The 112903-nt window shown below is 37.4% G+C and overlaps 4 protein-coding genes across 6 annotated transcripts; 1 reads left to right on the forward strand and 3 right to left on the reverse strand.

Annotated features, from left to right (window-relative positions):
* Positions 1–33770: 33770 nt before the first annotated feature.
* si:ch211-191a24.3 (tensin-3) lies at positions 33771–75929 on the reverse strand. The gene is made up of 27 exons (XM_056764227.1): positions 75758–75929; positions 73684–73862; positions 73162–73212; positions 72959–73081; positions 72158–72222; positions 71163–71243; positions 69430–69539; positions 68617–68677; positions 68434–68509; positions 68233–68362; positions 67457–67534; positions 67256–67354; positions 59742–60545; positions 56694–56800; positions 55989–56118; positions 55600–55677; positions 43724–43880; positions 42613–42971; positions 42452–42538; positions 39157–39288; positions 37551–37652; positions 36977–37054; positions 36822–36899; positions 36524–36692; positions 35568–35636; positions 35196–35225; positions 33771–35073 (listed from the first exon to the last, which is right to left on the reverse strand). Exons 2-27 carry the CDS (start codon positions 73831–73833, stop codon positions 34929–34931), a joined length of 3549 nt encoding a protein of 1182 aa, XP_056620205.1. The 5' UTR covers positions 73834–73862; positions 75758–75929; the 3' UTR covers positions 33771–34928.
* A 452-nt stretch (positions 75930–76381) lies between these two features.
* si:ch211-191a24.4 (uncharacterized protein LOC100150331 homolog) lies at positions 76382–81057 on the reverse strand. 3 transcript variants are annotated; one of them, XM_056764552.1, is made up of 4 exons: positions 80953–81057; positions 80326–80541; positions 78379–78488; positions 76382–77605 (listed from the first exon to the last, which is right to left on the reverse strand). In XM_056764552.1, the coding sequence occupies exons 2-4, from the start codon at positions 80451–80453 to the stop codon at positions 76950–76952; spliced, it is 894 nt and encodes a 297-aa protein (XP_056620530.1). In that variant the 5' UTR covers positions 80454–80541; positions 80953–81057; the 3' UTR covers positions 76382–76949. The 3 variants fall into 3 exon arrangements, with proteins under 3 accessions (XP_056620530.1, XP_056620531.1, XP_056620529.1); XM_056764553.1 differs by lacking the exon at positions 80953–81057 and adding an exon at positions 80809–80946; XM_056764551.1 differs by lacking the exon at positions 80953–81057 and adding an exon at positions 80640–80801.
* A 3452-nt stretch (positions 81058–84509) lies between these two features.
* Positions 84510–91133, forward strand: mcm3l (MCM3 minichromosome maintenance deficient 3 (S. cerevisiae), like). Its single transcript, XM_056764633.1, has 17 exons — positions 84510–84581; positions 84689–84801; positions 84926–85134; positions 85405–85535; positions 86721–86959; positions 87045–87153; positions 87245–87398; positions 87484–87615; positions 87754–87962; positions 88047–88221; positions 88959–89085; positions 89222–89372; positions 90148–90288; positions 90390–90481; positions 90606–90697; positions 90770–90845; positions 90935–91133. The coding sequence occupies exons 1-17, from the start codon at positions 84510–84512 to the stop codon at positions 91131–91133; spliced, it is 2421 nt and encodes an 806-aa protein (XP_056620611.1).
* Positions 91134–91557: 424 nt separating this feature from the next.
* On the reverse strand, positions 91558–101398 carry mep1ba (meprin A subunit beta a; the record flags this gene model as incomplete). The annotated part of the gene is made up of 13 exons (XM_056764803.1): positions 91558–91757; positions 93625–93873; positions 93978–94163; positions 94261–94728; positions 94813–95028; positions 98942–99094; positions 99253–99471; positions 99601–99779; positions 100591–100708; positions 100811–100889; positions 101039–101082; positions 101173–101232; positions 101341–101398. Coding segments are annotated over 13 exons (2229 nt in total), but the record flags the coding sequence as incomplete, so codon positions are not given.
* Positions 101399–112903: the final 11505 nt, after the last annotated feature.

The raw sequence follows: 112903 nt of genomic DNA on the forward strand, positions 1-112903 counted from the left end.
CAGAAAGGGGGTCAAACACAGTATTAGTATGGTGTTCCTTATAATCCTTTAGGTGAGTGTATATTTGCTGTTATTTTGCATAACAGTGATATTTCATCAAATAATGGTAATTTTACTACGGTCAATTCCATACGTTTAGCTCACTCTCACGTTACCAGTTTAATATTAAGATTTATTAGAATCATAGTTTATTCGCTGGTGAATCACTGTTAATTTACTATCACTTAATTCTATAGGAAAGCACTTTGGTAAATGTGTGCATGTGGGGGAGGGGGGATGTGGGGGTGTTCATGCGCAGAAGGCCAAGGCTCAAACATCAAGGTTCACTACTGGTCTTTATACACCTATGAAGACATAGTTAAGTATATTATATTGCATTTATGTCAATAGACCCTCCAAAAATGATACATTGGACCTTTCAAATTTGCAACGTTACTATGCATTGTTTGTACTGAAAGAAATTGCTTATTATGCTGCTTGTTAAAGGAAAGTGTGTGTTCTATGTGATTGGGCTGATTTTCGACTGGCGGAGAATAAAACAGACTTGCATTAAAAGCCAGAGCTAAACTTTTCACTTTGTAAACATTCAACATCTCGAATGAAGATAATAATATGATTTTATAACATCTGTTTGAAAGTTTCAAGGTTTTGTGTATCATGTATCTAAACCAGTTGTATTGTATTGGCAGTGTTGTATTATATTCTTAGAAAGCAGCTGCTTTTTAGGAACAAATGCATATCAATAAATCTATGGCATGAGTTGTTCCATGAGGGATGCTTTGGGTTACTGTGTGAGAGGTTTCTTAAGGAAACATCTGGAACGAAATTCCAAAATCCACTCAAATGAGGTTTCGGCCATTTCAGAATCAGCAGGAGGCACATCTTCACAACCTTTTATCTAAGAGAGCAAAAGAAAGGAAAGGAGATGGGGGGCCGAATGATACAGATGGGATTTAAAGAAATAATGTTTAATGGAAAAGATGAGGAAAACAGGAAGGAGGATACGATTTGGCCATGGACAATGAAGCCTACTGTATACCAGCACTTGAGCGCACAGAAAGCGAGCATGCAAGTATGTGAAAGCAAGCGATTTCTGTGAAATTTCGAGCCGCAATGAAACGTGTCAGAATGCACTTCATAATGCAATGCTAGTATGCATTCTCACATATTTGCCAAATTCTATTGCCACAGGTGGTGTTTTAATGTACTTTTGCGTAAATTGTCTTTAATGTAATGTTTTTTTATTTAGGTCACGGCAGTGCATCAGTTTAAAGAGAATTTTGCTGAACAAGGTAATTCAAGTTAAACAGGCAACATGTTTAAACTAGCTACCAAAATTGCATGGACATTTGAAGAGAAATATCACTGCTAAGCACTAAGGTTTGTTACAGGTACAGCCCAAGGACTGCAGGAATGCATGTCCAAAAATCTGAAACCACATTGAAAATCTGGGATTCTGATAAGCAAACGATGCAAACCATTCTAGACTAAAGTGACATATTAAGTACCCATGACGTAGTTAGTATAAAGAAAACATATTTAGGATTCTGTACTATTTCCATGCTTTCGTTGGTACACACAACATGATTTGATGCCAGTTGAAATGCATGAAATTCTATAAAATGATTGTTTTCTTTAGTTCTACTTGTTACTCATTATATGAGAATATACTTTGTAGGGCTATTCAGTTTGAAGAAATGGACCCCACTGTATACTGAGTCCACACACTTTTGCATACAGTGCACGTGAACAAAGTGAATATGAATCACGATATGCTTTGTGACTGCGGACCAGCTGTGTTATGATTGGCCTCTTTTGACCATCACCTATTGGGATGTTTATCCTGTGCCTGTGCCCCGCTAAGAGAGTGTGGTCAGAGTTTTCATTAAACATAACCTGAGCATGCAAAAAATCACGCCCTGCTCAGACACAGAACCAATTGCACTCGCATTCATGAACAAACACACAAAAATTCATGCACGCCAACATAACATGCATAACAAGTGTCGTCTGCTCTACATTCACATTTGGTTAACAGCAAATGCCTTTAACGTCAGACTGTTTTAATAGAGATTGGATGGCTAAATATACAGTTGTGTTCAAAATTATTCAACCCCCAATGCTGTAAATGGTTTTAGGGAATTTAGTGTACATTTGTAATTGTATTCAGAATGAAATCCTACAAGGACTTCTTAAAGAACCATATGCAACTAAAATGACATCAATTAGTTTTGTAATACAGTAGGAAATGTTTCTTTTGTGAATTCTTCATTGACATAATTATTCAACCCCTTAAAGACTACCACTCTGAAGAACAGAGGTTCAATGAAGTGTTTTCAATCAGGTATTGAAAACACCTGTGGATATCAGGGAGCAGCAATAAAGCCTAATAAGCACCAATTAGGCAGCTTTAAAATGACTGTGATACTCAGCTCCTTCTAGACATTTACTGGTGTGGTTACAAACATGGTGAGGTCAAGAGAATGGTCCAGGAAGACAAGAGAACAGGTGATTACTCTTCACAGGAAGGGCAATGGCTATAAGAAGATTGCAAAGATGTTAAACATACCAAGAGACACCATAGGAAGCATCATTCGCAAATTCAAGGCAAAGGGCACTGTTGAAACGCTACCTGGTCGTGGCAGAAAGAAGATGCTGACTTCGACTGCTGTGCGCTTCCTGAAGCGTAGAGTGGAGAAAAGTCCCCGTGTGACTGCTGAGGAACTGAGAAAAGATTTGTCAGATATGGGTACTGAAGTTTCTGCTCAGACAATACGGCGCACCCTGCGTAATGAAGGCCTCCATGCCAGAACTCCCAGGCGCACCCCCTTGGTGTCCCCAAAGAATAAGAAGAGTCGACTGCAGAATGCCAAAAGTCATGTGGACAAACCACAGAAGTTTTGGGATAGTGTTCTGTGGACTGATGAAACAAAATTAGAACTGTTTGGGCCCATGGATCAACGCTATGTTTGGAGGAGGAAGAACAAGGCCTATGAAGAAAAGAACACCTTGCCTACTGTGAAGCATGGCGGGGGGTCAATCATGCTTTGGGGCTGTTTTGCTTCTGCGGGTACTGGGAAGCTTCAGCGTGTGCAAGGTACCATGAATTCTCTTCAGTACCAGGAGATATTGGATGACAATGTGATGCAGTCCGTCACAAACATGAGGCTTGGAAGACGTTGGACCTTTCAACAGGACAATGATCCCAAGCATACCTCCAAGTCCACTAGAGCATGGTTGCAGATTAAAGGCTGGAACATTTTGAAGTGGCCATCGCAGTCACCAGACATAAATCCGATTGAGAACCTCTGGTGGGACTTAAAGAAAGCAGTTGCAGTGCGCAAGCCTAAGAATGTGACTGAACTGGAGGCTATTGCCCATGATGAATGGGCGAACATACCCGTAGATCACTGCAAGACACTTGTGTCAAGCTATGCTTCATGTTTAAAATCTGTTATAACTGTAAAAGTATGTTGTACTAAGTACTAAGATTGAATGTCACTTGGGGTTTGAATAAAACTGATAATGATGTGAGTTCAGAAAAGACATTTGTGGTTATTTCATTATAAATGTTATGTTATATTTGTCTGACCTACACATGCCTCTCTGATTTAATTGTAAGCAGGATGACTGAATGATCATAATCAATGTCAAACCGACCAAAACAATCAATTTCAGTGGGGGTTGAATAATTTTGAACACAACTGTAAGAACATAGCATATGTACACATACAATACGTTTAAATATTTTGCTATTACCTTATGCACCTGCATTAAATAAAATGTAGCTCAGTGGTAAGAGCTGGCGCTAACAATGCCAAGGTCATGGGTTCGATTAGGGATTGCACATACTTAGAAACACATGTATAGGATAATGCAATGGAAGTCGCTTTGGATTAAAATGTCTGTCAAATACATAAATGTAAATGTAAATATTGTTTTAATATTTTTTTTCAGTTTCAGTTAATTAAATTGTGACCCTGTCTGTGAAAACCATGCTTAAGTTTCAATATCTAATCACAATAGAACGGGTTTCAAAATTTGGTTTCAGCCAATAAAGGGACAGTTCACGCAAAAATAGAATAATTCTGTCATTATTTACTCAAAAGTTCCTTGTTTTGTTGAACACAGAAGATAGTTTTAAGAATGTGGGAGACTTAACTGTTCACTATTGTAATCAATAGTGCCCCAGAACTGTTCAGTTGAAAACATTCTATCTTTATAGATCAATAAACTATCTCTTTAATCTTACTTCAAATAATCATCGCCTTACTCAGTTAATATATAAATTAAAAATATCAAGTTTGTTTTTTGCACAGAAAGCTCTCTTTATTAAGAATAATTATTTTATGTAAAAAAACTTTAGCTGGGTTTTCACAGACTGGGTCACAGTAGACATCTGCCCGATTAACCGAAAATATATATCAAGTGATATATGCGCAACTTGTGAGTATCGTATTAGAGAACAGTAAAATGCTGCTGCATCCGAAAGCCAGAGGGCGCTCTCATGCAGAAACTCCAAATGCGCACGCAGACGAGGACCATAAAACACGTTGTTCTTGGAAATGTCTATGGACATGTTTTTATAACTTTTTCTCAAGCCTCCTTAGATATTTTCATGATAATAAAGTATATTTATAATGGTGTTTGACCTGTGTTACTTTTTTAAATGCATGTTATAAGCGACTCAAACTCGCACCGCTTTTAGATCGAGCAGGATTTCCAACTGATCCCAGAGCCATGCTTCACTTACATGCTATGCATCAATAAATAATTGATACATTGCATTATCGCAGCCAGCTTCAGCAGTTTCAGCAGCATTTAGTGGTTACCACGATTAATCGTGCACATTGAATTATTCAAATGTTAGCAAAAAATATTACTTTAAAGAAAACTACTTTAACTGTACCTTCTTTCAAAAAACGAACACATTTTGTGTCAAACAAGGTTGAGTACCAAACAATATGTCTTTAACTAGACACCGAGATGTGTTCATTTGTTATTTTTGGACAGTAGCTTTACATATAAAATAAACAAATAAAAAAGTAGTTTGAAACCAATAAAATACAGTGCTACAGATACCTTACTACAATTACAGAAATGTTACAGTCTTTATTTCTTTGTGTAACACATCTGTACACGTCCATGCTAAATAACTCCCAGCTAATGAAAATTTGCATTGGGCTAAATCCAATACAATGCATCAATGTAAACATTTATGTGAAGTATTTTACATGGTCCCATTCCATATAAATAAATTAAATAAAAATCCAATAACTGCATTATTATTAGGTCTAAAGCAACACTTTAAATTAAGAATGGGAGCTTTAAATAGACATTCAAACTTGCAAAGGCAGCTTGGGCCATTCAACAAGATAAATCGTTGATGTAAGAAAGTCAATCTAAACACAAGAGCTGAGTTTTGTGGCGCGGTTGCATTACCACCTCTTGGTGTGCATTAATTTTCAATAGATCAACGGGCTGTTGTCACTTATTCCTCACACATATGCGACACAATGAAAAAAACGTAATGGCTTATAGCCTATAAAGTATTGGACAGCATAACTCATGGAAGCATACATATATACCAGCTGTCAGAATACGTTAATAATAGCTGCATTTATTCTAAAACACGTCTTAAGAGCAAGATACACACTCAGCAAGACATACAACAGGTGCCCAGCCGAAGAGATAAGAGAACAACTTGTCCCCACGATGACATCCTATCATGTAAACCCCATATACATGCTCACCACCTCCATGTAACCAATGTTTAAACAAAGGAGTTTTAAAGCAGACTATTGAACAAATTTACGTCTGGATTATATGAAAGTGTGTATATCAGTGTAGTGTGTGTCCACACCTGTATCCGAGTTCCATATGGAGTATGTTTGTGACAGACTGTATAGGAAAGTTCAAATACACCTTGTTCAATCAAATCTACTTCACTTCACACCATATATCTATGAATATGTTGAAAGGGCTGTTTTGCAAAAAGTTCTAGCGGCGTGGAGGCAATGGGAGTGGTTGGGGGGGTGGTTCTCGGAAAAGGGGGTCCAAATCTCATTGCAACGAGTATCCAGGATTTTCTGTTCTCATACAAAAATAATTGGAAGATCGTTGTATTCTCGGCTTTTTTAAAACCACCTCATGTTTAAATCCATTCTTAAGAATCCTAAAGACTTTTATTTCTAAAACAATTGTACTGCACAACAATTGATCATATTGAAGAATACATACAGTATACATACAATATTGGAGTTAAAACTTCTTAATTAGCTTCATCAGCAAATCCCGGTAGTTGTTTTAGTTTTAGTTGCACATAAATCGTAAACAATAAAGGCATGTGGTACAGAAATAGTTACTTTATCAGTGTTAGAATTGGCATTTGCTGAATTCTTCATAATTATGTCTTACCGTCAAGTGCTATTTCTGAAATCAAAACAATTTGGCTGTATTTTCATAAAATGCAAACACAAGAATAAATCTCTCTCGGTTCAACCACAAGCTGTATGTAATGATGGAACAGAAAAGGACTCATCTGGGGACGATAAAAACTTGATTGCCTTTCATTAGATGTTGTTTTATATTCAAAAGCATTGCGTAAGGAAAATATTTTCGCAGTGATTTATTTTCTTCGACTTTTCATCGAAGGAATTAAGGGCAGAGGATGAGACATAATGAAACAAAGCCAAATTGGTCAACATTCAAACACCCAATTGTAATCAGCATCCAAGGCTCTTATGAAAGCCTTCGTCAGAGTATTTTGCTTTAATAAATGATGTGTGAGGAAGATTAAGACAGATCAATGAACAGGTGTGAGGGGATGCAGTCGCTTGCAGCGGAGGGTCAGGGTTCGCAGTTTTTAAGTCTGTATCATGTAACTTCTATGACTTTTTTTCCTGTAAATCTAGCAGCATGTGGATCTAGCAGCTACTGGTTCGGCACCACCTTATCTTAAATCGCTAATGCAGACATATGTACCCACCAGATCCCTACGCTCTGCAAACGAACGACGTCTTGTGGTGCCATCCCATAAAGGTAAAAAATCTCTCTCGCGCACCTTCTCCGGATCTGTTCCACCTATGTGGAATGATCTGCCCGCTGCTACAAGATCTGCAGATTCTGTAGCCATCTTTAAGAAACGCCTGAAAACACATCTCTTCCGCCAACATCTGACTGATCTGTTCTGACTCTTTTCTTCTCCACTCTTTTCTTCTCTACTCTTTTTCTTCTCTACTCAAAAAAAAAAAAAAAAAAAAAAAAAAAAAAAAAAAAATGTATGAATGAGTGAATGGTTACGTATACTGTGTTAGGCTATATGAGACTAGTCTTCATTTTAATTGCACTTATGCTTTTGTTGTACTTATGCTGTCCTAATTGCTTCCATTACCTACCCCACTTGTAAGTCGCTTTGGATAAAAGCGTCTGCTAAATGACTAAATGTAAATGTAAATGTAAATGTGGGACACAACTGTGAAAACCTTCCTTCATAAATCCAACTCAAATACTAAACCTACCTTTAATGATGCTCTTTCTCTCTCAAATAGACATAAACACATATACGGACATTTGCGGACGTACATACTGCGTGCGACTCCAAATTTAGCATGGCATGGAAAGGAATAACAACATGTGTTAACAGCATTTAAGGCAAGAGAGAAGCTAGAATGGAGTCTAGACCAGTTTTGGGGCCGCAATAGCTTACCGTCCGCGTCTACTACCTGTGTGCTCTCCTGGCAATTGCCGTTGATAAGCAACCATGGGCAACACTTGCCGTGAAGACGAGTAGGTATTAACAAAGGATATATGGATCATATGCACTGAAAATCCCTTGCTACTAGATTTATTAATGCTGTGATCACCTGTTTCTACATATTCGCTGAGCTTTTTTAGTTGTTCTATTAGGTGAAGCTGATTGGTTGGTTCATGTCACATGACCTGCGGTGTGCTTGCTTCATTCTTAAAAGCTGAAATATATTTGGACGCAGTGTCTGCGCGTGGTATGCGCCTAGAAAAAGTTGCGCGTCGCAGCCAGAGCCATTGAGAGAGAGAGTTCGGCTAATGGAAGTCCAAAACACTGAAGCATGGGATTCATGGAGCCTTCAGATAGTTCCAGGAAGTTATATTTTCCCTTTAAATGCTTTTTTAAAAATTTGATTTCATTAAATTGCTTTCCTTTTTAAATGGTTTAAAAGTTTTCCTCAGTTGGTCTTTTTAGTCGCTGCGTAACTAGTAACTTCCGGGACTTGTTGAGAGCCTCCATAAACTGCCATTGCTGTGAAAAAACTGTTCCATTGGAGCCAACAGAGTTGACGCGACACTCTCTCTCAATGGCTCTGGTCGCAGCGCGTTTTCTGCCAGGAAATTATTAATTAATGTCATAGACACAATTAAATAAATGTGCAAAATTCTAAATACAGGTAAAAAAGAAGCACTACTGGAATATGTCCTTTATAATAACATTGTGCATTGTGCACTATTTGTACTAATTCTTTGGAGACTATTTCTCAGTCTCTCAGTGAAGTTGTTTCACATTGCTGTAGAAGCATTGTTTGGCTGAATGGTTCCATAAAGAACCAATCTGCTTCACAAAAGGTTCTTTGTTATAGAAAACGGTTCTTTAGAAAAGAAAGAGTTCTTTTAAATAAACCCTTGAGTCTTAGAGGAACCGTAAATGTTTTTTTCTATGGCATCGCTTTGAAGATGCATTTATAGCAGCTTTCTAAGAGTGTACAACCAGAAAATACAAAGTGTCTAAACAAAAGAAAACTTTCTTTAGGCTAAAGTGGACAGTATTTAGACCTCCGCTTGCGCAATAACAGGAACCTTGCTCTCTTAAACCTAAATGGAATGAAACCATTGTGATTCTAATCTAATGACTTCAGGACAGTCTCCCCAAAAGAGTTCAAGATGTGCTTAGTACCGAGGGAGGTCAAACTAAATACTTCATTTTGTCTAAAGATGCCATTTTGTTCTGAAGTATTTTCTTTAAAGGTGACATATGGCGCGAATACGTGTTTTTCTGTGTCTTTGGTGTGTTATAATTTGCCAATGCATGTATTAGACACGTAAAATAGCAAAAATTTAAGTGTCGGAATAAAAGATGCATTCTATTTAAAAGTGAATGCTCACCCAAACCTGCTTGAAACGCCTTGTATAACCACACCTCCACAAATCTTGTCAGTTCGTGGTATGAGTTGACAAAGACCGCAAAACACAAAAGTATATGCAAGTAAGGTGGGTGTACCTGTCAGCACAATTGCTTTGGAACCTGATGTTCCAAATATGGTAAGAGGCGTTACATTTCCGTCACACGCTTGTAGTTTTTGACCAATCACTGCAGACTGGTTAACTGGCCAATCATAGCACACCTCGCTTTTCAGAACGATGAGCTTTGTAAAAAATCTGCACAATTTTAGAAAGGCGGGGCAAAGAGGAGATACAAACATGCACGGTATGTGGAAAACACAGTGTTTTTTAACCTTAAATTGTGTATACACATTGCATTACATCTAAAACAAACGATAATATTTGTTTTAGCCGTGTCATATCACCCCTTTAATTTTCCTCAGTTTTCCTGTATTTTCTGTTTGTATATAGAAACAATACATAGGGATGCTCATGAAAACAGCAAAGCTGGAGGTGGCTCAATTTTATCTTAACACTAAGATAACTGTTTGGCTTCCCAATTTTCTGATTTGGTGTGTAGTTTTCCTGTAGCTCAGTGGTAAGAGCATTGCGTTAACAACGCAAGGTTGTGGGTTTGATCCCAGGGGATTGCAGATGCCTTTGTAAAATGAATAGGATAATGCAATAGGATAATGCAATGTAAGTCGCTTTGGATAAAAGCGTCTGGTAAATGTAAATGTAGTCTATGCTTGAAGGGTGAACACTCCGATCACAGTCACATTTTCTCATTCCAACTTTTCATTCATTATATAAATGTTCGTTTTTCTGAGCTGATTTTTACTGTGGTATAATCTATTTTAGATAAACCCCGTTTTAATGTCAAATGAAAAATAAATGAGTTTAAGTTGGTTGCTTCACATATCAATCACATCTAGCTTCCTCTGTAACTCGATCGGCTCTTGCCCTGTATAAGGAACACTGTGGACCAGACCTTATGACCTTATGATGCTTGCTTTGGCTATTGAGACTCGGTCAATCAATATGGGCTTAAAATGCCTAGTTCATAAACTTTCTTACATTTGAGCAGTCGGTTGCGACCTTGCAAAAGGCCAATACTTAAAAAGTGCATATGAAAGCTATTGAGGTAATAGCATGTATGTACGTTTGCGCGTCTATTAAAAATGGCAGGGTGTGTATCTGAGGGCGAAGTATCTGCGTATGAGCGGTAGAGAGTCTGTGGTGTGTGTAGAGTTAGGCAACCGTGGGTGTGCACGTCTGGGTCTGGTTTGGGCTTTTCTGAAGTGATTTGTAATGATATGCTGCTCTGTCTGTACAACGTGTATTTGTGCCCCAGTGAGACATACAGAACATACTCTCATTAAGTTAAAAGGACGGCGTCCAACCACAACGACTTTAGGGCAAACACACACAAATGCCCGTGCACTGGCCGGCATTTAGACACACATGCTTAAATGGGATTGCCTGAGCAGACACACATTGGCCAGTGCCATAAAAAGCAGCGATTTTGGACAAATAACATTTCCACCATCATATAAAGGTTACTTGGAAGAAGCTGCATTAACTCTGTTACCAAAAGAAAAGAAAAAATATAGTGCATTTCAAAATGCATTTTCTGTTTATTGGGATTCAGATCAACCGTTTCAGGTTCTAGTTCACATTTTACACACAATTCAGAAAACATTTCTAAAAATAAATAAAAACAATTGAATACAGACGGATTAACAACACTTGTTTTAATAATTGATGTTTATTCAGTGTTCAGGATATGATGTTGTGGTGTCACTGCATTTTCCTTCTATTCATAGGAATAATGATTATATTGATATAAATGTGCTTGTATGTGCGTGTGATTTTCACACGTCACATGGTGTGACATACGTTTTGCAGCGCACGGGTATCAGGAGATCATACTGACCAATCAGAAGGACTGAAATCGATGCAGCCTGTCAATCAGGCCACTGTGACGAAAGCAATGGTGACGCTCTTCCCCCCGTAGCTGTGATTTTAATGGGGTTAAATAATCATGCACCCACACACATGCACACAAAGGCCACCTTTCCTGAATGTACCAAAATGTCATATAATATATCACTGACATTTGTTGGAATGATAAATCCGTTGTTATTTGCATAATTTGGATAAAGCCTGACACAGCTGACTCATGGTGTCATAAACATAGCCTCTATTAAAATAAAGTTATGTATTGTTTAAAAACCGGGCGTTGTGTTACACTATATAGGGTAACACTTTTCAGAGATTTTAGCCCGAAATAAATAACAAACAAAATGTCAAAGTACTGTTCACATATTGTATATTTTAGTTTTATACCATGGTCTGTTTGAATACATGATTCTGATGGACTGGAAGATGTGCATTAAGTAAAGGAAAATCCCCTGCTAGCCGTGCATTACATTTTTTTAATGCACAACGTGGAGGCCAAGAACCACCCGACGCAAAGCAGAGAGTAGTTGCCTCTGCCATGTGCATTCAGATCCTTAAATGCAAGACTAGCTGTGAATTATCCTAATTATACAATGGTTATTTGCAAAGTCAAAGCTTTTTTTGATGTTTACAGTGTAATGTTTGATCAGACAGGTGAAAATGACAGTTATGTTGGTCAAACTGACTGGAACTACCCGTGCATTAAACAGTTTTAATCCACAACTTCGAATCAATCAGAATTGAGTATTCAAACAGACCATGGTATTAAACCGTTTAATGCACAGGTTTTCCAGTCAGTTTAATCTACATTTGATAAAAATAACTGTCGTTTTCACCTGTATGATGAAAAATTACTCTGTTAACATCAATAACAGCTTTAACTTGGCAAATGACCATGGTATAATCGGAACAAACCACGGCTAGCCGTACATTAAAATCCTCTTCTTGGAGGCCACGAACCACACGATGCGAAGCGGCTAGCCATGGATTATCTCTTACTTTTATAAAGCCATTTCGTCACCTTATAAGGTTCCATCTACATTCTGAGCAAATTTGAGATCACAAGCTTCAAAGTTTTTGCCTTCCATTTTACTTTGTAGATCCAACTTTTGTGGTTTTCAAAAAAAGTATTATAATGTATTGTAGCTGTTGTCAAGATTTATGAGGTAGCAACATAAGAATGCCCTTAAAATGCAAATGTAGTAACAGTTGTGTAATAAAGTCTTTATAACAATGCGTATTACCCTACAATAGTGGTTAAAAGGTGTCATAAGGAAAGTGTGTAAGTTGAATGTGGACTATTTTTGAACGTGTCATGCCTCTCATGACTGCGAGTAGCCTTGTGCTCTGTGTCAGCAATGTTGTTGCAATTTCCCTCCGCTGGCTGCAAACCTGCATGTCATACCATCCAGGGAGATTGAAAACGTGAATGCAAGGTTATTATAGAGTAGATAAAAATGTGCCTCATACTGTATACTGTACGCTTTCACAGGCCATTTGTGGAAGGCATTCGTTCCCTGTAAAGCCATTTGAAGCTAGCGTTTTGAAATCATGTCTGCGCGTGACCAATGAATCGCACAGACATCAAACCAGATGAAATGACGATTTCCACCAACTGCTTCACCAGAGGATTTGCTCACGTACAAACACACATCTACATAACCAGAGGAAAAATGAAATGTGAGAGGCCTCTGACTACCTCAATCTATATGGTGTGTATATCTCTCTGTATGGGAGGTCATGAAAATGTGTGTTTTTGCACTCCCTCCATCATTTCCCAGAACGGGTGATGAAAGGTTTACAACTCACCCTTGACCTTTGAACTCTGGACACATTCTAACCTCTCTCACTCTCTCATACACAGACAGACACTAACCTTGACTTTTGCAATTGCTGACACCAAAATACATTAGATATCTAGCTACCAGACAGTAGAGCCGCCACATACTGCAGATGGCTGTTTAAAAAAGCAAAATGTCACACTGTCATGGGACAAACCTTTACAGCATCTCACATTACCGTCGCCTTATCCAAAACCTTGTCAGGGTGATTTATGACAGTAGGGCTCCTTGATACACCACCATGATGTGATGATAATGATCAGCATTAGGTCCCCAAGAGCCATTATTTCATTTGCTAATTAGATTTTTTGATATGCCGTGCGCTGCACGGAAACAGTGAGCTGGGGGGTTATCTGGAGGATGTATAATAATGGAGCGAAGAAGATGAGAAGAGATACAGGAAGCAGAAGCCCACACTGATGGTAAGCTGAGACCCGTGAGCAGAGATTTACTGTTGTACTGATGTGCGGAAGTCTTCTGACATTCAGGGAAACGAGGGGAACTTTTAGCATTGTAATAATTAGTAGGGCCCTAAGCAGTGGTCACTGCTAAGTACACACTGTGCGGGTAACCCTGAAAGTCAGGATTTTATTTGGAATGTCCAGCATTACAAAATATAAAAAAGAACACTGTCTGTGTGACAAAGTGAACATCTATGAAGATGTATTTCTACATAGGTATATGCAGTATTTAATGGGTGTATTGATGTAAATAATGCTGTGGGTCAATGAGACTAATATGCATTGGCTGGTTTACACAAACATGAAAACCATACAAGGGTTAAATTCATATAATTTATACTGGAAACAAATTTAGTGGATAAATAATGACTGTTCCGGTGGGTAACATGAAAAACTTTTTTAGTTTATAGTGTGTTTTTTGTTATATGACCCATGGTTACCAGAAAAAAACTCTTGTGCACTTTATACTATTCAACCGTGCAGAACCACACCCCAACACTAACCCTAAAACTGGAAACAAATAAACGAAGCTGGAAACAAGAACTAGACGAACAAAATACACACTGAACTTTTTTAACGTCATGTTTTTATCGAACGTTAAACGGCTAGTTCACCAAAAAAAATGAGGTTTTCAGTCATCATTTACTCTCTTGCCATGTCAAACCTCTATGACTTTCTTTATTCTGCACAACACAAAAGAAGATATTTTGAAGAATGTTGATAACCGAACAACGGCGATACCCAATGACTTGCATTAGTTTTGTGTCTTTACAATAGAAGTAAATGGGTACCGCCTTTGTTCGGTTACCAGCGTTCCAGCGTAAGCCATTGCACATCCCCACAATACTACTTTAAAGGCTCATTCACGTATAATTGCGTAGATTTTTCATATTTATACACACATTTGAACTTCTCACGAAAACGTTCCGCCCAATTCACAACACGGCACACAACAACACATGTTTCAAGGAGTTTACAGTATTTAAATGGAACTGCAAAAAACACAGGGAACAAGTGTATACTGGTATTTCTCTTCACAGGAAGGAAATGTACCCATAAGCCATTGCATTCATTTGTTCTTAACCTCGTCATAATGCTAGTGAATTTGGAGTATTCTAAATGAGCGGTCGCGTGCACAAGTTTGGTCATTTGCATAAAACACACCCAGTCCATCTCCATATTACGGCTTCCACCTAACCTTTCCTTTACCACGTGTCGTTTTTATACACACACAAAGTTTAAAGAGTTTAGTGAATGAGACCCATTGTCTTTTGTGCTCTACAAAATAAATATAAATCATACAGGGTGAACTATTCCTTTAATGTAGTATTGAAGTGATGTGCAATGGCTTATGGGTAAATTTCCTTCCTGTGAAGTGAAATATCAGTATACACTTGTTCCCTGTGTTATTTGCAGTTCTTCTTTAAAAATTAGATAACCAAATACCATGAGGCAAATGAAACATACATATTTGTTGTGTGCCCTGACACACATACACACAAACACAGATATCAGAATCGGTCATGAGGAAGTGAGGCAATGAGCATTTGGAGCATTTCAGGAATCTAAACACTGTGCCAGTTATACATACACCCAGCGGAATACTAGTACACCCCCTCACCCATCCTCTCCATATACACAGATTTGAGTTAGGGGTTCTGAGAAATTTAGCTTTAGATGTGAAGACCTGCTTCCCTCATGAACATTATCAATTCTGAGAAAGCGTGAGACCCAAAGCAGATCAGTGTTAATGCCGTCCCCTGGGTATCTGTTGTGTTTTTGTTTTTTTTAAACCAGAAAGTTTATTTCTCAATCTTTAAGAGATTTTATACAACAACAGCAAATTTGAAGAAACTAATGTTACTTAAACAACAGTTTTTATTAAAACACTCTAAACAATGCTGGGTTGTTATAACCCATTGTTGGGTCAAGTTTAAATAATTTTGGGGTTCATTTACTGTCAAACAGTTGTGTTACTCATCTAATAACTACATTCTAAAATAACCCTGAGTTATTTTCAACCCAATGTTGGGTCAAAGAAGGACAAACCCAACCGTTGGGTTGAAAATAACCCAGCATGTTTCTTGTAGTCAATAGAAGTTTAACACATCAGTTTAACTGTAGGCTTACTGAAGGTGTTGAGCAACTTAGACCTGGTTTTACAGACTGGGCTTAAGTCCCAGACTAAAATGAATGTGTGACCTGTCTTAACTATATATAACTTGCTCAGAAATATCAAAAAATATATCAGTGTCATTGTTTTGTCTCAAGATTTACATGTATTCTTCTAAGACGTTTTTATATAAGCGACATACAAATCTTAATTCAACTAAGCTATAGTCACGGCTTAAGCTATGCAGTGTCTGTGAAGCCAGGCCCTAATGTATTAAAGTGGAATATGAGGTCACATTATGTCTTTGATTTTATAAAGATAAAAATACTAATAATGTTAAAAAATATTAACAAATTGTCTTATGAATGTTATATAAAAAGAAATGAAAAATGATCAATTAATACATTTTAATATATTTGAATTAATGTAAAAATTTGTGAAGCATGTGACCTGTACATAAGATAGATATGATGAAGATATTTTGGCTTGCACTTCATTTCTAACTGTAGCCCGCTGCCCACTTATATCTTTTCTTCACCTCTCTCTCTTTTCTCTCTCTCTCTCTCTGGCAAATGATGGGGCATCAGCTGATTAGTGCAGTGGAAGGATTTGTTGTTCCATGAAGTCTATTTAAAAGTGCCAATGCATTGCTCTCTCTCTCTCTCTCTCTCTCTACCTATTTCTCTACGTGTATCTGTCTGCTTTTTTCATTCTGCTCTATCATCTCCTCATTGTAACTATATTTATATTTTTATTGACTTACAGCTTTCACTCCCCCTTTAATCTGTATTCATATCTCTGAGTTGCTTCACATGGGAAAACATATTTCAAACTCACTGGCTATTTTAGTCATAATTTGAGCTATTAACAGTCAGACAAGTAACAACCCTTCTGTGTATATATAGACCGGTTCCCCATTTAGCAGATTTGGGACACCCACCCCTTGTCCTATGCACATATTTATTTACATGTCTAAATGCACACATGCATACAAGCAAACCATACAGACCATACATTCCTCTGAGTATTTTCTGTATACACACTACACAGAAACTAAATGAAAGCCTATTGAGATCCTAGCTAGACATACATCAGTGAAGAAAATGTAATCAATGATTGTTCCAAGTTTATTTCTAAATAATTTATGTGAAAAGTTACATAAAAAATGTCTTAATGTCTCACAGCATGTGCTCAAGCTGGCACGTTATCCCAGCATGATTTGAGAATTTTCCATAGAACATCTTGTGCACTTTAATGAAAGCCAAGACATTTGATCTTTTGGACAAAAGAGGTTAACATGGTAACACGTGCTTCCATTTTATTAAAATTGGACTTTTTTATAGGGGTCACATTTGGCTCCTTCGCCGTCAAAAGTGACCAAAGCCTTGAAAATGTAACTTCTTTTGTTGTCAAGCTTTTTTAGAGATAGTTAATATTTATGCAATAATTATTACCCATTTTTATACACTGAAAAATTATTTTATTATTTAATAAAAAAATATATTATTTAAAACAGAGACCAGGGGCTTCATTTATCAATAGTGCGAACGCACAAATGTGTGCTTAGGGAGTGCAGTTTTCACAAACAGTTTCACGCAAAGTGTGGTATCCACCAACTTGTACTTATGTAATTATGCACATATAGTTGTGTGTATATGTAAGCACACCTTTAAGCATGTCTACGCAGAAAATGTAGTGGTAGAACAGTGATACTACAAAAAGAACATGCCAGCGTGTTTCCTGTGTCCTTTATTTTGAAATACTCAATTAGTAAATTCTTTGTTCAAGTTTTTATAATTGGTGTGAGAAGCTACAAATGGACAGATGGGAAATAATTTGAAATAAATTTAGTGTCACAGCCGGCCCTGATGGAATTACTCCAGAGGCTCTCAAGGTAGACCTTTCAGCCACAGCCAACACACTGCTGCCTCTACTGCAGAAGGTCTGGAGGAAAGGAAGAGTACCAGCAGATTGGAAAAAGGGACACCTGGTAAAAAGACCTAGGAATCTGCACGGCATCATGCTCTTGTCAGTACCTAGGAAAGTACAGACCCACATTATCCTCGACCGACTGAAAGGTGCAGTGGAGGAAAAACTTAGACCAGAATAAGCCGGCTTCAGGAAAGACAAGTCGTGCACAGATCAGATAGCAACACTCAGAATCATCATCGAACAATCTCTGGAGTGGCAGTTGATGTTGTTCCTCAACTTCATCAACTTCCACCAAGCATTCGATAGTATAGACAGAGAAACCATCTGGCAGCTCCTCCATTACCATGGAATCCCTCAAACTTTCATCACCCTGATCCAGGCACTATATGAAGACGCCACTTGCCAAGTCATCCACAACGGCAAACTGACAGAGGACTTTGAGGTGAGAACAGGAGTCCGACAAGGACGCATGCTGTCCCCAATAATTTTCCTGTTAGTGGTCAACTGGGTGATGTGTCAGCAACTAAACCAAGAAATACCGGTATCCAGTGATCCCCGACTCAGTGCCTTGAAGACTTAGACTTTGCAGATGACTTGTGGCTGTTGTCCCAGAAATGCCAACACATGCAGCAGAAAACAGATAACTTGGCCCAAGAAGCACCCAAAACTGGACTGCAGATCAACCTGGAGAAGACTGTAACCATGAAACCATGACCTTGTCTAAGAAGCAACAGAAGCTGTTCACCATTGGAGACAGCGAGCTGAAAGAATTCACCTCTTTCACCTACCTGGGCCGCATTGTATCAGCAACAGGTGGTTCTGATGAAGACATCAAAGCTAGAGTCGGTCTTTATCACCCTGAAACCAGTCTGGAGGTCAACATCCTTGTCTGTTCGCAACAAGCTGCGAATTTTCAACAGCAGCGTAAAATCTGTCCTTCTCTCTTGTTCAGAGTCCTGGAGAGATGCATTTGTCAACGGTTGCCTTTGCAACATACTGAAGATCAGGTGGACAGACAAAATAAAGAACACAGACCTGTGGCAGCGGACAAACCAAGATCCCATCGATCAACAGATCGCTAGGCGGAAATGGCGTTGTGTTGGACACACACTGTGGAAACCCCCACAGGACATCACTCGGTAGGCTTCGCAGTGGAACCCCCAGGGAGAGAGAAGGGTAGGTCGCCCTAAGATCACCTGGAGATGATTCTTTGAGGCGGAGATGAGAAGATCCAACCTGTCGTGGGGTGAACTGAAAAAGGTTGCCCAAAATCGAGTGCGATGGAGGACTGTTGCCGTGGCCCTTTGATCCACAAGGAACTCAAGGTAATAAGCAAGCATGGCTGATCTCACTGCTGGATGATTTGCATACGCGGTTGACTATTTTGCTTTCTTAATATTTTAGAGTGTCGCCCCTGGGTTGCTATGCACTTTTTCCTACACAGCGACTGAATTGTAGTTTGTACAAAAAAGCACCAAAAGATTCTCTAAGTTTTCACATTTATTCATATTTCCCATTAATTTCCTATATCTGTCATTTTTGACCGCGAAGGAGCCAAGTGTGACTTCTGACTTTTTGACCCTTTAAAATATACAAATCATGTCCATGATTTGTTTTGTGTTCACATTGCTAATGCTACAAAAGTCACAAAGTGTCATCTCATTACAATGAAGCTATAATTTTTAACATTTCAAAATGTATAATTTTTCAGTTACGGGTTAAGAGACATGGAGCATGCATATTAATTTTTATCTCACAGAGAAGACTTTTGGATCCCACATACCAGCCATAACTATGAATATTATAGAATTTTGAAAACACTGCTGCATTAAGCAAGACTAATAATCTGTGATGTAATGCCTTTAAAGCAAACTGTACATTTGATATTGCTCCTATGACATTTTCCCGGTGTGTTTGGAATGTGTTTCTGGGTTCCTAAACATTAGAAAGCATAGTTTTACACAGCAGCTCAGTTTGGCTTTTATTTTGCCAAACATTGTGTGACTGATGATTACAAACAGTCCAAATGTTACAGTGTACCTTTCCTCTCCTCATTCCTTTAGCCCTGATGTTAAAAAGAAAGTATGCGTATTTGAAAATATGTAAAGCTTTGACACATTCATCTGTAGGGCATCTTGCTGTTAGCATGCTTTTTATTAAAATATAAAATAAGGGATTGGATGCCACCTGCTTTTCAATTTTCATACAAACCCCATATGGATTTTAGGTCACTTTTTGATTGTTTCTTCATTTAGGGGCTCCATCTGAGAACTTAACATGAGACTGAAAATACTAAAAGTGGGAGATATCTTAATCATGTTGACGTAAGAAATACTGTTTCCGGGTCATTGACAAGCACTCTCTCTTTGTACAACATAATAGGGGCGATTCACATTTCGCGTCTAAAACCATGTGGAAAATGCAAGCCGCGCTGCTTTCTCTAGTCAAATGAGCCCACAGCACTCTGAAAAGTTTAAACATTTCCACCTCTATGAATCGCTCCCTATTTGTGCTTATAACGAATCGCCCCGTTGCCAAATTAGTAAAAACTCACAGTGTACACTACAGTCTCCAGGATAAAAAATCTCAGACATCAATTTTTTAATAATTCATAAAAAAAGAATCACAGGCATTTGGGATTTTGTTATGATGAGGAAGGTTAGGATCTTGTTTTTTTAATTGTTTAATTTTCACAATTTTGTTGTACCCCTTTGGCATGTGATGGAGCGTTTGGACCCGGAAACTGTGGTGTGAGGTTAGACTTAACAAATAATTGTGAAAAAGATTATTTTGTGAAAATATGTAATAAATATATTTTGTAACACTGCATATAATAGTGTTAGTATAAACTATAAATTAAATAAAAAAGCTAAAAATATTGACAATTCTGTTCATAGTTATGTTTAATTTAATTAATGCAGATTGAATACATTAATAATCTGCGGTTGGTACATTTGATTGGAAATTTTGTGAGTTTGTTTTCAAATTGGATTGCTGACTTCAGGTCAGTTTCTGAAGATATTTTCTGAAACTCTAAAGTAAAATACCATATTATTGATGTTAATAAAAAGTTTGGTCTGTATTTAATCTGATTTATGACTGGGAAAAATAGTTGAAATAACAAAGAGATGTCATGTGAACTCTTTCTTCGTATATGTATTGGTCAGTCCATATTCACTTTAATTGCATAAAATGTATTTAATTATACATGTAACGCACTCCCTTTTACCCCCAGGCCACGGTAACCTTGTGTTAAAACAAGATAACACAGCTTGTTCTAAACCACGGTTAATAACCACATTTAATGGCAAACCTGTCTGCACAAATGCTTGTACCTGTGTGTGTAGTCACTTGTGTGTAACTGTGTGTTTGTGATGAGGTAATGGTTAGTGAGAACTCTTATCAGCTGGAGAGTGAGGACCAGGTGCATTTCCTGTTGGGCCCTGAGCCCTGGCGATACAAAAGCTTCTTTGTCCGCCCCGTTCCCTGACTTTGCATTAAAGTGGTGATTCAGTCCGGGTCCTTCCCCTCTCCAACCTGGCCCTTCTCTTTCTCTCTTCCTGCTCTGGAGAGACCAATTAGAGACAATGCAAGTAGGTTAGACTGCCCATTAACTGAGGACATTGTTAAGCACAATGCCGAGAGGATTGTACGTGAACAATAAAACCCGTAAGCCGGTACTAGAGTGTCGCTGACATTGTTTGGCATAACCAAGACTGCCATTTTGCTCGTGTCTGTTGGTGAGAGAAAGTGAATGCAGGGTCACACAGACAAGATGCTTGTCACTTAAACAAAATCTCTGTGTTCTACTTTTTATCAGGTCTTTTTATTCGTTTCGGTTCTTGGACATCTCCATCTCTCACCCGATGACCTCGTCGCACACAGTCACATTGAGTCTGTCTCTCTACACTCGGGATAATCATGGGAAAAGGATGAGATAATGCCCCCGGCTGAGGGGTTTCGAGTGAGATGAGCTCGCTTTTAAAAAGCAAACTCTCGTGGGTCGTCTGGGGGCCCTGACCTCTGACATGGGGGTCATGGGTTCACCCACTATTGAGGGAAATCAGTTTTGATGACCACTTGCCTGCGCATTTACCCTGACATGCAAGCAAAGTGTAATTTTACTTGGTGACATTGCCAATGACAGCAAAAATAACGAGTATAGTATTAACTTTTACTATTTACTATTAACTTTATATGAAAACTCAAACTTAAAATTCCATTTTTTTTGTGCATCACAAGCATTTATATATTCCTAGGCTGTCAAGCTCCAAAAAAGATCTGTAAAGGTATGAAAGCGGTCCATATGAGTTGCACTATATTCTACATTATATGAAGCCAATTTTGATACCTTAATGTTGTTCCAAGTCATTTTTCACTCATCTCGTCCTCCCACACATCTTGCATTTACCTGTTATCATATGACTTCAAAAGAACCGAAATTTAGTCATGATTCATGGACTGTTTTTATAACGGTATTATGGTGTTTTTGAAACCTGTCAGTCCACTTTCACTATTAAGATTATAAGTGTATCGCTAAAGGTGCACAATGGTTCTCAGAAATGATGAGTTTGCTTTTGAGTTCAACCAACAATGACCGCATAGTTAAAAAAATAGTGAGGGTAATAAAAAAGACAGAATCGTATTTTAAGGATCTTTACTTGTTAAGGGTCCTGTGACCCTGCTCAAGTGTGTGGGAATCCCTGGTTGCCCTTGGCGACAATCTTCTCGGCCTGTGACAATGCAGTCATCTCAATCGGCCCTCAATAATGATTACCGTCATATCCAATCCAGTAATGCAATTCTTTATTATGAAGAAAGTAACCATGATGCAATGTAATGTAAATAATGCACGTGCTTATAGTTACAAAACATAGAGAGCTGGTCCAATACAGTATGTGCATGCAATAACTCTTGTGAAATTATGCATGAAGGTTTTTTGGAACGGTGTGTGCTGTGAAAAGAGCGTTAGAATTGAAATAAAATGGAAACTTTGTTTTGATTCTTTGATATTGTTTTAAATTGTAACTTTTCATTTGACCTTCAGCCTCAACAGTAAACAAGAATCAAAATGAACACCAACACAATGTGCCTAAACCACCGACTTACAGGTCAATCGTTCAAACCCAAATACTTTTCAATTGTGTATTACCATTTATAGTTACAGCTCTTCTGGCCCCCCCAAACCATACAAATTCCACACATAACTTAAAGTTTCATAAATGTATCATAAAGATATAAGCACTGTTTATAAAAAGTAATGAGCTGCCTGGATGGATAGCATTTTTATGGCAGCATAAGAGCGCTCACAGTGTGAAGGCTGTTCCAAACATAGACAACAAAATGATGCTTCCTTCCAGGGATGAGCCTATTCCAGAGCTTCTGAGATGATTCAAAATTCATACTGATTGAAATGCAAGTAAATATTCTTTTATTCAACTGAAGACTGTAAATACTGAAAAAGCACTTTTATTAATGTACTCTATTACCCATTGGGCATTAATGTCACTGTGAAATAGAAATTGAAAACCCTTATTTTTTATAAATTCATTATCCGAATTATCTATCCCCTCTTCATCTTCAAAAGGTGTCCCCCTTCGTACTTTCCTGAAAAGGGCACATTGGGCATCAAAAAGGGCACTTTGGGCATCAAAAAGGGCACTTTGGGCATCAAAAAGGGCACTTTGGGCATCAAAAAGGGCACTTTGGGCAAAGATTGCCCCTCCTACACGTGCCTGGTTTAAATGATCTGTGAGTTATTTAGGATAAAAGTGTCTGCAACTCCATGTACATGAACATTTTAAATATTACATTGTAAGCGTATTTAATTTTGCCAATTTAATTAAGCTATAGCGTTAGTTCTGGCAGGCCGCACCAGTCAAGCCCGCTTTCAGCTGATTCGGGTCAACCAATAAGGAAGCCCCACGCTTCGCTCTCTGCTCTGTCCAGTTTAGCTGCCCGGATGAGCGAGGAGCTTGCCCAAGACAGATCCATTCCCTCTCAAATTCAAATTAATGCTTGGTGTATATCTTGCATCAATATCTGCTTCCTATGCATCACTATTGTTTATACATTTGACGAAAGTGGTTCTGACAGAAATAACTTACTTGGAGTAAAAGATCAAATCAATTACTTTTTTGATTATTTTATTTATATGTTTTATCTGAGCTACTATAATGCTTAAACCAGAATAAAGCCAAAGGCTGTTAGGGGCCTCAGCAAGTTTCAAGTAAAACAATCCTGCCTATGCAGGCAGTACACACTAGATTTTTGAACACAACTCAAGTTACTTACACTTGACACTTTTTGTCTGAATTCGTCCTTACTGGCCTGAAAATATGCTACCAGAATAAACCTTAGAAGAAAACTTAGCCGGTCCAAATTTCAATCAGAGATGAATACGAATAAAAGCCAAACAGATCAAAATAATTTGGCCTGTCCTCCATATACACACACGACTACTTCATTAAGTTTGTTATAGAAACGCTGATGTAATGTAAGTGAATCTGCTGTTCCTTTTTCGTTGCTAAGACGTGAGTGTGATTACCCTTCCCACCCCCACATACAGGTTCATTAACTCCCAGTGTGAGTGAATTTCGATACACAGACAATACACAGAGGGAACAGATCACAAAGTGCTATGAGGATGTGCTTTATAGCACGTAGGCATCGGTGGAAAGCGAACATGAGAATAAACGACATAGTGTTTCAGTCTTGTTTCGGAGTGAGGAAGAATCTTTCGAAAGAGACAGGGTGTCACAAAGGGAACGTTCTGAAAATCAAGTGCGTGCGTGTGTGGACTAGTCTTGTCAAAGCGGTGACCCCGGGGGTTTAATGGCACCCATTGACCCAGGTCAACATGAGGTTCAGAATCCTTTAGACTTAATAACATTGAGGAGCAAGAGTTTGTTTGTGTTACTTATGCATATTCATTTTACCTCCTCGAAAGTTGTTTTAGTTAATAGTCCATAAGAAAACATATGTAATGTGACCTGAAGTGGCTCCACGATTTTATGCGGCTTGGATGAACATGTGTTTTTCTTACATTCGCGTGATCAAATGTCCACATCTACTTTGTTTCTGCTTCCAACTAACAATGGTCAGGGTGCTCCAACTTCGAGCTGTCTCACCTGTTACCGACAGGTTGAAAATCCACGACAGCTGCCACTAGGGGGCAAACTGAGGCGGTCATGTCCGGAGGTCATAGAGGGTGAAAAGGTGGCAAAATAATTGGGGTAAGTTAACTGGCGCCTGCTATAGTATATTACATTAAGCTGCATCTGGGCTTAGAGATGACTCACAATCACACAGTCTCCAGTTTTGGACGTTTACCAGCAAATGCTGTGTTTTAGATGGTGATAAAAATTTTGTAAAGGGATAACAATCTTTCATAATTTACTCACCCTCATGTCATTCCAAATGTCCGAGTATTTTTTCTTCTGCAGAACACAAAAGAAGATGTTTTGAAGAACGTTGGTAACCGAACAATATTGGACTCCATTGACTGCCATTGCATGGACACAAAATTGAGAAATTTCTCAAAATATCTTCTATTGTGTTCTGCAAAACAAAAAACCTCATTCAGGTTGGGTGAATAAACAAGGAACTGTGTTGGTTGAACAGCACTATACATATGCATGTTAAATAGAAAATCTAGATAACCTTGTCAGCATGTGGAGTAAATCACACACAATGTCTCTCTCGACATAACACAAAAGCAGCCAATCAGGAAATAGTAAATGTTAAACGATGCCATTTCAGGCTGGACTTTTACCTGTGTGACTGTATTTAGTGTCAGAATTCTTCGTCCAAAGTGGCAGAACATTTTTATATTACATATGGTAACACTCACAGAGTTAAATGTTGTTTCTGCAATCTGCGGTCGAGAATGTGGGTCTGTCATATTGCATGACACAGTCGTGTGGTACAAAAGCATAAAACACGATTTCCAGGAAAGACGATTCATTTAGAAACCGCTGCGATCTGCAAGCCAGACGAAAACACTCAACACTTGAAACATCACTGGTCCACTGTTCCACAGCAGAAGCACATCTAATGCATTTGGACTCGGTGTCGCCTGTCTCACCTCTGCACGTCTGATATCGCATGCCTAACCTAATGAGCTAATCTCCAGCATCACTATTCATCAACACAGTCACAATCCTCTGTTCCAGCGTGGAATAAAACTTAGCAGGACTGTTTAAGGATGACACGTGTCGTGTATTATAACTTGACAGCTGTTATGATAATATTTATCACCTCAGCATCTTTCCAAGAATGTATCTTTGATGCAACAATTTCAATGTGAGCGAGAGACACTGTTTATTCGCTGCTAAATATTTGGGCTGAGATGGCTTTGTTAGGAGAGTTTGTATATTGAGATTAGGCCTTTTTTATCCAGTGTGTTAAATTTCTTCTCTTTCTCCCTTAGTTCACCTTTTGACAGCGGGCTTTGTGTACAGACTGTGGGAAAGTTTCCTTTCCTGATGAGGTCATCCTTTTAAACCCCCCAACACACACCACCACCAGCAGCACTAGATCTGTTTCAGTCACACACACATAGATGCAAACACACACAAAGGAAGGAGAAATACAACAACGTCTTGTCTATCTATTTGTATGTACTGTGTGGTTACTGTGATGCACTTTCTGTGTAGGTTTTCTTGGTAATAACATCCATAAAACGTTTTACTAACGTCAATGCAACCTCAGTTTGGGAACACAGAAGAACATTTTAGAGGTTACAGAGGTCAGGAGATTTCATCAAGTTTTCAATTGTGTTTCATTTAAAGCAACACTGTAGACCTTTTGCTCACTGTTCCCCCATGTGGTTGATAAGCGCAATTGTGTGTTTCCAGTGTTGTAAATAATGTCACTCTTTAAGCTTCCCCGTGGGCAGCGCAATACATAAATTTATTTACTTACCTTTTGGAACCGGCGAATGCAGAAACTTTTGGAAACCATGTCGCACTCCGGGGATGGATGGGTGTGTACCGACCCGAACACAAAACTTTCAGAGTGTGCTTGTAAACAATATGAGGCTGCTCAGGTAGCAGCGGCAGTACAATTCGTCCGGTTATTAGCTGTTCCACATTATTTCTGGGTCGAAAAAACTACACGGTGTTGCTTTAAGGATCAACTTAGTCAACTTAGAAGTTTCTCCTAAAGTTGCTGAGATAATATGAAACAGAAACAAATGAGACAATTGTTAAATACGCGATTCCAATACACAAAGCTGTAAAATGAATAGATAATGTTAACAATTTCGATGCTTTGTGGGTGTTTAACAATGGATGTTCATGTTTCTTATATTAAAAACGCTTTATATTTCAGATATTTCCAGTCTATTGTCTATCGAAGTCTATTGTTCCCTGCTGTCTAACAAAACCACTAGATTTCTTCTGGTCAATATAATATCCCTCCTTTCGAAACGCTCTGATTGGAAAGCTGAACAGGTCTGTCGTGATTCGCTCCCCGCTTATTGCGTGTCTGAAGATGTCCCACCCATACCATATCAGCGAGTCTCCACTTCTCAGGCTGTTGTGATTGGTCGGTGCCCCTCTCAGTGCACATGTATACATAAACTTTGGCTTTTAGCAACTTCACTTCATCAGTTAAACGCATGCGGATCGATCAAATTGTAACGGAGGTATGCTAGTGCAAATGCAAGGTCAATCTTTGTTAGAGATCGAGATTGGCACGGAAAAGAATGCCGTCAGACCAATTATATTAATTAACACTAATAACAGAAGCGTTAGTTTTGCTTTGGACCCGAGTTGGATAATAAAACAAGCAGACTGACCAGGAGACATTTTCAAGCAGGACTTCAAAGGACGTTTCATTGAAGTGTTAGAGGTATGCCCCCCCAACCCACACAGAGACACACACAAAATATCAGTGTATTACAGAGAACAGCTTTTACAGCCAATGTTAAAGTCATGGAAGCTGTTATTTCACTGTTGGTTATCTTGGTATGTTTTTTCATCTGAATTCTTATTACCAGCTGTAGGACTGTGATGAAATTGAAATTAGTTTAGCGCGTAGCTCAGTTAAATGTTTCCTATCTCTGATAACCAAACACTACTCCACTACACTACTACTACTCTTCCTCTTCTTTAAGGAAGACATCACCTCTTTTTTGGCGTATTCCTTTGGGCGGAGGATGTTAAAAGCATGCAGAATACTGACATCATGTACCCGGAATGTAGAGGGCTGTAGTCCGATCCAGCCGTTTTCTGTAGTTCTTGAAAAGCGAATTCTGTTAAACAATATCTCGCTTGGCATTGAACTTTGAACTTTATCATTTTGCAGGTATTGTTTATGCTCTATAGCAACATTACACACTAACTAAAGGTTGAAAATTAAATCGCAGGGAATGGGATCTTTAGTTCAGGCTAAAATTAAGATTCTGTTATGACTTACTCACCCTCTAGTTGTTCCAAACCTGTATACGTTTCTTTGTTTGTTTTAACACAAAAGAAGAAGGTAAGCAACCGACAGCTCTGATTCACCATTGACTACCATAGTAGGAAAAATTATTACGCAATTTTCTTTGTTTTGTTATATATATTTTAAAGAATGTAGAAATGCTAGTAGAAAAAGTTACTAAGACTGAGTATTTCATCTTAGCCAATAAACCTTGAGGAAAGTACATGGGGTGTGTTTTGGACAAACATTTAAATGGACAAAGTATGGCATGGAGTGTTTTAGACAAAGCCAATGCTAGATTAAAACTTATCTCCAGGTACTCAAGCTTTCTAGATAGTAAAGTTTTAGGGTCCTTGTAGTAAGCCTTGTACAATGTCATATTGAATATGCCTATAGTTCATGGATGGTAGATTTAACCCACACGTGGATAATAAAGATGCAAAAGGCCCAAAATCAAGACTAGTTTTGGGTTTACCTAGCTTTAGTCATGTTGAAAATAGCCACTTTCAGCAGCTCGGTTGGTTATCCATTGAAAGTAAAGTCAAACTTTTTAGAGTAAAGATGGTCCCCAAAATATTTAACAATAAAGCTCAAGGATATTTTAAATCTTATTTCTCTCGTGTTAACTAAAGCCATTCTGATAGCACCAGCATTATGGATCTGGATTTATGCAGGTTCAAAAACTTGTATGGTAAAAGAGCATTTCAGTATGCAGGTGCTCTTGAATGGAATAAACTTCCTTTGAACATTAAGTGTATTAAAGATTATAATGGTTTTAGTATAGCGGGATCGTTTTAAATTTAGGTTCTTACTGTTTGTATTAATATTTTTCTTTCTTATTAGTTTTTCTATGCTTGCTAAATACATATGTCGTCACCAAATCTGGATTACCAAGAACCACAATGGAAATAAGTTGTGCAACTTTCTTGTGTTATCCTTAACAAGAGTATGCTACAGTTGATTTTCTACTTTATGTCTAAACAAATCAAATCAAACAGTTTGCCACCTTTTGACAACTACTTGAATTTTTTCTATGGTACGCTTGCTAACATTCTTCCAAATATCTACCAAATAAAGATTTGGAACAACTTCAGTGTGAGTAATTCATAACAGAATTTTCATTTGTGGTGAACTTTCCCTTCAAGATGTGAAGATTTCCCTCAATTAATTAACCTACACACAAATGCGATCAGTTATCATGCAAGCAGACATCGGTAAAACAGCAAAACTGCATATAAAATCATCTCACAGCACGCTGAAGTAATGTACATCATGTACTTTTGTAGTTATTTGTATTGTGGTCATTTTGTGATTTTACAGATGTTTGTAACTATTTTACGAGGTGGCTGTAGTTGATTGAAAATGAAATGAAATGTAATTATTTTAGCTACGTTTCTTGCAATTGAAAGCAAAGCTTATTACTACTGTCAGTTAAGCCAACGGCTTTGCTTACCCCTCAACTATTTTTAGTCAAAATTTAGCATATAAAAGCTTATTTATCTATATACGCAACTCTAAATCACAAGCAGCCGAGTGTGACTCCCTTACTAAATATATGGTCATGTGACATTGTATGCACATTTTGCTACATTATAGGGGTCATATGGCGCTAATATGTGTTTTTCTGTGTCTTTGGTGTGTTATAAGTTGCCCATACATGTATAAGACACATAAAATTGCAAAAAAAAATGAAGTGTCTGAACTAAAGATGCATTCTATCTAAAAGCTAATGCTCACCCAGACCTGACTCAAACGCTTGTGTAACGACACACCCACAAATCTACGTCAGTTCATGGTATGATTTGTCTTAGACCGCCCAAATGTACCTGTCAGCACAACTGCTTTGGAACCTGATCTTCCAAATATGGTATGGGGCATTACATTTCCGTCACAAGCTTGCAGTATTCCACCAATCACTACCAGTGGTTAACTTGCCAATCATTGCACACCTCGCTTTTCAGAGCGATTAGTTTTGTAAAAAATCTGCACGATTCAGAGAGGGGCAAAGAGGAGATAAAACATGCACAGTATGTGGAAATGCAGCGAACCTTAAACCTTGTATACACATTGCATTACATGTAATACAAACAATAATATTCATTTTAGCCGTGTCATATGACCCTTTTAAGTATTCCACGTACCCCACGTACACCATAACTCCCTGTCCATCACTTTTCATTCAAATACAAATTTTCTGTGACCCTTATCCTCCCCCATCCCACAAATAATTAAACGCAAGGTCAAAGTCTTATAACATACAGAAATGATCCCCCCAGGGCCACACTTATGACACAACCATGGGCGCCGTAAAGGGGTGGAAGGTTAGGACGATTCTAAGGGCCCAGCCTGATTTAGGGCCCAGAAGAGCAGACCCCCTTTTTATTTTCCTATTTCTTTTCTTTTTTATACATACATTAAATGTGCTAGGGGCCCTCGTGCACTAAATGTGTATTTTGTCCGTTTTGACGATAGATTTAATATTTAAAAAACAAATAATGTATTTACTGTTTCAGTCACACCCCTCCCTGCTCCCTCTCACAATGGTTCATTCCACCTGCGCTGTCCGAGCTACGATCAATAGTGTAGCGTCTTTTGTTAATTGGACTTGTTATGATGCAGCGCAGACAGTGACACACGCAGACATGTCACATGAAAAGTCAGGGCATCAAAAACGTTAAGAAAAGAAGGAAAGAGAAGACAGAGAACGCCAAAGTCGACAGTATGTCACACAGTTTTTCAAAAAGAAAGGTAGCTTGACCTAATCCTGTATTCCAAAACTTATTTTTGTTGCTACATGACCTGCTTTTATCTAGCTATCTTAATAAAATAATTACTGAATTATGAACACAGAATCAGCGGCTGCTGCACACCCACGTCCTCCTTCCCCCACGTCCCACGTCCCCGTCTTAATCAGCCGAACAAGGTGAGCCTGAGCGCGAAACTTCGCGAAAATTTTAGCCTCTAAACACGTCTTATCTACTGTGTTCGCCACATGATGATAACTTTGCAAAACAAAAAGTAATCTACACGCTTCTAAAACGACAAAATCAGTTTGCCGTGTCGTGTGTTCTGTGAAGTGACAGTGCTGCTGCTACGATCGATGCTGTCAAACTTGACGTTCTTAATATGAATAAAATGCCCCAGAAAAAAATTATATAAAATTGAATAAAACGTGTCTCTACTGTAGCTGATGTTTCCTGATTGAGCAGTTTGACCCAGCTGAAGCTTGTTCATGTAAAGTATATGTCAATATGTGTACATAATGTTCTGTTGTGCTTGCAAATGCAATTGAGATAATAAATGTTCTCCCTTTTATGTAAACAAGTACATATTTCTATATTTTTTTCTTGTTTTTGTAGGCTTTGTACTCATCGTTAAACATTTTAACTATGCAATGTGCTAATTATCTTTTTTTTAAGTATACAGGGCATGTTTATTGGGTTAAATTTTATCTGTAAAAAATGTAGGGGGCCCAGAAATTTTGGTTTCCATAGGGCCCAGAATTTCTGGCGGCACCCCTGGACACAACCACACCTCGCAATATCCTTTATGACAGGCGCTTATGCTGTCAGGGGGATCCTGAAAGTGAATGGCAAGCAAAAACATGCAAAACTAAATAGACACAAAAACACAGATATTCCATGTAAGAGAAGAAGAACGCCTGAGCCGCAGTTCTTCAGACACACAGCTCTTTGTTTTAGAAGAAATATGTGTTATACGCTCTTAATCTTGCCTGACTATGAGTCTTTTCCAATGTGTGTTTAACTAAACATGTGGAGACCTGCAGGGTGTTTAGATGAAGTGTGTGGATTTAAATGGCTGGCATTCCTCTCAATCAGACTGAAGCCTAAAGTAGGAAAGTTAAAGAAACAAAAAAGTGAGAAAACACACATACACAAATTACCAGTCTTTGCCAAAGGGTGTGTTTGAAAGATTTTGCCAGAGGAGGGCGCTCCACTGGAGGAATACTAAGGATGCTTGTGATTTTTGGAAGATTGCAAAAAATAAGCTTTTTGATTAAAAAAGACTACGTTGTGATCGCTCGACATCAATGTCACCACCACCAATCCTACGACAACTTTTTCAAACGTTATTAAAAATGTGTTCCCTAGCTAAGTTATTACTCAGTGAATGAATCTCAACCCACAATTTGAGAGATTTGTGTCCATGTTGCATTTTTTGTGAGATTTATACATGTGATGATGTCTAATGTACGTCCTCATCCAAGGAAGTAGTCGCTTTAAGCAACTTGTTAGCAACGGCCATTTTTAAGACACAATAAAGCTGCCTTTTAAAAAACAAGCAACTGGTGTGTTTTATGTCAAAGAATAAAACATGAAAACGTTTAGAGGTTTTGTTTGCCACAGGATAATTTTACCTATCCGCAGGTAAAAAATAATAATACATAAACGTCTCTGTTAACATTTTTAATCCTTTAAAAAACAATATGGTGCAGTTATGACATCTCTCAGCAGGGGCAAACTGGGTCATGCTAACTGGCCAAATCTTGATCCCTTGAGGAATCCAGCCTGAAGCAGACTCAGAAACTTCTTCTTCTGTAGGGCTTGACACTTAGCATTGTCATGTGATTGTCCGTCGGACAAGTAAATTTGCCATTAACTTGTCCAAACTTGTCAGAAGATAAAACAAATATATTTCATTTGAAGTGTCAATATAATTGTTTCGGATCCTGATTGGTCAAGTTTGCTAATAAATGTTTTACCAAGTGTCTGCTGGGGCCACCTAAATGTGTTTATACTCTCCATGATTCCTAAAGAACAAAGGCAAGCAGTAATTATTATTTGTTATTATTAGTATAATTATAATATATGTAAACTTTTTTTGCATATAGCAATTGTGATAGAGAGGTATGAAGTTTTGTAGCACAGGGCAAACAGTTGTAGCACAAGTATAAGGCGTCTGTTATCATCATTAAAAAATATATGCAATTGCAGATCATCACATCCATAAGCTGGTAACTCTAAAATGACATTAATGTAACATAATTATAAATGACTTTTATTTATATTTCATTTTTTTAACCATACAATAGAGGTATATTTGTCCACATAAATTACTGTAGTATACTTTAGTGTTATTTACTATAGTAAACTACAGAACAATTTCCAGATACTATAGTGTTTTTGAACCTAACTATAGTGTACTACAGTGTTCACTACAGTTTATCAAGGGTTCTACAATTTCCTTTAGCAAAACTACAGTATTGTTTCTTCTGAATCTTTAAGTTAACTGGACTTTTATTTTGACGGGTCTACGGAAAACGCTTAAGTTTCTATGTGTTTAACGATAGCTTCAGTCAAACAGTAAAATGTTCATAAAATAAACTCTGAAAGCAACTCTGGAGATGAACTTCATGTGTTTATCCTCATACAGTGCAGACACAGACAAATCCTCGACCATCACTCGTGTAGTATGTTAATCTGTGAACAGCCAGATGACATGCTATTGATTATTTTCACAAGCAAAAAAAGACACACGCAGTTCACACAAACACACAGCTCTGTCTAATGCACCTATTTTTATTATTCTTAGCTCATTTTTGCATTGCTATGTTATTGATTTGTTCAAGTAAAATTCTCTCTCACTTGCCCAAGCAAAACATTCACTTGTCTGGGACAACCGTTACTATCGAGCCCTGATCTGTCTCTTGACTCTTTTTGTCGAATTCTTTCTTTTTTGATTCCTCCACCACTCTTCCTCCAGACCCATATAAAGCGGTAGTTTTATTGAATTGGTTTAATTCTCTTTCCATTCCAAACCATTTTTCTCTCCTGCTTTCTATCCCAAGATCATGGTGAACATGCCACCAGAAGTCACCACATGATGTTGTAGGCATGTCGTGAGATGAAAACATTAATAAAATTCACTACAAACCCAGCCTCCGGTTGGTACCATACTGTTTATTTTTATTATGTGCATGTACTTTTCAGTCACTGAAAAATCACTTACAAATATAGAAATATAGTTAGGCAGTACAATAAGCAAGTGTCCGTAGAACAGCTGAACAATTACAATTATGAAAAGCGAATATAAATATACAAGCGTATATTGTGCCTGTCTGCTTCAGATGAGTCATATGATCTGTGGTCATACAAAACACATTTAAACCCTCATTAAGCATTTGTAGGCATTCTATTATGTGTAATTATGAATTTATGTCATGTTGCACACAAGAACAAGATTTTAAAGAGTGTTTTTAAGAGTGTATATTAACTCATGAGAAATATACAAATGAGTAAAAGATAAGCACAGAGAAGAGTTTTATGATAAATATTTTAAAATATATAAACATGGTCAATAGTGATTATAAAGCATCCACTACTGGATGAAACTATTACACTTCCCTTTATAAACAGACAAATACACAGATAAACAAGACTGTCCTGAATATTTTGAACTATGAAAGTAATCTGATAATATACACATATCACATATATAAAAAATGTGGGAAATTAAAGTTAATTGGCATAGAAATGAGTTCTTTGGTCGAACCTACTTTATGTATGTGCCCAGAGAAATTCATCTACAGTTATATCTCCATCATTTATAGAATACTTTATAGATCAGTCTGTCCATATTAAAACATACAAATGACCACAGACCTCTAAAATACTGCAGACGAAACTGCTAAATTAAAGAACTGTTTGATCTTTTCACTTTTGACTTTTAAACAGGTTCAGTTTATGGTAGCAGAATGGTAATAGTGAAACTAAGAAATCTGACTCCCCCTATTGGATTTTCTGTTTGGTGCAACAGTCCCAGCACGGTTTTCAAACACTCCTTTTAGGAATGTACTTTCCAGGGCAGGGGGACAAACAAGGACGTTTATTTGAGCTCTGTGATAAATAGAGTCTACTAAGGTCCACCAAGTACACAGTAGCCCCTTGGAGCTGGGTCCTCCATCAAAAAAAATGGTGTTCTTGGCCCCACAAAATTTCGTAATGCCTCTGTGTGCCCGGTCCAAAAACAGGAACTTTTTTAATGCCTCATATTTGATCTGTGTTGCTGTCCAGGAGGAATGTCAGCACACATTTTCTTCTATTTGGTCTTGTGAGATCCTATCATCACCTTGGAGACAAAGTTGACGATGGCGCTGGCGGGCTGTTCAGGGTCGTGTTCGGCAAACAGGTGACAGACATTCTCTGTGCTGCTTCCGCTTTTCCTTGCGATGAAGCCAAAGATCCTGTTAAACACAAACAAACAGCCGCAATAATGAATACATGGGTATACATTATGCCAGATGCATAAGCTGGCACATAAAAGTGAGATAAACAGATTGGAAATACATGATTGAGGAACACTCACTTTGCAGATGTGCACCCATCTCGTGTCCACCTGGAAACAGAGCAGCGGAGAAGTGTCAGAGCATCTCCTGAATATACTTTTGCATATTGTGAAAGTTGTGTGTGCATAAACACAGTTTAAAAAGTGCCATTTAGCTGACTTTTATTTTACACCTGACACGTCATTTAGACAAAGACTGGCTACCTTGGACAAATATACAATAAATATTATGTATACTGCATCATTTCTGTACTTCGTTTTGTGTTATGTCATAGTTTTGATAAGTTTACTACTCATCTAAAACAGTAATTAGTAATAATCAAATATAAGAACCCATGTTTCCAAATATTTGAACACTACTGTAGATAATGTGTGTGTTTGAGTGTTACATACTTCCTGTTCTGGGGATCCAGGGCGCAGAATATCACTGTGTTGACGGCATAGTGTCTCCTAAAAAACAGTCTGTACATACACAGTAATGCAAATAAATATGAATGTACATAAAAATCTTCATTTATAAAGTTTTACATTCACGTCATAAAAGCAAAACAACCGTTGAAGCTTGTATGTAGATTCTTTATTTAGCGTTCTACTTTTATTAAAGACTGTGATATGTGTTGGTGGCAAGAGTACTAGAATTGAACATGTGTCAACATGACTAGATGAGACCTTTACCTACAGTACTGAATGTTCGAGAGTGAAACCTGTCATCACCTTAACAGCATACTGTATATACAAATGTGTGTGTTTTATGTTTTCAGTGATGCAATATGCTATCCTACAAAGTAAACTAGTTACATATACATATTACATGATACTACATTTCTACTAAATATTCAATTGAATACAAATTTGAGAAGTTTTAGTGCAGGACATTCACAGTGTTTCATAGAGGTGGAGACTCCTGATTTGTAGAACACTCTTCCATTCACCAACTAAACAACACAATTAAAATCCCTAAACTGTTGTAAAATTTCTAAAAATGTCTAAGAATGTTACTTTAGTATATCTTATTAAATATTAATATAGTTAAATACTACAGATCTTGTAGTATACTACAGTAACTATACTATACTATTATGTACTACAGAATTTTTTATGTGGACTGCTTCACAGTTTTCTAATTATATTCTGGTGAATGTGAAAATTCATAAGGATACTTTGAATAAATTCTTCAATGGATTGTCTTTAACATTTTTCAATGTCACCGTCACGGGGGCTGTGGCCCACAGTTTGGAAAGCACTGGTTTGAAGGGTTTTTTAAGGTTTAAAATTTACTCCTTTGACTGTTGTGCTCTCTGCTGATCTTCAAATAAATAAATGTCTGTATGTGTGTTTGAGAGACTCACTTCCTCTGGTTGTCTGTGAGTGTAATTCCCTGTGCAGACACTTTAAAGTGAACAACTGTGGACGTGGAGGGAGGATCCATGCTGAATATTGCAGTGGTTGCTTTCTGCACACCCTGAACTCCTGTCAAAGACTCCAGATCCACACTGCCCAGGAACCACACATTACACGCTGGACGACACAAACGCATTAACTCACGGATTAGTTTTAAATCAATTTTCAAATTAAGGATATACTAACGCACTTATAAACAGGTGTAAATTCACACATAAACCCACTAGAAAGTGTTTCTTTATTCACCTGCACCCTGTTTTAATAGCTCTGCTGCAGAGTTTGTTGATGTTTGTGTTTGGGATTCATTTAGTTCTTCAAGTGGATCTAGAAAAAAAGTATTTAATTAGGAGAAAACACTGGATAAAAGAAATCCTAAAATACACCCAGATATGAGTAAGTACCTCTGCTTGGGATGATGAGTCTGCAAGGTAATGCCAGGGGTGTGGTGGAGTGTTGACACACCAATGCCGTGAGACTCCCTGTAGATACATAAACCACACATATATATTTTTTAAATAATGTTATTGTTTGGAAAAAAAAATCATGCATTTAAATAAATTAGGTATGCAATAATGTAAAAATATATAAAATTATTTTATCATCATTTCTTGAAAAAACTGTATTACTAGGTTAACAAATATATCACATGTACAGAGTCTTGCCTAGAGAACAAGGGAAGGTGTGTAAGGGGCGTTTAAGAGAATAGCCTCCAGAGGGCGCCCTAGTCTGTGAAATGATCATTTAAATTTTGAGGCTCTGCCTAGCACATGAGTTTGATTCTTTTTTTTTAAATCATGTTTTTTATTATGTTCTCATGTTTTTATTGTTTTAGTTGTAATTTTTAGTTATTATGGCTTTAATCAAACAAACCAACTGCAGTTTGATATTAATTGGAATGCACAATAAAAAAACATTTTGGAAGCAAACTCTTCACGTCTTCTTAAAAAATTCTTTCAAACACGAATAGATATTTACCAAAGTAGGGTTCATTGGGGCAGCCTTTTAACCGTACGCCTTTCTGTGTGCATTCAATCAGGAAGTGCCGGACGAGCTCGTTGGACAAATCCCCCACTGTGTCTACAGAGACAGGAAATGACAAATTTATAATGACATTTAATCATGACTGCAACAAGAACACAATGTGGCAGCAAATGAGACAGTTTTTACTCCAAAACATCTCAAAACATCCCTAAATTACTGAGGAAGATGGAATATCAATAGAAAAGATAAAAACACACGAGATCTCATTAAGATCTCGTTATATGTAATAAAAAAAAGCAAGATTATTCTTCAAATCTCCTCTCATACGTTTCCTAAATGTCTTTTAAGTTACAAAATAGATCTCAACAATGTCTCAAACTGTGCCGGCTTGGATCAGACTTACATCAGCAACGTCATTCATAAGGAGCGTTTTTCGTATTAAAAATGTTTTGTAACAAATTATCTCAACCTCTTTGAGATACTGTATTCCCACTGTATTCAACAAAATTCAAAGGCACCCCTCCAGCTTACAAAAACTCAAAATTTCTACCCAATAAAATATTTAAGAGCTTGATATTAATGGGAAAAGTCTTTATCCAATATAAAAATTGACGAAAAAAAGAAATTTCTTTGTTCTAGTTGTTATAAAGATTATTTCAATGCTCATTTTGTCTAATTTTAAATGATTGGTCATCCTGATGCCGCACTGATCTGAGCTATATCCACATTGATCTTATACCCCTATACTCTTACTGTACGCCAACAAATATCTCTTTATGTTCTTTTTTTATTACTTCTAAGGAATGTTGGAGAAACACGATACAATATTTTCACCTTAAATAAAACACAACTGAAAATTTAGTTCATAATTTTTGTTCATACTTTTTTTGAGATCCACTTTTACTGCTAGTGAAAGGTTTATGCATCAAAATGACTCACAAGTAAGTGTTTTATTCTTATTTTCTATCTTCTCTCTGCCAACACAATGTGCAACACAAACTGTGACAACAACTGTCAGACTGAAACTGATAAGGAAATCCCTAAAAATAAATATCAGCCGTTCCTTTTCACTGCTGGTATTCTTCATTACAATATGCATGTGCTACACACACCCAGAAATAACATTATATTATCTATAACTCTTATTATCACATTATATCTATATTATATAGATCTTTACTTTTATATGTTACGTTCATATGGAATATTAGTATACAAGTGTATCTATAGTATTTGCATCTTCTCTGTGCATCGCATTTTTGTTTATTTAAATCCCTTCTTACTGAGACCTCTAAACCTGTGAATCAAAGCGAGATGTCCTGTGTGTGTGTGTGTGTGTGCCACCCTTCCTTCCTCTATTTGCGAGACACACAATTTACATAGAGGCTCTGGATATGAACGCTCCAGCTGTGTTCACACTCATTCAGCTGTTCCTCACACAATAGTGTTGGTATGTCTGGCTCTCCAGGGTCTTAAACTTCACCAAACACAGACCACAATTCATTCATACAGTATTCCTGTTCAGTCATATTCTGTGCCAGGATGCTCAACAGAGACAGGGAGATGCTACAGCAATAAGTAATCTTTAGTGTTTTCTTACTTTTTCTGTTTTGCTGCACAACAGAAGGTGGGGGCGTGGCCACCTTCATGGCCAATCCGTATGCTCCTCTGAATGAGTGACTGTCTCTGATGATGAAGAAGCCCGGCTCTTTATCTTTGAGAATGGAAATGGCTAAAGAAAACCAGCGAGAAAAGTAATGAGATTGTGCTTATTCAAAGAATCAGTAAAAAGAAAATAAAGAAGCATTAATGCTTGTTTATAGACTTGAGTCAGAGTAGACGACATCATTTAATTTGGATAGAAGTACAGTCCTATGTGTCAGTAAGTTGTGCGCTTGTCAATTGTTCAGTCAAGAAAAGTTAAAATGATGTCTTATAACACATTTCGGCATCACAGAAAACAAACTTGGTCGTAAACATAGTAATTCAGTAAAGACAGAGTGATCTATGAGTGGACCCATGAACTCAAAGCTGACATTTAGTGGATCTGAGTAATGCTTGGGGTGAACTACATGCTAATGTACTCCAAAAAGTTAACAAAGCCTATATTTTAAAAACGCATTCAAATAGTTTTTGCCTTCTGGGACCAAAAATAAGAAATGAATCATCTTGCACTGACATCCAGCCATTCTTTCTATATGACACTTGTAGGGTTGCAGGCGTCAAAGCCCATCCAAGAATATCTCAGGCCAAAGGCAGGGGCCAGGTGGCCTTTCCATCACACATATGGTTGATTTTTAGTCTCTGTTTTCAGTCTTCAATGTGATCTACGTGTTTCTGAACTGTGGTGTTACAAGGAGTACCTGGAGGAAACCCACAGAAACATGAGGAGAGTCAGGTGGAAGACAACCAGGGCTCTAACTATCATCCTGTGAGGCAACAGTGCTATCCACTGAGCTGTCCTATCTTGCACTCATAGGCATGTACAATAAAATGTACTGTAGTACAAAAATATACCTGCCACTAATACCATCTACGAACAGTAGTTCTGACAGGCAACAGCAAGCAGCATATCATGATTCATGGGTGTGACATACTGTAAACGAAAGGCCACTGGCAAATTTAAGCTTCACGTTAGTCAAGCTTACACCAGCTGAGCCTATTGATGTCAAAAAATTGTGATACAACTTTTGCCTTTCTCAGCCCTTCAATCATACCAAGTTCAAAACCCACCTCCATCCCCAACTCTTCCTCATATTCTGCGCATTTCTGACTCAAACATCATGCGGCGTCGAGGAAGGTTAGTGTAAGACATCACAGCACCGTGCATGAGAGTCGAATGCTCTTTTTGTTTTGGAATAGCTCTTGCAGTACTTTGTTGTCGTATGCGTTGTGGTCTGCACATCGCTGCACAAAGTCGAACAAGTGTATTTTCATTGAAGCCCCATACATTTGCCTATTCAAGAGCTTTAGCTCTTAGCAATAAACAGTAGTACTACACAGTAGTGTAACCGAGGCCTTCTAGTGTGTGAAAGTGTGTTAGATAACTAATCTGTTTCCGACACCTGACAACGGACTGACACCTGACATTGGGAGCGGTTTTGCGATCGGTCGTAAGTAATGCATAGGCGTAATTTGTGGGTGGGACATGTCCCCTCCACTTTTCGGAAGAAATTAAGAATCGCTTGTGGAAGGTGTGTATTGTGTAGGGGCCACTAAAATCTTAAAGTCATTGGAGGATGCAGGATGTGCCGCTTTCTCGACATCTCATGTTGCTCACGTGAGTTATATTTGCAGATCAAAGAGAGCATCGACTTCAGAAACGCGGTCAGTATGAAATGCATGCATCATCCCCTTTCGCAGCGCTTGCTATTGCATCCAGTGTCCAAGCACAAAACGAGTAACAAGAAACCAAACGAACAAGTGACATTTTTACTCCTAGGAATAAACTGTTTCTTAGTGTAATGCACCGCAACAGCCAAGTGACCTTCCCAAATGACACACAACACCACATACTGTGAGAGTTGGAGTCAAAAAGCGATGGACCGCTCACAATATATAAGAAATATTCCCGACAAATTAACAATTTATTAAAGTATTAATTGTTTTTGTCCCCAACACTTTTCAAAACAAAGTTACATCACTGAAGGAATGCGTCAGGTCAGGTGCACGTCAGGGCAAGTTGGGCAACTCACAGGTCTCGCGTGCACCAGAGTTCAAAGTCCACTCCTGATTGTAGTTTAAAACTTTTTATTTTTATTGAACAATGGATAGCCTCTGTTTCACGTTGGTAAATTTGTAATTGTTTTCTTGTTTTTAATAATTAAAGTGTGTGTTAAGTGTAAAGTGTGTTTATACTGTTGGAGATACTGAAGATGAATGTTTCGGCGGCGTAATTGAAAACGATTAAATGGTCACATGTAATTTTAAGTTAGGCTACCATATATAAACTTAACCCCAATTTTTTTTTCCTAATTTAGTGGAAATATGTTGTTGTGCTGGGGAAAGAAAATGAGATGTGGTGTGAGCGTGGGGGTTGGGGGTCCATGAGGATGGTTTGAGATACGATGGGGTCCAGCACTCCAAAAAGGTTGAGAACCACTGTATCAGGTCATTTTAATTTCATCGCATTACTAACGAAATTTTATTTATTTTTGATCCTCTTTTAGGTGATGTCCTTCAAGTATAATATACATTTTGTTTATTACAAATCAGCATGAAGGCATATATTTTCCTATTATACGAAAGTAATAATCTTGCTAAAAAACATCAACATAGGAAAGAAAAATGTTGGTTTAGTATCCTTAAAGAAGTTTTAAAGACCAAAAGTGATGTCAAACTTTGGAAAATGTATATCTTTGCAATTAATATCATCTTATTAGAGATGTACTAAGGTTTGGAAGGTTTGGAATATAAACCTCGAGTGTAAAATTCAAGAAGGCTTGACAAAAAAATGACACAACACGTGTAAATGTTATTGAGTCAGGAGGAGGACCACCAGGAGAATGACTGCTGTAGTGACTGCTGTAGTGAAAAACATAACGGAATCGTGTTGTTGCATTACTCCAAGCTTTTCTGTGCATTTTTGTATATATATTCTGTTATGCTATAGTTTGCTATAGCTATTTAGCTTTTTTAGTAATTAATTTTTTCAAATAAATACCTTAACCAAGCGTAGTTTCCTTAATTTTGTAACACTTTCTTCATATTTTGAAGCTTTACTCAAATACAAGGCATCATTTAAAACAAATATTGTGCAAACAGGGCATCTGTACATCAATATTGGACTACTGCTGTATATAAAGAACTGTACCTCTACTTATAATTTTCACTTGTTTCAAATTAAATACAATGTATACTCTGACTTTGTTCTCTTTATGATCATGTATCCTTACCTTGCTCTCGAGAAATGTCTGGCTTGTACCAGAACTTTGACGTGTCCTGAACAAACTTAATGTTTTCAGGTTTACTGGCCAGGAAATCTGAAAAGTAACATTAAACGTAAGGTTGTGGATGTAAATTCAGCTCGGGTGACACATACAGATACCGTTCTAACCTGGACTTGGTGTGGATCTAGTTGGTGATGTATTATGACTGGCATAGGATGTGCTCATCCCACTTCTGTTGAGCGGGAAACTGAAGAAGGTTTCTGAGCCCTCTGTGCCTCTTCTCTTCAGGGGTAGATGTGGAGGCTGAGCCATGTCTAAACCAAGGGCCTCCAAACCCTCTATTGTCTCCAGCAGGCTGCTCTCCAGTCCCCCAATGTCCAGAGAGGAGGACAGGCTGCGGGGTGCTCCCCGGGGGGAGCTGTGGGAGTTGGGGGCAGACAGGGTGAGTGGCGGGGAGGGCTGGGGTGTGTAGTGGCTCAGGGGGGTACTGGAGCCACCCTCTAACCAAGAATGAGCTGCAGTGGGGCTGTACGGAGGAAACGGCGTAAGGTTATCTTACATATCCTGTGCATACGCAAACACGCCCCACGGTGTGTTTATACACTGATAAATATAGGCCGCATTTACACAATAGACCACACATATAGCCTATTGTTACTTAAACACCAGCATTATCATTCGAGACCAAAGAGAAACCACAATTTCGGTCTTTTAAGTATGATGATGAAATTAAAAAGAAATAGAGACATTTGTGCCCCTGGACAACAAAACCAGTCTTATGGGATAATTTTTCGAAATTGAGATTTTTACGTCATCTGAAATCTGTATAATTAAGCTTTCTACGGATGTAGGGGTTGTTAGAATAAGACAATATCTGCTGGAGATACAACGGTTTAAACAAAACTTAATATTAAGAAAATTGCCTTTGAAGTTGTTAATCGAAGGTGCTATAGCAGGCCTTGATTTTATATATTTAAGGTAAGAAATTTAAAAAATATCTTCATGGAACATGATCTTTACTTAATATTCTAATGATTTTTGGCATAAAAGAAAAATCAATCAATTTGCCCCATACAATGTATTTTTGACTTTTACTAAAATGTTCCCGTTCTACTTAAGATTTGTGATTTGTGATCCAGGGTCACATTTGCTTATGTGTCCTGCCTAGTGAACTTCTTCTGTAACGTTCCTTCCTTTAACTTCATGTGATGCAAATTTAGCAATAACATTCTCATGAGAAGGAATTAAGAGGTCTTGTTTGGATGTTAATTTTGATACCTGTCCGTATTGACCAATGGGCTCGGTGTGGAGATAGAGTGCATGGATCCAAACATCCTCTGGCAGGAGGCGGGACTTCCTGTGACATCCGATTGAAAGAGCTCTCCGTCTGACGACATGGATGCGTGCGTCATGCTGTCCACATATCCTCGAGACTCTGCGAGCAGACGAATAACAGGAACTTTATCACCTGAACTCACATCTTTAACCAATATTTTTTTCCAGCGAGATTCCATTCTGTATGAGCAATTTATTATGCACGCCTGTTTGAAAGCCTGCACTGTGTAACCTGCTGCTAGTGGCCAAATGTAGGTCATAAATCAAACAGTATTAGCGGCTAGACCACTGTAGGGGAGTTGTGGCTGTGGGTTTGGCAGAAGCCCATACACATTCTTTAGATTGTGAACATAACAAAACCACAGGGGAGGGACCCTCATGGAATTTTACTCGGTTTGTCTCTCTTTTGGAAACTAGCGAGCTATTGTTATTCATTTTGGTGTATTTAAAGTAGATTTTAACTTCCTGCATTCAAAGTTTGTTTTAGCCTTTTATAACTTAACGCTTCTTGCAATTTAAAAGAAACAAAAGAATATATAGATGCAAGCAGACATTAAAAGGGTACTATGCCCAAATATACAAATTCCGTCATCATTTACTCACCCTCATGTCTTTCCAAACCTGCATGACTGTCTTTCCTCTGCAGAACACAAAAGAAGATATTTCCAAGAACAATGGTAACCAAACAACCCTGGTGCCGATTGACTTCAATTGTGCGGACATAAAAAACCACTGAGACATTTCTCAAAATATCTTCTTTCGTGCTCCCCAGAATGAATCAGTTTTGAATGACACGAGGATGAATAAATGATGACATTTTATTTTGGGGAAAATTACACCTTTAATGGAATCCGGAGGGTACACAAAAGCTACAGTACTGAAGATTGTCATTGATACATCGGAAATCGACTAATGGCTTAAACTGGTTTTAGCCTGAACAAGGTGGTCATGCATAGTCTTCCAATCTGACCTGATATAAAAAGCTCAAAACCAGCTGACGGACTTCCCTATCTAGGCTGAGTAAACTAGGTAAACAAAGCAAACTTAAGTTTGTTCAAGCTTTTTTTATCACGCCATAACTGAAGAATTGAACACTGACAGGTCTTGAGTATTTAGTGTGGTTAGTCTAGAATATTGCATCTCATGACATCTGTTGCTTCATATTCCTTTCCCATTACTCCCAGAGAAACTACTATATTTAGCACGTACAAGACATGACTCAAAAACACACAACACTTTTATCATGGCTTAGACTCAAAACTCTTAAATTGCAGAAGTGAAAGGTGACCTCATATTGAAAAGAAGAATCCTGATTGGACAATGCAACCATTATGCTTTGTAAACTAAGTTTTCTGTAAGCATCAGCTGTTTGTACAAGAATAGCTTACACATTCAATTAAAGTGTATATAACAGCACTGACAGTCTTTAGTTTTGAACTGTTGTATAAATTCTGCAAAATGAAAAAAGCTACAAAAAAAATTCACATCCAAAAGAAACCTTTTGTTATTTTCACGGGGTAGGAGGGCTAACATTTTGAATATTGCTAGTGTAATCGCTATAGCTACTAAGCCTTCGTGTACTGCAGTATCATTGAAGCTGCTTCTTAAGCAAAGACCACATCACTAACCCTAACCACCTCATAAGATAGGTTGTCAAGGCAACGCTGTCTTTGAAAACATAACCCAGAATTCATGTAAACATCAACAAATCCACAAACAACATCTGGAGGCTAAGATTGAACTCTCCGATTATAAATGTTACTAAAAAAGATTTTGACTCGACCCACCCAGAAAACCCTGAAGCTCATTCCCAAGGCACAGGAATCCCAAATGATTCTTCCCAGAGATTCATCTGGTTTGCCTTTTTTCTAAATTCCATCCAATTTAAAATCAGAACAGAGGCGTACACACCAATGAATGTTGTTGAACAGGGGCGTACACAGCAATGAATGTTGTTGCTTTGATGTTTAAGAAGAAACGGATCAGAATGAACCGAAGAAATAGTGATCTATCCACTCCAACATGACCCACCTAAAGCCAACAGGATCAACAGATGTTAGTGTCACATGAGGACTGGACCATCCTGTCCTAAAGGTCAATGATCTGTTGAACTGAAGCGCCCCTTCAAAGAAAAGGGAAGAACTGGATGACCCCTGGAGAAAACATGTTCTCTAGGAAGAAGAGAAAGGTCAAAGGGTCTACCCTGATGAAAAAAACACCAAAGACCAGCAAAACACCCCATGCTGGTTTAGATCGTCTCCCTGTCTGGTCCATCTAGGGTTAATCTGGTCTAGTTAGTGTGCCAGCCTTTCCAAACTTGTTTAGCTGGTGGACCTGGAAAATCTGCAAAAATCTCCCTTAAACCATTAAAACAGACCAGCCAAACCACTTTAAAGGAATAGTTCATACAAAAATGAAAATTCTGTCCTCATTTACTCACCCTCTTGTCATTTCAAATCTGTATGACTTTCATTTTCAGCAAAACACAAAATATTTTTTGATAAACAAAAACATTGGTCCCCTTTGACTTGCATTGGTTTTGTGTTGATACAATAGAAGTCAACGGGGACCAAAAGTTTTTGGTTACCAACGTTCTTCAAAATATCTTCTTTTGTGTTTCGCTGAAGAAAGAATGTCATGTTTGACATGACAAGAGGGTGTGTAAATTATAACAGAACTTTTATTTTTGTGTTTCCTCTCTGTCTCAAACTGAAAGGGTACAATGCGTCCTTAGTGAAGAAGTGTGACTTCACATTCCTCTTTTTCAAAGTAAGGAAAGAAAAGTGTGTTTGTTTGTTCGCAAACATTAAATGCATTCTTGCTTAAAGTATGCGCCTTGCTAATATTTGCTTGCCGTTTCAATACCTCACACAGTTGAGATAGCAAATGAATACGAATGATGATTTAAGTGAATGTAAGTGCGTTTGTTTGTGTGCTTCTGTTCAAACCATTGCTTTCCGAAATAAAACTCCTGCATGCCACAGAGACAAAGGACTACTCCAGACTTAACAAACTCTCCAGTCAGAGGGAGAATACACACACACACAAACACAAGCACACACACACACATGTGTGCAGGGCAGGAAAAACAGAGTGAATTTAACACAAGAGGATTGAATACTTTCATGCCAAAAGCATTACGTCAATGATATGAGACGATGTAAAAAATATGCCTTACATGATCTTTGATTTATGGCTAACACCTAGGCTTTCTCTCAGACATCAAATGATATTGTGATCAAGGTATATTGACCAAGAGTGAATCTGTCTGCATGAAGTTCTGTACCATTGTTGATCAACTAAACAAACAAACCAAAAATAACTATTTATAAGTTCCTAAGCATTAAGCAAATCCACAAAATAGAAAAATAACAACTGAGATCTCTTTAATATCTCAAATTATTTCTGGTGTAAATGAAGACATTTCTGGGTCTTTTTCTCAGAATAAATGTGTCCATTAGAATTTAAAATTTGCTGAATCTCATCTGCAATCAAAAGTCAATATTATTATTGAAGATTCATCAAATTAACTCAAATCCAGATTATTTGACCTGTTATCTACATAATTTTATATACATAATATTCTTAAAGGGGTACTCCAATCAAATTAAAATTATGTTATCATTTACACAGAATAAAGTTCTTCCTTTCCAATCCTGAATAAATTTCTTTGTTCTGTTGAAAGCTAAGAAAGATATTTGGAAGAATGTTGCAAATGACTACCATAGTACAAAAATATGGTATAATTTTTTGTTCCCGTTAGACACAAAATTTGAAATTTTGAAGAATGTAAGAAAGCAAACAGTTATGGGGCACCCTTGACTACCATTTTAATTTTCCTATATGTAATCAATGAAGTGCCAGAATTGTCAGTTGCTAACTGTAGTGGAGTAGGCGGGGCGAGACCGTGGTTCGAGACCGGAGAATAATTGTGAATGAGCGCCAGCTGTGCTCACACCGGGCTCAAATCACGTAGGAGATTGGGAGCATCTAAGAGAACGAGCGACCGGACCGTCGAAGAGAGAGGACCGGACCCGAACATGTTTTATGGTTGTATGTATGTTTTTGTTTTATGATTTGTTTTGTTCGCCGGCGGTCGGCCAAGAGGGGCCGCCGGCTCTTATTATTTATATTAAAACTTTATTTTAAATGTCTGCCGGTTCCCGCCTCCTTCCTTCCTTTTAATGAACCTGTTACACTAACATTTTCCCAAATCTCTTTCTCTGTGTTCAACAGAGTAAAGAAATGTATACAGGTTTGGAACAACTTGAGTATGAGTAAATGAAGACCAAATTTTCATGTTTGGGTGAGTATTCCTTAAGGCTAAAATACACTACAAAACTTTTGCGTAGATTTTTGGTCTGGACTTGTTGCAGACAGTCTGTGCCAGTCTGCAGATTTGATCAGTTTGTGTGTTCCTATCTGAAACTTTCAAAAAGTCTGCAAGTGTATGATGTGTAGTTTAAAAAAAATCTGTTCAGTATTTTATTACACGGCACATTGGAATGCTTGAATCCGATTGGCCAGTCGTGACATTTGCAGGTTGTTACTTCCAAATAACAACCTCTCAATACAAATAACACACGGTAACCCGGATGCAGCAAATTTTTTTTTTGACAAATTAAATATAAATATGTCTTAAATAACATATATGACATTATATTTACAAGTGAATAAACCAAATTGCCCATTCGTGACATTTGAACGTCGTTTCTTACCTTAAAACTGAATGTAAACGGCTTTCCATGCGGAAGGTCTGCATTCGGTTAAAATGGGCTAATAAAATACATCAAATTTACAATTAATCTCCAGTTTTTTCTCAAGTGGCAAGTAGCCGTGTGCAGCCGGCTGTTATCGCAAAATAAGCCCCTTCAGTGTCCTGACCACACTCATTTCTGCGATAAACGGCTGCCTGTACATTATCCCTTACTTAATAACTGTCTCTTATATTTCTATTTTATCACCACTAAGACATTTAGGAGAAACATCTGACCTACCTAAATACATTAATGAAACACAGCTAAGAACTTCCTGAGCTATGAAAGAAGCAACCTTTATGTATATTGATCTTTATATGGAAATATGCATAGTAAGGAGTACAACCATCACTACACTGATCTAATAGAATCTTTCAAACAGAGACCAAAATGCTCACCAAGCACCATACGAGAATAAAAACATCTTTGGTTGCTTGTCAGTAACCGTGACCGTATTAATAACCTATTAGGAAGTTCAACAGCAGGCCTGCATGGTTTAAATTGAATTGTGATATTTATGATAATAATACTATTTCTAGAAATATGCTAGCTATTCCACTAAAGAAAACATCTGTCATGACTCAGGCTTCTTTTGATAATATTTCCCTCAGTGGAAAATCCTCCATTAAAAGTTTATGATGGATGCAAGAACTTCTTATGGAGTATGTCTCACTTTAAAATATCTTCTACACAGTGATGTTCTACATAGTATTGCTGAATAACATAGAAATATGAACACCCAAAGAAAGAGCCGTAGGATTGAACTAACATCCACGTGTGACAATGAAGGAGAAATGGATCTGACAAGAAAGAAACTAACCACACATTTTTATCCATTGAACTAAACTACAATATGCATGGATGTACAGTACAAGGCAGACATTTATATTCTTTGTAATCTTCGGTTATGCTGTGATTGACTCGCTTTTGTCAATTAAATCTTTTGTTGCTTCACTTAACATTGTTCTAATAAATGTTATCCTGTCGTGTGCTCTAAAAATGATGCTTTTGTCAAAGCAAAGAAATCGAATCGCTCCATTTTACCTGGTTTGGTTACATGCTGTTGCTGTTTCAAACACAAAACAATTGGAATGTCAGTTTAAACAGAGCCCAGATCTCCACAACCATTACATAAGAAATTCCTTCCCTCCCCACATTCAAATGAACAAAGATTCACACAAAACTATCCCTTGTCTGGAAAAAGAGAGGAGAATGTATCCACTGTCTGTGGGACTCCACCATCATCTCCTACTCCAACATGCATCCATCAAAGACCTCACTACTACACGTATAAAAACCCAAGTCACATTAATACACATCTATCCTCTACAAGAGAGTCACGTCAACCTCCATCTGCTTTGGGACCCACTGTGGCTGGATGATAAATCTGCCGAGCCAGATGGAAAAGTGCCAAAGCTTGTCGTCCTAAATCACAGATGTGTTGTGATTCATGAGACAAGTCAAGTGTAAGCCAGACAAAAGATTGAAATAAAAAGAAAGAATTCGGATGACTTTTCCACAGAATATCCATTTGGTTAAGTAGTGGCGTGTTGAGTTTGTTTGTGTGTTCATGAGGAATGTCAAACCTTCAGAAACACCGACTGAACCAACAAGGTTAGGTGAAAATGTGGACATTTAATTGGGTCTTTAAAGTGTTAGCTAACCCAAAAATGAAAATACTCTCATCATTTACTCACCCTTTTGTCATATCAAACCTGTATGTCTTTCTATCTTAAGCAGGACACAAAAGACGATATTTTGAAAAATGTTGTTAACTGGACCCCATTCACTTGCATTGGTTTTGTGCCCATACAATAGAAGTAAATGGTGTCTATGCGGTTACCAACTTTCTTCAAAATATCTTCTTTTGTGTTCTGCGGAAGAGAGAAAGTCATAAAGGTTTGAAATAACAAGAGGATGTGTAAATGATGACAAAATTTTCCATTTGGGGTGAACTATCCCTTTAAGTGATGAAAATGCAAAAATACAAATACTTCGGAAGGTCACACAAAGTCTAAGGGCAAGTGAAACAGGAAGCAGTCCCATAAAAACAAACCATAAAAGACCTTAAATGAAAGTTGAACAAATACACACATCACATACCCAAATGTCCATAACATTGTTGAGAACTTGACTACAGTTTTGAATTGTGTTGTTTGGTTTACAATCGCCTAACATTTCTAATAGTTTGCAGTGAAGTTTAAAAATGCATTCTTAAAAACATCCCTTAAACATGATGATTGTCCCCAAAAAGCAAAACTACAAAGATGTTTGTTTCCATACACTCTAACCTGAAAATATTCCGAATACAATCTGACGTAAATGCCAATATCTTCCCTGAAAGCAGAAGTTCTTATATTTGACAAAAAATGTCTGATCAAAACCAATATAGTGATTAAGAATGAGACCGTTTCCAGCATTCTAAAGATGCAGATACCCACACAAAAACATAAGAAACAAGATTATTCATAGTGTGGGGGTGTTCACATAGACTTCATGCTGACAAGAAGACAATTCAAGTCTGTCTGAGATGGCTGCAGCAAATGGCTGATGTATTAGCATACAAACGCACAGACAAATGCTCACACAGACTCACAACTCAAGAACTCAAACAAAAGTCGGCTTAAAATGATCGAATACTTTCACTCATACCTAGAGAAGCAGTCATGTTGAAGAAATCCCTCATACAAAACTCATCCAGAGAGATAAGTTGAAACTCCAGCACACTGGTGTGTCCAAACGTTGCTGCACAATAACTTTCTGATGTTCTGAAGTGAATGTAAATCTGATGTTTCAGTGTGTGTAAAAATACTCCTGGTTCAGCGCTCTTTCTCTACCTCACTCCCCTACAGCAATGTTGTCTCTCATTCCATCTCACATTCTCTCTCCCAACACAAACACTGACCACGGGCACGTCACACAGTCGCACTTCTGTCCAGCTTTCCCCATTCCCCTCTTAAATGTCTCTCTCTCGCTCTGTCTCTCTCTCCGTTAATTTTTGCCCGGTCTGAATGAAGTCATTGAGTTTTTAGAATTCTGTTAAACTCCAGATGGAAAACTACTTCACTCAATTCTTCCAGGAGCAGGATCGTGTGCCACCGACTGACTCCAGCTTTGAGGAAGGCAGTGGGGGTGGGGGTCGTGGGGGTGGGAGGTGCTAAAGAAAAGGACAGGAAAAGTTTGGACAACTGCCCCCAACTGGCATGAAACAGAGAGACAGTGAAAGACCCCCATGGTTAATTAACATATGAGTTCATGAGCGCTCTCTTGTCTTTGATCAACTATTCAAGCATTGTTCTCCGCAGACTCGCACACAGTCTGGTTCACCTAGCCTAACAGCAGCAGCAGGGGTCAGAGGTGAGGATGTCCTTTTATGGGCGTACTCTGAATATTGTGGCTCGCAACATCTGCTCCATACTGAAATACGCCTTCTTCTAAAAATAAGTGAATCAATCTTCATAAATTAACACAAATTTATACAACTGAGCAAAAAGCAAGTAGGAGACCACATTGGAAATCTGAGATTTTAAATAGAATTTAAATTGAAAAGTACATTTTAAATGTGGTTATTTTACACACGTAAATAAACATTATATAAAACTATTTTAAAGTCATAAAATCAAAAACATTTGACATTCTACTTCAATAGTACAATTTTATTGCGTTAAAAAAGTGATGTGCTTTGACCTTCATCTTTGTCTTACTGACAGACAGAATTAAGAATTATCCATCAATGTTTTAAAAATTCTGTGAATGCCAGAAAGTTTTCCCTTCACAGATGTTGAATGATGGTCACACTGTCACAGCTGAATTTAACTTATCTAAATCCCCATTGATGTATTTATATGTAGCTGTAAAAATAAAATTTCCCTCCCACTTATAATCAGATCAAGATGTCCCCAATGTGACCCCTGACATTGTAGCACATAAATACACTTTCAGGACATGCTTACTGTTCCTCCCCTAACAAACTTCTGTGTAAATATTTGACTCCGTCTTAGAGCAAGAGTTTAAATTTAGAAACTTCTGTTTTCTCTTGTTTATTTAGAATAACATAACTGAAGTTATGTAACCCACAAATCCTCCCGTATCCGGAAATTAAAATAAACAACACATCCTCTGAACACGTCTTCACTCATCTAGAAGACCATGCTGCAGGGAAAAAGCCTGAAATTGTATCTAAAACAAGTGTATTTCTTTATCACAATGTTTATTAACAATATGACAATAAACACTTTGAACCTTGAATCTTGAATTTAATTGATTTGACTAAAAGAGAGCAAATATGACCTGAAAAAGTGTAAAAAAACATATCCTAACAGTAAGATACACTTTTGATTTGTCTTATATTTGCTATTCAATTCCGAAATACTTTCTTGTCATATAAATTTGTCTTAATCAACAAAAAGAGGCAAAAGTGCTTTTTTGTTTTAATTTCACTCTTTATGGATTTAAAAAAATCTTTTACACTAATACAGTCTTCCTGTGTTTTCACATTGAGATGGTATCAGGAGATTGTATTTGCCTCATAACAAATTACATAACTGACGTATCAAGAAAGAAATATGAATGAAAACGACGCTTGCACATTTGTGAGGGATTGAACTATGCTTAAGATGAATGAAAAAAATGTTTGCATGCTGCAATTGACCTTTGCCAAACCCCGCCCCCCTTCGTTACTGTTGATATGTCCTTTGGTATCAGCCATGTGCTCCCAGTGTAAATGTGTGCACTCCCTGGGGAAATAGTGAAGAATTTCTGATTTCAGACAGAAAGATCTGTAATATGCATTCGAGGGATACATTCAGGATTTGTGAGAACTGTAACATAAGTATACCTATTTTTGCGTCCACACCAGAACATGACAACGTTACGTTAATTCTAAACTCACGAGATGCAGTAGGCTACTAACGCTACTGTCACACAAATAGATGTATAGCTAACCTTAATATGAATCATTAAAGGGGTCGTACGACACGGCTAAAACTAATTTTATCGTTTGTTTTATATGTAAAGCAATGTATACACGTGTATACACGATTTAAGGTAAAAAAATGCTGTGTTTTCCACATACCATCCATGTTTGTATCTCCTCTTTGCCCCGCCTCTCTGAAACGCGCAGATCTTACAAACTCATTGCTCTGAAACGCGAAGTATGCTATGATTGGCAAGTTAACCAGGGCTAAGTAATTGGTCGATTGCGATTGCTGGCATCCAGAATAAAAGTTTGTGTTAACATAATATATATCTATGTACTGTGCATATTAATTTTGTATTTATAAATACAAACACATACACATGTATACATATTTAGGAAATATTTACAGGTATTTATTTATTTTTACCAATAATTTAAATGATATACAAATATTTATTAATTTTTAGATTTTTCTTGAATATGTGCATGGATGTGTGTCTTAATAAATACAGAATTATTGTGCACAGAACATCAGGTTCCAAGGCAATTGCACTGACAGGAACAGCCACCTTACTTGCGTGTACATTTGGGCGTCTTAGTCAAATATTAGTTCAGTATAGAAAAATATTAGTTCAGTATAGAAAAGAATAACAGCCTATCAGTGTCTTCATTTTTATTTGTGTTAAATACAACAAACAGCGTACAGCTGTTGTTTTCCTTTTAAAAGTCACTGCAAATGCAGCTCTCTGAAGGCTGAAGGTGCGCTCATCACATCACAGGGACGCAAAGCATATCTTGCCAGCTTGCTCATACATGTAATATGTGAGTAATATCTCAATAAGTATTATATCATCCTTAATACACCACTTCCCGAATGCTTCCGTCTGCAATTCGCCCATTATCAATTCCAACAATATTGTGTCTCTTATCTGTATTGGAACAGTTGTGAACCCCACTATTCTCCTCCATTTAGAATGATTTTTAAAAGTTATAAATCAATTCTAATTTATCGTCATAGTGTGAACGGCCATTAAAGCTTGGTATATATCTCTCTGTTTACTATTACAATAATCAAAAAGCAATTTTTTCATATAAATCTCCAAAACTCTACTACGACAGCTGGTCTGGACTGGTTTGTTTGTTGGACAAAATGGCGGTCAGTCACGAGGGCACATAATATCGACGTTATGATTGGTCAGAATGCCTGTCAATCAAATTGTTTGCAAAGGGTCAATACCCCATTGTGAAGCCCAGTTTTGAGTGTTGGTTAGTTTACCTGGTCTGATTTTACTAGAAATCCATCTCTATTCGAAACATGTTTGTGTTGCATTTGAAGAAAACTTGATGTATACTTATGTGGGTTTAACTCAAATGACTTCCCTTTTCATTTTCACGTATTTACGAAACACGTTTTGTAGAACAGTTTGTCCGTTTAGAAAAACTGTAGAAACAACATGGTGAATTCCATGTAAGAGGACTAGCGGTGTATAGACGATTACAACATATACTTCATACACACCTTTAAAGACATAGTTATGCATATTACATTGAATTTTTCGAAGGAACTGTTGACAGAAAGGCTAACTTATTTACCATGGTTTTTAGGGCTAAATGGGCATGTTAACTTGTGAACTGTTTTACAAGTATGCATGCTTGTAACACAATTCACAAGTTCACCTGCTGATCCAGTCTAACAAATTGTAAACAGTAAAAACAGTATTTTTAACTAGTAAAAAGAAAGAGAAATATTAGTCAAAGCTTGAAATTTTAAATGCACAGCTCCAGTTCACACAGAACAGAATGGACAGTTTACAGGAAGTATGTATCAGGACCAGAGGGTCACATCCTGTCTCAGTTATCTGAGCGACATACATTTTGTTACAGACATCATTTGCTGCAGGGGTTTGCTTTAACAATTAATAATCATGTAAGATACAGTGTGATGCTTTCCTTTCCTGGATCAATCAAAGACAATCCACCTAAAGGTGGAAGAGACATACAAAGCGATTTCCGCACAATTCCCTAAGTAGGCCATTTTATCTACAAGTTCCTCTTCATGTCGAGGATGTAGACATAATATTGATACAGTAGATATAATACAAGGATGTAGTCATTAGTAAGGCTATTTGAATAGCACTGATTACCTTGCCATATTGGAGAGCCCATGTAGTGCCTGCTGGTTTGTGAAGCAGGTCTAGAAGGAAAATCATGTATAGTTTTCACTGTAAGATAAGAGAACAAATGTATTATTTATTACAACAAAACTTTTGTGATAGCTCCATTGGCCCACCGTGATGATGACAGTATTATATTATATATACTATTATATTATGATGTATACCATGGTATTGTACATAAAAATGTCATGTCGTGGTATTCTTAACTGCCAATCGAAGTTCTTCATAGAATACTTTAGCATCATAACAGTTTCCATAAAACAAATCTTAACATTGACATCAAATTAGGAATTATATACAATATTATAAAATGGTTGAACTTTTTTGCTAAAATTTAAATACAGTGTCACTCTTACCATATGGAGTGGGGGGTGACACAGGAAATGCTGGTGTGGGCGGTACTTGGTTATGCCCCACCCACATTGGGCTGCCACCATCTGGAGTGAGGTCACCAAAGTCAACACTGTCCATGTGATATAGACTTTGCTGAAAGACACAATAAAGCGAATGTGAGGTTTGGCTGTAAGAGCGTTCTTGGTTCAATATGAGTTCAAGTTTAGCTTGGACGGTTAATGTATGATACAAATTTGAACAGACAAGGTTGATGAGCAGATAACACACAGTTCTTTAGACTTGTTTTTCAAAGAAGAATTTATTTTTACTAGACACTGTGTTTGAAAAGCACAACACAAATGGTAAGTGATGTGATAGCGTCCAAAACACCTGTCTGTATGTGTTCCTAGACCAATGAAATAAAAAATGCACCCTGTGTAAAAGTGTAATATGCTCTGGGTTGTCGACCTGCAAAATGCTTATGTACAATAAAATGTGTAAAAAATAAAAACCCTTGTGTTTATGTTTACACACACGTTTTTAAGCGCCATGCCCTGCTCTACAACCCTTTTTTGTACAGGTAAATGTTTTTTACAAACTTTGGGATGAATCTCTGTTACCAAGGATAATAATAGAGTTTAACTTGCATTGAATCTGGAATATTCCTTTCATAAAATAACTGAGAAGTTTTCTTCGCAATACAAACATCACAGTTTGGGTATCTGTACCTTAGATGGAGTGCCGATGGCAAAGCTCTGACTGTTCTGTGACCGATCACCAGCTGTATGTAGAAGAGAGAATTCAGAGACATCACTCAGCTGTTTGTGCTTCCAGCCTGAGAGAGAGAGAGAGAGAGAGAGAGAGAGAGTGAGAGAGAGAGAGAGAGAGAGAGAGAGAGTGAGAGAGAGAGAGAGAAAGAGAGAGAGAGAGAAAGAGAGAGAGAGAGAGAGAGAGAGAGAGAGAGAGAGAGAGAGAGAGAGAGATGATCATGAATAACTGACTCACATTCCACTGTCATACCAGTCATTCAGAAAATCAGTTCAGCAATTGATACTGTTAATGCGGACTTACATTACAAATACATAACAGATTCAGTAAAGGAAACTTAAAAAGGAAGATCTGGCTCCTGTTCATGATTTTGTCAGACTAAAGCAACATAGAGCAAGGTGAAACGCAGCTACAAACAGAGAACAAAAATAACATGTTCTCAAACAAAGCTTGTTTGGATAACACCTCTGATGAAAAGTTTGTATTCGTACATAAACAAGAGCCATTCGCTTAAGGGATTTTATTAAACGCATCCTAAAAAATATTAATTATTTAAATAATTGCATGATATTTTTGATATTAAACACAAATGTATAGTTTTGTTTCGTTATTTTTTGTTTTATTGAGTACTGCAACTAATACTTACAATAAGTATATTCCGAGACCAAATAATATCAGAATTTGGGTGATTATCACAAAATTTTGGTTTCAAGATGTCAAACAAGATTTTCTTAAAAACACCTACATTAACACCCCTTTGATTCATTAATATCAAAACAAATTATGAGATGTTTAAAAGCATTAATTTCAAAACTTTTACTTAAAGTTTAACACATTAAAAAATATATGAAAAAAGCTTTAAAATTCTCATTTCTTTAACCATTTTAAACTGTCAATCCCAAACCATGTTTTGTTAAGAAAAAGCAAATCCATAAATGTCTAAGCAAGTTTTTATTTAAACATCTTATTTCATCATTTTAATTATACATGAATATTCTGTTTATTATATATTTTTCAAGAACCTCTAATAGAACATTAAGTTTAAAACAACTGTTTTTTTTCAGAATATTTTATTTCATTCTGTTTAAACTACAACATACATCACACTCACACAAAAGTTAAAATTATGCTTTGTCCGAGGTAGACAACACAATTACATAAATTCTGATAATTTTCTTTGTTACCAAGATATATGACTTAGAATTCAAATCTTTCTTGCCATGATGCCTTAGTGCTTGCTTGACTCAAATGCTCATGTTTTAAAGTTAACACATTCATGTGATGCATTAATGACTGCTTGCATATTATTAAAGTTTAATGTATGAGTATATACAGCTTGTGAATAAGTCTCTAAACTGAGAGGAAAAGCTGAACGTCAACATTACTGCATTAACGTGGTTGAGAACTGTAGCGTATAGAGAATGAGAACTTAAAGTACAGTATTTCACTGTGTAAGATGTCAGTAAATGTTCAGTTTCCACATAAAATGCTAAAGTCATTGATGCGATGCAAATCTGGGCAGTACTAAACAAAAACACTATATTAATTTTGCAATTTCTGACTTGTTTTTGAACAACTTCTTATTGTACATGTATACATACTGGGGCATATAAACACGCATAAGTGTACCTGTACATATTTTCCTAGTGTTAAAAACAACATGGTAAGAATCTAAACAAAAGCCTAAAAATGGCAAACAGTAAAACTCATGCTCTACAGAAAAACAAAACTCCTCATACAGGCTCAGCAAAGGGGAAAAACTGTCAGTAGACGTTTACTTCAAAGACATTCCTTGGCCCTTACACAGACGTATTCAAACACACTCACACACAAGCACCAAAGGGCACATATCTGGTGACGCACTACAGTAATAACAACACTGTGCATAGATCTCTGTTCAACATGATCAGTTCAAGCCCTCTCCTCAAAAACCTCCATACCAGGTGTCTTTCACCCGAGGCTTGCAAAGCTTTTATTCCATCAGAAACTTTGTTAGAATCCAACACAGAATGGACCAGGGACATCTAATAAGTCAGACACATTTGAAAGGCAATAAGAAGTGCTCAATGTGCCAAGAATCAAAGTATCAAGAAGCTGAATAAACATATAGTAGAGTTCAAAGCAGCGTCCATAAAACATTATCATCACTCAACATATCTCTCAAGTGCATTCGTTTTCTAACAGCACTCGAATTACAATTACAGCCATCAAGCAAGCACGACACAACAGATCTGGATGTTTACATACCCAAGCGAAGGCACACGTTTGCACGTGCTCACAAATTCTTCCTCTCACTGAATGGAATATCTGAAATGCCGCCTGGAATTTATTTTCTTAAGCTAACCGAGCTGCACATAGAGGATTTATTGTATATGTCTACTTGTGAGTATTTATCAACATAAATTACATCACAGCCGATATCAACCTGAAATATTTTTTAAGAAGTAATGTTTCTTGTCTACAATATATCTTTTAAATATACTCTAGCAGTCCTACACACTGTAAAAAAAGATGACATTTTCTGTCAGATGGGGTGGCAGAAAAATATTGTAAAATAAAGAACATTTTAAAATGACATGTTTTCCATGTTTTATTGTAAATTAGCTGTCTTTTTTCTGTATTTCACTGAATAAAATTGCGTTAAACACTAAAATAACAGGTATTTTTCTTTCTTTCTACAATTTTGTGTTTTTTATCGTATATTGAAATAAGAAATAGGAATATTCTGGCAGCTGGGGTGCCAGAAAAATACTATAAAATTACATGGTTTTCTCTTTTCTCGTAAATTTGCAATAATTTTCTGTAATTTGACCGTGTTCTACCGTATTTAAAAAATACATGAAAATCTAAAAAAATAAAATAAGTAAAATTACATTTTTTAATAGTGTATGGTACAGCAACATGGACAGATGGATTATATATATATATATATACAGTATATAACATAAATATACATAATATAATCCATCTGTTTTCCATAGTTTGTTGTGAAGTTAATTTGCTATTACCTGACTGGTGGGCTTTTGCCTGTCCGGCTGAATGCATCTTTCCATTGGAATGAAGGGAGGCCGAGCGGGTCATGTTACTCCTTGCCTGTGTGGGAATAGGCTCAAACTCAGGGTCAAGGTCCAGAATGATTTGATTTAACTGTTCGATTGATTGATCTACATCCAAAGCAAGCGTTGCAAACTCATCATCCTTATCTGCCTCTGGAAAGCCATTGTCTGGTAATGAACGTTTGTTTCCATCTCTGTGGAGCTCCATCTCGTCTCTCTTTTCCAGTCTATCTGATAGAGCATACGAGTAAGAAGTGCCTGACACCGACTGCTGCTGTTTCACCCATACATGTGTTTGATATCCAGTAGTTACTGATGTGTGTGTGTTTGAGGTATTTATATCACCACCACCTCGACAAACATCCGATAGGACAGAGTTCTGTTCATTCCTTAGTGAAGACAAACCTAACGTTTCTCTTGTGTCCTTAGACTGTGAAATAGCAGCACTGACATCGGGGATATCGTCATCATCTATAATGTCTGTTTCTCGTTCTATGAACATAGTTTTGCCATTTAAGTGACTAGATTTGTAAAACGTAGACTCTGATGGATTGGGAGGTATAGGGTCATGCCTTGTGATGCCTGGAAAAGATTGTTCCCCCTCCATTCTGAGTCCAGGGATAGGTTTGTGGAGCTGGGTCTTGTCCTCGGAGCAGTAGCTGATATGAAGTCCAGAAACTTGTCCTCCAGTCAACTGAGAAGCACTAGAGAGCCCAGAATCACTGCTTATAGAGCGGTAACCTTCATTCGGCTGTGCTGTGGGAAAAGTGAAAAAAATACACATGTTTGAGGTCCACAAAGTAATTTTTTGTTTCACTGACTTCTAGAACTTTACACAATGACACACCATACTGTGGTGATGTATCATACAAAGCAAAGGATTTTGGTTTCGATGTCATTGTACAAGGCAATTTTGAGATGTATTTAGCAAATCTTGTTTAACTACCTTATTAACCTTACAATGACAGGGGATTAATACGATTACAGGAACAGTTCACCCAAAAATAAAACTTCAGTCTGCATTTAAATAACCTCAAGTTGTTCCAAATCTGTATAAATGTCTTTGTTCTAATGAGGACAGATATTTGGAAGAATGCTTGCAGCCAAACCGTTCTTGGCCACCACTGGCTATCATAGTAAGAAGAAATGCTACCATTGTAATTTTTCCTGGAACATCACAAATACTATGACACAATGGTAAAAAAAACGTACAGAAACCCATCGTGAAACTGGTTAAATAGTTTTGAATTTGAATTTTGGGAGGTACAAAATGTATAACTCTGTTTTAAACTCTATTTTGACTTTGCAGGACAGAAATTCAGAATAATATGAACACAAGAATGAATAATTACAGAAAATTATTGTATGAGCAATTCCAGCCTTATGGATGTAACATTTTCAGTAAAAACTTGAAATATAAACCAATAAACGTAACAATTAAGATAGAGTCCAGACAAATATATCATAAAAATATGAATCTAAGCTTGAGTTTTCTATTTAAAAATTGAATGTGTCATGGATGTGACAAGAAAGATGCATGTTTCTTTGCGAGACAACAGGATTCCTTTGAATTCAAGGCAAACCCGAAGCAATAATAACCCACAAATGGAAACGGGATGGCTCTTGAACATAAAATAATTATTTTCATTTTCATGTTCCCATCCATTTATGATCTATACCTTTATCAATGTTATGAATTCAATTATGCATGTGACAATTCACTTACCAGATTGTTGAAAACAATGCTTTAAAAACACAAAAAAACTTAGAGACCTCACGTAGGTATTTAAACCACCAAAACTTAACATCTGACCTATCAGTATGATGGAAGCCTTTGGTTAAAACTTGATTTTGTATCTTAAGGTTGACAATTGCACGGAATTGCCCATATACAGTTTTTGTGCATAGCAGAAGTAATGTGTTCAGAGATGTCCGAGACTGTGCAAAATTATAAACATGAAAGCACACCTTACAATTTTTCATACATTTGACAACTTTATTTCAAGGTAAAACTTGGAAAAGGTTGCCATGGATACACACACTCATCAAAACAAAGCAAGACATGTGTCCACTATCTACACAACTATCCACTCCTCTACATACTGTTCAGTAGATGACTGTATCAGTGTCTGTGTCAGGGGCACAATGGTTACATTTACACCCCCGAAATGAGTCGTAGACACCTTAGTCATTATACGCTCACACACACTTGAAACAGGTACACCAGTCAGCCATCCAGATACGCCATAGAAATGTGTGGCCGCAGTGTGTGTTCTTGTAAAGACACATCAGTCAGGCAGCAGCAGCTGAACACAGATCAGAGCAGATAACATCATGTGTCATCACAAACACACATTCAGAGCCTCACAGAATTGATTATGTGATAACACATATCTACTGTTCAGAAAGAAACCGGGCCGCATCGCACATGCAGGCTGTACAAACACGTCTAGTCAGACAGACAAACATGCTGACAAATGTCTCGGCACAGTTCAGGGTATAATCGGACATTTAAGTGATAGTTAACCCCAAAAAATAATTCTGTCATTATCTACTCTCTTGTCATTTCAAACTGTATGACTTTCTTTCTACCACAGAACACAAAAGACGATATTTTGAAGAATGTTATCAACCAGTCCCCATCCACTTGCATTGGTTTTGTGTCCATACAATAGAAGTGAATGGGGTCCAGAGCTGTTCAGTTCCCAAATTTCTTCGAAATATCGTCTATTTTGTACAATACAATACATACCCGTCAATACATGCTGCTATTATAATAGGGTGCGTAAAAAATGCCCAAATCAGTTCTCAATCGCAAAATTGGTGAAACACAAAGACTCTCTTAACCCATGTATGGTGTTTGGGTCTGTGGGACCCGTCTTAAATTTTTATCAAAAGAAAAATGATACAATGATATAATATATTTTTCAAATTCAAACTCATTGGCCTTGGCTTATTTTCTCTGAAGAACATATATCAGGACAAAATTTCAATGACCGCACACTGTACTCCCCCTACACATTTATATTACATCCAGGATGTTCGGGTCCATTGGACCCAGGGCTTATAAAACTGGGGAAACTGAAGGTTCTGTGTGTATTCATTGTGTCCTATTCATGTCTGGGCCTCCTTTTAGTATGTTTGTGTGCGTGTCGGTGTGCGTGTGTGAGAAAGACTGTGTAAGTGTGAGTTTTCTGTTTCTGCCAAAAAACGGGGAGCACTTCAATTCATAAATGTGATCTAACAAAGGTACAGGGCAATTATAAACCATACAAGCTGTTCAGATTGCTGTTATCGGGATGAAGTAAACATCTTTTGATTATTTTAACATAAAGTGTTTGATTGCGTTGAATTAAAAACCCAAAACTGAAGCGGGTCAACTAGACCCACCAACACTGGTTGGGTAACAAAAATATGAACACCACACAAGGGTTAACTAAACCAGTTAAACTTCGGCAAAATCTCAAGAGGCTGAAATCCAAATACCAGGCATGCATGATAAAACGCCACAGCTGGCAACTCTCACACAAACACACACACGCACATACAAGCATGCAACAACCGTAAATCCACTGTCACACTTATTGTTATTGACCAATTTGATCCACCTCTTCAACCTTAAATATCCTTTAACATTCCTAAAATCTCTCTCACCTCGTGAGAACCACAATAAACCTGACTTTGGCTTTCAATTTGACTTTATTCCAACAAACAAACAGTCCATGTTATAAACAAGTTAAACAGCAACACTATCCTCCCCTTTTCTTAATCGTTTCAACAACGTTTTCTCATTTCATCAAAGCATCATCCGTATTTAAACTGCATTAAACATCCAAAGCAGAACAGTCACTGCAACTACAGAAGAACAACTGCACAAACTGATCACAAAAGCTTTCGACAACAAACAAAACAACTCAACTATTCACACTGCATGTTCCTGTTGAAAGCACACCCCACGCCGCTTCATACATACACAAAACTTAATGCTTTCCAGAAACATCCTCTCGAGTCCAACCCCAAGTATCTGGGAGGACAACACACGACTTAGACCGTGCAAACAATAGCAGATGGCAAAAGAAAACAACATATTTTACACAGTGATGACAGACAGGATATGAACTTTGTGGAAAATGCTAAAAAGAAACAGCAAAACACAAACGCAAACATATTTTGAATGAATAAAGCAAAGAGGAAGGAAAGCAGATCTGACCGTATCATCCTGCAGGCGGCTTTACAGATTGGGTCCATTTTCTCTCTCTCTCTCTCTCTCTCTCTCTCTCTCTCTCTCTCTCTCTCTCCCTCCCTGTTTCTGTCTTTCTTCATGCAATTTTAAACAGACAGGCAGCTTGCATTCTTTCCCACAAGGTGATAAAAGCTCTCGAGATCCTTCTTTCTTTACTCAGTCTCTCCCCTTCCCCTACAATGTTTTCCCTCCTTCTTTTCCTCCTACACTGCTCTCTCTCTCTCTCTCTCTCTCTCTCTCTTGCTCTCGTTCTCTCTCTCTCTCTCTCTACCTCTACACACAGGTAACCCCTTTTAGGTGCCCCTGCTGGGTGTGCGGGAAAATCCTGGCTTGAAGTCTTATTCCGTTCAAGTCAGCCAACACGAGAGTACAGCTGTATTCCCTACACACTTACACACATACATATGCTCGGTGTGGAGCTCACACACGGACACTCAGAGGACCTTGAGCCCTCCAAATATGGAGCGGGGAATGTAAACATGAGGGCGGAGTTATGTGTGGGTGGAGAGACGGAGTGCAGAAAAAAGAGGGAGAGATAAGAGGGGGTATTGATATAGTAAAGAAAAGGAGTGCCAGGAAAAAAGAATAGATGGCAAGAAAGAAAAAATAAAGATAACCATGTTGGAAAATGAAAAAAGAAAAGCATGTTTCTTGGTTGTCAGCAGCATTCCTACGAGACCATTTGTCGCTCCGACTGGTAATAATTACAGGCATACAAGTGTGTGTTTGCGAGTGTGTAATTCTAGATTTGAGTTTATGTATTGAAAATTGTAAAGGGTGTTTGCCCTCCTTTAAATTACACGGCTGCTCAAAACGGAATCACACAAACAGATGTGCAGCAACCATCATTCCCATGTGACACATACGCACAGACACACAATAAGGTGTTTGGATTTATTATTTTACAAAGTCGTAGACAGAAACTCCCAGCCTTTATACATCCGAACATGGAATTTCCGATACATGAATGTAGATTGTAACTTAAGTGTTGAAAAACACTAGATCTGTGGAGCCAGAAGACATGCAAAGAGCAGATTAAAAAGTTATCAGCTTCCATCAGATCACTGGACTTGAAGAATAGGATGAGGAAAACAAAGTTAATTTTGATGGAGTTAAACATTCACCAAATTCCATTCCCTAGAGCAGATCTACTGCGGATTTGACATGATTCAACAGGAACATGGGGGTAAGATGGGCCATCGGGTGAGTTGAGCCATCCCATTTTTGGTTTCCTATGAGTGAGAGGATCTAATAGGGAAAATTTGTTTAAACATGTCATCTTAACATTAGGTAAAATGACATGTCAGAGCACTTACACATAACACATACAGTAGTAGCCAAAAATAATGTCAGGACAAGGACATCTTCCCCCCTTTGAATTGTATAAACAATGGTGTGTGCATTTTGCTGTGTTTTGGGAAAATTTAAGGAGATTTAGCCCCACAAAAACTACTCACAACACGTGAACAAAGCTTACTGACTGCTGCAGTAAAATAATAAAAATATAACAACAAAATATGAATGTTTTGCTTTTCTATGCTATTAAATCTATCTATTTTTAGCACATTATAATAAAAGGTCCCATAATAGAAAAGTTTTTCCTAATATGCTGTAGCTTGCACTTTTGCAAATCATTTTTGTCAAAAAAACACCTTAAAGGGATAAAGGGATACTCAAAAAAAAATAATTCTGTCACCATTTTCTCACCTTCGAGTTGTTCCAAATCTGTATAAATGTCTTTTTTCTGATGAACACAGAGAAAGACATTTGGAGGAATGCTTATGACCAGACAGTCTTTGGACCCCATTGACTCCTATAGAAGGAAATATTACTCAATCCTTTTTTTTGTTCCGTTGACCACAAAAGAGGAAATTTTGAATAATGTAGTCTTAGGGTACTCTTGACTTCTGTTGTATTTTTTCCTACTATGGTAGTCAATGGGGGAAAAATCTGTCTGGTTATAAGCATTCTTCCAAATATATTTCTCTTTATTCAATAGAACAAAGATATTTATACAGATTTGGAACAATTCAGAGGTGAGTAAATGAAGACAGAATTTTCATTTTTGGGTGACGTATATCTTTAACCAAGTTTTGTGTTTTTTCCTTTTTGTACCTTTCTCCTGATATTATGATAGATTCCTTGAACCTGTAGGGTTGTTAAAAGCTAATATTGTGTAAATATTCCCTCTAGACATCCCTTCAGGCCACACTGTACATAATAAAACACTTTTATCATCAGCTCAATGAGGCTTTTTAAAATGAAGTTATAAAATGGGCATATCCTGCATTAAAATGAGTTATTTTGTGTCTGTCTCATTTTTTCTGGTCTAAAACAGAAAGAAAACTGGTGTTAACCCTCCGACATGCTGGCCCATAAATAACAGATAAGTCACCATTCCTCTTTTTAGACGTGTTCCCTGCAGGCCTTTCTTACTAAAGTTCATTTACAAAAGCGATGTGAACATTTACAGTAAACCCCTTACCAACAAAATCCATAACAATGACATGAACATTCTGGTCAGGAGACTTCCTGTTACATAGGATTAGACTAGGGCCACATACACAAATTTTGCTGACCAGTCCAAAATGTTCACATGTGTTCCAATTAACCTCAGAAAACTGTAACCAGACTTAATAGATGTATTACAGAAAATGTACAGCCTGTTTCAGACCATAATTTGACAACTACTTGACCGTCACAGAGACTTAAGGCCTCATATAAGTTCTCGGCCCAAAGCCTTCCAAGTACATTCAAATGTTATTTCTTTCTTGAAATAAAAGATCCACAATATGGCTTCCCCAGGTCTTACAAGAGGCTTATGAAATCTCACAGGCACTATAAAACATGTCAGTGGTAGGTTGTCGAAGCCAGAATCTGTGTTTGCAGTAAGTAAAGAAGTACATATGCAGACCCATCTGTATGAAACATGCCTCCACATGAACAACACTACAGAAAACCCCAAAACTGGTGATGATGTATTACAAACATTTCCATGAATGAGAAGACTCGAGGTGAGACGCAGAGTTACAAGATGAGAAAGTGCAAATAAGAAGACTGAACATGGGATTTAGGGAATGTTCAACCAGTGTGCTACACACTGGAAAAAAAAAAAAAGTAACATTAAATTTATCATGTTTTTATGTCATTTTACACCCAGCTTGTACATTTGTAGCCTATTTCTGAAATTGAGAAACTTAAAAATATGTGAAATTTCTGTTACCTCCTGTTGTAACATATTCACTGGAGTCCCACTGAGCCACAGAATCCACAGGGTTGTTTTCAGTCACAGTTGCTGGACTGTTTCTCTGGTGGCCACACACTTAAAATGCAAAAAGTGTTTACCTAAAACTGTCCTTATCCATGCCAATATCATAAACAATGAAAAGATTTATAATTCCTCAAACATTGAATTTGAGAATACCTGAAGTGAGAGATGAATCTCTGTCCACAGTGTCTGAAAACAGCACCTCTACTACACCGTCCTCCGGAAAACTTGGATCTTAAATGGAGAAAAGAATAAATGACGGCAATGTCAGGTACAGAAAAAGCTACAGTACATTGCACAGGAATGAAGGAACATCAACACACAAGTGACAGCTGATTTATCTGTGATTTATATACACTCTCCAAAGTCACAAGACCTTTATGATTCTGTCTTTTTAAAAAACAATTGAGTTATGATGTAAGGTTAAAATTGCATAACAATACAAATGAAAGTCTGTATCTTAGGTCTGTCCTCTTCAGAAAGGATGTTTAGTGAAAACTGAGTACATTAACGCTGAAATGAGGGAAACTCTGGGTTTTCCGTCTCAGAAAGCGAGGTATGTCAAACCCGAGATTGCAGGGTAACTCAAGATAAGGCTACGCGGAGATGGTAGAAGTAACTCAAACAAGCTGTTCTAAAAACAACTTCTCGGTGTAAATCAACTATAGAATGTTTTAACTCTAGTAGTCGAATCCAATCACAGTGAAAAACAAGCCACACCCACAATTTTTTCTCATTAGTAATTCCGTTTCACTCTGAAACGCATCAGAATTCAGCTCACAGGACTTTAAAAAGCGTGGTTGTATTTTAAATAGCAGTAGTACATTTTTAAATGTTGTTTAGGTGCCCAAATAACCTTTTGTGTCATTGCACGTGCCATTAGTAAATGCGATTATACCATACAACATTTTTATGGGCAGCATGTGTAGTACCGTTGTTTGCATGATCAAGATCTTGTTTCTGAAAGAAAAGTCGCTGTCCAGACACAGTTCCCATATGAAGCTGCACACGAAACACAATCTCACACGTTCTCGTGGAAACCACATTTCGATAACACGCAATCTGCAAATGAAGAATTTGAAATGAATACAAAAATTATCTAGCAACATGATCGTGAGGGAGAGACATCTTACCATGATATCAGCCTTGAGGATCTGTGGGGGTTCCACAATAAAACGCGCTTTATTTTTCTGACCTACGGCAACCTGACTAAGAGTCATGAAAAACACACAGCGTTTTTTAAATACTGCAAAGGCACACTGTCATTACATAGTTCTTTGTATTATATTTTAATATTCACAGAATGTCTTACTTACTGCACTCCTGTTGTGTATTCTGTCTGCGTGCCTCCATACACTCTGATAAACAGCTGACACTCTAAAAACAATGAAACCCAGAAGAAAAATATTGTATTATATTATGTTCACTATTTTATCTCTTTTCAAAAAGCCATTTCACTCCGAAATGCGTCAAAATACGAAATGAAACATTGCAACTTCCGGTCCACGGGGACTTTGAGTGTTTATAGATATTGTTTCTAAAATCATTATAACAATAGAAAGAAATAAAACAATGTGTTCACAGTTGGCAAATGGCATAAATTTGAAGTAGTTATACATTTTAAAGTTTACATAAAAATATGGACGCTCCATATAGCTTAGATTATTTGGTTATAGAAGAATTTAATGAGAAAGTTCACAATTCACATTCACGTCTCTGACTTTTGGAGGCTTTGATATCAAGGCAAGTCAAAGCACAGTTTAAGACACTGTTGAGATCTTTTTTGAAATTCTAGGAGGCACATTATTAGGTCCTAAAAATACTGTAAAAGAAAATCTGAGAAGTCGTAATTAGAATTTTTTTACTGTCTAGGAGAGATAAAGTCACGCAACTAACATAACTCATTAGAATGGTTTCTCAAACAGGGCTTAGCTAAAGCAAGGACTAACCCTTAGTTAAATTGGGATATTTAAGTTTATGTCTTCAGAAAAAAGTTTTCAGTTAAGACAGTTCAACATTCATTTTCGTCTTGGACTAGCCTCAAGCCTTGTCTGTGAAGCTTGGCAATACAATAAAACTTAAAACTCAAATCACTGCACGTATGAAGCGTGTTTGTGTGTTTTCCTCACCTGTAGGGTGGTAGTCAGTAATGGGGTGGATATCAATGCAGTGGATGAAGACAGGGGAAGGGTTCATGTGGATCTGATGCGTGAGCAGTTTGCCAAACACCTGCACATACCTGAACCATCCACAAACACATCGGTCACTCATATTGAGCCCACGGTATGGCAGTATACAATAAATCAAGCCTCATAACACCAGCACAAGTTCAAACAAAATGTGTGGAAATTACTATATTTCACAATTTTAAACACATCAACCGGGGCTTATATGGAAAAAGATTGTTTTCTAGCCAAAAGGTGTCTTTGATTACAAAACCTGACGAAAAGAATTCAATCTTTTTGACACCCCAACTTGATTTATTGCAGTTTGGAGTCTACGTTCCTATCAAAGATAGCAAATCGTGTCTTTAAAGTGTTGCCAACAACAGCTACGTCAATCAAAAGAGATTGAAGCAATTCTTTTTCAGGTTAGAAAAGGTCTTGAAAATGTATTGACAATAAACAAATAAAAGTCAGAAACCATTGAAATCTGTTGAGATCTGAATATGGTGGTGCCTAGACACAGAATTTAGTGGACTTGAGACAGGAGACGGGAGCATCCCAGTTGAAATGTCCCACTTCCAACCCCAATGCACTTCAGTCAATAACACTTCATGATGACGCCATGAGACACATTAATAAACATTTTGTTTTCTTGTGACAACTAAGGCATAAAACGAAAACGCTTGCATACATGCTGTGAAAATAGTTTGAAATACTACTTTTGCAAAGAATGATTTTAGATTTCAAATAATGTGCCTTTGCATCAATCTTGTTTAAAGCAAAATTAGCTGCCATCTTGGATGGGATGTCTTGCTGAGGTTTCATTAGTCATAGGACAAAAAGGAATGAAAATGAAAATGACAAAACACTAATCGGAAAGGGGGAGAAGTGAAGAGTAAAATTTCTTTAGCAAATTGCAGAAGAGATAGGTGGTGGAGTTGAGTTTAGTGTAAAAATGAAGATGTTTTTTCAGAAAGAGGAAGTGAGAAAAATGTTAGGATTCCCAGAATGCAAAGGGGCATTTCCTCTCGTGTGTGGCAGTGAACCACCATCCTGAGGAAACCTTCTGTTGACTGACCAACAGCACCAACATCTCATGTTTACAAAACCAATACTGGGGCTTGCTGTCACATTGGGAAGTTTGCATAAGGGCTATAGCCTACGGTCTCTGAGTAAAAATAACATTTTGAGTCAAAACGTGTTTTTCTAGCAATGTGCTTGTTTATTTCTTAAAAAATACCTGGTCATAATTTTTGTGAATTGCTTTCTCTAAATTAATATTCAACTATCATCATAATTTTAAAGTTATTGGATTAAAAAAATTAACCACAGTAACACATTAAGCCAAGGTTCAGCTATATAATATAAATAAATTGGTCAGTCGTGTTGTCATCTGTGTTATAAATCTTAGTGTTATAAATCTTAAATATAAAGTTTATTAATAAAAATAAAAACATACAATAATGGTTTGATATTTTGTATGTTCTCAACTTTTAATGATTCATAGTTTTATTCTCGAGATTTTGCTCAAAAGTCTAGAATATGACAACCTTCTTCACTATAAAGGCAAAATGTGTCCCATCCTTTCTCCTGTGGTTTCCCATTTATTTATAAATTATTATTATTTTTAATACTTTACAATAGAAATTTCCAAACCCCTATTAATAGCAATGAAGTTAAATGCACAAGAGTCTTACCTTTTTTGAGATGGGGTCATGAGATTTTCCATTTCACTGCAGAATTTTTTCATGGTGTACAGATCCAATGCTTGTTCCTCACTCATGAACACAGCAAGGGATAGAAAGAACATTAAATACAGATCACTTGATAAATATTTGATTGCAACTTTCTGTTGTCAAATATTTTTATATAATAGGTGTAGCATATCCTTTTATAACTGTATAACATGTTCAGTATACACTGAATATTGCCATTAATGCCCTATAGGCCTATACATAATGGCTCAGTTTCACAGACACACTTAATATAGTTCACCCCCAAAAAACTGTCATCATTTACTCATGGACCACATTTTTTTTTCACAGAACACAAAAGAAGATAGTTTGAAAAATGTGGTTAACCGGCACCCATTCACTTGTACTGGTTTTGTGTCAATATAATAGAAGTGAATATGGTCCAGTGCTGTTCGGATACTAACTTTCTTTTGTGTTCTGCAAAAGGAAGAAAGTCATAAAGGTTTTAAATGACAAGAAGGTGAGTAAATGATGACAGTAAATTTTTGGGTGAACTATCATTTTAAGTGTAGTCCCAGTCAAACAACATCATTCGTAAATAAAAACAAATTGCACTGACATATTATAAAATATATTCTTTGTCTCAAGATGCACATCAGTAAATTTTTCTATGGCATGTTTACTACTTAAAATTCCTAATTTAACTAATCTCACCTGCCTTTCATAATCAGATACTAATCTGATGTCTATAAATCGAAATCTATAAATCTAAAACTATAGTCAACAAATCCCTTTAAACAGACTAAATTGCAATTCCGAGTGAAATGTTGAATAAACAAGCAGATGTTTTAAGAACTACTTTTAAAGCTTCTAAATCCAGACAACATGTAAATATATAATAAACATCTTAATAAAGAAACTAAGCTCACGTGAGAAAGTGTTTGTCTTCTAATGATATTTTGACATGTTCACAATGGGTATGAATTGCTAAATTTTACCTGGTGGAAACATTAGACAGTTGTATGTAAGAAGATATCACCACACCCACTCTGTCTTTGCCGCCCTGTAATAGACAGGAAGAAATTAACCAACCAACCATATTATTTCTGTAGAATGGAATCAGAGTTCTAAAGATTTTCCGAAAATAAGTTTCACATTTTCTAAAGAATCATGAGTGTCCAACTAAGATGTGACAATGGTCTGTTTTCCCCAACGCCTCTCTGTTATTCCAGTGACTATGGCTTAGGGTCTCAAGGGCTCTCCTGGGCTCCACAAAGGGCCTCCGTACACCGACCAAGTTTGCAAAGCTCACCGCCATGTTTTAATGATATTGTGGTGTCAAAATTAGGACACTGAGGTCCCACATCATCCTCCATACATTAAATTAAAGTGATAGTTCACCCAAAAATTTAAATTCTGTCATCATTTTCAGACCTTTATGACTATCTTTTTTCTGCATAACACGAAAGAACACATTTTGAAGAAAGTTGGTAACCCAACATCATTGCCCCCCATTCACTTCTGTTGTATGGACACAAAACCAATGCAAGTGAATGGGGGGCAGTTAGGAACATTCTGCAAAATACCTTCTTTTGTTTTCTGCGGTTGAAAGAAAATCATACAGGTTTAAAATGCGTAAATGATGATAGAATTTTTATTATGGGGTGAACCATCACTTTAACCATTAGCCATAGAAGGAGTGATGATCAAGAACCATTGGTATAAACATACTGTATAAAATAAAAAAAAGTGGGAAAAAAGTGGAAAACACTCATCAAATGAAAGAGTTAATGTCTCACTTTGCAGTGTAGCAGCAGTACATGTTCAGGGTGTGTGCTGAGCCAGACATTCATGTTTTTACACAATGAACACAGCAGGTGAAGTGATGGTGCATGCTGCTTCGGCCAGCCCATGTCCATCACCTAAAAATCAATGATATGAAACAACTGTTATACAGTACACAACATCACATAATATGTAACAATCATGACAGTTTATTTACCCTGGGATTAATCCTGTTGAGAACATCTGTGCGTTCGGATAAATTGATGATCTGCATGCAGAAAAATAAAGAGTTTGTTTGATGGGACCTCAAAAGACCCCAAAAAACATTAACACTTGCAATGTAGCCATACTAGGGGCTTGTTATCAATTTTAATACCAGTGAATATTTTTTTTCTTATAAGTAATTGTATATACTTTAAAATCCTTGCTACAATAAAGCAACTCTCACAGTTTATCAAACACATTGACATCCTTCTGTGACAACATGCCCCAATACAAAACCACTGGCATAGTATTATATTTATCTCTTTTTTTGAACAAATTTATGTATAGCTACTATTGAACTTTCTCATTGACCTTTAGTGAACACATGTCCCAATACTGTACAAAACTTCTGCCAGAGAAAACACACCAAAAAGCTTATACTCCAATTTCATTCCCTATATGCACAAATCAATCAAAAGACATTTTGTGAGTGATGTACTGTTTTTTCCTGTTGTTGTATTTCTTGGCTCCTCACCGTGTATTGATCAGAATGTTTAGACTTCAGCATCTGCGTGATACTGCGCAGGCTGTTCTCATGGGTTCGCTCTGAGCAGGACTGGTTGAAGGTTACAGCAATGATTCGCTCTGTAATGTAGTTGAGGTCAAACTCAGATCCCTCCGCCATCACAATGCTTTTCGCTCATGTGATGAGATCTACAGAGAGAGAGAAACTGGCTTACCAGCAATAATTTAGGAGGCAATGATGTAAGCATGAGCACATCAGTAAAGATCCATGAAAAATTGTTGAAAGTTGAAAGTCAAGAGGCAGCTGGATAATTTCTTCAAACCCTTGGAGTATATCAAAAAGCTTGAAAGCATGTAAGGCACCTTTAAGGCCTAGTAAGACAACATGTTTGACAACAATCTTTCAAAAGATTTTTATACATGCAATCCAGGCTTTCATTAACTTAATTCTTTGTAAAAACAATAATAATAATACAGTAAATACTCTAATTCACGTTTTTATACAACACAAGTCACAGTACTTTTAAACTGTTGCTACGGGTCGTTTATTATTCCGTGGGTTAAAGGTGAAAAAAATGTATTCATCTGCAGTGATTTTTAAGCATTGTATTATAACTGATGTTTAGGCATAGCAAGCCAGCCACAAGCCCATTTGCAAAAATGTTAACGCCCCTTGATTGTGTATGATTACTACTATACAGTTATTTAAAGAGGAAATTGTGTGTTTTGCATATTGTAAAATATGTATTTTGGGGTATAGAAGGTGCATATTTTGATAGTTTTTGTGTTTGGGATGGGGTCATTGGGCTAGTTCTGACTGGCCAATTGGCTGATTCTGCAGATCTGGCAACCCTGCCTTTACCAGTATTATGTACAGTGCAGTGAGCTTTCTAAATTATGAGACACAATTTCTATAATCTAGTATGTAAAATGAAGTTCTCTAAAATACCGATTTTTTTGTCATCATTTTGAGGACTTTAGGAAAGTCTATGACATGAATAAGAAACTAATTTTTAGTGAACAAATTTGTTATTTTGACCATGACTTAGTAGAGAAAGGTCAAACCTTTACAAAATCCAAGCATGCTGGGATATCATAATTCATAAGAAATACAAGTATTTTCACTCATTTGTATTGATTGGAATCATACTTTATGATTAATCATTGTTGTTAACATGTATTTATCAAACTGAAACAAGTCTGGTCACATTCCTTTGGTCAAGTACTCTAAGTGACTTGTCATTTCTCTCTTTCTTTAAAAAACACAAATATAACACTTCCTCTATTCTTTTGAAAAGCATTCTTATTTAAAATAGTGTCTAGTTCATAATTCTAATATGTGAACATACATCACTACAAAACACATCTCACAACTTCAAATATATAAACACAAGACCTCCCATGAGCCTTAGCTGACATTTGTTTGACCCTGATCAGGTGACTGCGAAGAAGCAAAAACAGATCTATTGAACTTAAGTGAGACTCAAACATAGAAAATCAGATGGTCTCTTTTGTTAGCTGACCTGATACAAAGTAGACACACCTATTGACAACACAAAAAGAGAAAGAGAAAAAAAGACAAGGGGCTGTTTTCAGTTCTCTTCTCTACTTATATCGTATCTAAGTATATCGGTCTTCTAAATATGACTCTTCATGCCAAGCCACGCAGTTCTAAATATAAAGATTTTTGTACAATCACTGTAAAATGGAAAATAATACAATACCGCATATAAAGGTGTGGCTATGCACATTTGATCTGCTCCCTGTGTTCCTTTTAAACACCTGATCAGATTTCTCAAAGTTAATACATCGTCTAACTTTTCTTTACACAATGCACACCAACTCCACGTGGTGCATGACAGTAGCACTGTCTGATATCAGTGGAATACGTGCATTTGGTCACTTATCTGCTTAACCCTTAACCCCTTCAAATATCCTGCAGTTAAACTCTCCAACCGATGTATGACAGACAGCAAGACAAAAATGCAAATGATGTACAGACTGCTCACATGAGATGTAATGTACATGCTAAATATACATCCAACTATACATACCATACACAGAACACAAGGTAAGGAACTTACCTTTTTAAAATTGACAAAAAACAAATGCCTTGCTGATACCTCCAAACAATAGTCCACTCCTGACAATGAAAGAAATGAATATGGCAAAAGAGAAGAGACAGAGAGAGAGAGAGGTTTTGTCTGGATTGCAAACTAAGGTCACATGTACTTTGGCCGCTGGGGTGTGCGTGCGTGTTCGTCTGTTGTCAGCACTGCTTGTGTTGTAAGCATGAGTAAAATTACATTACCAGGGGAACACACCTCTCTCTGTCACAATGCAAAAACCCTTGAGTCATGCAAGAGACATATGATGGGGTTATTCTGAATACTTCATAAAGAGAACTTCATAAAGAGACTTTACTTGATACACAGAAATCCTAGTATTTTAATATGTGCTGATTTATTCACGATCTCACAGACTTTATCCAGGTGTAGACTGTAACTAGGTCATAATGGTTAAATATTACCCACGTGCGTTCCACATCGCTGCTGTAAAATGACTGCCAAAAACAAACTGAAAAACACTGCTGTGTATTTCTGTTTAAAAAAAGGTAAAAATAATTATGCTTGTAAACATATCATGTATGTACTAATCCCAAATGTTGAGAACTGTGATTTGACAGACAACTCTGTACCCATATCGAATGATTTAAAATATTTTTTATTTCTAGAAAATTATTGATTTCTATTTATATATTTAAAGTGCACCATGAATCCTGATGTCATTCTTTCAGCATTACAGCTATTTAAGGTCAAACCTCATAGTTTTTTTAAAGGTCTAAAAGCGACACAGCAAAGATGTGTATTTGCCGTCCCCTACTGGGAAAAAATGTCATTGCAAAATAACAAACGTAAAATCTCAAGCATAATTCATTATTCAATATCAAATTCATATCAAAATGAAACATCCTAACTAATATAAAATGCATTCCTCATACAACTTTTCATTTTTCATTTCACTCTAATAGAAAATTTACTTTTATTTTACCAAACTAAGTTCTGATGTCTAACATATCTAAAATATCATTTGTTTGTTGAAAAACATGTGTCTGTTAAAGCCCCAAATTACCTGCCTTGGATTATGTACAAACAAACTATAAAAAAGTTGCTCATAGTTAAAATGTTTAAAAATGTAAAAAAAACTAATTTGTATTTAGTTTATATGCATCCAGTCCAGGAGTTAGGGACGTCGTCCATGTTTTGAATTCAAAACCTAGACATAAGTATCAGGATCAAAACGTGCATTCTGGGAGTTTTTAGGTTGAGGTCTTTGTTCGGCTTCATAACGGCTACGCTCCTTAAAGTAGCGACTGACATCTCGAAGTGTTTGACCAGTAAAAACGGCCCCAATTGTGTACAAAATGGCTGTTATGATTCCGAAAAGTGCGACAGCTGCTTCCCCCCCGCCTACATCACAGTTCATCCAGGTATATCCGTTACGGGCGTAAATCCGCTCGCGCTGAATGCACACATTGGTTGAGTTCACAGAGATCACAAAATGCAGGTATAAGCCCACGGCAACCACGTACGCCACCCCGCCGATTATTTGGAAAGCAAACTGTCCAATCAGCAGCTTTCGTGGTAGTCGGTGGGCGGGTTTGGTGCTGGACACGATGAACAGGAGTGAAAGTGCGCCAAAAGTTAGGCTGAAGGCCACGCCCCCATAGACACCAGGCGCTCTCATTTGTCCATACTGCATGTCAAGATCACGTACTTGCTGCAGTTCAGTCCCTTCAAAAGGAATGTTGGCGTCGATGAAGTTCCCTCCGCCCATGCCCATCGCAGACATGCCCATCTGAGACATGTGAGCAGCCACAACGCAGATCAGCACCAACACATTGGTCAGGATAGCGCAGATCAAAATAATACCTGAAACACAATGATACCATCAATTTCACAAGCTGCAAGACACACATTGTATCTCCAAGTGGCCTTGAAGAATAAGTATGTTAGTATTTGTCTGTAAAAGTGACTGAAAATATTAAATTGTTATAATATTATACTTTATATTACATTTATTTTGTTTAATTTGCTTTTATTAATTAACAATTTAAAAACTCTCATCACTATTTTTGCATTTTATTTTGATGTCATTTTATCTTGTTTTTTACATATTATAATTATTATAAATTGTTTTCTTTCTTTGTGTATTAATACTTGTATGTGAATCTCTATGTACATTTATTACATGGCTCTCTGTAATGCTTGATTTTGACTGAAAATCATTATTCTCTTATACTATATGTGTTTTCGGAGATACTTTTTAGAAATGTCAAATAAAATGACACCTACTTAATACACTAGGTATCCTGCTAACGTTTAAAATTATGTTCCTCTTGTGTATGTGTTTAGTTAAATTAGGAATGAGAGTGAAAATAGCATTCTTCATGAAAGATTTGTATCAACAGTCCTAAAAAAAGCTCAACCGGTTAAACCAGCACAGAAAGGAGGGGGAATGTTTGATGTTTGAAGGCGTGTCATACACTAGAGTGAAACTGGCGCATGTTTAAAGAGACGTGATCCAACACCCATGTGTAGAGAGTTGTTGAATACTTTGACATAGTTTTAATACACAAATTTAAACATCCTTAACACAAACATACTGCAACCAGTTTCTATGTATCATGTAAGGCAATGCTAACCTCTCCTTGAACAGACGTAAGAGCATTTTGACTCCTGATGTTCCTCTTGAGGAACGCTCCTTTCATGTCTCTGAGATCCTCTTGGGTAGTATGATGACTCGTTAGAGGTCCTAATACAGACACAAAAGCATTTACGTTAACATTCCCTAAAGGCAAAAATATATAAAAGTCATAGCCTACAGGACCAGGACCAGAACCAGTGTAGGACCAGATACCACACTGTCAGTACAATATTGTTATAGAGATGACAGTCTTCATCATTTGTAGTTTAAATCAATTCTGTGTTGTTTTTTAGAAAAATAATGCTGTTTGTTGCCAAATTTCCAATGTATATTTATTTGACATTTTTTTATTTCTTTTGTGAATGATGTCACTATTCCGAGTTTTTGAAAAACGTCTGCCCAAAGGAATACGCCAAAAAAGGGGAGAGACCTCCATTAGATTATAAGGAATAAAAACACTTTTACACTTTGATCGATCCGCATGTATTTAACTGATGGAGTGAAGTTGACGCCATTGTTACAGTTTATTGCTAAAAGCCAAAGCTTATGAATACATGTGCACTGAGAGGGGGACCGACCAATCACAACAGCCTGAGAAGCGTAAGCTTGCTGATATGGTATGGGTAGAAGTCGGACATCTTCGGACACACAATCTTAACGGGGAACTTTTCATGACAGACAGGGTCAGCTTTACCAATCAGAGCATTTCGGAAGGAGCCCTTTTATATAGATCGGAAGAAATCCAGTCGTTTTGTTAGAAGAGGAACAGTGGTAAACAATAGACTTGAAATATAAAGAGTTTTTTAAACTTGAAACATGAACATCCATTGTTAAACACCCAAAAAACATAATCAAAGCTTCAAAAACAGCAAAAGACTGGCTTCTTTAACTTCCGGTTTGTGTTTGGCTTGTGTTTAATGCTGGGTTCACAAACACACTTTTCATTACTCACAGGAAAAGTTGGTTATTTGACGTGAGTGACATGATCTGACAAATATTTTCAACCTTAGAGGAAGGCGAGGAATTTTGTTGTATGTTTTTTTATTAAATAAACAATTTGCTGGGGTCGTGTAGTTTTGACACATTTATACAAACCGTATGGTACATCTAGCGGTTGAGCTTGGCATCACAGTCTAAATACTAAATATTGGAGAGACAAGTTTCGCCACGTAACGGTTCTTCTCTGTGTCATTTGATTTTTTTATCAGAAATAATCTACAGGCACTCTGTTGTTTGTGAATGTGTACTGGAAGTTTTGTTGGGGTACAAAAAGTAATGTTTGTTTATTTGTTAAGATCAGAGCCGTTAAGAGAGAGAGTTCTCGCATCAACTCCAATGGAACAGTTCTTTCACAGCAATGGTGGTTCATGGAGTCTTACAATAGTTCCCGTAATTAACTAGTAATGCATGGAGCTGCAGCTAAACAGTCCAACTAAGGTAAACGTTTAACCTATTTAAAAAAGCAAGTCATTTAATGAATAAAAAATTGAGAAATAAAGCATTTAAAGAGAAAACATAACTTCCTGGAACTATCTGAGGCTCCATGAAACATGTAAAACGCAAAAAAAGTTAACTTCGTTGGTGCAACCCTCTCGATGAAACCGTCTATAGACCTGTTAGGGACTGAAACACAAGCAGCGTAATAAGAAAATAATAAGTTGTATTAAAAACGAAAAAACCAACAATGCCTAAAGATAAATAAGACAAATATAATTCCAGTATTTTCTCTGCCCTTGAAAGCTGGTATGACCAGCTTGAACCAGCTAAGGACCAGCCCTTGACCAGTTTGAACCATCACATGACCAGCATAGACCAGCACAAACCAGCATCAAACCAGCATATGCCGTTTTATTCAACAGGGACTTAATATTATAAACATTAAAAGTGATGTACCAGCAAATATTGCAAACATTTCTTTCTTTAATTGTGAATATTTCTCACACACCTGTCACTCGCCGTTCGTCGGTCATTTGGAGAATCCCTTCGGCCGCGAGCATCTCTCTCTCTCTTCTCACTTTGGTCTCCTCCGTTTCTTTCTCTGTGCGCGCGGTGGTGTCTCGGCGGCTGGCTCATGTTTTCAGAAAATGAAGGGAGTGAGTGGGGGTGTTTTGTTGCAGTCACACCCGTTTGAAGGGCGAAATAAGTTTAAAGGAAATATCGTCTATAGTGTAGAAAGGTAAAATCACAAAATGAACACCACAGTTAACATTTACACGTATTCATTTAGCAAACGCTTTAAATTCAAGATGATCTACTAACACTTTGTCCTAAGAGCCAGTAATAGTAAGACATTAGACATTTATAAAAAATACAAGTTTCTCCGTCACATCACAATCCAAGGTTTTGGTGAACACGTTTAATAAAACATGTAGACTAAATAGGATTCACTCAAAATAAATAAAAGTTTCCTCTAACACAGCGCGCGCACCTGCTTGTCATAGAAAGTATCGGTAAACAAGTTTCGGTTGTCTTCTCTCACTTAACTCGACCGGTATATAAACTACATCAAACTTTCCTGAATAACGTTACGCGACACACGGTTTAAAACACACCGTACGACAACTAAACTCACTTGTTTGAAGCACGCCGATTACATTTGTTTGTAAATAGTAAATCCAATTTTTTCCCCCACAAACATAAGATTTTGACCGTATCTCGTCATCCACGTGATCTCGCGATGATACATGATGCTCTCGTCGTTACGTACCTTTGGAATGGGCGGGTGTCAGACGATGAGCAGGTGACAGACGCCGCAACCAAACCTGCTCAATTCAGTTATCTGTTGACGGTGCAGAGTGTTCGACGTATGCTTGTATTGGAGAGAGATTCAAAAGAACAGCTTGCCTTTAAACACCATTACTAACCATTTCCTCAAATCGGCTGATTTCTGTATAAAGGCTATGAGAAGCAGTGGTCTCTGCTAAATAGCCTACGTTACTACGTTTTGTCTAAAGCGGTGGCTTGCTGTTGCTCAATGCTTTGGGATGTCTTGACCAAATATTTTGGCATTGTAAGCAGCTTGCAAATCTGTTTCAGTATCAGTTGTTAAGACCTTACCGCATGAAAGACTAGTTAACAAAATAAATCTGTAAGACGAGTACACTGGATAGTTTTGCTTTTTAGCAAAGTTTTGTACAGCACAGTGGTCAACTACAGTCATGGCCAAAAGTTTTGAGAATGACACTCATTAATTTTCACAGTCTACTGGATCAGTGATTTGGATATGTTTTTGTTGACAGATGCTATTGTATACTGAAGTATAATTACAAGCATTTCATAAGTGTCAAAGGCTTTTATTGAAATAATAACATTAAAATGTACACAAAAACAAAATATTTGCAGTGTTGACCCTTTTTCAAAACCTCTGCAATTTGCACGGGCATGCTGTCTATTAACTTCTGGGCTACATCTTCACTGATGGCAGCCTATTCTTGGATAGTCAATGCTTGGAGTTTGCCAGAATGAGGATTGACCACAAGTTCTCAATGGGAATAATGTCTGGGGAGTTTCCTGGCCACGGACACAAAATGTCTCTGAGCCACTTAGTTATTATTTTTGCCTTATGGCAAGGTGCTCAATCATGCTGGGAAAGGCATTGTTCATCACCAAACGGTTCTTGGAGGGTTGGGAGAAGTTGCTCTCGGGGGATGTTTTTGTACCATTCTTTGTTCATGGCTGTGCTCTTAGGCAAAAATGTGAGTGAGCCCTCCCCCTTGGCTGAGAAGCAACCCCAGGATGCTTTACTGTTGGCATGACATAGGACTGATTGTATCGCTAACCTTTTCAATCCAACAATCTTTTCTTCTAAATGCCCCAAACAATCGGAAACGGGATTCATCAGGAAAAATGACTTTACCCCAGTCCTCAGCAGTCCAATCCCTGTACCTTTTGCAGAATGTCATTCTGTCCCTGATTATTTTCCTAGAGAGGGACTCTGTGCTGCACTTCTTGACACCGTGCCATCCTTAAAAAGTCTTCGCCTCACTGTGTGTGCAAATGCACTTAGACCTGCCTGCTGCCATTCCTGAGCAAGCTCTGTACTGGTGCTGCCCCCGATCTCACAGCTCAATCAACTGTAGAAGACAATCATGGCGTTAGCTGGACTTTCTTGGCCGCGCTGCCTTCACGACAATTGAACCGCTCTCTTTGACGTTTCTGATGATCCGATAAATGGTTGATGTAGGTGCAATCTTACTAGCCGCAATAGACTTGCCTGTGAATCCCTTTTTGTGCACCGCAATGATGACTGCACGTGTTTCCTTGCAGGTGACCAGAGGAAGAACAGCTTCCAGTCTGTTATTCTAATTCAATCAGCGTGAATTCAATTACAGAGTGATTTCCAGCCTTGTCCTCGTCGACACTCTCACCTGTGTTAACCAGAGAATCACTGACATGATGTCTGTCGGGTCATTTTGTGGCAGGGTTGAAATGTAATGTACATGTTTTTTGGACTAAGTTCATTTTCGTGGCAAAGAGGGACTTAACAATAAGATTCAATTAATCTGATCACTCTTCATAACATTCTGGAGTATACGCAATTCGCTATAATAAAAACTGAGACAGCACTTTGTGAAAATTAATATTTGTGTAATTATTAAAACATAAAACACGACTGTACAGTTGTTGTTATTGTGCTTTATAAATAAATTTGGATTGATGGATTGAGCAGTCCCTTTCAGCCATAAAAGATTATATGAATACTGTAAGGTGCTTTAAAGATACTCAGGACATTGCTTGATTTTCAATGCATTACTTGTGCGTTTCCATTGTCTTAAACAGGGATTTTCTGTAAACTGAATCCTTGTGACCAAAATAATTGACTTGAAGCCCGAGAGGTATAGGGTACAATGGGGCTAAAGGCTAAATGGGGTAAAAGGCATCTTAGATTTATTTTCATGTAAACCACTACATGGCACACAAAAAAATGCTTTAGTATTTTCCAAAACATACACTTTTCCCTCTTCATGTATATCCAACTGATCTTTGACACGATTGCAGGCAGCAGCGCAAAATTGATTTGATGCTAATTTGATCTCATTAAATGTTTTTCAAAAATTATATTTAAGCAGTACATGAGACTGGCTAATGACAGAAGACTGTGTAAAAGAAGTGTATTTAGGGTAAAGAGCCCAACTGTTCTAGAGACTAAAGGTACACTAAATGAACATGATAATAAACAGCTGGCTGACGTTTCCATTTGTTGATATGAAATGGTTAAAGATTCAGATGGTAAATGTCATACAATAAGTTGTGTGTCTGATATAAAAACCTGTTTATAATGAACCATTATATTTAAAATAAAATATGAATCCTTATATCATAAAATTTGTATATTTTACAAATATATATATGTTTTCTGCAACCATACATTATGTGGGTAGTGAAAAGCACATTGTTTCTTACAGTGTGTGTCTTTAGCCCCGTTGTACCCTGAGGAAGTAATTATTTAAATAATTTAATAGCACATTTGCATATTTAACTTCAAAAATATTTTGAGCTTTTATTAGTATGCATACATATCTTTTGTTATTTCTTAAAAATTCTTTGAGCTTTTTTTATTAAAAAAAACTTGTATGTGAACTAGAGTCTAGAAAATACAGTTCACGAACCCCCTGCAATTCCCTCATAAACCACTAGGGGCTATGAATCCAAGTTTTGGAAACCCGGTCTAAGACAAACAGTTTGTTATTTTTAGTCCAATGAGAGTGTGCTTGAGTTTAAATAGCTTGCTTAAATTAGTTTTTATTCAACAGCTATGTAGGCTATAAGGAGAGCTATGTTGTTATATTAGTTTTTAATAGATTAATGAGCCTAATTAACATAATTAATTTGCAGACCTGTGCCCTCATCTGTTGTTTGGCTTCTATTTTCCCCAGTGTACAGAGAGATATAGCCAAATGAAATGACTGCAAACACTTCTCCTTTCTGTGTACATTTACCAGGGGTAAGAGATCTCTTTAAAATATGTTTGCAAAGACAACCGTTGTGAAAATCATAATTTCAGATGTTTATTCATTGCACCACGAAAAAGAAGATAATGGCATCTGCATTATGTCTCCAAATTTCAACGTTTAAACTCAGACAGTGTGAATGTCATTTCTTGCTGGTTCTGGTGCAGGTGTACAAAAAATGGATTCTGGCATGGAGGATCTTGAACTGAGAGAAGCTCAGAGAGAGTATCTGGACTTTCTGGATGATGATGTAAATCTTCTTATTTATATTCTCTATTCATTATTTTTGAATAGTCACACTTTTATGTTTTTCTCTGTTACATTTGACAGAATCCTGTGTATTTTTACAATTTATAGCAAGACCAGGGTATCTATCATGAAAAGGTGAGAAGTATGATATCTGAGGGCCAGTGTCGACTTATCATAAACATCAATGATCTGCGGCGGAAAAGTGAAAAAAGAGCCAAAGAGTGAGTATTTTAGACTTATTTAAGGCCTTGACACAGATTTATGACATCGTCCATGAATTGGTCCTTGACTTTGTCAAGTGGCAATTATATGATTAATGCTGTTTGTGGACTGTGCCCTCAATAGATTACTGAAGAATGCATTTGTTGAGCTGGTGGCGTTTCAGAGAGCCCTGAAGGATCTTGTGGCTTCAATAGATGCCACTTATGCAAAACAGTTTGAGGAGTTCCATGTTGGCTTTGAGGGCAGTTTTGGGAACAAACATGTCTCTCCGCGAACTCTAAGTGCACGTTTTTTGGGTAACCTTGTGTGCGTGGAGGGCATTGTGACCAAATGTAAGTGACATTTTAATTCATTCCATATATTATCTTTGCATATTTTCACTATAGCTGATAATATTGTAGTTTAGGATTAGTTTTTATACAGTATTCATCAAAAGTGGTTCAGTTTGATATTATCTAACTGGTCCTAAATCTAACATTTTAGATCACCATGATTAGGTTTGAGTTATAGAACATACATACATAATGTGTTCTGCTTGTGTAACTCCCTTAGTCATAGTAAATATTTCTGTCATAGTTCTGTAACTTTTGTTGTGACTGTAGGTTCATTGGTCAGGCCCAAGATCATGCGCAGTGTCCACTACTGTCCAGCCACAAAGAAAACCTTGGAGCGAAAATACACAGATCTTACCTCATTGGACGCTTTCCCTTCCAGCGCCATCTATCCAACAAAAGTGAGTTGTGAGTTTGGTGGGAAATTGCAAATGTGGTTTATATAAAGGACTATTCTATCCACTTCAAATTAACACTATTTCTATAAAATTTTCACAATGTTGCATTGTTGCAAAACAGCTTTACATAATAAGCATTTCTGTCAAGTTCAGTACTGTCAAAATGATTAACAATTAGCGTACAGTTTAGATTGGCGGTATGGTTTTGTACTGGGCAAAAACTGTCTGCCCATCCATGTAGCCAGCATGAGTAAGAGCATGGAGCGCAGTGATAACCGAACAGAACAACTGATGTCAGTAGTTCTTAATGACATTTAAGTGTAACAGATGATGTAAGTAATTAAAACTTATGAAAAGGATTAAGAGAAATCGAGTTCCGATTGTGAATGGGAGATGGAGCGCAGGATGACGGTGGGTCATTTGCTCATGAGCGACGGGACAAGCTGCTGATAGCTCAATGGATTTTAAAGGGAAGCTGTGATCGCATCCTATTTTAATAGCTAGATGTGGATCAGCTGATGTGGGCTTGACTCACGTGACCTGCCAGAACCAATGCTATTTGATAGATTTTAAGAACAGAACTGAGGTGAGAAAGAATCATAACATTGCAGACACCATGCATTTGTGCATCAAAATCTATTATTGGACCTCTGAAAGTTTTTTAATATTCTTTTTACAATAACAAAATCAAAAGGATGTGATTGGTTAAAAAGTTTAGTTGGGCAATTCATGCAATACCAAGCTTATTCTTTTTTATATTTTTCCCTAATCTGATTGGTTGATAATGTTTCTGGGCCAAAAGGATGTTGTTGATCAAATAGTTTACATACATTGGTTTTTATTTTATAATGCCGATTCTTGGGTGCAGTGTAAAACTTTGCTGTAGTTTTTGCAGCAGGTTTGCCAGTAACTTGCTGTAGATTGAATTACTTCTTAAAATACTTTTCAATTAGTACTGTTTTCAATTACTTCAATCAAAATTAAAGCACTTCAAAATGAGCAAGAAGAGACTGGCATTTGCACAGCAACACATTCTTCCTAAGCATTTTAAATTTTTTCAGGATAATCCTAGAATATTTTTTTTTTAACATGAATAACAAAATCAAAAGGACATGATTGGCTGACAAGATAACCGTAATGATAACACTCACTGCAATGACATGATATACAAATTCTTTGTATGTGTAGGATGAAGAAAACAATCCCCTGGAGACAGAGTTTGGGCTGTGTTGCTATAAGGACCACCAGACACTCACCCTTCAGGAGATGCCAGAGAAAGCCCCCGCTGGACAGCTGCCACGTTCAGTCGACATCATTGCAAATGATGACCTTGTCGACAAGGTGAAACCAGGTGACCGTGTGCAGATTTTAGGTGTCTACCGATGCTTACCTGCTAAACAGGGTGGCTTCACTACAGGAACCTTCAGGTGTGTGTATGGACCCTCACATGTTATCAACTGTACAGGACGATCAACTGTTTTTATCCTCTGACTGACTTGTGATTCCCTGCAGAACCATCCTGTTGGCTAACCACGTGAAACTTATGAGTAAGGAGATCGTGCCAACATTCTCTGCAGACGATGTTGCCAAGATAAAGAAGTTTTGCAAAACTCATTCTAATGTAAGGGCTGCGGTGGTTTTGATTTGGTTTATACAAAATTGATCAAGTTCATCTGAGCTACATGTGATTTAAGAATGTTGAAATGTTTCAGGATGTCTTTGAGCAACTGAGTAATTCTTTGGCTCCCAGCATCCATGGCCATGAGTACATAAAGAAGGCCATTCTGTGTCTACTTTTGGGCGGCAATGAAACCAATCTGGAGAATGGCACACGCATCAGAGGGGATATTAATATTTTGCTTATAGGTTTGTGATGGATTATGGTGCGTTACTCTTGCTTTCAAAATCCTGACTTTGTTTACTGTCTCATTATGATTCAAATGATTTTCAGGTGATCCTTCAGTGGCAAAATCTCAGTTATTGCGGTATGTTTTGTTTACGGCACCAAGAGCGATTCCCACAACAGGACGAGGCTCCTCTGGAGTGGGTCTGACTGCTGCCGTCACCACTGATCAGGAGACAGGTAATACACCTTACCATATTAAGTCAAGTATACAAAGTCTGAAAGTCTGCTTAAAGTTAAAATGGCCAGCATGACACAAGGTCTGACCAATGGTGGACAGTGGGTACCAGTTTAGTGTTAATTGTTTGGCTACTCTAGGTGAGCGTCGTTTGGAGGCAGGAGCCATGGTGCTCGCTGACAGAGGAGTGGTGTGCATTGATGAATTTGATAAGATGTCTGACATGGACCGAACAGCCATCCATGAGGTGATGGAGCAGGGTAGGGTCACCATTTCAAAGGCGGGGATACAGGCAAGGCTTAATGCTCGCTGCAGCGTGTTAGCTGCTGCTAACCCAGTGTATGGAAGGGTAAATGTTGATTTTGCTTGCTTGCAGGAACTGAAACATTATTTTTTGTATACTGTACATTAATACACTGTATTTGTCACCCAGTATGACCAGTATAAAACCCCAATGGAGAATATTGGGCTCCAGGATTCCCTGCTCTCCCGATTTGACCTGCTCTTTATTGTTCTGGATCAGATGGATCCAGATAGCGATAAGGAAATCTCAGAGCATGTGCTACGTATGCACCGTTACCGAGCACCCGGGGAGCAAGAAGGAACAGGTTAGACCACCATCTGTTGTTTATCAGCATGAAGGACATCACATAGATCAGTGGTTGTTAAAATTGTTTTGTTCAACTTTAAAAGGAGAGTTTTGATTGTTGCAAGTTGTTTATCTCTTATATATTGATAATTCTTTAAAGGGGTCGTATGGTGCGAATACCTGTCTTTGGTGTGTAATAAGTTGCCCAGGCATGTATTAGACATGTAAAATTGCAAAAAATCTTTTTTAAGAAATCTGCGCAATTTAGAGAGACAAGGCAAGGAGGAGATACAAACATGCACGGTATGTGGAAAATACAGCGTTTTTGAACCTGTATACACATTGCATACATCTAAATCAAACTATAATATTCGTTTTAGCCACGTAATATGACCCCTTTAATACATTTGCATTTAGTAGACCCGTATCCAAAGCAAATTAGAATAGCGGAAAAAAACAGTGACTTGTCTTAGCAAGGCAATAATATGAGAACTGCAATAAAGTTTCAAAGTATCAACAAATTTGGAACAAAGCTTTTAAACACGGGTCGTTTATACCTGTTTGCTAACTAAGTTGGACATTGAATTAAATGATTAACATAACACTTGAAACCAAACAGATTTCATTAACTTTTTGTAGAACTTAAAGTAATGGTTCTTTTAGTCAATATTTTAGCAAGTTTGAGATAATAATTTCTAAAATTGTATTATAAGATTTAGTCAACTGATACTCCCATTCTGTCATGTCTACCAACAGCAATGTCACTGGGCAGTACAGTGGATGTGTTTGCCACCGAGGATCCAAACATCACAGAGGCAGCTGAACAGGAGCTACAGATCTATGAGAAAAAAGACAATCTCCTGCATGGCCACAGGAGGAAAAAGTACTTTTTTTCGTTTCGATTTTCTCTCTAACCACATTTTATGCATCTCGCTTTTTCTTTTGATAAAAGATTTGAATGATGGGTTGAATGCTTAAAGGAAGTCAACATCTTATTTAGTGTGACGTTTATCTTAAAGGGAGAAGATTGTAACCATGGAGTTTATCAGGAAATACATTCATGTTGCTAAACTGGTGAAGCCTGTTCTGACCCAAGAGGCATCAGACTACATAGCAGAGGAGTATTCCAGACTCCGGAGTCATGACCAAGTCAACAGTGATTCAGCCAGGGTCTGTATTACCCAGATTACTTTTATCACTGCTTCATATGCCATATACTTGACTTTACCAGCAATAAAGGGCAAGGTGTTTAAAGCCTCATCAAAACGAAGTGTACTACAAATTAAAGCAGATTTTCAGCTTTTTTCTCCTTTCCCATTGGTTAGTTAAGAGTCTATGCCATTGGTAAAAGTCCCAGTGAAATTAAAAATTCTAATTCCAATTTGTTCATGAAATATCGAAGTGTTTAATTCAATTCAATTCAATTCAAGTTTATTTATATAGCGCTTTTCACAATGTGTATTGTTTCAAAGCAGCTTTACAGGGGCAAACAGGAAAACAGAAAAGTTAAAACAGCACAGTGCATGGTATTTATACAACGAGTAAGTTCATTCTAATAAATAACATCTAATTTCTAAATAAATAAATGAATGAATGCAGTTTACTGTTAATAGATTGATGTGCCCTCATAATCTTCGGTTAAAATTTGAAAGTGCACTTCCGACCTCTAGTGAATATCCATCTCAAATGACTTAAATTAGTTGGCTTGGACAGAGCAGTCTGCTGCCAGTTCCATTTCAAAATCCTGTTTTTAAACATCCCGTTTTATAAAGCCAAAGATCACAATTTATATTCTCAGACTATATGATCTGATCGTGGAGCTGTGACTTGACTGCTCATACTGTATGTTAGAAATAAACACATGTACTGTAAGTGATTACCTAATAAGCAATAACTTGTAAGGAATGATTGGTTTGTTGTAGACAGATTGTGTATGTCTCCACAGACGATACCTGTGACCGCTCGAGCACTGGAGACCATGATCCGATTGGCTTCAGCCCACGCCAAGGCACGCATGAGTAAAACCACTGACCTGGGAGATGCAGAGGCTGCGCTGGAACTAATGCAGTTCGCATATTTTAAAAAGGTATCTTGTGAAATCTTTTAGAACTAACCCTGCATAGCCGATACTACAATACATGCTTGGCTCTGTTGTCTATCTGAATTCAGTCCAATTTGATTTTGTAGATTCTGGAGAAAGAGAAAAAGAGAAAAGTTCCCGAAGATTCTGAGATTGATGTTTCCCAAAGCCAGGAAACAGAAAGTCAAAGAAATCTACGGTCTGTGAAATGTAGTGGTGTATCATAATTTGATTAAATATGACCGCCTTTACCATTTCTACCCTCATAAAAATGTATGTTTATAAGACAGTATTTGAAGAAATTGTCATGGCTTGGTTTACAGGAAGCGCTCTCGCATCTCTAAAGATGATGATGTGGAAATGACAAAGGACGCAGGGGACTCTGATCCTTATGATTTCACAGATGATGAAAACAGTAGGTAGCCAGCCATACAGTATCAGCTCGGTTCAGCCGTATCAGTATACATGTAAAGTGTGTCTTTGGCAGCTCAATCCACTCAGAAGAGCAAGCCAGCATCTCAGGGGAGCATTCAGATGAAGAAAGGTGACATCAGCTCTGACAGGTATATCAGTATCCCCTTCACATTCCATGTCTTATACTGTAACCTGGGCTAATATTGTTCCCAAATAATAGTTTTTTATGACCTTTTAGAATGAAAGTGTTTAAGACTGCTCTGCTGAAAGCCTTTAAAGTGACCAGGTCTCAGTCTGTGGCCGTGCCTGAGCTTCTGACTCACATTAATAAAGGCCAGGAAGAGGAGTTTGACCAGAATGAGGTTAATCTACTGTTGGAACGCATGCAGGATGACAACCAGGTCATGGTATCAGAGAATGTAGTTTTCCTCATCTGAGGGAAGACGAGGAGCAAGGGTCAACGGCATCTTTTATTTATTTGAAAAACTTTTGATATTACAACCCCTATTTGTTACACATTCAGAAAAAAAACACAAATAAACTGTGTGAGCATCAATGATTGAATTTATTTTTGTAACTCTGATAATTCAGAGATGATTCACTATGGCAGGTTCCAGGAAGATGTTTTCACATTTAGTTTTATTTATTCAGGGTATATACAGAAATCATGGAGCCAAATTTAATACTTTAAGACCCGTTTCAAGCAGTTTAAGACCTCATCACCACTTGTACATCTGCGAGACTTTAACTTACATTTACTATATACTGATTGTTAGATAGCAAAACTAAACAGTCTTAGTTTGTTATAACTCTGTATTAATGTAACATAATTCGAAAGGGTGGAAATAAAGCCCCAGAGAATTAATTGAGTGACCAACCCAATGCTGGGTTTATTAGAAAGCGAAACGAGGCTACGCTAATCGCCTTTTGACACGCAGAGCAGTACGTCTCAAGGTTGTTCCCAGAGATGGCTCTCAGCCATGGTTCCAGCTCTTTATCCTCCAGCCATTGTTCCAGCTCTTTATCCTCCAGCCATGGTTCCAACTCTTTATCCTCCAACCCTTAGCATGAAAATTAGCATTTCCTCATTAGAGTCAACGATGTTGTTTAAAAACTGGGTGTAAATGGACCTCCCATTTTTGCCAACACATTGATTAAATTCTGGCAACCTTCCCCATATGACCTCTTTGGACAAAAATAAAAAGATGACACAAAATGTAATACCTTGAAAAATGGCATTTAAGATTTTTTAATACATATTAAAGGCCTACATTTTCTCTATTTATTTATCAACTTTTATTACTTTTTACCGCGGACACCCTGTTACTGCACGTAACAATTAAGTCATCATTTGGTGTCTTAGATGTCTTCTGCAGTGAAATAATATAATGTAGTCCAGGTCTTTTAAAATGGAGATGAGGCTTCTGTAAAAAAAATCAGAAACTGGAGTAAATATTACCAGAGATATAATATAACTGAGTATATGTTATAATTTCAGTAGAATGTTACACTTGTCATAGTATTAGGATTAAAGGTCCAGCGAGTGCAATATAGAGATTATCTAGTGGTGAGGTTACTAATTGCAAGCAACGCTTCACTCTACCCATCCCTTTCAAGGGACTTCTGAAGCTGAATAAGGACTAATGTCACGTTTTCACTTCTTCCCTGAAAGAGGTATCTCATTTCGAAACGCACTCTGTAAGGCAGTTTACCCGTTTTAACTGTAAAAACATGCAAGGGTACTCGTAGTGCTGGGCGGTATTACCATAAATTAATATAAATGTATTTTATAGTTTCGTGGTACATGGCGAAAATTTTGGAAACCACATTTTCTCCTGATTGAGAGAGGAAATACTGCATTTGATTGACTTGAAATTCCCTTTTATATTGGCATGATGAGTGAATATTGTGTGAAAATTCCACACTAGTATTTTACAAGTTTGTAAGTCCCACAAAACGATGCTGTTTCTAAAGAGGTGGCAGTCATGAAGTCAATCAGGATGCATGACATTTGCAGTCAAAATATAGAACCTTTTAATTGTGCAAATTACTTGTAACTAAACAATGTAAACAATCCCCTATAACTATAACGTTTAGACTTGTTTAACAACTGAATAGTATGTAAAGTTGACTTGCATACATAATATTCAAGCAAATAAACCGATAACAGGACTTGAAATTTATTTTTTTCCTGGGTAGCACTGGTGCTCCCAGTTTAATGAGTTAGGAGAAGCTCTCACTCTAAAATTAATAGCAACATCTGTCTGAATCGTTGAATACAAAACGGTAAAAAAAATGTACCATTAAAAAATGCAATGTATTTTACATAGTGACAAATCATGGATTCATGATTTCCTGAAACCATTTTTTTTATTATAAAACAAAGGCTTGAATTAGATTTGTTAGAGGAAAGCGATTGCATCGTGCTTTCAATCCTCCTTTTTCTACTGGCCCTTATTTCTCACCATAGCATACAAAGAAACGGTTCAAACTAAAAACACATCATGTTATATGCTTCTATTACACGGCTTGTTGGAATGCATCATTCTGATTGGCCAGTCGCAGCAAATCATTTTGGCTGGTTCTTTTGACAAATTAAATGTCTTTTAATAACATACATGACATTGTATTCATGTTCATTCCCCACGTTATTTATGTAACATACACCGGTAATACGGCATAAAATAAATTCATATCATAAATACACACCGGTATTCAGTATGAACTTGTATATCGCCTAGCGCTAGGTACTTGAAGTGTATGTAAATAGAAAAAGCTCATTCTATGGTAATAAAAACATAACACATCATTATGTAAGGGCTTTATACTCCTCTGAAGACATAGTTGTGTTTATTATATAGCATTTCTGTCGATAGATCTTTCAAAAAATTCACACACTTGACCTTTTATATACACAAGGATACTCACAGCCATCTGTCCTCTCCGGTTCCGCCTCTCTATCTCTTTGCATCTGTCTTTTCTGAACTCTCCACACATAGTACAGTGTGCCCACTGTGACAGCCATTAACATTCCAGCTGCCACAAAGACGCTTATTGCAAACATTGCTGTTGAACTGCCGGTGGAAGCTGTGACAGAGTAGTCAATTGCTTGTTTCAGATCTCTGATATCTGGTATCCTTAAATCTGCAAGCTGCTGCTTCAAAAGTCCAGTTGCATCTATTGAAAACAGTCAAATGTCAACCAAGGTTCACATACCTGTTTTGTATGTATTTTGCCGGTGTGGGTGTTTTTTTCAATAAAAAACATCTTAAAAAGCAAACCTTCAAGAGACAGGAGAAAGATCACGTCATTTCCTTTAATAAAGCTTCGACTCTTGAGGTGTTCATGCGTGATGAAATTGGTGGTGCCGTAACCTGGCCCCCGATAGTATGATTTGCCATCGGAGTCAGTGACCCGACTACCAAATTTTCGTGGGTTGTCCCAAAAATATTTCACATTACCTGCAGCTGCAAAAAGGGAATATGTTGTTTATGAAACATAATGGTATCTGCTGCACTATGAACTATTGCACTATTGCTTTTGAACTCCACATTTTAATCTTACAATCAGTGGAGGTCTTATTTGGATCTGTAGTGACCATCCTCAGGTTGTTCATGCGTTTCTGAATGTCTGGAGTCTGGTCCATCATCACCATGGAAGCTTGTTGCCACGGACACGGCCATTTGAGACGCTCATCATAAGGTCCGGAAGTCAAGTGGAAGTAGATTGCCATTGTATCCGGGCTATCCGCCGTGCCTTTAATGTACAGGCTAACCTGAAAAGAGTAACCTTTTCTGGATATGAAGGGTGGACTGAAGATTTTGGAGCCTACTTGGGTTGTGGCGAGAAGGTTGGAAAAGTTACGAATACGCCAAGTGTGGTGAGGACACTGTGTCTCCGAGAGGTTGATGTCATCCAGAGACAGCCCCCCTTTTGAAGCCTTATGTCCTTTAACGCCCTCGAACACCACCCTGAATTTTTGAGAGACCCGTATGTTCACATGGTACAGCTCCCAGGAGTTTTTAGGTCCACCTAGTCAAATATAAAGCATTACGCATAATGAGAGATATTAAGAAAGCTATATTATCCATTTTGTTTGAGGTGAAGATTTATTACCGATTATTGTCTGAACCAATCTCAGATCTCCTATGGATTTGTCGTCGGTGTAAACGCGCACCCACACATTTAGTTGATCATCATCGCCCCCACTGTTGTAATGATAGAATTGCAGGCACTGAAAGCCTCTGGTGGGGTAAAAGGGACGACCCTCCAAGTAAGCCTGGTCTCCCTGATTTCCTGTTAATGTGCTCAAATGCATGAAGTACCCAAAACCTGGGAAGGAAAAACTTATATTAAACGATGCTTGGCCAAACTTCAGTTTTGCCAGATCACCACCTCATATGGAGAGAGGAAAGTTCATTTTGGCTGAAAGTGCATTTTGAAACTAACTGCCTTGAATACAATTCACTCTTCCTATATTTCCAAAACTATTAATACATCAAACAAAACTCTGAATCACTTTTAAGTGTGGTGAACCGACTATTTCAGACTCCTTTTCATAATGTCTCTCTGACGACTAATATTGTTATTTTGCTGACTATGCTAATTATCGTTCAATCTCCAGCCTACTTTTTGTCTCTAAAATCATAGAAAAGGTTTCATATATTTCAGTCAGGTTTCCGCTCGCAACACAGTACCAAAACTGCATTAGTTGGGGTATCAAACAACATCCTTCTTTCTGGTGATTCGGGAAACCTTTCCATACTCTTATTACTCGACCTTAGCTCAGCTTTTGACACTGTGTCTCATAATCTACTACTCTTGCGCCTCTCAGAGATTTGAATCTCGGGAGCTACGTTAGCCTGGTATTCCTCCTATTTGACGGAAAGACAATACTACATCACCGTGCAAAATTACAAATCTCCCACTGTCCCTCATAAACAGGGTGTGCCACAGGGCTCAGTTCCAGGGCCATAATTATTTATCATTTATATTATGCCCCTTGAACAAATTATTTGCCGCCATGGTGTTCAGTATCACTCCAATGCCGACAATATTCAGATATACAATTCTTACCGACCTGACTCTATTCACCAGACTGATACTCTATTGAAATGTGTCAATGACTTAAAAACCTGGCTTAACTCCAACTCTCTCAGTTTGAACTTGACAAAAAAACTTGTCGGTCCTCCAACTGTAACAAAAAACTTAACTAACCACCCTAAAATTGACCTTTAAGCTACATCAATTTTTCCAACTGCCACTGTTAAAAACTTGAGTATCATTTTTGACTCTTCACTAAATCTAGACGCTTATATTCGCAACCTCTCGAAATCGGCATTCTTTCAACTTCGACGTATTGCTATAACTCTTTCCCTTCATGAGCCCAAAAGATGCTGAATCACTAGTACATTCATGTATTACATCTCGCCTTGACTACTGTAACGCTGTCTTTCTGGCTTACCAGCACGCTCCATCTCCCGTTTGTAAAATATTTAAAGCTCTGCTGCAAGAATGTTAACGCACACCAAACGGTCTGCTCATACCACACCTATTCTTTTTAACTTCCACTGGCTACCTATGTCCTCTCGTATCATTTATACAATTCTTCTGCTTACCTTTAAATCACTTCATGGTCTTGCACCTACTTATCTCTCTGACCTACTTTCTCCATATACTCCTTCTTGTTCACTTCAATCATCTGGATGGGAACTTCTTTGTGTTCCTAGATCTCGCCTTTCATCAATGGGAGGGAGATCTTTCTCTGTTATGGCCCCGAAACTTTGGAACTCATTGCCCTTGTGTCTCCGGGCAATAACCACAGAATACCAATTTAAATCCAAACTCAAAACGCATCTGTTTAACCAATATTATGGGTCATCACCTGTTTCTTCCTAAACTGTTGTGGTTTAATGCTGTATCTGATTGTTTGTTGTACTTGACTATCTGTTTTACTACTATGGTTTGCAACTGCAACCGCATGTCCTGGACGTGGCAAATGTCTACTGTCCATCTATGTATTGATTGCTTATATTGTTTGTCAATGTGAAGTGTAATTGAGCTTGGGAAAGGTGCTATACAAATTAAACTTATTATTATTATTATGTTGCTTTGACAAGAGGAGGCTACCAAAGAGCAAAGACAAATAATAGTTTCTTTATGGCACGCTTTATGGTATAAAAGTATTATCATGAAGACCAAAGTGCCACCATAACAACATTATAAAACAAGTAATTGTGATGTAAATACAGCAACTTACAACCAAGCATTTTATAATGCCAAAAGTAATGATAGGTGTGCATTCAAAGTTATGGATCATGAATTCAGCGCTTGTTAATGTACGGAATAAAACTTAAGCCATAGAAAAAATGAAGAGACTTCTCCAAAATAATGTTCTGCTTTTATGACCTAAAGGTGCCAAAGAATTTGTTGAAACAATATGTTAAATTGTTCTCTGTATCTACATAAAAAATTATCCAGAAACGGTTTTCGTGTCCATTTACAATCCTAGGATTTGTACCTAGAATAAAAAGGTCTGTTTTTACATTATTTGGAAAGGTGATGAATAGTAATGTTGAGGTCTGCTCTGATTGGCTGTTTAGCTGCGTAAGCTCACATAGCAAACAGATCGGCACTGTCAGATGTGATATGGACGACGTGGATAAAATCACTATTTACTGCTTGCGGCAGGGGTTCTAACGGCAATAGAGTTGGAATTGCCCCTTTCCTAAATCAGTATCAAAACACTGAGCGAAGCCTGTTTGATGTGGTCCCTGGTTCGAAAAACTGTCCCTTTCACTTTCTTTACGTGACTCTATCTGCTCTGTGCTAAAAGTTGCATTGTAAACAAATATAATCAAGGCTTTAGTTGCTGGAAAACTTACACTGTACAGATCAGATGCACCTGACTTATTTCTTTACACAGCGCGAGCTGCAAAATTATAAAGACGTGTGTCTGTGCAACTCGTGCCTAGACGCCGATCCCTTCATAACGTTGTGGCTTATTTAAAGAAGACACCGATGTCATCGCCGACAGTAACGTCACAGTCATTGTTATGTTGGGATTGACCTCTTTTTCAAATAGTCTTTTGCAAGCTGAAGATTTACACAAGAAGCAGGAAACAATAGTGTTTGTAATTTCCATGTACAGACCACTAATTATTCATCTTTGCCTATATTGCCTAAATATAGTTCCCATTTTATGGCACCATTCGTTTTTTTACGTTCATGTTTTGGTAAAATGTGACCCTTGACAACAATACCAGTTTTATGGGTAAATTTTTCGAAATTTAGATTTTTACATAATCTGAAAGCTGAAAAATAAGCTTTCTATTGATGTATGAGTTGTTCGAATAGGACAATATCTGGCTGTTCTCATGATCAAAATATTGAGAAAGAAGTTGTTAATCAGGGGCACTGCAGCAGGCCATCCACTCCAAAATAAAGTTTTTATATATTTAAGGTTGGAATTGTACAAAATATCTAATAATCTTAATGTCCTAATGATTTTGGGCAAAAAAGAAAAATCTATAATTTTGACCTGTACAATGTTTTTAGTCTTCTACTAATAATGTTCCCTTGCTACTTAAGAATGGTTTTGTAGTCCGGGGTCACAAATGATCATTTTTGTTTCATTCTGTGATTCAGTGACAACATTTCTCCCAAATTTCAAAGCAAATATTTGCATATTTGCAATGGGACTAACTGGTCAAAATTACATAAAAAATGCAATATTTGCAGATGTTGAATACTGCATAGTAAACAAGTTTATATCATCGCTGTCCTTCTGCAACCTCATATCTCCAAATTTGCTGTTTTTCATAATATGGAAGAAACACTTTAGTTTTTAAACGATCACATACTGTGTTGTCAACGTTGAAAACACTTTTTATTCTTTATATTGGTTTATATATTTGCAAAACCCAAACATAAAGGGTGACTAATATTTATAAATTCTGGCAAAAAAATCACAAAATATGGAGATACAAGGTTTCAGAATAACATATTCATGCTTAAATAACACAATAGTAATGTTTTAGGATCAGTTAAAAAATGAAATTTTGATGCAATATGCCTTTTTTTTACTTTCATGCATCTGTGCATTCTCTCAGGCTTTCACATTGCTGTTGGGTCCCTACTAAATTATGTTTTTGTTAAAATTCAACAGACACTGGACTGGCATTGATAATTAAAGATTGTCTTCTATTTTTTCCGTGGCTGTTTACTCAACATTTTCTGTCCATACCTTGACATTGACCCAGAACAGTAAAGTCTGTTTTTGGACCGCCCTCTGCCGATTGTTCTCGAGTCCACTTGGCATTCCCACCCTCACCCTGGATCATACCACAGATGTTCGGCTGTTCAAACTGGCATGAGTCCAGGAATGTTAAGCCAGCACCTGAAAGAGTTGTTGAAGGAAAAGAGTTTTAAGGGTTATGGAGATGTTGACCATAATTTTAGATAATTATTCAACTGTTTTATCTTATAAATCAGCTAATCATCTGCAGAACTCAAACTCCAAACAAAGTACAATATGAGTTAGAATCATAAACGTACTGCAGTTATATAGCCTGTTGAGTTTGAGCACGTCACTGTCACTAAACTCCATCTGCTGGCCGATCACATCCATGAACTCTGGTATCTTGGTGACTATAGTTGGCTCTTTGCCTTTTTTGAATAATGTCTTACTGTAGTGCAAAACAGAATTGTAGTCATACGGCACACCAAGAGAGGTTGACACCTTGTCACTGCGTTTTTCGAAATTGGGTGCCTGACCTAAAAGACCAACAGGATATTATTTACATTATATTTATATTGAAAGTCACAGGAAACATTATTATAGACAAATATTAAGCTATGGATTGGTGTAAATAATATTTTGTAGTTAAAACACAGAATTATTACCTTTTTCAATCTGATCCCACATTATGACAACATAATCATCTCTGTCGTATCTAGATTGCTCATGCCAGAAACCCAAAGCATGAAGAAATTCATGCTCCACAGTTCCCAAACGATCACAGTTTGCACCAATTGACAATTCCTGCTTTCCAACTTGCTGGTTCCCCACCAAAGAATAACATCTGATGGAACAGAATTGCAATCTGGATGTCACATTTCTGAAAAACACTGTCATTCAGCACAGTGCAACATGGATCAGTTTGAAATATGAAGTTCAGTGAAAGTCCTTTACTGTCATGTGTCATAAGTGCAATAAAAACCTTTCTTGAATGCTTAAAGTGAAATTTCACCCATGCAGAAATGAAAAATCTTTGATCTATTACTGACCCTTTTGTCATTTCAAGCCTTTATGACTTTTTTTTCAGCATAACACAAAATAAGATATTTTGAAGAATGGGCGATACCAATAAACTTCTATTGTATGTAAACAAAACCAGTCCAGGTCAATTTCTCAGTTGTGGACAGCAGAAACGTAAATGATGAAATGATAAAAGAATTAGGATTTTCTGGTTAACTTCCCTTAAATATATTTCTTTTTAATAACTGACAAAAAAGTGCAAAAGAACACTGGTAAAAACCTCATGGTAGCCGATATTTGGCAGCACCCCCCAGAAAAAACATAAAATATATATTTTTTATATGTTTTTCTTGTTATTTTATACCTGACTTGTAAAAATCAAATTCTTTAAACTAACATTTTTTACTGAATTTCAAAAATATGTAAAAAGTCTAAAATAAAACAGTAAAACTTTTTTATAGTGTACAAGTTGCAAAAGTGACATTGTTGGCATTATAAAGTGTGCATTATCACTATTGTTAAGCCACAATAATGTTCGCTGAACAGGCGTATAGCATTGGGTTAGTCATACACGATGGTTGTGTAAAATTGAGAGTTTCATGTTTGCAATGTATATTGGGTGTTGGTTTTCTCACCCATTGCCTTTATATACCGAAATGTAGTTTGGTTCTCCGCTCCACTCCATGAAGTCAATACACGTCTTGAGTCTGTATTGTTCAAATGCTTTCAGGATCACACCTTTGGCATTAATCTCTGTTTAAGTTTACAGAAAGACACGAGTTGAGCAAAATAATTGAATAATAGAACGATTTAAACTTATCCTGATTTATTCTGTTGATGTCAAGATTCACCTACCCAGTGACTTATCCAAGAAGTACGGCACGGTGGCAGGCCAGCGATATCTTTCACCCAAATCAAAATTTTTGCTTTGTGCCTGCAAACCACAAACCCAACATGAATAACCAACAGAACAACATCTTTAGGATTCACATATTGCCCTGATAGATCTTTTTTTTAAATATGTGTGTTAGTAGAAGTGTTCTAGATTATAACATGTAAAGCAGAATGAAAAAAAGCACTGACCTCATTAGTCACTATATCTCCCTCCATCAAATGAAGGCCTGCCTCTGTTGAACACGACACCAGTACCAGAAGTGTAACATCAGTAGTTTAAAACAATAATACTGCAGATTTAACACATTGATGTTTGCACAAACCTTTATTTATGTCAAAGATGTTGTTGTCTTTTCCATTATCCACATCTATTTCTGTGTTGCCTGCAAGTAAGGAAAGTATATTGAAACAAATCCTCCATTTCTGATCATTGTGCAAATGGTTTAGAAAGTTGTATTAAGAAGTAAATGTAATTAAATGTAAATGTTCACCTGAGAGAGAGGATGTTGGCTTGAAAAAAAGCAAATAATGAGTGTCAAAGTAGTAGTTTTTTTTTTACAGCAATAAAAATTAGAAGCAACCACTAATTTCACTGTCGATATGAACCTAAACTTTATTCTTCTTATCTCATTGTCAAAAGTGTAAGCATAAACATTGCTAAATACTGTTAAATAAATAAGAAATACCAAATTTACCCTGAAATTACACAATTCTTGTTTGCAGTAAATGGAATATTCTGGATTACGAAAGTGCTTCATTCAAAACTCACCAAACACAGGCTTGTAGCACAAAAACACAGAATGAGAACTGTCTGCAGATAGGCCATGTCACCATTAGTCTCTTGTTAAGTGGACCTTTGTGTACTGACCAATTTATAGAACAGAATAGCTTGGGCTGTGTTTACATTTGTCATTTACATGCTACCTTTAGGCTATCTGGGTGTTGTGTACATACACATTGAAAAGAAAAATGTAAACATATGCTTCTAATCGGAATGTCGTCCAATCAGCGTGTCCTGATCCAGAGGAATTCGAGGTAGCATTGGGATCGGATCTCAGTGTAATGTAAACGCAATATAGCCAGTTTATCTACATTTACCGGTACGACTTTCCAGAATAACCCTCCGATCATTATTCTCACTTGTCTGTACGAAGCATGTCAGACTGTGGAGCAGATAAAAATTACAGCGGACTCTTGCTCCCGAACGAGCGACATTTTTTTTGATTGTGGATACATTTTTAAAAGTGTATCATTATTTGCCACCTCCAAATTATGTATGTCAAATCACAAAAGATGTTCACTAGACCACTTCAGCTGTATCATCACATATTTGTGACTGCATGATGTGTTTTTAAATGCCACATTTGTTAATTTTCATGTCAAAGACATGAACAGCACCACTGTTCTTGTTTTTAACATGCGTGTGTGTTTTTAGTTTACACAGTGTTTTCAACACTCTGTTTCCAGCAACGCTGTCCCGAGGGTGAAAAGCCCCTGTCTACAGACGGCAGACCAAGGAGGGGCTACCCCTAGGGAGGTGCTACAAGAGTTGCACCAACCTCAAAAGCATTTTCAATGTTTAGTGCCAAACAAATGACGTTGACACTCTGGTGCATACACCACCTTATTTTTGAACGCAGAAGTAAACTATGTGATGTGCTTTTGGTTGTGCATCGCCGCGGGAGCACGCTTAAATCACTATTAAAAACAGTTCTGGTCAATATTTTTCACACCCGCGATGTATTACACGGTGTCAGGTTGAACAAGTCTGAACCTGAAGTCTGCGCAACCTAAACGATGATAATACATGATGACAAAAGCCTTGGCTCGCTAGAAACCATGTCAGTTAAAACCGCATTTTTACCGCAAAATGGCGTGCGCGCTGTTTCTTAAAAAGCACTAGTTTTTAGCCTCTTGGTATTCTATGCTCGGTGGTTTTCATTTCCGCAGTTTTTTTTAATTTCATGCTTGGTGTGTACACGGGCTACGATACACGTCTTTTATTTTTTTTATTTAAATATAACAGGACATTCTAAAGTTGCGCTTGGTTTGTTGCTGAAAGGAGAGGAGTTGTTTTAAAATATAATGCTGCTTCCAAGTCAACTCGAATTTGGGATGTAGAGAATGTGAAGCTGACTTCACGCCCTATGTTGCATGTTGCGCAGCTCTGCCATCTTGGGAGGATCATACTCCACTGCTATTATTGTTTTGATAAGTACCGTTCCTTGTTTTGTTTGATATATGGAGAAATCAAAAGTTCTCTATGCTATTGCAGTTTTTTACACAGCAAGACCGACCTAGTTATATGAAAAATAAAACACTTCATTGAATGCACTAGCAGCGATCCTCCCAAGATGGCGCAACATTCAACACGGAGTGACGTTGCTTTACATTTTCTATTTCCCACCACAAGTAACCTTTGACTATAAGAACTCTAAAAGTATTTAGGAATATTTCATATTAATGTTACTAATGATTTAGAATCATTGACGTTTTATTAAAATTAAAAGAGCTCCATCCAAAAAATTTAAATGGGAAAATCAAAGGCATGCCAAATACATATAGGATAAACTAATGTTAACTACATGTAAAATTATGTAATTTTTTTCAGTGAACAAAATAATGAAAAATAACAGGAATTGAAATTAGGGTTTATTGTTATATTGCATACTGCTAAATGCACAAGAGATATTACATTTGATGTTAAAACTGATGCTCTTGTCTTTTTACAGATCCTTGTCATTGTCATATCCGTTTATTTTCTATGAGTACCATGGTTGTTCATTGATTTTTTTATGTTTTTCTTTTTTTAAGCCCTGCTCCAAGAGAAGGCTCACTATGCCTGGCTTGTCAATAAGTGTCTTAAAGTTTGAATGTGAGCAATGAAGTATGCACAGCAAAAGGCCTCCTGTAAATAAACAAAAGCCTTTTTGTTGATATTGTCATTTAGAGTTTATAGTTGCCAAAAATGTGACTGTGAAAAGCAGAGCGGGACTAGGCCTGTGAGGGAATGGCACTGTGCTCGCGCCATTCCCTCATGGCCCTCGTCCTGCTCTGCTTATCACAGTGACATTTAAAAAGGAAAGTGAATTTTTGGTAAGAAATGTTACATAATTAAACACAATTGTTAAAGGCATTAGTAATTAATGGATTCACTGTGCGTGTGTGCGCATGTGTGTGTATACTGTATGTATGTGTCTGTATATGTAATGATGTACTACTTCCTCATTTGACCAATTCCAGCGTTATGGGTGTGACATAAAAACTGTCAGAGAATGCATTTGTTACAAATATACTGAACCATTGGTTTATATTTTCCTAAACCCTAGTTGATAATTTAACCATCAGAAAAATATCAGTCTATGCATAAGTTTTCTAATTAAGAAAAGGGAAATAAACATACTTTATGGATGTATCAAAAGGGGAATAAACATACCTTATGGATGTAACAAAAAAGACACGTTTTTCATGGAGATGACATCTTTTTAAGATTTCTGTCAAGTAAAATGCTCAAACCTGAAGCAATTATACCCAAAATAAAAAAGTTACTTTATTTTCATTTTTTATTCATTTTTGAGGAATATGTGTCGTATGGATGTGATAATCCTGAAATTGGCACTTGTCTGACTATGAAAACACATGCATTAAAAATAGAACAAAAGCTTTATAGAGACATCACATGGGAATTTGAATCATAAATTCAAAGGGCAGGCGTGGCCTAATGGTTTAAGAGTCAGACTCATGACTAGAAGGTTCGATTCTCAGGGCCGGCGGGTAATGACTGAGGTGCCCTTGAGCAAGGGTGCTGCAGTGATTGCTGCCCACTGCTTCATGTACGTGTGTTCACCACTTGCTGTGCGTGTGTTTACTAATTTCTCGATGGGTTAAAAGCAGAGGTCACATTTCGGTTATGGGTCACCATACCTGACAAACAGGTCACTTTCACTAAATGTTAATATCTGTGGTGTATACTTGTTAGTATTGTAAAAGCAAAACTAAGCTGTAGATTTTCTTCATAGTAATGTTGATATTTTTACGGACCCTTCCTGTTTACTGTGGGGTTGACATCATTACTTTGCCACTAACCAATGAAAAGGCTTGTGGAGGGAGCGACACAAGTAACCTCTCCCAGACAACAAAAGTGCAGAAGAACACTGTAAAAAAAACCCTATTGTAATATTTGGCAACTGGGGTGCCAGACAATTTAAAAAAAAAAAGTAAAGTAAAAGTGCACGATTTTCAAGTTATTTTACATCTGACATGTAAACTTGCAGTCTATTTCTTTAAATCAACCTTTTTTAACGTACTCCTTGAAGTCAATACACGTCTTGAGTCTGTATTGTTCAAATGCTTTCTGGATCACACCTTTGGCATTAATCTCTGTTTAACTTTACAGGAAGACACGAGTTGAGCAAAACATTTAAATGATAGATAAATGTAAATTTATCCTGATTTATTCTGTTGATGTCAAGATTCACCTACACAGTAACTTATCCAAGAAGTACGGCACGGTGGTTTCTCCCAAAGTAGCATTTTTGCTTTGTGCCTGCAAGCCATAAACCAAACATGAATAACCAACAGAACAACATCTTTAGGATTCACATATCGCCCTGATATATATTTTTTTAATATATTTGTGTTAGTAGAAGTGTTCTGGATTATAACATGTAAAGCAGAATGAAATAAAGCACTGACCTCATCAATCACTATATCTCCCTCACCAAATGAAGGCCTGCCTCTGTTGAACACGACACCAGTACCAGAAGTGTAACAACAGTAGTTTAAAACAATATCTTCAATAAACTTCATATCTTCTTCTGCTTATCTCATTGTCAAAAATGTAAACATAAACATTGCTAAATACTGTTAAATAAATTAGAACTACGAAGCAAACCTAATTCAGCATATATTCCCTGAAATTACACAATCATTTTTTGCAAAAAATTTAATATTCTGCAGAACGAAAGTACTTCATTCACAACTCACCAAACACAGGCTGGTAGCACATAAACACAGAATGAGAACTGTCTGCAGATAGGCCATGTCACCATTAGTCTCTTTACATCTCTGAAGCTCAGTGAACGTTTGTGTACTGGACAATTTATAGAACAGATAAGCTCGGGCTGCGTTTACATTTGTCATTTACATGCGACCTGTAGGCTATCTGGATGTTGTCCACATACACATTGAAAAGACAAATGTAAACATGCTTCTGATCAGAATGGTGACCTGATCCAGAGGTATTCGAGGACACATTGTGATCGTATCTTAGTAAAATGTAAACGAAATCCAGCCAGTTTATCTACATTATCGGAAATTCATAGAAAACCCCGCCCGCTATCACTATTCTCACTAGTCTGAAGCCTTTCAGACTGTGGAGTAGATGACAAATACACCAGACTCCCGAACGTTAATTTTCTGACAAAATGATCGTGGATACTTTTTTTTCAGTACATCATCATATACATTACAAGCGCGCGTCCGCCCCTGGGCATGTCCTCTTATGCCCATTGGATAATTCAACGCTGCTTGTGGGTTACCACGTTTGAAGAGCCCATGCAGGCTCTGGAAGAACATACCGCACAACGGGGTGTAAATTGTACCCCACGGCCATAAGACCCCCACTAAATTCCCCATAGGTTTATAATGGAGCAAGAAATGCCCATATAAAGGCATTATAAACGCCCTAGTTGGGATATCTTCACAGTACGGTGTCATAGAAACAACGGGTGGGCTTATTTTACTCAGGCAACCAATTAGTCTCTCAGTATCATCATGAAGCAATCAAGTCACGCCCATAGCCACCAATTACAGCACCATGGCAATCGAGACCTTAGACTTGTAAAAGCCCCAGATGGATATCTTTGCAGCAGTGTCATAGAGACAAGGGGGTGGGCTCATTTGACTCAGGCAACCAATCAGTATCCCAGGATCTTCATGAAGCTATGAAGCCACGCCGATAGCAACAAAACAGTTTAATTTAGCAAATGTTTAATAAAACATCCATTATATCTCTGCATCAGAACATTTTAGAGACTCAGGTGTTGGTCCGCTTCACTTGTGGCTTGAAGCCTCATCTTTTGGCATCTGCCAAGCCACGGCTATAGCAACTAAACAGATTAGCTTAGCAACCGATTAGCCAGACCTATATCTCTGCATCAGAAATGTAGAGACATTGGGGTTGGTTCTTGCACTCGTAGTGTGGAGTATCATGCTAGGAACATGCTTATCGTGTTAACATCATATCAACAAAATGTAACCATGTTAGCATCATGCTAGTAAACTTGCAAGTTATGTTAACTTCATGCTAGCAACATGGTAATCGTGTTATTATCATGTCAGCAACATGTTAATCGTGTTGTTAGCAACATGCTAATCGCGTTAGAGTCATTCTAGCAACATGTTAATTGCCGTGGCATCATGCAAGCATAATGCTAATCATGTAACCATCATGCTAGCAACATGTTAATCATGTTAACTACGGTGACCATATGAGCCATTTCTCTCGGTCGCGTCATTGCCAGGATTTGGATGCATCTTCCGGGAGTCGCATTTGTCGACCGCATACTATTACAGGTTTTATTTTATAAAGGCAGCCGTTATATTTTTTGTGGATGTGCCTTACAGTGTTATTTAGGTTGTTCCCAGTGAATTGTGTTGTACTCTGTCTTATATTGTACAGTTGAGCAGAAATTCATCACCATATTTATTTGTGCTTTTTTGTTGTGTTTTCTTTATTTCTTCTGGCATTTTTATCCTTCTGTGTGTCGTTAATGTCCAATGTTGTTTTTCTCACATTTACACATATGTTCATAAATGTATCTTCTTCATTTGTGGTTGTCTTTGTAGTGTATGCATGAAAATGCAAGTTACTGTCTGTGGTTTTTGTTGCTGTACATCAATGTCCCACTAGAGGGCAGTGTTGCAATCTTATTGAGTGTTGTTACTTCCTTGGCCTGAAATCACAAAGCCAGTCTTGGTTTTTACCCAGGTAAGTTCGCGTTTAGTTTGAGCATACTCTCAGTTTTTGGGCTCAAGGTGGATTGGTTTTGAGTGGGTTTCGTCACTATGGCAATTTAGGCTACATGGCTAGCCTTCTCCGGAGCAGGTTTTATTCTGGATTAGAGATTACTTACTTACTCACGTTTAAACTAATAAATAGATAAATGTATCAATAAACAAACTAATTAATTAAGAACTTAAGAATTACGAAACCACCGAAATAATAAAAAATTCTTATGTTATGCCCATCAGTGCTCTAGTGATGAGTGTGAGACGTCATGGTGTATAGAACACTTAGGGTGTCAAACTATCGTGTTAAAGTCAGACTGAAAAATAGTTTGAACCCTGCTCGGAGCAGATTTGTGCAGGAAACATGTCTAAAATAATTATGTGTATGTATAATTATGCATCGCAGAACAGAGAAAGGCGAGCATCTGAAAGAAAGGAACTCTCCACCAACCTGAAGTGGGCAAGCCACCCTTTTCCGACTGAGAACCATGGCCTCAGATTTAGAGGTCCAAGATAATTCAATAGTCAAAATATAGATTGGTAAAAACTCAGAACAAATGACAACGAGACTCGACAAAACTTAAAGGAAACAAGTGTGTATATATATTGTGCAGAGTGATGGGTTAAAGGTGTGGCTGCAATTAAAGGGGACATAAGGTGCAGGGGATTATGGGAAATGAAGTCCAAACAGGCACCGTGCCGGTTACAGATGGATGTACAAATACCCTTAATTTTATGTGTATCAAAATACGGAAGCCACACCACGTATTAAAATGACGTACAGTATTTTTGTATTTAAAAATACTTTGAGAAAGGAGCATGAATTTTTTTCGCAAACCAAGCTTCCATCAATCAATTTACCTATTTGCAGTGATGGGAATAATGGCGTTATAAACAAACCGCGTTACTAACATCGTTATTTTATTCAGTAACAAGTAATCAAACGAATGACTGAAGATAGATGCAGCGATACTATAATTGAGCTCACTGAAGTAGTTTTCATCCGAGGAGGCTCTCTCTCATCCAAAGGACCTAAAAAGCTTTTCTCTGCCGTGTCTGTTGGGGGGTGGGACTGTCAAGTCTTGTCTAGTTTAGTTATTTGTAGTTCCTGTCTAATGTTAACTTTAGTCTTGTTAAAGTGTAGTTAGTCTTAGTCATGTCTTGTCATACTATTATTCCCCTGTTTTGTTATGTTACCCCCTCGTGGGTTTTTGGTTTGTCTTTTTATTATTAAATGTCATGTTAACCCCCTTACCCGCTGTCTGCAACTGGGTCCTCTTTCCTTGTCTCACAGAATCGTGACAGGGACACATGACAGATTTTGATTGGTGTGTGTGTAGGGTGGGAGATCACCGCCAAACTGATGATGATTGGCTTTTACCAACCAGAGGCAGAGTAGGGCGGGTTTTCACACACATACACAGTCGCACAGAGTACTCCAATGCCTATGAGTCAGAAAGATATGGCAGGAGCAACAAGGTCAACCAACAAGTTCAAATTTTGCTATCGCAAACTGGAAATATAAGCACTTCTTTTCCCTCGTTATGGTGAAACACAAGAACAGTGTATGTGACGTGCAGCTTATGGCCAATAAGAAAGAGGCTCCCCGTCAGTGACAAGTAATTCTAATCTAATGGCATTGTCACATGTCGCCACAAAATTTGTGGCTGTACCTTGTCCATACGTTTCCCTTTGAAAACTGTCTTTGACCAAATAGCGTTTTCAAGAGTTTTCCAAAAGCTGCCAATCCACACTGAAACGTGCTGAAAACGCACTTTACATCCATGCTGCGGCTGCGCAGTTAAACATGTGGAGCTACAGCCTGGTGTTTGTTACATTTCTGCCATTATGTCACGGAAATGTGAAAGAGTCTTTTTTAAATGGATGGAATGAGGCAGGATGCTACTGCAGGTAACATGAAACTAAAACTTTCCAAAACGAAAGTGAAACTATCAGCGCCCTCTGCTTTTAAAAAATAAAAATAATTGACTATTCCATCTCCTAAAATGCAATCTAAAGTATGCACAAACTAACATTCTGCTAGCAATGTGTGATACCAACAGCTTTTCTCTGCGTGAGTCATGCAATAAATCTGACATATGCAACCAGTAAACAGATCAAATATTCGCATATCTCTGAGATCTCCCAGATAAAGCTGTTGTGACTGACCACAAGCCACTTGTCACCATATGCACAAAGCTCACCCAGGCTGCAGCGCATGCTGATCAAAACACAAGGATACAACTACAACATTGTGTACCGTCCCGGAAACCAAATGGTTCTTGCTGATACCCTCAGCCGACTACCAAACCCTGAAAATAATGAAGACATTGAGCTGGATGCATGCATTGATGGATTGGATGGAGAATTTGAATACCCTGAGCATCCTACCGTTGTTTTGGTAAACTTCTCTCCGAGCAAGCAGGAAATTCTGAGAACAAAGACTGCAAACGATCCAAAGCTCAGTTCATTAAAAGAAATCATCAGGGCTGGCCAGAGAAACTTAAAAAATTGCCTGCACCGTTATTGGCATTTTCAAGACAAGCTCGCCATTGAAGCAGGAGTTACCTTCAAAGGCAGACAAATACTAAAACCGAGTCAATGATCGACGACAATTCTCACACTCTATGGGGTGCACCAAGGTATTGAAAAACACGAAGGTTGGCACGGGAAAGTTTATACTGGACAAATATAAATGCAGATGTTGAGAAAATGCTCAGATCTTGCAGTACCTGTGCAGAACATCAGGATGCAAAACCAAAAGAACCTCTCATTCATCCACAAAATACCCACAGAGCCGTGGCAATACCTGCCGTCTGATCTGAGATTGATGGACATCAGTACCTACTTAACGTGGACAAATATTCTAAATTCACCTCACTATCAAAAGAGCAATGAATTCATTGAAAGGCATGTGAGACACATTAATTCCATCATCAAGAAAACATTACAACGCAAAGGTGAAATACAGGTGGCCATGCTCCTGGTTCGAGCGACACCCATCGATAGTGATTTGCCATCCCCGGCAGAGTTGCTCTTCGGTAGACCCATCACTACATTCCTACCAAGTCACACAGAACCATTCAAACTGGAACACAGACAGTACCTAGAAAATAGGAAAACGATGATGAAAACACAACATGATCGATGCAGTGGAAAAGACTTACCCCCACTATACCCGGGACAGTGTATAAGAGTGCTGGACAAGGAGAGGAAAACATGGCACCCAGAGACTGTTGTGGAAAAATGCAAGGAGCCAAAAAGCTACCTGATCCAAACACCAAATGGAAACACAGTCCGACGTACTAGAAGCCATCTCCATGAAATGTATGCACCGCATTGTGTTAAGAAGATCTGAAGTTAACCCTGTAATAGACTGTTTTTTTTACACAGTAAAATAATAATAATCATATTGACACTTTTTATGTTTTGGGTGTTTGAAATCTTCTTATAATCTTTCCAAACAGAGGGGATGTTGTAATTCGTAAACACGCTGTATGCAGGCACCGGAAATTATGTACGTATGTGTGTGTGTATGCTATAAGTGAATCTATGCTAAGTAAACGTGATCCTAACCAAGCTGCATGACGTCTAGTAATACCTCACATATAAGTGAACCAAGCAGCTGCTTAGGGCCCTGCCGCCACAAGGGGGCCCCCAAGCATGTGAAATAACATCATTTTTGCGATATATTCACGACACACATCTATTTTCTCACGTACGGCCATACCGACTATTTTTTATCTGGGGTCTGTGTCAAAATGTGTGAAATTACTGTCTTAACAAATGAAAGGTAGTGGGAGTTACCGATAATTTGAGCCGAGCAGTGACCAATCAAATCAAAGAACATTGAGCTTCTGTCATTAACTGATTAATATAATTATCTGTTAATTCAGGGTTTTATTTGGGATAAGGTTAAGAATAATAGTAATTGTAAATGGTGTAATAGTTAATTAATTTAATGGTTACCAAATAAATAGACTAAATATTCTTTAAATAAAAAGCTTATATCATCCTCATGGGCTGTGTGGCTTTCAAAGGGTGTTTATAGGTTGTGGTTAAAATAAAATAAAAATAATTTTTAAATTAGAAACTTTGCAAATAGTTAAATCCATAGAACAATACATTCCACAACCTGTGTTGTCCACGATTCTGCCGCATCATGTCATGTTTTCTTGGTCAAGTGGCAGGATCATGACAGAACCCATGTTTTATATGGAGAGAGGCAATTATTGTCCTTATAGCGTTCCAAACACTCTCACCGGTCTCTTCTCTGTTCTCGCCTTCTCGTCTCCTCATTATAGCTCATTAGTCATTTCGTGTCCCACAGCTGTCCCTCTTGATTTGATCCTTTATTTAATGCTCCTGTGGTTTTTGTCTTGTGCTGGATCATTTTGCCTTGTTTGTTCCCTGTCACCCTCCTGGCTTGTATTGCTGTGTTATTTCGTTTCGTTAGTTGTAGTTTGTGTAGTGGTGTATTTAGTCTATGTTCATGTTCATCCATATTGTTTTTACCCTTGTTCTTTGTATTTTATACCCCCTCGTGGGTTTTGGTTTTGTCATTTTTTTATTAAATGTCTGACCCGCTGTCTGCGCCAGGGTCCTCTGTCTTTGTATGGTCTGTGCTCAAAATTTTAAGGACAGTTCACCTGAAATTGGAAGTAATGAAATTAGAAATTGTTTTGACAATTACAATACACCGTTACAACTACTAGTATTAGGTGTGTTAGCTTTAGTTTCTAACTAATTAATCATCCGATTGTTTATCATAAAGATACAAATATTTTGTGTCAGGCATTTGTTCTTGCAATGGTATGCAAAATCTCGATCCTACTATACAGTAGGGGTGTCGAAATTAATCGTTTTTCGATGCATCGCGATGCAAGCGAGGACGATTCGGTATCGGTTCAGTTACAGACCATAACCGGTTATTACGTACTTACGTTTTTCTGACGTCATCTCGCATACGTGCTTCAATGCTTGAGCATACAATAGCGGAGGAAGCCGAGTAATCAAAAATGCTCCAACTACTTTAAAAGCCGA

Source organism: Triplophysa dalaica, chromosome 13 (genome assembly GCF_015846415.1).
Source record: "Triplophysa dalaica isolate WHDGS20190420 chromosome 13, ASM1584641v1, whole genome shotgun sequence".
Taxonomy (NCBI): domain Eukaryota; kingdom Metazoa; phylum Chordata; class Actinopteri; order Cypriniformes; family Nemacheilidae; genus Triplophysa; species Triplophysa dalaica.

What these genes read in the sequence shown, in the direction of transcription:
- si:ch211-191a24.3 (XM_056764227.1), bottom strand. Translation starts at nt 73,833, where the DNA reads ATGGCGGAGGGATCTGAGTTTGACCTCAACTACATTACAGAGCGAATC. An exon ending in GTCACCCCCCACTCCATATG is followed by an intron (nt 55,678 to 55,988) that starts GTAAGAGTGACA and finishes CTTATCTTACAG; the next exon opens with TGAAAACTATACATGATTTT. An exon ending in CTCACAGACAACCAGAGGAA is followed by an intron (nt 35,637 to 36,523) that starts GTGAGTCTCTCA and finishes GTGTATGTACAG; the next exon opens with ACTGTTTTTTAGGAGACACT.
- si:ch211-191a24.4 (XM_056764552.1), bottom strand. Translation starts at nt 80,453, where the DNA reads ATGAGCCAGCCGCCGAGACACCACCGCGCGCACAGAGAAAGAAACGGA. An exon ending in CGACGAACGGCGAGTGACAG is followed by an intron (nt 78,489 to 80,325) that starts GTGTGTGAGAAA and finishes TGTCTGTATTAG; the next exon opens with GACCTCTAACGAGTCATCAT. An exon ending in TTACGTCTGTTCAAGGAGAG is followed by an intron (nt 77,606 to 78,378) that starts GTTAGCATTGCC and finishes ATTGTGTTTCAG; the next exon opens with GTATTATTTTGATCTGCGCT.
- mcm3l (XM_056764633.1), top strand. Translation starts at nt 84,510, where the DNA reads ATGGATTCTGGCATGGAGGATCTTGAACTGAGAGAAGCTCAGAGAGAG. An exon ending in CGGGGAGCAAGAAGGAACAG is followed by an intron (nt 88,222 to 88,958) that starts GTTAGACCACCA and finishes GTCTACCAACAG; the next exon opens with CAATGTCACTGGGCAGTACA. An exon ending in GAAAGTCAAAGAAATCTACG is followed by an intron (nt 90,482 to 90,605) that starts GTCTGTGAAATG and finishes CTTGGTTTACAG; the next exon opens with GAAGCGCTCTCGCATCTCTA.